General features: G+C 42.5%; 2 protein-coding genes across 2 annotated transcripts; one reads left to right on the forward strand and one right to left on the reverse strand.

Moving 5' to 3' along the window:
- Positions 1–16378: 16378 nt before the first annotated feature.
- Positions 16379–80687, reverse strand: LOC139838224 (maturase K-like). The gene is made up of 3 exons (XM_071827608.1): positions 80581–80687; positions 79479–79953; positions 16379–17059 (listed from the first exon to the last, which is right to left on the reverse strand). Exons 1-3 carry the CDS (start codon positions 80685–80687, stop codon positions 16379–16381), a joined length of 1263 nt encoding a protein of 420 aa, XP_071683709.1.
- Positions 80688–110237: 29550 nt separating this feature from the next.
- Positions 110238–113953, forward strand: LOC127344997 (4-coumarate--CoA ligase-like 5). The gene is made up of 6 exons (XM_051371387.2): positions 110238–111354; positions 111495–111684; positions 112579–112724; positions 112803–112870; positions 113010–113112; positions 113620–113953. The coding sequence occupies exons 1-6, from the start codon at positions 110317–110319 to the stop codon at positions 113743–113745; spliced, it is 1671 nt and encodes a 556-aa protein (XP_051227347.1). The 5' UTR covers positions 110238–110316; the 3' UTR covers positions 113746–113953.
- The last annotated feature ends 8719 nt before the right edge of the window (positions 113954–122672 follow it).

The raw sequence follows: 122672 nt of genomic DNA on the forward strand, positions 1-122672 counted from the left end.
GATACTGCTGCCGAAGATCAACGTGTGGAAGCTAGATCCAATGTTCTTATAAAACTCTCCTTGGAGCATGGTTCAAATTTCTGGGCTACGCCTGAACGTACCCGACAAATCGTTAGATTCCAAGATCGCGCTTGCCAAGTTCGTGATTTTCTCGACTTTTGTACCAGGACGCTGGCCTTGGTTTTCAACGCCTTGTTTCCTCGCAACCCTCCACCAGAAACTCTGCCTGATCTGATGAACAAATTTCGGGATGCTCCCCGGATCCACGGTTTTGTGAAGGCTCAGCTGACGGCTGGAGCAAGGTTTTCCATGATTATGTTGCAAGTGTGCTACCCAAAGTTAGACATGACTAAGATTGTCGCAAAATGCCAAGCCAAACTGACTAGGAGGAAGAGAAATATCGACAAGATCAACGAAGCTGTAACTCCAGTAGCCGAAGAAATGATGGATGAGTTGCTTCATCTAGACTCCAAATTCTTCGTGAGAGGTAGCTATGCTGAACATAGCCTTGGAGGTCCAAATAACGAGAGTATCAATGTAACATCCAAAGTTTCAACAACAATCAACAAGAAAGAAATTTCCCAAACTCAAAATTTGCAATTAACAAAAACTTTTTCTATGCATATAGTGCCACATATAGGTTCATGCATTTGAGTGAATTTCTTTTGTGCAATTGCCATGATGAGTGTTAGTATGATTACCAATTGCTATTTGAACCCTAACAAAGATCATCAAACCCTAAATTGAGGAGAATTGAAGAAAATGGGAAAAACCCATAATTCACTTACATACACAATATGCCAAATTGCAAATCCTCACCCTATGCCATAATTGCTTGCTCCCTTGCTTGTAAAATACTTCAATATGATAAACTAACACAATTGCATCATTGGATCAAGAATCAAACACAAGGAAATCAAAATTCTTACATACATATGATAATGGTCACTTGTCACCAAAATATTTTCTTCACTACTTTACCCCTCTGGTTTTCTCATTTCTTAAACTAAACTTGGTCAACCAAAGCCATGTCATCCAAGACCATGTCAAGGTGAGTAACTTTGATGTTGACCACCATGGCTAGAGTTGACTAGGTTGACCAGTATAAAGGTGACAAGTAGTGATGCTGAAATAAAGAGAAGATCATGTCACATTTGCCATTTTGCAAAACAACTCCAAATTGAACCCCACCACCACCATTCTAACCCATAATTAATATGTTTAAGTTCCACCAAAAAGAATTTCAAAATTCAAATAAAAATCTCATGCGGCCATTTCATCGAACACTTGGCAGGCATTATTCCAGATTTGTGTTACACTCTATTACACTCTGGTTTCTTGCCTAAACCCCTTTAACTTGTGATCATTACACTCTCCTACATCCCCTGCATCACCCCAGTACCTGCCTTGGTCGATTAAAGTGAGAGAAAGGGGAGAGAAAACCCTAAACTAAGCATGCCGTGGCCATGCTGGCCACCTTTGGCACCTCTCTCTCTAGCCTCTCTCTCTCAGCACCACCTTGTCCTGGAGCATCTCTGCAACATGAGGAACATCACGGTACACAGCCCATGCTCGCCAAGGCTCGGCATTGGCCAGAACGCACGCGTCCAAACCGTGCCAGAGCGTGCCAGTCGACACGGTGAGCGCGCTCTGGACACGCCGGTACGTCGCGCGCTCGAGCAGCCTACGCCTCCCCTGCAAAGTCTACCACTGAGTCGAGCACCACCTCCCCGCCCTCTACCCCCTAGACACACTCAAGCGCCTGCGGCCGCCTCGTCACCGTCGTCCTCGTCGAAATCTTACCGCAAGGACTGCCGCACTCGAATCGACCTCCTGAGCGATCCCGTCGTCCTCTCGCTGCGCCAGCTACCCCTCGAGCATCGCCAGGACGACGCCTACACGCTGCCGTCCTTGCATTGCCCCTTCGAGCACCCCAAGCACCGCGCCATGGCCGTTCCTCCACAGCACCTCACGGCCACCCCCGCCCGCTATAAATAGAGGAGCTCTGAGCTCAAGTTCTTCACAACATCTGCTCTCCTCTCATCTCTGCATCCTCTCCACCCCTCAATTTGACACCACCTCGCCGGAGTAGCCGCAATTGGAAGCTGAAGTCCGCCGGAGCCCGCAGATCCTCGCCATCAACTGGAGCCTCGCCGAGCTCCGCCGCTGTACCAGGGACTGCTTCATCTACTTCCACTTCACCAGGCAGCTTGCCCTCCCTCGCCGGCGGCCTGGTACTCCCTCCGACCCCCTGGTCACGCCGCCAGCGCGTCGGGATCTCGTCGGAGACGACGACGATCACCGACCGTGATACGTCCAAAACGTATCTACTTTCCCGAACACTTTTGCTATTGTTTTGCCTCTAAATTGTGTATTTTGGATGCAACTAACACGGACTAACGCTGTTTTCAGCAGAACTGTTCTGGTGTCTCGTTTTTGTGCAGAAATCCAACTTTCGGGAAAATCCTCGGAATTTATGCAGAAGGCCCTATTTTCCCAGAATAATGACGGAGCCAGAAGGACAATTAAGGTGGAGGCCCGAGGGCCCCACACCATAGGGCGGCGCGGCCCAGGGGGGGCCCGCGCGGCCCTGTGGTGTGGCCCCCTCGGCCGGCCTCCGATGCCCTCCTTCGGACTATTTATCGGCCTCGACCTAAAAACGCACGGGAGGAAGTCGAAGTCGCCAGAAACCCTCCAGAACGCCGCCACATCGCGAAACTCCGTCGCGGGAGCCAGAAGTCTCCGTTCTGGCACTCCGCCGGGACGGGGAATTGGAGGAGATCATCGCCGCCATCACCGCCAACGCCTCTACATCAACCAGCAATGTTTCCCCCATCCATGTGTGAGTAATTCCCCCGCTGTAGGCCGAAGGGGATGGTAGGGATTGGATGAGATTGGTCATGTAATAGCATAAGATTGTTAGGGCATAGTGCCTAGTGTCCGTAATTGGTACTTTGATGATATTGTTGCAACTTATTATGCTTAATGCTTGTCACTAGGGCCCGAGTGCCATGATCTCAGATCTGAACATGTTATTGTTTCATCAAGATAATCATTGTTTATGGTCTTACCTATAAGTTGTATACACATGTCGCTGTCCGGAACCGATGGCCCCGAAGTGACAGAAATCGGGACAACCGGAGGGAATGGTAGCGATGTGAGGATCACATGTGTTCACGGAGTGTTAATGCTTTGCTCCGGTACTCTATTAAAAGGAGTACCTTAATATCCAGTAGTTTCCCTTGAGGCCCGGCTGCCACCGGCTGGTAGGACAAAAGATGTTGTGCAAGTTTCTCATTGCGAGCACGCACGACTATATATGGAACACATGCCTATTGATTGCTTTGTACTTGGACACCGTTTTATTATTATCTGCAAATGCCCTGCTATGATTGTTACATGAGTTTCTCTCATCCATGCAACGCCCGTCATCCGTCCCCGTGCCTACAGTATTTTAATCCTGCTGTTTACTAAAATCACTACTGCTGTCTCTATTACTCTGCTGCTGTTATTTCACTACTGCTACTGCTATAAAACTGTTACTACTGATAAACTCTTGCGAGCAAGTCTGTTTCCAGGTGCAGCTGAATTGACAACTCCGCTGTTAAGGCTTCCAAGTGTTCTTTGTCTCCCCTTGTGTCGAATCAATAAATTGGGTTTTACTTCCCTCGAAGACTGTTGCGATCCCCTATACTTGTGGGTCATCAAGACTATTTTCTGGCGCCGTTGCCGGGGAGCATAGCTTTATTTGGAAGTTCACTTGGATTAATATTGTTCGCTGCAAATTCTCCATCATGGGTAAACCTCGCGAAACTAAGATCGCCATATTACCATCCACTACAAGAAAAGGTACAATTCTGAATACCTCTGCTGCTCTTGATTCACCATCTGTGATTGATAAACTTGTTTCACCGCCGCATGCTTCAAATGCGGGTACTTCTGCTGAATCTGAAAACTCTCATAATATTGATAATGTTTCTGCTGTGCTTGATGATAGTGGTTCATTGGGATCCTTTCTAGATGCTACAATTGCTAGGTCTAGACAAATTGAAAATACTGAAACTCCTAATGCTACTACACCTGTTAGTTCACCTGAACTTGATTATTTTAGTGATGATCCTGATGAAGATTATGTGGAGCTTAATGATGATTTTATTGAAAAATGCAATGCTACTACTGATGCAAGAAAAATTAAAAAGTTGCTTGCAGAACATGCTGTTAGATATAAACTATCTCCTGATCCTAAGTTTGCCACATCTCCCATAAACATTAAGGATAAAGATTATGATTTTTCTCTTGATCTATCTCATATAGCTATTGTTGAGAAAACACCCTTTTGTGGTACTGAAAAAGAAAGTGTTGTTGAACACATGACTGAGTTATCTACTCTAAGTAGCTTGTTTTCTGATGATGTCAAGATGCGTACTTACTTTGTTGCTAAAATCTTTCCATTCTCATTAAAGGATGACGCTAAAACTTGGTATAATAATTTGCCACCTAATTCTATTAAAAGTCCGAAAGAATTGCTTGATGTTTTCTTCTGCAAATACTTTCCTGCTAGTGCTCAACATATTGCTTTGCAGAGAATTTATAATTTTGACTAGGGAGATGAAGAGAAATTGCCTGAGGCTTGGGCGAGATTTTGCTCTCTTATTAGAGCTCGGCCTGACCATGATTTGGAAAAGCATGATTTACTTGATATATTTTATAGTGGACTAACCATTGAGTCTAGGGCATACCTGGATAGTTGTGCTGGTTGTGTTTTCAGGAAAAGAACTCAGGGACGACGCTGAAGAATTATTGGCTAAAATAAGCCGGAATCATGATGATTGGACTACGCCTGAACCAACTCCAACGCCAATATTGAAGAAGAGGGGTTTAATTAAATTGAATGATGAAGATATGAGGGAAGCCAAGAAGTCTCTCAAGGAGAAAGGTATTAAATCTGAAGATGTGAAGAATCTACCTCCTATAGAAGATATATGTGAGATAATTCCCCCTTCATCCATGATTGAGGTAAACTCCCTTCAACGCTTTACTAGGGAAGATATTCCGTATTAGAAACCTCCTGCACAATGCTTAGATGAGTTTGATAATTATATTGTTAAGCAAGAAAATTTTAATATGAGAGTAGAGAATCATTTAATGGAAAATTCTCGAGCTATTAGTGATTGCATGATATTGTGGAGAGAACCTCCAATGATGTTAAGATGCCTGTTAAACATTTTCATATGATTCAAACTCAAATTGATCAACTCACTAAAGTGCAAAATGACTTGTTGGGGAATAATTCTAAAGAGAAACATGCTTATGAAGTAACAACTAGAGGTGGTGTCTCTACCCAGGATCCTCTATATCCTGAAGGGCATCCCAAAAGAATTGAACAAGATTCTCAACACATTGAACCTAGTGCTCATTCTAAGAAGAAAAAGAAGAAGAAACATAAAAATGTTGTAGAATCCTCTGAACCTGTTAATGATCCTAATAGTATTTCTATTTCTGATGCTGAAACTGAAAGTGGTAATGAACATGATAATGATAAAGATAATGATAAGAATGATACTCCTGATAAAGAAGAGGTTGAAGAAGAACCTGAAAAGCATGCTAAAAATAAAAAGTATACTAAAGAAGATTTTATTGCTGAGAAACATGGTAATGAAAGAGAACCTTGGGTGCAAAAGCAAATGCCTTTTCCTGCTAAGAAACTAAAATCAAAGGAAGAAGAACACTATAATAAATTTTGCGATTGGATGAAACCTTTATTCTTGCAAATCCCTTTGGTGATGCTATTAAATTGCCTCCTTATTCAAAGTATATGAAAGATAATGGTACTAACAAAAGGAAAATAACCAATGAGTAAATTTCCACTATGCTTGCTAATTACTCTTTCAATGGCAAAATTCCAAAGAAGTTGGGCGACCCAGGTATACCTACTATTCCTTGTTCTATTAAGAATAATTATGTTAAAACTGCTCTATGTGACTTGGGAGCCGGTGTTAGTGTTATGCCTTTTTCTCTTTACAAGAGACTTTACTTAGATAAGTTGATACCTACTAACATATCTTTGCAAATGGCTGATAAATCTACTGCTATTCCTGTTGGTATATGTGAGAATGTTCATGTTCAAGTTACTACTAACTGCTTGATATTAACTGATTTTGTTGTGTTGGAAATGCCTGAAGATGATAATATGTCTATTATTCTTGGGAGACCTTTTCTTAACACCGCAGGGGCTGTTATTGATTGCAATAAAGGAAAGGTTACTTTCAATGTTGATGATAGGGAGCATACCGTTTATTTTCCCAAGAAGATTGAGAAAGCGTGTGGAGTTAATACTATTTCTAATGTGAGAACTATCAAAGTGGGAACTATTGATTGTCCTATATATGAGCCTAAGGAAGAATATCAAACTCTTGTGATTGGATCCATATCAATACAATTCAAGGTAACATGATTGATTTGAGGTTTATTTCTTCTTATGCTATGTAAAATTTATTTGGTGACAAGACTTGATCAACCTTGTTAACGAATACCTTTTACATGCATAGAGAGGGTAAACAACATCTCTTTCTTCCTCCACTTGCTCTAGTTGCTGTAGCATTTTTAATTTGCAAGGTTCCTTAGTTAATCGAAGATTTCAAAAATTTTCCTGGCCAGTAATAATAAATTAAATACCCAGAAATGTGCGTTTTTCAAAGTTTTCAAAAATTCACAAAAATTATACCGTTGGTCCTATTTTTCGACGAGGCACCTGGGAGCACCAGAGGATGACCTGTGGGGCACCAGAGGGCGCCAAACCATAGGCCGGCGCGGCCAAGGAGGTGGCCGCGCCACCATGTGGTGTGGCCCCCCCCCTTTGCCCCACTTTGTCATCTCTTTCTCCCAGCACCTTCTCTCTCCCGAAAAAACTCGTACCAAGTTCCTCTCTCTCGCGTTTTTGCTCCAGAGCTCCAGATTTCTCGATCTCTTTGCTCAGCCCAGATTTCCTGCTGAAATTTGGCACATTTGCTCCTTGGTATGTGACTCCTCCACCCATCCAAGTAGAATTTTGTTTGGTTGAGTATATCTTGAATATTTTGCTGCTGTAGGTAACATGTTTAGTGAGCTTGCATGCTTGTTCTAAGTGGTAGAAACTAGTTTTGATGCATGATTAGTACTCTAGCAAGTTCCTATGGTAGTTTCCCCTTGATTATATGTCACCAAATCAAATTTTTATATTGTTTGTTGAAATTTCAGAAAATGGAGTGGAATAGATATCACTTGAACCAACAAGAATTGGAAGTCCAACAAGTTATGAGAGTCAATCGTGAAGAGGGAGTATACCCCTCTTACTACCCGTGCGCGGATTTTATGAGAAGCGCGGGAATACTTGAAGATGTTCAAAGTCTAATTTCTCGTGCAGGGCTGAGTGACTTTGTTGAAGGAGAGCCAAGACAATATGTAAAATTAACTATGTCTTTTGTGCAGGACTTCAAGTTCAATTGGTCGCGATCTAACCCCACGGTCCAGTATAAAATTTACAATAAAGCTATCAACTTGCCATTTAGTGCTTTTTGTGCAGCAATTAGAGTACCGCAATGGGGGTCATGCGAGAAGATAAGGGGATCGCCGCAAGAACTCTTGGACCTCTTCAAGATGATTTGCGATGGAAGGAGTTTCTTAGGGGATAATGGTAAAATCACTAGTATTCAGCTCCCGGCTATCCGCTACTTTGCCTATTTTATTACCAAATGCGTTCTTGCTAAAAAGATTGGTGGTAAACTTTCTATCCCGGATTTGGCTTTTCTGGCTGCGGCACTGCAAAATAGTAAGACTTATAATTTGGGGGCATTGATAGCTTATAGACTTGCTACTAACCGTGAGAAAGGTGGAATTTGTGGAGGTCTCATCGCCTCTCGTTTACTAGCTTTTCATAATGTAGAACCTCATCATTTTGATATTCCATTCCCCATAGAAAAACTTGACATAGCCTCTATGATTAAACATGAATTTGTTTCAGATTCCTCCAACTTGGGTAACCTGTTTTACAAGATGACATTTTATAAGAAAGTCTGGAGAATAACTAAGAAAACTGAGAAACTAGTAAGATTGCCTGCGCCTGTTTTGTCTAACCTTGATTCCAGGGGAGATTGGTCGGTCACAGAAGGTGCACTGGATGCACACATAGAGAGAGGAGGTCAACATGCAAGAGATGACACGGAGGTCGAGGAGCACCTCGACTCATCATCCGATGCAGCAAGTTCCTCGCATCAACATGGTGGATATGCGGAGCCTCCACGCTTTTCTTCTGCACAGGAACTTTACTATGACTACTCCATGAATTACCCACCGGCGAGTAACAACGACCCTCGTTGGGGTTGAACTCCACTTAGGCCAAAAGCCTAAGCTTGGGGGGAGGTATACCGGCATCACTCATTCTTTGCATATTATGGTTGCTGGATACTTGCACATACTTGTTTTGTTCGTTTGAGTGGTTTTCTAATGAGAGGAAGATGATATTTGGGGAAGTGCTGCCTGAAAACAGATTCTGGAACGTTACCGTAAAAATTCTCAAAAATAGCCAGAGCGTCATTTTGAGCTGCCAATTTTTGTGCAGGTTCCCCAGGTTGTTATCTAACTTTCATTAGTTGAACACTTTTCAATCTGAGCAACGTAAAATTTTTGTAAAAATCGATTTCTGTACTGCTGTCAGGTTTTGGCAGATTTCTGTCATCCTGTTGTTATGTGTTTCTTTTAGTTTGCTATTTCTTGTTTTTGTTTTGTTTCCTTCCCAAAACACAAAAAGACCAAAAATATTTCTGTTGTTTCTCTTCACCATTTGTTTGCTTTGCTTTCTTGCATTTTTTTCATTTTATTTGCTGTTGCTAGTTTGCTATAAGAAAACCCAAAAAGATTTTGCTTTGTTTGTTTGTTTCCTTTTGTTCTTGTTTCTAATTCGAAAACACCAAAAATATTTGCTGTTCTTATTTGGTTTGTAAAGTTCTTTATGAGTTCAATGGTCTTCGGTGGCTGGAGCGTGGTTTTCATTTCATATTATCCAAGCTACACAAGTGAAAAGGCAATAATGACGATCTACGACAATCTGATTGTGGTGAGAGGCTGGTATGAACTCTATTTGTTTTCAATTTTGTACATATACTCATCCATGTGAGCATGCTTAGTTGGTTCATGTGAGGTATATGTTATTTGAGAAAGTCTAGTAGTTTATGGTCTCTCATGTTTAGCTCTAATTTATTAATATGAGTAGCATGTCATGGATGTTTGCTTGCATTGTTTTATTCATAAGTAAGTATGGCATTGTGGTATCCTCCTCTGAATAATTCATTTATATTGACTTGGCACATGCTCACGCAGGCATATGACTGAACAAAAAGTCAATTAAGCCTCGATGATCTATATTGCTTCAGAGTTCTTGTATCACTTTTATGCCTCCGTTAATTTATTTTGAGGCAAGCATGATTATGACAGTTACTGCTCTCTTGATTTGTCGCTCCCTAGTCTATTGCTAGCCTTCACTTGTACTGAGCGGGAACGCTGCTCGTGCTTCCAAACACCTGAAAACCAAGTTGTTCCAAAAGTGTCCACTATAAATACCTATGCATGGCATTTCAAACCATTCCAAGTAAATTCTCGTGCGCTACCTTTAAAACCTTCAAAATGCTTCTCAATTTGTGTTTATGTTTCATAGCTCATGAGGAAGTATGTGGTGTTTAGCTTTCAACCTTGTCATTTACTTTTGACGGACTCTCATATGGACTAGTGGCACATCCGCTTATCCAATAATTTTGCAAAAAGAGCTGGCAATGGGATTCCCAGTCCCGAATTAATTAACTTAAATAGACACTCCTCCATGGTTTGTGATTGTTGGACGGCACCCGAAGGATTCGGTTAGCCATGGCTTGTGTAAGCAAAGGTTGGGGGGAGTGTCATCATCATAATGAAAATAAAATAAAAAGGCACTCCTTCATGGTATGAGATTGTTGGCAGGCACCCGAGGATTCGGTTAGCCATGGTTTGTGAAAGAAAGGTTGGAAGGAGTGCCAAATAAATATGCAATAATTCATGGGAGCCGCTCTTGAAAGTCCGGTTGGCGAGGTAGTTGGTGTACCCATTACCATTCGTTGACAATAACAAACACCTCTCAAAATAATTTTACTCCTGTCTTTATAAAAATGAAAAGCTCTAGCGCATGTTAATCCCTGCTTCCCTCTGCGAAGGGTCAATCTTTTACTTTTATTTTGTGTCTCCATTATTTCTTTGAGCACTATCTTGAGAGCACAACTGTCATTCTTAGTATAATATGCTTGTCTCAAAATATGATTGATTGTGGTATAACTTTGATGCATTTATCTTTTGACAATCACTACTTCTAGTCTTTCTATGAACTCCAGAGGTGCCCGGGCATTTATGTTTTGCCAATCAAATACGAAGCGAGATACCACTTTATCATACTCTCTTATGAACATTGCAATCCTGCTTATATACATGATTCATGATGCTTATTATTAATTGTTGGTACCTCTCCATGATTGACATAGCTGTTAGATGATCTTATTTGCATGTATCTCATTATGAATTGCTTAAGTATTAGCCATAGCATGAGAATATATACATCATATGAGCAAATGTGTTCGTGAAAGTTCTTTTATCGCTCAGTTGTTAACTGAATTGCTTGAGGACAAGCAATAAGCTAAGCTTGGGGGGAGTTGATACGTCCAAAACGTATCTACTTTCCCGAACACTTTTGCTATTGTTTTGCCTCTAAATTGTGTATTTTGGATGCAACTAACACGGACTAACGCTGTTTTCAGCAGAACTGTTCTGGTGTCTCGTTTTTGTGCAGAAATCCAACTTTCGGGAAAATCCTCGGAATTTATGTAGAAGGCCCTATTTTCCCAGAATAATGACGGAGCCAGAAGGACAATTAAGGTGGAGGCCCGAGGGCCCCACACCATAGGGCGGCGCGGCCCAGGGGGGGCCCGCGCGGCCCTGTGGTGTGGCCCCCTCGGCCGGCCTCCGACGCCCTCCTTCGGACTATTTATCGGCCTCGACCTAAAAACGCACGGGAGGAAGTCGAAGTCGCCAGAAACCCTCCAGAACGCCGCCACATCGCGAAACTCCGTCGCGGGAGCCGAGAGTCTCGTTTCCGGCACTCCGCCGGGACGGGGAATTGGAGGAGATCATCGCCGCCATCACCGCCAACGCCTCTACATCAACCAGCAATGTTTCCCCCATCCATGTGTGAGTAATTCCCCCGCTGTAGGCCGAAGGGGATGGTAGGGATTGGATGAGATTGGTCATGTAATAGCATAAGATTGTTAGGGCATAGTGCCTAGTGTCCGTAATTGGTACTTTGATGATATTGTTGCAACTTGTTATGCTTAATGCTTGTCACTAGGGCCCGAGTGCCATGATCTCAGATCTGAACATGTTATTGTTTCATCAAGATAATCATTGTTTATGGTCTTACCTATAAGTTGTATACACATGTCGCTGTCCGGAACCGATGGCCCCGAAGTGATAGAAATCGGGACAACCGGAGGGAATGGTAGCGATGTGAGGATCACATGTGTTCACGGAGTGTTAATGCTTTGCTCCGGTACTCTATTAAAAGGAGTACCTTAATATCCAGTAGTTTCCCTTGAGGCCCGGCTGCCACCGGCTGGTAGGACAAAAGATGTTGTGCAAGTTTCTCATTGCGAGCACGCACGACTATATATGGAACACATGCCTATTGATTGCTTTGTACTTGGACACCGTTTTATTATTATCTGTAAATGCCCTGCTATGACTGTTACATGAGTTTCTCTCATCCATGCAACGCCCGTCATCCGTCCCCGTGCCTACAGTATTTTAATCCTGCTGTTTACTAAAATCACTACTGCTGTCTCTGTTACTCTGCTGCTGTTATTTCACTACTGCTACTGCTATAAAACTGTTACTACTGATAAACTCTTGCGAGCAAGTCTGTTTCCAGGTGCAGCTGAATTGACAACTCCGCTGTTAAGGCTTCCAAGTGTTCTTTTCTCCCCTTGTGTCGAATCAATAAATTGGGTTTTACTTCCCTCGAAGACTGTTGCGATCCCCTATACTTGTGGGTCATCAGACCGCTCGATCTATTTCTAATCCTACGGCCTAACGCGCGCGTACCGTTTCGCGTGGTTAAGTGTCGCCGACAGGTGGCCCCCACCTCGTCAGGGCAGCCCACCCGCACCAGTTGCTAGTTGGGCTGCGAAGTGGGTTTTAAATTCGTTTCGGCCCGTTTAGTTTTCCCGCCTAGCCCATCAATTCAAATTCGGATTTAATCTTTATTCAAATTGTCCTGCAGATGGTTTAGTAAAATTTGAATAGTTTGAAATCTGCCAAACCAAATTTAGCAAACTTTATACCATTGGAAAGCCCATGAAATTACCTATCCAATGCCACTGGCCCCACCTCCAAATTCATAATAGATTTAAATTGATAAAAAAGACAAGACATGGACTTATGAACATTCAAACTTTATTTAAAATTTAACCAGAATAGATTTTGAATTGATTCTAATTCTAATAAATCACAAATGATGTCCTCTAATTGATTATGCAATAATATAGACATGTTGTTTGTATGATCATGGACTAGATCAAATAACATGGCTATGTAGTCAATTCTAGAACAATTGAAATTGGAATTCAAACTCAACAACTAATATGAGAGCTACCTCTCATTTAAATCTTGATCCTAAGTGATATAACCAGGGGGAATGACTTAGGCTAATGAACCCTTGAGAATTATTACTTAGAGATTTTAATTCATTCAAATGTTAAGTATTAAAACTATGTGAAGTGTAGCACTTCAATTAAGTTATACCCACATATAATAGATATGAAATGTTGACTTTGGGTCAACCTATATTTCATACCTTATTATTATATGAAGAGATCAAATCTTAATAAGAGGTAATGAGAAGAAATGAATTCCTCTAAGGATCTACATACCAAATTTAAGAAATAGGAATAATGAGAGGGAATTATTCTTCTTTCAAATAAAGACTAATCAAATAATCCACCATGCCATGTTTGATTGATGATAGGATTAGTGTGTGAACTCCTTTGAGTGTTTCTAGTTTAGTATGTGAGCTTGGTTTAGTATTTATACCTCGTATTCGTATATAGACGCTAGTAACGAGGAATACCAAGAGGAGGAGGCCTACTCTCAGGAAGAAGAAGAGAACTTCGATAACTACCCAGCTCAAGGCAAGCTAACCCTTGCTAAACACAAGTGCTTAGCTCTACAAGAGCAAAGGCACCATCACACTTTACTTTTATGTATTACCTATCCCATGTTTTTACTTACATTTACTTTTGCTTATTTATTTCAAAGTACTTTTTGATTTATGATTCACTTGGTCTAGAGTAGAACAATACTTGAAGTTAGATTAGCACAAATCAAGGCTAGATAGCACCCCTCATATAGTTGCTAGTGCTAATCAATTAAAATTGACTACTCTAGATGGGAACATAGTGAAGTGAAATGACTTTGAAAGAAAGTAAAGTGAAGGTGGATATGAACAAGAGAAGATGGTGATTTTTGATAAAATTGATGATTGGGTTTGAATGCGATACCCTTCCAATTATACAAGTACCCCCACAATACCTGATTATGGGTAGGGCTTAACTAGAAACTTGTGTATTTTAGTATGGGTTCCCTCTAAACAAACATCATAGGGGTTACGCCGAGGCTGCCTCCGTTAAGTGTGGATTGATGTTAAAATGAGGTGAATGTATGGCCCAAGCCCTGTGCAGTTCCCGGGTTAACTGCGGTTTCCACCGGGAGGCCAAGCTCATGGGGAGAGGTGCTCATACTAGCATATATAAGTGGAAGGTTATGGTTGATGATCCGCGTACTGTGTTACGATGATTCGGGGTTATCCTCGATGGATGTAATCAAAAGTTGTGGCACAAGAGTACAACCTCTGCAGAGTGTTAAACCTATTCGAATAGCCGTGTCCACGGTTACGGACGATTGGAAAGGCCATACTATCCCCGTTATCATTAATATGTTTTGATCTTAAAAATGAATGGTGAATTGAAAGGTGATATTGTGGTGAATCAATATGAGTTGTGGGAATGACACTAATGTTCCCACTTGAGTTAGTCTAGCACATAACAAGGCTTTCCTAAATGTTTATCAAACTAAAACTTGGCTTTATGCAAATAAACCTAGAGCTTAGCACCCCCTTATTACACTTAATGAGTAATTACTGTAGAGTTAGTTTGCGAGTACTTTAAAAGTACTCATGGCTTTGCCCTGGCTATTCCAATGCCAGACTATGAAGGAGAGCACCAGTATCAGGATGACGGACAACAGGACGTCTACGATAACTAGGATCGTCTTCTAACGTCAAGCGTTGCCTGTGGAATAGATAGTCCACTACTACTTCGCTTCCGCTACTATGTGTGATGTTGAACAATATATTCGTGTAATATTGGATCTTGTGATCTATGGTTGTAAGACAATATGTGTTGTAATAAATGATGACTCTATGCTACTTACTATTATGTCTCGCAAAAACATTATTCCTGGGATTGCGATGTACGACATAATAGGCATCTGGACTTAAAAATCCGGGTGTTGACAAGTTGGTATCAGAGCCATTGTTTGACCTTAGGAGACCCTAGTTAGAATGGACGCTCAAAAACTTAGTTTCAAATTCCATGATTTGACTAGTTATGAAAACCTTATTCACCCTCTTACCTTGAAGAGTCTATTACAAACTTTAAATTCATGCCCTTCTTATAAGTGAATTAAAATTTGGAACACTTGCACTTCTCTAACTTAATCATCTAATCTCTCTATAGATGGATCACGTCTTGGACGCACAGCCCTTTCTCCAGACTGAGTTCTATCAGTTGGGGAACGGTGGAGAGATCATCTTTGAGAGGGACCTCTTCTCCCTCTCAGAGTTCCTCGGGCGCCCACCACCGGAAGTCTTTGGCGGAATGGTCAATGACCAGCCCGGTGGTCAACTTCAGTGGGTGATCATGGTGGACCTTCGTGGAAGGTTCACGCTCCCAATGAGTGCAAGGATCCAGTTCTCCTTCCGGGAGAACAACTGGGCGGATGGTCTCGCAAGGGGACTTCAGGAAGGGCTCGCACGTCTGTGCGGGCAAAACTTCATGGACTTCGAGGATAGCCGCTTTGTGCACTATGCAAGGCACAACTCCCTCGGAGTGCCAATGAACCTGCCGTCGCACCCGCAACTTCGCCACCATGTGGATCATCTCGACTTCATGTTGAATGAGACCCGCATCGACCTCGACAACTCCCGCGAATACGCCAACCACACTCACATCCAGTTGGCGCAGCAAGCCGACACCATCAGGGTTATCGCCGGAGAAAGCAGGGCACTCCGCCGTGCCAACCAGAAGAAGGATCACGCCATCAACCGCCTCAAGGCCAGGATCGCCACTCTGAAGGCGACCATCGCCGCCCAAGCTGAGCAGATCCAGGAGCTGGAAGGCGAGGGTGAAGGGGAGAACATCCAGGGGGACGGCTACTCCTACGTCAGCAACGACGACGACTACGAGGAGGAGGAAGACGACGACCTGGAGTTCCACCCTTACGAGGATGGCCACGAGCACCTTGCTGCTGGGGTAGACAATGTCTACCCTATCAACGTCGATGGCGAGTAGTCCCGTCTGAGCACTTGCGTCCCGTGTTATGTATCGGTCCTTTGTACCCGCCCCATGTATCGTAGTTTGTTGAAAGGGTTCTTCAAACCCTCCGGAACAGTTGGCTTGTAATATTTGCTACCTCCATGACTATGTTTGTGTGTGTGTAATATTATTATTATAAATCAAGTTTTAAGTTGTGTGAAATTTTACCCCAAAATGAGCCATAGAAATTTCCCTCTCATCTCATGATCCCTATCACTGTTCAGATGGCACCCCCAACTCGCAGCGAAGCCGCAATGATGCAAATGCTGCAACAGATGATGGCAGAAAGAGAAGCTGAGAGAGTTGACCGTCAAGCCAACCTAGCTGCACTTCAACAGATTGCTCAGGGCAATCAAGGCCACGGAAACCACGACCACCCAGGGTCAAAGCTGAAAAACTTCCAAAACACCAACCCACCGGTGTTCAGCAAGACAGAGGAACCCCTCGATGCTGATGATTGGCTCCAAACTATGGAGAACAATCTAGAGGTTGCCGGAGTGGAGGACAACGAGAAGGTGTTGTTCGCCACCCACTGTCTAGCTGGACCTGCACGTGCCTGGTGCACAAGTGCCCGCGCATTAAATGCGGGCCAAATGATGACTTGGGAGGACTTCAAACTCAAGTTTAGCAAGTATCACGTGCTCCCGGGCCTGATTAAGACAAACATGGGTTCTAGCTCCTTACACCGACTCCAAAAACATTATGGGATTGAAATTGTATCGAACATAATGCATAAGAGGATCCATAAAAAACCATATAGTTTTCCTAAAAAAACCAGGATACATTATCCAAAAATGTTCCATCTTCTTAGAAAAGTGGATTCGTTCCAAAAAAGTTCCTGAAGCTGCTAATGGTAAGCAAGAAGATTGTTTATGAAGAAACAACAAGAAAAATTCATATTCTGATACATAAGAGTTATATAGGAATCGAAATAGTCTTTTATTTTCTTTTTTTAAAAGAAAAATAGATTTCATTGAAGTAATAAAACTATTCCAATTTGAATAATTGTTGAGAAAGAATCGCAATAAATGCAAAGATGGAACATCTTGGATACGGTATTGAAGGAGTTGAACCAAGATTTCCAAATGGATAGGATAGGGTATTTCTATATGTGATAAATAATCCAAATGCACAAATTTGTCTTCTAAAAAGGAAAATATTGAATGAATAGAGTGTAAATTCTGAAACTTGGGTATCTCTTTTTCTTTTGGGCAAGGTAATTCTCGTAGCGAGAATGGAGTTTCTACAACGATCGCAAATCCCTCAGATAGAATCTGAGAATAAAACTCAGAATAAAAACCAATTTTGTAATCCAACAATCGATCCTGGTTAGGATGAAGATGAGGGATGAGTTCAGGGAACTGAAACAAGGCAGAATGACCATGGTAGAATACCGCGACAAGTTCCTCACTTTGTCAAGGTACGCCCCGGATGAGACGGACACCGTCGAGAAAAGGAAGGAGAGGTTTCTGAATGGACTGCATGATGAGATGCAGACTGTGCTGATCAATATCCCCTTTGCTGACTTAGAAGCCCTTGTTGACTCCGCCATTCAGATGGAGGGGAAGATACACCAAGCCAATGAGAATCGCAAGCGCCGTATGATGAACCAGAGTGGGCCCAGTGATACGTCTCCGACGTATCGATAATTTCTTATGTTCCATGCCACATTATTGATGTTATCTACATGTTTTATGCACACTTTATGTCATATTCGTGCATTTTCTGGAACTAACCTATTAACAAGATGCCGAAGTGCCAGTTCCTGTTTTCTGCTGTTTTTGGTTTCAGAAATCCTAGTAACGAAATATTCTCGGAATCGGACGAAATCAACGCCCAGGTTCCTATTTTACCCGGAAGCATCCAGAACACACGAGAACCGCCAGAGAAGGGAGGCAGGGCCACCACACCACACCCCGGCGCGGCCTAGGGGGGGGGCGCGCCCCCCTAGGGTGTGGGCCCCCCTTCGACCTTCCTGCGCCGCCTCTTCGCCTATATAAAGCCCCTGGACCAGAAAACCCTACACCGATTGACGAAACCCACGAAAACCTTCCAGAGCCGCCGCCATCGCGAGGCCAAAATCTGGGGACAGAGTCTCTCTGTTCCGGCACGCTGCCGGAGCGGGGAAGTGCCCCCGGAAGGCTTCTCCATCGACACCGCTGCCATCTCCACCGCCATCTTCATCACCGCTGCTGCTCCCATGAGGAGGGAGTAGTTCTCCATCGAGGCTCGGGGCTGTACCGGTAGCTATGTGGTTAATCTCTCTCCTATGTACCTCAATACAATGATCTCATGAGCTGCTTTACATGATTGAGATTCATCTGAGTTTTGTATCACTACTATCTATGTGCTACTCTAGTGATGTGTTATTAAAGTAGTTCTATTCCTCCTGCACGTGTGTAAAGGTGACAGTGTGTGCACCGTGTTAGTACTTGGTTTGTGCTATGATCATGATCTCTTGTAGATTATGGAGTTAACTATTGCTATGATATTATTGATGTGATCTATTCCTCCTACATATGCATGAAGGTGACAGTGTGCATGCTATGCTAGTACTCGGTTTAGTCTGTTGATCTATCTTACACTAAAGGTTACTTAAACATGAGCATTATTGTGGAGCTTGTTAACTCCGGCATTGAGGGTTCGTGTAATCCTACGCAATGTGTTCATCATCCAACAAAAGTGTAGAGTATGCATTTATCTGTTCTGTTATGTGATCAATGTTGAGAGTGTCCACTAGTGAAAGTGTAATCCCTAGGCCTTGTTCTTAAATACTGCTATCGCTACTTGTTTACTACTGCTGCATTACTACTGCTTGTTTACTGTTTTACTGCGTTACTACTGCTGCAATACCACCACCATCAACTACACGCCAAGCACTTTTCTGGCACCGTTGCTACTGCTACTATTCATTCATACCACCTGTATTTCACTATCTCTTCGCCGAACTAGTGCACCTATTAGGTGTGTTGGGGACACAAGAGACTTCTTGCTTTGTGGTTGCAGGGTTGCATGAGAGGGATATCTTTGACCTCTTCCTCCCTGAGTTCGATAAACCTTGGGTGATCCACTTAAGGGAAAACTTGCTGCTGTTCTACAAACCTCTGCTCTTGGAGGCCCAACACTGTCTACAGGAAAAGGAGGGGGAAGTAGACATCAAGCACTTTTCTGGCGCCGTTGCCGGGGAGGGAAGGTAAACGGCACTCACACATTGGCAAGCCCGGCAACTAAGCACTTTTCCTCCCTCGTCAACTACGCGCCAAGCACTTTTCTGGCGCCGTTGCCGGGGAGGAAAGGTAAAAGGCTCTCATACTACGGTCCCAGGTAAAGTATTTTTCTGTTGCCGTCGTGTGTGTGCTCGAAGCTATTTCCTTTAGATCCTGCAATTGCATCTTTTTGTTTCTTGTTTACACTAGTTTGGCATAATGGACAACAATGAGCTTCTTATTCTATTTCCTGATTTAAAACATGGATTGTTTGATGCGAAAATTAAAAAACCTATGAAATCTTCTTTGCATGCTGGTAGTAATATTAGTATGAACGCTTTGAACACCATTGTTGACAATAATATAGAAAGTTCTAAGCTTGGGGAAGCTGGTTTTCATGATCTATTTAGTCCCCCAAGCATTGAGGAGAAAATTTTCTTTGATGATACTTTGCCTCCTATTTATGATGATAATGATAGTGGTCTTTTGATGCCACCTACTATGGAGAGTAAATTTTGTTGTGATTATACTATGCCTCCAACACTTGATGAGAATAATAATGATAGCTACTTTGTTGAATTTGCTCCCACTATTACTAATAAAATTGATTATGCTTATGTGGAGAGTAATAATTTTATGCATGAGACTCATGATAAGAATGCTTTATGTGATGGTTATATTGTTGAGTTTGCTCATGATGCCTCTGAAAGTTATTATGAGAGAGGAAAATATGGTTGTAGAAATTTTCATGTTACTAAAATACCTCTCTATGTGCTGAAATTTTTCAAGCTACACTTGTTCTATCTTCCTATGCTTGTTACTTTGCTCTTCATGAACTTGTTTATTTACAAGATTCCTATGCATAGGAAGCATGTTAGACTTAAATGTGTTTTGTATTTGCCTCTTGATGCTCTCTTTTGCTTCACATACTATCTCTTGCGAGTGCATCATTAAAACTGCTGAGCCCATCTTAATGGCTATAAAGAAAGAACTTCTTGGGAGATAACCCATGTGTTATTTTGCTACAGTACTTTGTTTTATATTTGTGTCTTGGAAGTTGTTTACTACTGTAGCAACCTCTCCTTATCTTAGTTTTGTGTTTTGTTGTGCCAAGTAAAGTCTTTGATAGTAAAGTAAGTACTAGATTTGGATTACTGCGCAGTTCCAGATTTCTTTGCTGTCACGAATCTGGGTCCACCTCCCTGTAGGTAGCTCAGAAAATTAAGCCAATTTACGTGCATGATCCTCAGATATGTACGCAACTTTCATTCAATTTGAGCATTTTCATTTGAGCAAGTCTGGTGCCATTTTAAAATTCGTCAATACGAACTGTCCTGTTTTGACAGATTCTGCCTTTTATTTCGCATTGCCTCTTTCGCTATGTTGGATGAATTTCTTTGATCCACTAATGTCCAGTAGCATTATGCAATGTCCAGAAGTGTTAAGAATGATTGTGTCACCTCTGAATATGTCAATTTATAATGTGCACTAACCCTCTAATGAGTTGTTTCGAGTTTGGTGTGGAGGAAGTTTTCAAGGATCAAGAGAGGAGAATGATATACTATGATCAAGGAGAGTGAAAGCTCTAAGCTTGGGGATGCCCCGGTGGTTCACCCCTGCATATATCAAGAAGACTCAAGCGTCTAAGCTTGGGGATGCCCAAGGCATCCCCTTCTTCATCGACAACATTATCAGGTTCCTCCCCTGAAACTATATTTTTATTCCATCACATTTTATGTGCTTTGCTTGGAGCGTCTGTATGTTTCTTATTTTTGTTTGTGTTTGAATAAATTGGATTACATCATGCTTGTGTGGGAGAGAGACACGCTCCGCTGGTTCATATGAACACATGTGTTCTTAGCTCATAATATTCATGGCGAAGTTTCTCCTTCGTTAAATTGTTATATGGTTGGAATTGGAAAATGATACATGTAGTAATTGCTATAAATGTCTTGGGTAATGTGATACTTGGCAATTGTTGTGCTCATGCTTAAGCTCTTGCATCATATGCTTTGCACCCATTAATGAAGAAATACATAGAGCATGCTTAAATTTGGTTTGCATATTTGGTTTCTCTAAGGTCTAGATAATTTCTAGTATTGAGTTTGAACAACAAGGAAGACGGTGTAGAGTCTTATAATGTTTTCAATATGTCTTTTATGTGAGTTTTGCTGCACCGGTTCATCCTTGTGTTTGTTTCAAATAAGCCTTGCTAGCCTAAACCTTGTATCGAGAGGGAATACTTCTCATGCATCCAAAATACTTGAGCCAACCACTATGCCATTTGTGTCCACCATACCTACCTACTACATGGTATTTTTCCGCCATTCCAAAGTAAATTGCTTGAGTGCTACCTTTAAAATTCCATCATTCACCTTTGCAATATATAGCTCATGGGACAAATAGCTTAAAAACTATTGTGGTATTGAATATGTCATTATGCACTTTATCTCTTATTAAGTTGCTTGTTGTGCGATAACCATGTTTACTGGGGACGCCATCAACTTTTCATTGTTGAATTTCATGTGAGTTGCTATGCATGTTCGTCTTGTCTGAAGTAAGGGCGATCTACACTGAGTTGAATGGTTTGAGCATGCATATTGTTAGAGAAGAACATTGGGCCGCTAACCGAAGCCATGTTCCATGGTGGAAGTTTCAGTTTTGGACAACAATCCTCAAATCTCTAATGAGAAAAGAATTAATTATTGTTGAATGCTTAAAGCATTAAAAGAGGAGTCCATTATCTGTTGTCTATGTTGTCCCGGTATGGATGTCTAAGTTGAGAATAATCAAAAGCGAGAAATCCAAATGCGAGCTTTCTCCTTAGACCTTTGTACAGGCGGCATAGAGGTACCCCTTTGTGATACTTGGTTAAAGCATATGTATTGCGGTGATAATCCAGGTAGTCCAAGCTAATTAGGACAAGGTGCGGGCACTATTAGTACACTATGCATGAGGCTTGCAACTTATAAGATATAATTTACATGATGCATATGCTTTATTACTACCGTTGACAAAATTGTTTCATGTTTTCAAAATCAAAGCTCTAGCACAAATATAGCAATCGATGCTTTTCCTCTATGAGGACCATTCTTTTACTTTCAATGTTGAGTCAGTTCACCTATTTCTCTCCACCTCAAGAAGCAAACACTTGTGTGAACTATGCATTGATTCCTACATACTTGCTTATTGCACTTATTATATTACTCTATGTTGACAATATCCATGAGATATACATGTTACAAGTTGAAAGCAACCGCTAAAACTTAATCTTCTTTTGTGTTGCTTCAATACCTTTACTTTGAATTATTGCTTTATGAGTTAACTCTTATGCAAGACTTATTGATGCTTGTCTTGAAGTGCTATTCATGAAAAGTCTTTGCTATATGATTCAGTTGTTTACTCATGTCATTACCATTGTTTTGATCGCTGCATTCACTACATATGCTGTACAATAGTATGATCAAGATTATGATGGCATGTCACTCCAGAAATTATCTGTGTTATCGTTTTACCTGCTCGGGACGAGCAGAACTAAGCTTGGGGATGCTGATACGTCTCCGACGTATCGATAATTTCTTATGTTCCATGCCACATTATTGATGTTATCTACATGTTTTATGCACACTTTATGTCATATTCGTGCATTTTCTGGAACTAACCTATTAACAAGATGTCGAAGTGCCAGTTCCTGTTTTCTGCTGTTTTTGGTTTCAGAAATCCTAGTAACGAAATATTCTCGGAATCGGACGAAATCAACGCCCAGGTTCCTATTTTACCCGGAAGCATCCAGAACACACGAGAACCGCCAGAGAAGGGAGGCAGGGCCACCACACCACACCCCGGCGCGGCCTAGGGGGGGGCGCGCCCCCCTAGGGTGTGGGCCCCCCTTCGACCTTCCTGCGCCGCCTCTTCGCCTATATAAAGCCCCTGGACCAGAAAACCCTACACCGATTGACGAAACCCACGAAAACCTTCCAGAGCCGCCGCCATCGCGAGGCCAAAATCTGGGGGACAGGAGTCTCTGTTCCGGCACGCTGCCGGAGCGGGGAAGTGCCCCCGGAAGGCTTCTCCATCGACACCGCTGCCATCTCCACCGCCATCTTCATCACCGCTGCTGCTCCCATGAGGAGGGAGTAGTTCTCCATCGAGGCTCGGGGCTGTACCGGTAGCTATGTGGTTAATCTCTCTCCTATGTACCTCAATACAATGATCTCATGAGCTGCTTTACATGATTGAGATTCATCTGAGTTTTGTATCACTACTATCTATGTGCTACTCTAGTGATGTGTTATTAAAGTAGTTCTATTCCTCCTGCACGTGTGTAAAGGTGACAGTGTGTGCACCGTGTTAGTACTTGGTTTGTGCTATGATCATGATCTCTTGTAGATTATGGAGTTAACTATTGCTATGATATTATTGATGTGATCTATTCCTCCTACATATGCATGAAGGTGACAGTGTGCATGCTATGCTAGTACTCGGTTTAGTCTGTTGATCTATCTTACACTAAAGGTTACTTAAACATGAGCATTATTGTGGAGCTTGTTAACTCCGGCATTGAGGGTTCGTGTAATCCTACGCAATGTGTTCATCATCCAACAAAAGTGTAGAGTATGCATTTATCTGTTCTGTTATGTGATCAATGTTGAGAGTGTCCACTAGTGAAAGTGTAATCCCTAGGCCTTGTTCTTAAATACTGCTATCGCTACTTGTTTACTACTGCTGCATTACTATTGCTTGTTTACTGTTTTACTGCGTTACTACTGCTGCAATACCACCACCATCAACTACACGCCAAGCACTTTTCTGGCACCGTTGCTACTGCTACTATTCATTCATACCACCTGTATTTCACTATCTCTTCGCCGAACTAGTGCACCTATTAGGTGTGTTGGGGACACAAGAGACTTCTTGCTTTGTGGTTGCAGGGTTGCATGAGAGGGATATCTTTGACCTCTTCCTCCCTGAGTTCGATAAACCTTGGGTGATCCACTTAAGGGAAAACTTGCTGCTGTTCTACAAACCTCTGCTCTTGGAGGCCCAACACTGTCTACAGGAAAAGGAGGGGGAAGTAGACATCACCCAGCAACAACCACAAGTATCGCCCCAGCTCAAGTGGAGGGTTCGCCCCAAGAAACAACAAGCCCCCGATGCAGAATCCACGTTCGAATTATCAGAACCGGAGTGGAGGAAACCCCAGGTCAGGAGGACACAACAACCACAACAACTACAACAACAACAACAACTTCAACCGCGCTCCTCCCCGCGCCCCCAACAATAACTCCAACACCGCTCCAAGGACTGGGAGCAACGCTGTTCCCATCACCCCCAAGGACAAGTCCACCTACAACTGCTACGAGTGCGGAGTGGCTGGGCACTTCTCCTATGAGTGCCCCAAGAAGCTCGCCAAGACTGCCGCCAATACCTCAGGCCCTGCGCAGCAGCAGCATCGTGTCACCACCAACAAGAAGTTCGCCCCCAACAACCCGAACAACCGCAACGGCCGCCTCTACCACATGAATGCAGAAGAAGCTCAGGAAGCCCCAGATGTTGTGCTGGGTATGTTCTCTGTTAACTCAATACCCGCAAGAGTGTTGTTTGATTCTGGAGCATCGCATTCATTCATTACCGAAGATTTTGCATGCACTAGTAAGATTCAACCCATCAGTTTGAAGCATGTCATGATAGTTCAAATATCTGGATCAACCACTAAAGCTAGAAAAATTTGCAAAGATGTGCCAATCATAATACATGAAATAGAATTCTATGCAAATTTGATTGTTCTGGGAGCCAAAGGTTTGGAAGTAGTCCTGGGAATGGACTGGATGGCGAAACATCATGGACTGATTGATTGTGCCAAGAAGGCCATCACCATGACTAGTAGCACTGGGATAATAGTCGAACACATATCTGAAAAGATGCCCCGAAAGTTCACTTGTAACCAAAGCCTAGCCAAACCCACCTTGGATCAGATCAGGGTCGTTTGTCGATATCCTGATGTGTTCCCGGATGATCTACCCGGTATGCCCCCAGATCGGGATATCGAGTTTATCATCGAGCTAATCCCCGGAACCGGACCTATAGCCCAGAGAGCCTATAGCATGAACCCGACAGAGTTAGTGGAACTGAAGAAGCAACTGGATGATATGCTATTCAAAGGTCTGATTCAACCAAGTGCGTCACCTTGGAGATCACCAGTTTTGTTTGTGGATAAGAAGGACGGTGCCACCCGTTTGGTTACGGACTATCGTAAGCTCAACGATGTCACCATCAAGAACAAGTACCCGTTGCCAAAGATAGAAGATCTGTTTGACCAGCTGACCGGAGCCCAAGTATTCTCGAAGATTGATCTGCGGACAGGATACCATCAGCTGAAGATTCGTGCCACAGATATCCCAAAAACTGCCTTTACCACCAGATATGGATTGTACGAGTACAATGTCATGTCATTTGGATTGACCAATGCCCCCGCTTACTTCATGAATCTCATGAATAAGATCTTTATGAACTTCCTGGACAAGTTTGTCGTTGTCTTCATCGACGACATCCTCATATACTCCAAGTCCGAAGAAGAACATGAGCAACATTTGGAAGTGGTCCTAGATACCCTTCGGGAACATCAGTTGTATGCCAAGTTCAGCAAGTGTGAGTTCTGGTTGAAAGAAGTAGGATTCTTGGGTCATATCTTGTCAGCCGGAGGAATTGCCGTTGACCCCGCAAAAATCAAGACTGTTGAAGAATGGAAAGCCCCAACCACTCAGACCGAAGTCCGTGCATTTCTCGGATTGGCGGGATACTACCGCCGATTCGTTGAAGGATTTTCGAGCATAGCAAGACCGATGACTCAATTGTTGAAGAAGGACCGGAAGTTCGAATGGACCGACAAGTGTGAAGAGAGCTTTCAACAGCTCAAGCTAAGATTGACAACAGCCCCAATACTGGTTATGCCGGACATTACCAAGCCTTTTGATGTGTACTGTGACGCCTCCAAGATTGGTCTTGGATGTGTGCTGATGCAAGAAGGCAAAGTGATATCTTACCTGTCAAGATAGCTGAAGCAGCATGAACAGAACTATCCAACCCATGACTTAGAGCTAGCAGCCGTGGTTTTAGCACTGAAAGTATGGCATCATTACCTCATGGGTCATCGATGCGAGGTTTACTCGGATCACAAGAGCCTGAAGTATATCTTCACGCAGAAGGAGCTGAATATGAGACAGCGCAGATGGATAGAGTTAATCAAAGATTACGACATGGAAATCCACTATCACCCCGGCAAGGCCAACGTGGTAGCGGATGCTCTGAGTAGACTGCCGTGTCAGTTGAACTCCATGTTAGCAATTGAGCAACCGAGCATGTTTGAAGAGTTTGAACAGTTTAGGCTTGAATTGGTTAGCGAGGGATACCTCGCCAGCATTGAACTCCAACCCACCCTAATTAGTCAGATCAAGGAAGCTCAGAAAGGAAATGCTAGCATTGACGGAATCAAGAACCAAATAGCCGCCGGAAAAGCATCGGGATTCACCGTAGATGAAGAAGGAGTGCTATGGTATAACAAGCGCCTTTGCGTGCCGTCAGACTCAGAGTTGAAGCAAGTTATTCTGAAAGAAGCTCACGACACCCTGTACTCCATTCACCCTGGAGGAACCAAGATGTACCAGGATTTGAAAGAACAATTCTGGTGGCATGGAATGAAGAGAGAAATTGGAAGCTACATCGCCAAGTGTGACATCTGTCAAAGAGTCAAAGCAGAACACCAACGCCCCACAGGACTGTTGCAACCCCTACAGATTCCCGAATGGAAGTGGGATTCCGTAGGAATGGACTTCATCACCGGACTGCCCAAATCTAGTAAAGGAAATGATTCCATCTGGGTAGTGGTCAACAGACTGACCAAAGTCGCCCACTTCATCCCCGTCAAGACCACCTATCAAGGACCGAGACTCGCAGAGCTATATATCTCAAGGATAGTCAGCCTGCACGGAACCCCGAAGTCGATAGTATCCGACAGAGGATCCCAATTCACCTCCAGATTCTGGCAGAAAGTACATGAAGGACTCGGAACTCGTCTGAATTTCAGCACAGCCTATCACCCGCAGACAGATGGACAGACTGAACGAGTCAACCAGATACTCGAAGATATGTTGAGAGCATGTGTGCTAGAGTATGGATCTAAGTGGGAAGACTGCTTGCCGTACGCAGAATTCTCGTACAACAACAGTTACCAAGCCAGCTTGCAGATGGCCCCCATCGAAGCACTGTATGGAAGGAAGTGTCGTACCCCTCTGAATTGGTCGGAAGTAGGAGAGAGTCAAGTCTTTGGACCAGATATTCTCCGAGAAGCCGAAGAGAAGGTTCACAAGATCCGCGAGTATCTCAAGACAACCCAATCAAGACAGAAGAGCTACGCCGACAAGAGACGCCGAGAGATGACCTTCGAGATCGGAGATTTCGTATATCTCAAAGTGTCCCCTCTTAAAGGAATGCAGAGATTCCAGCTTAGAGGAAAGCTCGCACCCCGATATGTCGGACCTTTCAAAGTCCTGAGTCGCCGAGGAGAAGTATCCTATCAGCTGGAGTTACCGGAAGAAATGTCAGCGGTGCACAATGTGTTTCACATCTCGCTACTCCGGAAGTGCTTAGAAGTGCCTGAGAAGACCGAGGTTTTCAAGAACATCGACCATCGAGCTGTGGATATCAACTCAGATCTGACATACCGCGAAGTACCTATTCACATCCTGGAAGAAGCTTTCAGAACCACCCGTACCCGAAGTATCAAGTTTCTGAAGATCCAATGGAGTAACCACACCGAAGAAGAAGCCACTTGGGAGAGAGAAGACTTTATGAGGACTGAGTACCCAGATCTCTTTAGTACCTAGTTTTCTCAGATCTCGGGACAAGATCTTTTGTAAGGGGGAAGGGTTTGTAACATCCCAAGTTTCAACAACAATCAACAAGAAAGAAATTTCCCAAACTCAAAATTTGCAATTAACAAAAACTTTTTCTATGCATATAGTGCCACATATAGGTTCATGCATTTGAGTGAATTTCTTTTGTGCAATTGCCATGATGAGTGTTAGTATGATTACCAATTGCTATTTGAACCCTAACAAAGATCATCAAACCCTAAATTGAGGAGAATTGAAGAAAATGGGAAAAACCCATAATTCACTTACATACACAATATGCCAAATTGCAAATCCTCACCCTAGGCCATAATTGCTTGCTCCCTTGCTTGTAAAATACTTCAATATGATAAACTAACACAATTGCATCATTGGATCAAGAATCAAACACAAGGAAATCAAAATTCTTACATACATATGATAATGGTCACTTGTCACCAAAATATTTTCTTCACTACTTTACCCCTCTGGTTTTCTCATTTCTTAAACTAAACTTGGTCAACCAAAGCCATGTCATCCAAGACCATGTCAAGGTGAGTAACTTTGATGTTGACCACCATGGCTAGAGTTGACTAGGTTGACTAGTATAAAGGTGACAAGTAGTGATGCTGAAATAAAGAGAAGATCATGTCACATTTGCCATTTTGCAAAACAACTCCAAATTGAACCCCACCACCACCATTCTAACCCATAATTAATATGTTTAAGTTCCACCAAAAAGAATTTCAAAATTCAAATAAAAATCTCATGCGGCCATTTCATCGAACACTTGGCAGGCATTATTCCAGATTTGTGTTACACTCTATTACACTCTGGTTTCTTGCCTAAACCCCTTTAACTTGTGATCATTACACTCTCCTACATCCCCTGCATCACCCCAGTACCTGCCTTGGTCGATTAAAGTGAGAGAAAGGGGAGAGAAAACCCTAAACTAAGCATGCCGTGGCCATGCCGGCCACCTTTGGCACCTCTCTCTCTAGCCTCTCTCTCTCAGCACCACCTTGTCCTGGAGCATCTCTGCAACACGAGGAACATCACGGTACACAGCCCATGCTCGCCAAGGCTCGGCATTGGCCAGAACGCACGCGTCCAAACCGTGCCAGAGCGTGCCAGTCGACGCGGTGAGCGCGCTCTGGACATGCCGGTACGTCGCGCGCTCGAGCAGCCTACGCCTCCCCTGCAAAGTCTACCACTGAGTCGAGCACCGCCTCCCCGCCCTCTACCCCCTAGACACACTCAAGCGCCTGCGGCCGCCTCGTCACCGTCGTCCTCGTCGGAATCTTACCGCAAGGACTGCCGCACTCGAATCGACCTCCTGAGCGATCCCGTCGTCCTCTCGCTGCGCCAGCTACCCCTCGAGCATCGCCAGGACGACGCCTACACGCTGCCGTCCTTGCATTGCCCCTTCGAGCACCCCAAGCACCGCGCCATGGCCGTTCCTCCACAGCACCTCACGGCCACCCCCGCCCGCTATAAATAGAGGAGCTCTGAGCTCAAGTTCTTCACAACATCTGCTCTCCTCTCATCTCTGCATCCTCTCCACCCCTCAATTTGACACCACCTCGCCGGAGTAGCCGCAATTGGAAGCTGAAGTCCGCCGGAGCCCGCAGATCCTCGCCATCAACTGGAGCCTCGCCGAGCTCCGCCGCTGTACCAGGGACTGCTTCATCTACTTCCACTTCACCAGGCAGCTTGCCCTCCCTCGCCAGCGGCCTGGTACTCCCTCCGACCCCCTGGTCACGCCGCCAGTGCGTCGGGATCTCGTCGGAGACGACGACGATCACCGACCGCTCGATCTATTTCTAATCCTACGGCCTAACGCGCGCGTACCGTTTCGCGTGGTTAAGTGTCGCCGACAGGTGGCCCCCACCTCGTCAGGGCAGCCCACCTGCACCAGTTGCTAGTTGGGCTGCGAAGTGGGTTTTAAATTCGTTTCGGCCCGTTTAGTTTTCCCGCCTAGCCCATCAATTCAAATTCGGATTTAATCTTTATTCAAATTGTCCTGCAGATGGTTTAGTAAAATTTGAATAGTTTGAAATCTGCCAAACCAAATTTAGCAAACTTTATACCGTTGGAAAGCCCATGAAATTACCTATCCAATGCCACTGGCCCCACCTCCAAATTAATAGTAGATTTAAATTGATAAAAAAGACAAGACATGGACTTATGAACATTCAAACTTTATTTAAAATTTAACTAGAATAGATTTTGAATTGATTCTAATTCTAATAAATCACAAATGATGTCCTCTAATTGATTATGCAATAATATAGACATGTTGTTTGTATGATCATGGACTAGATCAAATAACATGGCTATGTAGTCAATTCTAGAACAATTGAAATTGGAATTCAAACTCAACAACTAATATGAGAGCTACCTCTCATTTAAATCTTGATCCTAAGTGATATAACCAGTGGGAATGACTTAGGCTAATGAACCCTTGAGAATTATTACTTAGAGATTTTAATTCATTCAAATGTTAAGTATTAAAACTATGTGAAGTGTAGCACTTCAATTAAGTTATACTCACATATAATAGATATGAAATGTTGACTTTGGGTCAACCTATATTTCATACCTTATTATTATATGAAGAGATTAAATCTTAATAAGAGGTAATGAGAAGAAATGAATTCCTCTAAGGATCTACATACCAAATTTAAGAAATAGGAATAATGAGAGGGAATTATTCTTCTTTCAAATAAAGACTAATCAAATAATCCACCATGCCATGTTTGATTGATGATAGGATTAGTGTGTGAACTCCTTTGAGTGTTTCTAGTTTAGTATGTGAGCTTGGTTTAGTATTTATACCTCGTATTCGTATATAGACGCTAGTAACGAGGAATACCAAGAGGAGGAGGCCTACTCTCAGGAAGAAGAAGAGAACTTCGATAACTACCCAGCTCAAGGCAAGCTAACCCTTGCTAAACACAAGTGCTTAGCTCTACAAGAGCAAAGGCACCATCACACTTTACTTTTATGTATTACCTATCCCATGTTTTTACGTACATTTACTTTTGCTTATTTATTTCAAAGTACTTTTTGATTTATGATTCACTTGGTCTAGAGTAGAACAGTACTTGAAGTTAGATTAGCACAAATCAAGGCTAGATAGCACCCCTCATATAGTTGCTAGTGCTAATCAATTAAAATTGACTACTCTAGATGGGAACATAGTGAAGTGAAATGACTTTGAAAGAAAGTAAAGTGAAGGTGGATATGAACAAGAGAAGATGGTGATTTTTGATAAAATTGATGATTGTGTTTGAATGCGATACCCTTCCAATTATACAAGTACCCCCACAATACCTGATTATGGGTAGGGCTTAACTAGAAACTTGTGTATTTTAGTATGGGTTCCCTCTAAACAAACATCATAGGGGTTACGCCGAGGCTGCCTCCATTAAGTGTTGATTGATGTTCAAATGAGGTGAATGTACGGCCCAAGCCCTGTGCAGTTCCCGGGTTAACTGCGGTTTCCACCGGGAGGCCAAGCTCATGGGGAGAGGTGCTCATACTAGCATATATAAGTGGAAGGTTATGGTTGATGATCCGCGTACTGTGTTACGATGATTCGGGGTTATCCTCGACGGATGTAATCAAAAGTTGTGGCACAAGAGTACAACCTCTGCAGAGTGTTAAACCTATTCGAATAGCCGTGTCCACGGTTACGGACGATTGGAAAGGCCATACTATCCCCGTTATCATTAATATGTTTTGATCTTAAAAATGAATGGTGAATTGAAAGGTGATATTGTGGTAAATCAATATGAGTTGTGGGAATGACACTAATGTTCCCACTTGAGTTAGTCTAGCACATAACAAGGCTTTCCTAAATGTTTATCAAACTAAAACTTGGCTTTATGCAAATAAACCTAGAGCTTAGCACCCCCTTATTACACTTAATGAGTAATTACGGTAGAGTTAGTTTGCGAGTACTTTAAAAGTACTCAAGGCTTTGCCCTGGCTATTCCAATGCCAGACTATGAAGGAGAGCACCAGTATCAGGATGACGGACAACAGGACGTCTACGATAACTAGGATCGTCTTCTAACGCCAAGCGTTGCCTGTGGAATAGATAGTCCACTACTACTTCGCTTCCGCTACTATGTGTGATGTTGAACAATATATTCGTGTAATATTGGATCATGTGATCTATGGTTGTAAGACAATATGTGTTGTAATAAATGATGACTCTATGCTACTTACTATTATGTCTCGCAAAAACATTATTCCTGGGATTGCGATGTACGACATAATAGGCATCTGGACTTAAAAATCCGGGTGTTGACAATCAATATAGATGATATACTAGGTGACAATTGAAGAATTTCTTTGTTGTTTTTTCCATGTCACTGAACATCTGTATACTGTAAATAATATGTATATTGTCAAATATATTGAACTATCTTTCTTTCGATAAGCCCCCGAGCTTTTTGTTGACCACTATTTTGCATCTTTATTGATTTGCGAGGTGTTTTGCACCAAGGCGAAATATCTTTGCAAGTTGTGTTTTTCGGCAATGTATATATATATATATTGTAATTGTTGGGTGCGAGCCCCCGAGCGTGTCGATAAAGAAGATGTATGTCACCAATATCTTTACTATATTACAGCACCGCGAGCCCGCCTCATTAAAAACCTTTCAGCCCCACTCGGTGCCCTGAAAGGAAAAGAGTGCGTCTGAAAACTCGCGGGCGTTTCAGTACATTATATTTTTACAAAGGAGGACTATATTTCGACTCTAAGCGTAGAACCGCCTGAGTTGCGCCACGTTCCAAGGATTCGGCTTGGCGATCCCTGTCTTCTTGTCCTTTATCCTGTACGCTCCTCCTTTAATTACTTCTGTGATGATGTATGGGCCAACCCATGGTGATTCCAGTTTCTCATGGCTAGTTTGTGTGAGCCGAAGAACCAAATCACCTACTTGGAAAGATCTTGGTCGCAAACGTCGACTGTGATAATTTTTCATATCTTGCTGGTACTTGGTGACCCTTGACAATGCCTTGTCTCGAGCTTCATCCAGTGCTTCGACATCGTCTTCTAATGCCTTTCTCGAAGTTTCTTCGTTGAATTCTACCACTCTCGGGGAATTGTGTTCTATCTCTATCGGCAATACTGCCTCAGCTCCATGGACCAGAAAGAACGGGGTTTCTTGTGTCGCTGTATTTGGTGTTGTTCGAATACTCCATAACACGCTAAGTAACTCCTCGGGCCACGTGTGTAGGGCTTTTCCAGTGGTGTCAACAGACGCGTTTTGATGCCATTGCAGATGACTCCGTTTGCTTTCTCGACTTGTCCATTGGTTTGCGGATGCGCAACTGAGGCAAATTGTAGTTTAATGCCTACTTCATTGCAATATGCTTTGAACTCCTTGGATGTGAAGTTGCTGCCATTGTTTGTGACGATGCTATGAGGAACTCCGAATCGAAAGTTGATGCGCTTAACGAATTTGACTGCAGATGCTCCATCTGGTGAATTTATCGGTTTTGCTTCTATCCACTTTGTGAATTTGTCGACAGCTACGAGCATATACTCGTATCCTCCTGGCCAAGACTTGTGTAATTTCCCCACCATATCAAGACCCCATTGAGCAAAGGGCCATGACAGCGGTATTGGCCTCAACTCTGCTGCCGGAGAATGAGGTTTTGCGGCAAACCTTTGGCACGCATCGCAAGTTCGAACTATGTCTTTTGCATCCTTGATTGCTGTCAACCAATAAAAGCATGCTCTGAAAACCTTGGCTGCTATGGCTCGACTGCTTGCGTGATGTCCGCATACTCCTTCGTGTACGTCCTTCAGAATAAGCCTTCCTTCTTCGGGTGTGACACATCTATGTAAGACTCCCGAAATACTTCGCTTGTACAACTCTCCTTTTACCACAGTAAAAGCTTTCGAACGTCCGATAACTCACCTTGCTTCCACTAGATCGTTGATGTCTACGCACACTCCTTTTCCTGTAGACAGTGTTGGGCCTCCAAGAGCAGAGGTTTGTAGAACAGCAGCAAGTTTCCCTTAAGTGGATCACCCAAGGTTTATCGAACTCAGGGAGGAAGAGGTCAAAGATATCCCTCTCAAGCAACCCTGCGATCACAATGCAAGAAGTCTCTTGTGTCCCCAACACACCTAATACACTTGTCAGATGTATAGGTGCACTAGTTCAGCGAAGAGATAGTGAAATACAGGTGGTATAAATGAATATGAGCAGTAGTAACGGCGTCAGAAAAGTGCTTGCTGGCGTGTAGTAAGTAAATATGCAGCAGAACAGTAAATAAGCGATGATTGCAGTATTTGGAAACAAGGCGTAGGGATCGTACTTTCACTAGTGGACACTCTCAACATTGATCACATAATAAAACCACTCTACACTCTCTTGTTGGATGATGAACACCACTAATTGTGTAGGGCTACAAGAGCACCTCAATGCCGGAGTTAACAAGCTCCACAATATTCGATATTCATATTTAAATAACCTTAGAGTGCATGATAGATCATTGTAATTATACCAAGTACTAACATAGCATGCACACTGCCACCTTCATACTATGAAAGGAGGAATAGATCACATCAATACCATCATAGTAATAGTTAACTTCATAATCTACAAGAGATCATAATCATAAACTACGCCAAGTACTACATGATGCACACACTGTCACCGTTACATCATGGAGGAGGAATAGAGTACTTTAATAACATCACTAGAGTAGCACATAGATGAATAGTGATACAAAACTCATATGAATCTCAATCATGTAAGGCAGCTCATGAGATCATTGTATTGAAGTACATAGGAGAGAGATTAACCACATAGCTACCGGTACAGCCCTTAGCCTCGATGGAGAACTACTCCCTCCTCATGGGAGACAGCAGCGTTGATGAAGATGGCGGTGGTGTTGATGGAGATGCCTTCCGGGGGCACTTCCCCATCCCGGCAGCGTGCCGGAACAGAGACTCCTGTCCCCCAGATCTTGGCTTCGCGATGGCGGCGGCTCTGGAAGGTTTCTCGTACCGTGGCTTATTCGTATCGATGTTTTAGGTCAGGGACCTTTAAATAGGCGAAGAGGCGGAGTCGGAGGGCTGACGAGGCGGCGACACAGTAGGGGGGCGCGGCCAGGGCCTGGGCCGCACCGCCTACATGTGTGGGGCCCACAGGGCCCTCCTCTGGTGGCTCTCGGGTGTTCTGGAAGCTTCGTGGAATTCTAAGATGCTGGGCGTTGATTTCGTCCAATTCCGAGAATATTTCCTTACTAGGATTTCTGAAACCAAAAACAGCAGAAAACAGGAACTGGCACTGCGGCATCTTGTCAATAGGTTAGTTCCGGAAAACGCATAAAATCATCATAAAGTGTGAACAAAACATGTAAGTAATGTCATAAAACAAGCATGGAACATAAGAAATTATCGATACGTCGGAGACGTATCAGCATCCCCAAGCTTAGTTCCTACTCGTCCCGAGTAGGTAAACGATAACAAAGATAATTTCTGAAGTGACATGCTACCAACATGATCTTAATCATACTATTGTAAAGCATATGAGATGAATGCAGCGATTCAAAGCAATGGTAAATACAATGAGTAAACAATTGAATCATATAGCAAAGACTTTTCATGAATAGTACTTTCAAGACAAGCATCAATAAGACTTGCATAAGAGTTAACTCATAAAGCAATAGATTCAAAGTAAAGGCATTGAAGCAACACAAAGGAAGATTAAGTTTCAGCGGTTGCTTTCAACTTGTAACATGCATATCTCATGGATATTGTCAACATAAAGTAATATAACAAGTGAAATATGCAAGTATGTAGGAATCAATGCACAGTTAACATAAGTGTTTGCTTCTAAGATGGAAGGAAGTGGGTAAACTGACTCAACATAAAAGTAAAAGAATGGCCCTTCGCAGAGGGAAGCATGGATTGCTATATTTGTGCTAGAGCTTTTATTTTGAAAACAAGAAACAATTTTGTCAACGGTAGTAATAAAGCATATGAGTTATGTAAATTATATCCTACAAGTTGCAAGCCTCATGCATAGTATACCAATAGTGCCCGCACCTTGTCCTAATTAGCTTGGATTTACATGGATTATCATAGCATAACATATGTTTCAACCAAGTGTCACAAAGGGGTACCTCTATGCCGCCTGTACAAAGGTCTAAGGAGAAAGTTCGCATTGGATTTCTCGCTTTTGATTATTCTCAACTTAGACATTCATACCGGGACAACATAGACAACAGATAATGGACTCCTCTTTAATGCATAAGCATTCAACAACAGGTAATATTCTCATGAGAGATTGAGGTTTGTTGTCCAAACTGAAACTTCCACCATGGATCATGGCTTTAGTTAGCGGCCCAATGTTCTTCTCTAATAATATGCATACTCAAACCATTTGATCATGATAAATCACCCTTACTTCAGACAAGACGAACATGCATAGCAACTCACATGATATTCAACAAAGAAATAGTTGATGGCGTCCCCAGGAACATGGTTATCGCTCAACAAGCAACTTATAAGAGATAAGATGCATAAGTACATATTCAATACCACAATAGTTTTTAGGCTATTTGTCCCATGAGCTATATATTGCAAAGACAAAGAATGGAATTTTAAAGGTAGCACTCAAGCAATTTACTTTGGAATGGCGGAAAATACCATGTAGTAGGTAGGTATGGTGGACACAAATGGCATAGTTTTTGGCTCAAAAGTATTTTGGATGCACGAGAAGTAATCCCTCTCAATACAAGGCTTAGGCTAGCAAGGTTGTTTGAAGCAAACACAAGTATGAACCAGTACAGCAAAACTCACATAAGAACATATTGCAAGCATTATAAGACTCTACACTGTCTTCCTTGTTGTTCAAACACCTTTACCAGAAAATATCTAGACCTTAGAGAGACCAATCATGCAAACCAAATTTTAACAAGCTCTATGTATTTCTTCACTAATAGGTGCAAGGTATATGATGCAAGAGCTTAAACATAGTCTATATGAGCACAACAATTGCAAAGTATCAAGTTATTCAAGACATCATACCAATTACCACATGTAGCATTTTCTGTTTCCAACCATATAACAATTAACGAAGCAGTTTCAACCTTCGCCATGAACATTAAAAGCTAAGAACACATGTGTTCATATGAACCAGTGGAGCGTGTCTCTCTCCCACATAAGCATTTATTCAGAGAATGAAAATAACAAAATGAAAATAAAAGCACACAGACGCTCCAAGTAAAGTACATAAGATGTGACGGAATAAAAATATAGTTTCACTAGAGGAACCTGATAATGTTGTCGATGAAGAAGGGGGTGCCTTGGGCATCCCCAAGCTTAGATGCTTGAGTCTTCTTGAAATATGCAGGGATGAACCACCGGGGCATCCCCAAGCTTAGAGCTTTCACTCTCCTTGATCATATTGTATCATCCTCCTCTCTTGATCCTTGAAAACTTCCTCCACACCAAACTCAAAACAAACTCATTAGAGGGTTAGTGCATAATCAAAAATTCACATGTTCAGAGATGACACAATCACTCTTAACACTTCTGGACATTGCCCAAGGCTACTGAAAGTTAATGGAAGACATCCATCCAACACAACAAAAGAGGCAATGCGAAATAAAAGGCAGAATCTATCAAAACAGAACAGTCCGTAAAGACGAACTTTTCTGGGGCACTAAACTTGCTCAGATGAGAAAACTCAAAACTAATGAAAGTTGCGTACATATCTGAGGATCACGCACGTAAACTGGCAGATTTTTCTGAGTTACCTACAGAGAACACTACTTAAATTCGTGACAGCAAGAAATCTGTTTCTGCGCAGTAATCCAAATCTAGTATCAACCTTCTATTAGAGACTTCACTTGGCACAACAATGCAATAAAATAAAGATAAGGAGAGGTTGCTACAGTAGTAACAACTTCCAAGACACAACAAAACAGTAGCAAAATAAAGACATGGGTTATCTCCCAAGAAGTGCTTTCTTTATAGCCATTAAGATGGGCTCAGCAATTTTAATGATGCACTCCCAAGAAATAAGAGTTGAAGCAAAAGAGAGCATCTAAAAGCAAATTCAAAACAAATTTAAGTCTAACCCACTTCCTATGAAAAGGAATCTTGTACACAAATAAATTCATGAAGAACAAAGTGACAAGCATAGGAAGATAAAACAGGAGTAACTTCAAGATTCTCAACATAAAGAGGGGAAACTTAATATTATTAAGATGCATATAACCATATTTCCCTCTCTCATGATAACTTTCAGTAGCATCATAGATGAAATCCACAATATACCCATCACTTAAAACATTCTTATCATGGTTCATATGCATAGAAGTATCATTATATTTGGCATAAGAAGAATTCTTCTCATTAATAGTAATTGGAGCAAGATTATTATCAAGAATTTGAACATGGTAAACAAGTTGCATATTAAGGGAATTGTTTTTGGCAATCCAATCATAACTATGACAAGTTTCATAAGGATAGTTATAACCTATATCATAGCATTCTTTATAATAATCATCAAAGGTCGGAGGCATAGTGTCATCATAAGAAATAGAATAGTTATCTTTCACAGTATGTTCATCTGTGACCATACCATCATTGTTACTAGAAGGAGATGTATCAAACATATAATGATCAGTAGCAAAAGGATTTTCAAACACCTCATCCCCAAGCTTAGAGCTTTCTATATCATTATGGGAGGAAGCATGGATAGTACTGATACTATGGCAATTATTATCATCATCATTTTCAGAATTAGTTTCCGAGAGATTTTCAATATCGAAAATAGTATGCTCTTCCAAATCATGATCACTAATGTAGGTAAAGGGCATAGGAAGATCATTGCATTCAGATTCATTATCATAATAATCATCAGGAGCAACATACTTACGGTTACCTATCGTTATCTCATACACGCGGGGATATGCTGTTACCTCTTTCTTTTTATTCCCCTTCTTCTTCTTCTTCGTTCCCTTCTTCTTCTTCTTCTTCTTCTTCTTCTTCTTCTCCTCCTTCTCCTCGTTCCCTTCTTTAGGAGGAAGAGGCTTGAAGGGGGGCTCCTCCACATAACCTGATTTATTTCCAGAAACAATAGAAGAAACTTGGGAGGATTCCTCCTTTTCATTAATAAGTTCAAAACACACATCGGTCCTATCATATTTTGGCAAAGTGTCATTTTCTAAAATATTTTGTATGTAAGTATTTGTATGGCAATTATCAATGCAATAAGAAAAACACCCATGCAGGACATCATCAATATCAAGATCACTCATATGTAACAAAGATATTTTTCTTGATAACTCTTCACACCACAAAAATAAAGTAAGTTCATCAGGCTGATTAGGAGTAATTTCATCATCACAATACAAATTTGCAGCACTCATGGGGTTCGAATTATCATTGGAGGAACATTGAAAATTAAAATGACCCGCTCTATGGCCAAGTTCACAAATAAAAGGATAGAGGGCACAAACTTTTTTACCAAGATCATTTAGAGCCCTAGACCACTTTCTAGTTTTTTCATTAATATGATGGATACAATATTCATCTTTGATTTGATTAATTCCACAAGGTCTATGCATTCCACAAAAATTAACATGCTTATAGGAAATAGCATTCTTAGGAGTTTGAGCATGTTTATTGCAATCATCAACAACAATTTCATCCTTCATGCAAGCCTCTTTAAAAGGTTCATGATACTTATCAAAATTCTTCCTAGGCAATTCAAAATGAGAGGCAAAAGCTTTATAAAGATTTGCAGCAACTTGAGAGTCAGTACCAAAGGTAGCACTTGATACGTCTCCGACGTATCGATAATTTCTTATGTTCCATGCCACATTTTTGATGATATCTACATGTTTTATGCATACTTTATGTCATTATTATGCGTTTTCCGGAACTAACCTATTGACGATATGCCGAAGGGCCAGTTCATGTTTTCTGCTGTTTTTGGTTTCAGAAATCCTAGTAAGGAAATATTCTCGAAATTGGACGAAATCAACGCCCAGAGTCTTAAAACACCACGAAGCTTCCAGAACACCCGAGAGCCGCCAGAGGGGGGCCACAGGGGCCCCAGATGACAGGGTGGCGCGGCCAGGGCCTGGGCCGCGCCACCTATTGTGTCATCGCCTCGTCACCCCTCCGACTCCGCATCTTCGCCTATATAAGGGTCCCTGACCTAAATCTTCGATACGAAAAAGCCACGGTACGAGAAACCTTCCAGAGCCGCCGCCATCGCGAAGCCAAGATCTGGGGGACAGGAGTCTCTGTTCCGGCACGCCGCCGGGACGGGGAAGTGCCCCCGGAAGGCTTCTCCATCGACACCACCGCCATCTTCATCAACGCTGCTGTCTCCCATGAGGAGGGAGTAGTTCTCCATCGAGGCTAAGGGCTGTACCGGTAGCTATGTGGTTCATCTCTATCCTATGTACTTCAATACAATAATCTCATGAGCTGCCTTACATGATTGAGATTCATATGATGATGCTTGTAATCTAGATGTCATTGTGCTAGTCAAGTGGATTTTACTTATGTGATCTCCGGAGACTCCTTGTCCCACGTGTGTAAAGGTGACAGTGTGTGCACCGTGTGGGTCTCTTAGGCTATATTTCACAGAATACTTATTCACTGTTATGAATGGCATAGTGAAGTGCTTATTTATATCTCTTTATGATTGCAATGTGTTTTGTATCACAATTTATCTGTGTGCTACTCTAGTGATGTTATTAAAGTAGTTTATTCCTCCTGCACGGTGTAATGGTGACAGTGTGTGCATCGTGTAGTACTTGGCGTAGGCTATGATTGTGATCTCTTGTAGATTATGAAGTTAACTATTGCTATGATGGTATTGATGTGATCTATGCCTCCTTTCGTAGTGTGATGGTGACAGTGTGCATGCTATGTTAGTACTTGGTTTGGTTATGTTGATCTGTCATGCACTCTAAGGTTATTTAAACATGAACATTGAATATTGTGGAGCTTGTTAACTCCGGCATTGAGGGTTCGTGTAATCCTACACAGTTAGTGGTGTTCATCATCCAACAAGAGGGTGTAGAGTCTAGCATCTATCTATTTATTCTGTTATGTGATCAATGTTGAGAGTGTCCACTAGTGAAAGTATGATCCCTAGGCCTTGTTTCCAATACTGCTATCACTGCTTGTTTATTGTTCTACTGCATTTGTACTGCCTGCCATATTACCACCATCAACCACACGCCAGTCCTGGGCAAAGCACTTTTCTGGCACTGTTACTACTGCTCATATTTATTCATACCACCTGTATTTCACTATCTCTTCGCCGAACTAGTGCACCTATTAGGTGTGTTGGGGACACAAGAGACTTCTTGCTTTGTGGTTGCAGGGTTGCATGAGAGGGATATCTTTGACCTCTTCCTCCCTGAGTTCGATAAACCTTGGGTGATCCACTTAAGGGAAACTTGATGCTGTTCTACAAACCTCTGCTCTTGGAGGCCCAACACTGTCTACAAGAATAGAAGCTCACGTAGACATCAAGCACTTTTCTGGCGCCGTTGCCGGGGAGGAAAGTTAAAAGGCACTCATACTCCGGTTCCAGGTAAAAGTACTTTTCTGGCGCCATTGTGTTTGTGCTCGAAGCTATTTCCTTTAGATCCTGCAATTGCATCTTTTTGTTTCTTGTTTACACTAGTAAGGCATAATGGACAACAATGAGCTTCTTATTCTATTTCCTGATTTAAGACATGGATGGTTTGATCCGAAAATTAAAAAACCCATGGAACATATTAGTGTGAATACTTTGAACACCGTTGTTGCTAATGACATGGAAAATTCTAAGCTTGGGGAAGCTGGTTTTGATGAGCATGATCTTTTTAGTCCCGCAAGCATTGAGGAGAAAATTTACTTTGATGATATTTTGCCTCCTATTTATGATGATTATAATGATAGTAGTCTTTTGGTACCGCCTGTTATGGAGGATAAATTTGATTATGATTACAATATGCCTCCTATATTTGATGATGAGAATAATAATGATAGCTACTTTGTTGAATTTGCTCCCACTACAACTAATAAAATTGATTATGCTTATGTGGAGAGTAATAATTTTATGCACGAGACTCATGATAAGAATGCTTTATGTGATAGTTATATTGTTGAGTTTGCTCATGATGCTGCTGGACATTATTATGAGAGAGGAAAATAAGGTTGTAGAAATTTTCATGTTACTAAAACACCTCTCTATATGCTTAAAATCTTGAAGCTGCACTTGTTTTATCCTTATATGCTTGTTGCATTATGCTTCTTGAACTTGTTTATTTACAAAATTCCTATGCATAGGAAGCATGTTAGACTTAAATTTGTTTTGAATTTTCTTCTTGATGCTCTCTTTTGCTTCAACTACTATTTTTTGCGGGTGCATCATTAAAACTGCTGAGCCCATCTTAATGGCTATAAAGAAAGAACTTCTTGGGAGATAACCCATGTGTTTATTTTGCTACAGTACCTATATTTTATATTTGTGTCTTGGAAGTTGTTACTACTGTAGCAACCTCTCCTTATCTTTATTTTATTGCATTGTTGTGCCAAGTAAAGTCTTTGATAGCAAGGTTCATACTAGATTTGGATTACTGCGCAGAAACAGATTTCTTGCTGTCACGAATCTGGGCCTAATTCTCTGTAGGTAACTCAGAAAATTATGTCAATTTACGTGAGTGATCCTAAGATATGTACACAACTTTCATTCAATTTGAGCATTTTCATTTGAGCAAGTCTGGTGCCTCAATAAAATTCTTCTTTACGAACTGTTCTGTTTTGACAGATTCTGCCTTTTATTTCGCATTGCCTGTTTTGCCATGCTTGATGGATTTTTCGATTCCATTGACTTTCAGTAGCTTTGTGCAATGTCCAGAAGTGTTAAGAATGATTGTGTCACCTCTGAACATGTAAATTTTGATTGTGCACTAACCCTCTAATGAGTTGTTTTGAGTTTGGTGTGGAGGAAGTTTTCAAGGATCAAGAGAGGGAGATGATACAATATGATCAAGGAGAGTGAAAGCTCTAAGCTTGGGGATGCCCCGGTGATTCACCCCTGCATATATCAAGAAGACTCAAGCGTCTAAGCTTGGGGATACCCAAGGCATCCCCTTCTTCATCGACAACATTATCAGGTTCCTCTAGTGAAACTATATTTTTATTCCATCACATCTTATGCACTTTGCTTGGAGCGTCTGTTTGTTTTTGTTTTTGTTTTTGTTTTGTTTGAATAAAATGGATCCTAGCATTCATTGTGTGGGAGAGAGACACGCTCCGCTGTTGCATATGGACAAATATGTCCTTAGGCTTTACTCATAGTATTCATGGCGAAAGTTTCTTCTTCGTTAAATTGTTATATGGTTGGAATTGGAAAATGATACATGTAGTAATTGCTAAAATGTCTTGGATAATGTGATACTTGGCAATTGTTGTGCTCATGTTTAAGCTCTTGCATCATATACTTTGCACCTATTAATGAAGAAATACATAGAGCATGCTAAAATTTGGTTTGCATATATAATTGGTCTCTCTAAGGTCTAGATAATTTCTAGTATTGAGTTTGAACAACAAGGAAGACGGTGTAGAGTCTTATAATGTTTACAATATGTCTTTTATGTGAGTTCTGCTGCACCGCTTCATCCTTGTGTTTGTTTCAAATAAACCTTGCTAGCCTAAACCTTGTATCGAGAAGGAATACTTCTCATGCATCCAAAATCCTTGAGCCAACCACTATGCCATTTGTGTCCACCATACCTACCTACTACATAGTATTTCTCCACCATTCCAAAGTAAATTGCTTGAGTGCTACCTTTAAAATTTCCATTCTTCACCTTTACAATATATAGCTCATGGGACAAATAGCTTAAAAAATATTGTGGTATTGAATATGTACTTATGCACTTTATCTCTTATTAAGTTGCTTGTTGTGCGATAACCATGTTCCTGGGGACGCCATCAACTACTCTGTTGAATATCATGTGAGTTGCTATGCATGTTTGTCTTGTCTGAAGTAAGGGAGATTTACCACTAAAATGGTTAGAGCATACATAATGTTAGAGAAGAACATTGGGCCGCTAACTAAAGCCATGAATCATGGTGGAAGTTTCAGTTTTGGACATATATCCTCAATCTCATATGAGAACACTAATTGTTGCTACATGCTTATGCATAAAAGAGGAGTCCATTATCTGTTGTCTATGTTGTCCCGGTATGGATGTCTAAGTCGAGAATAATCAATAGCGAGAAATCTGATGCGAGCTTTCTCCTTAGACCTTTGTACAGGCGGCATAGAGGTACCCCTTTGTGACACTTGGTTAAAACATGTGCATTGCGATGATAATCCAGGTAATCCAAGCTAATTAGGACAAGGTGCGGGCACTATTAGTATACTATGCATGAGGCTTGCAACTTGTAGGATATAATTTACATAACACATATGCTTTATTACTACCGTTGACAAAATTGTTTCTTGTTTTCAAAACCAAAGCTCTAGCACAAATATAGCAATCAATGCTTTCCTCTTTGAAGGACCTTTATTTTACTTTTATGTTGAGTCAGTTCACCTATCTCTCTCCACCTCAAGAAGCAAACACTTGTGTGAACTGTGCATTGATTCCTACATACTTGCATATTGCACTTGTTATATTACTTTGCATTGACAACTATCCATGAGATATACATGTTACAAGTTGAAAGCAACCGCTGAAACTTAATCTTCCTTTGTGTTGCTTCAATACCTTTACTTTGATTTATTGCTTTATGAGTTAACTCTTATGCAAGACTTATTGATGCTTGTCTTGAAAGTACTATTCATGAAAAGTCTTTGCTTTATGATTCAGTTGTTTACTCGTGTCATTTACCATTGTCTTTGATCGCTGCATTCATTACATATGCTTACAATAGTATGATCGAGGTTATGATGGCATGTCACTCCAGAAATTATCTTTGTTATCGTTTACCTGCTCGGGACGAGCAGAAACTAAGCTTGGGGATGCTGATACGTCTCCGACGTATCGATAATTTCTTATGTTCCATGCCACATTATTGATGATATCTACATGTTTTATGCATACTTTATGTCATTATTATGCGTTTTCCGGAACTAACCTATTGACGAGATGCCGAAGGGCCAGGTCCAGTTTTCTACTGTTTTTGGTTTCAGAAATCCTAGTAAGGAAATATTCTCGGAATTGGACGAAATCAACGCCCAGAGTCTTAAAACTCCACGAAGCTTCCAGAACACCCGAGAGCCGCCAGAGGGGGGCCACAGGGGCCCCAGATGACAGGGTGGCGCGACCAGGGCCTGGGCCGCGCCCCCCTATTGTGGCATCGCCTCGTCGCCCCTCCGACTCCGCCTCTTCACCTATATAAGGGTCCCTGACCTAAATCTTCGATACGAAAAAGCCACGGTACGAGAAACCTTCCAGAGCCGCCGCCATCGCGAAGCCAAGATCTGGGGGACAAGAGTCTCTGTTCCGGCACGCCGCCGGGACGGGGAAGTGCCCCCGGAAGGCTTCTCCATCGACACCACCACCATCTTCATCAACGCTGTTGTCTCCCATGAGGAGGGAGTAGTTCTCCATCGAGGCTAAGGGCTGTACCGGTAGCTATGTGGTTCATCTCTCTCCTATGTACTTCAATACAATAATCTCATGAGCTGCCTTACATGATTGAGATTCATATGATGATGCTTGTAATCTAGATGTCATTGTGCTAGTCAAGTGGATTTTACTTATGTGATTGATACGTCTCCGACGTATCGATAATTTCTTATGTTCCATGCCACATTATTGATGATATCTACATGTTTTATGCATACTTTATGTCATATTTATGCATTTTCCGGCACTAACCTATTGATGAGATGCCGAAGTGCCAGTTCCTGTTTTCTGCTGTTTTTGGTTTCAGAAATCCTAGTAAGGAAATATTCTCGGAATTGGACGAAATGAACGCCCAGGGGCCTATTTTTCCACGAAGCTTCCAGAAGACCGAAGAGGAGACGAAGTGGGGCCACGAGGTGGCCAGACACCAGGGCGGCGCGGCCCAAGCCCTGGCCGCGCCGGCCTGTCGTCTGGGCCCCTCGTGACGCCCCTTTACCTACCCTTCCGCCTACAAATAGCCTTCGTCGCGAAACCCCCAGTACAGAGAGCCACGATACGGAAAACCTTCCAGAGACGCCGCCGCCGCCAATCCCATCTCGGGGGATTCAGGAGATCACCTCCGGCACCCTGCCGGAGAGGGGAATCATCTCCCGGAGGACTCTTCACCGCCATGGTCGCCTCCGGAGTGATGAGTGAGTAGTTCACCCCTGGACTATGGGTCCATAGCAGTAGCTAGATGGTCGTCTTCTCCTTATGTGCTTCATTGTCAGATCTTGTGAGCTGCCTAACATGATCAAGATCATCTATCTGTAATGCTATATGTTGTGTTTGTTGGGATCCGATGGATAGAGAATACTATGTTATGTTGATTATCAATCTATTACCTATGTGTTGTTTATGATCTTGCATGCTCTCCGTTGTTAGTAGAGGCTCTGGCCAAGTTTTTGCTAGTAACTCCAAGAGGGAGTATTTATGCTCGATAGTGGGTTCATGCCTCCATTAAATCTGGGACAGTGACAGAAAGTTCTAAGGTTGTGGATGTGCTGTTGCCACTAGGGATAAAACATTGATGCTATGTCCGAGGATGTAGTTATTGATTACATTACGCACCATACTTAATGCAATTGTCTGTTGTTTGCAACTTAATACTGGAAGGGGTTCGGATGATAACCTGAAGGTGGACTTTTTAGGCATAGATGCATGCTGGATAGCGGTCTATGTACTTTGTCGTAATGCCCAATTAAATCTCACAATATTCATCATATCATGTATGCGCATTGTCATGCTCTCTTTATTTGTCAATTGCCCAACTGTAATTTGTTCACCCAACATGCTATTTATCTTATGGGAGAGACACCTCTAGTGAAGTGAACTGTGGACCCCGGTCCATTCTTTTAATCGAATACAATCTACTGCAATACTTGTTCTACTGTTTTCTGCAAACAATCATCATCCACACTATACATCTAATCCTTTGTTACAGCAAGCCGGTGATTTTGACAACCTCACTGTTTCGTTGGGGCAAAGTACTTTGGTTGTGTTGTGCAGGTTCCACGTTGGCGCCGGAATCCCTGGTGTTGCGCCGCACTACATCTCGCCGCCATCAACCTTCAACGTGCTTCTTGGCTCCTACTGGTTCGATAAACCTTGGTTTCTTACTGAGGGAAAACTTGCTGCTGTACGCATCACACCTTCCTCTTGGGGTTCCCAACGGACGTGTGTATACACGCTATCAAGCATATTTTCTGGCGCCGTTGCCGGGGAGATCAAGACACGCTGCAAGGGGAGTCTCCACATCGCAATCTCTTTACTTTGTTTTTGTCTTGCATTATTTTATTTACTTTCTTTGTTTGCTGCATTATATCAAAATACAAAAAAAATTAGTTGCTAGTTTTACTTTATTTGTTATCTTGTTTGCCATATTAAAAACACAAAAAAATTAGTTACTTGCATTTACTTTATCTAGTTTGCTTGATTTACTACTGCTAAAATGAATACTCCTGAGAACACTAAGTTGTGTGGTTTCACTAGTTAGGCTTAATGGAAAACAACAAAAATATTAGAGATCTTTATAGTATTTATCTTGAGTTAGGACATGAGGAGTTTGAAGAGAAAATTAAAAAACCTATGGAACTTTATATGCATGCTAATGGCAATGTTATTAATATGAACGCTTTGAACACTATTGTTGCTAATGCTATGGAAAATTCTAAGCTTGGGGAAGCTGGTTTTGATGAGCATGATATTTTTAGTCCCCCAAACATGGAGGAGAAATTTTTCTTTGATGATACTATTCCTCCTATATTTGATGATTATGGTGATGAGAATAATAATGATAGCTACTTTGTTGAATTTGCTCCAACTACAATTAATAAGAATGACTATGCTTATGTTGGGAGTAGTAATAATTTTATGCATGAGACTCATGATAAGAATGTTTTACTTGATAGTTATATTGTTGAGTTTGCTCATGATGCTACTGGATATTATTATGAGAGAGGAAAATATGGTTGTAGAAATTTTCATGTTACTAAAACACCTCTCTATATGCTGAAATTTTTGAAGCTACACTTGTTTTATCTTCCTATGCTTGTCACTTTGCTCTTTATGAACTTGTTTATGTACAAGATTCCTATGCATAGGAAGTGGGTTAGGCTTAAATTTGTTTTGAATTTGCCTCTTGATGCTCTCTTTTGCTTCAAATACTATTTCTTGCGAGTGCATCATTAAAACTGCTGAGCCCATCTTAATGGCTATAAAGAAAGAACTTCTTGGGAGATAACCCATGTTTTCATTTTACTACAGTACTTTTATTTTACATTTGAGTCTTGGAAGTTGTTACTACTGTAGCAACCTCTCCTTATCTTAGTTTTATTGCATTGTTGTGCCAAGTAAAGTCTCTAATAGAAGGATGATACTAGATTTGGATTACTGCGCAGAAACAGATTTCTTTGCTGTCACAAATCTGGGCCTAATTCTCTGTAGGTAACTCAGAAAATTATTCCAATTTATGTGAGTGATCCTCAGATATGTACGCAACTTTCATTAGTTTTAAGTTTTCTCATCTGAGCAAGTCTGGTGCCTCTTTAAAATACGTCTTTACGAACTGTTCTGTTTTGACAGATTCTGCCTTTTATTTTGCATTGCCTGTTTTGCCATGCTTGATGGATTTTTCAATTCCATTGACTTTCAGTAGCTTTGTGCAATGTCCAGAAGTGTAAAGAATGATTGTGTCACCTCTGAATATGTAAATTTTAATTGTGCACTAACCCTCTAATGAGTTGTTTTGAGTTTGGTGTGGAGGAAGTTTTCAAGGATCAAGAGAGGAGGATGATACAACATGATCAAGGAGAGTGAAAGCTCTAAGCTTGGGGATGCCCCGGTGGTTCACCCCTGCATATATCAAGAAGACTCAAGCATCTAAGCTTGGGGATGCCTAAGGCATCCCCTTCTTCATCGACAACATTATCAGGTTCCTCCCCTGAAACTATATTTTTATTCCGTCACATCTTATGTACTTTGCTTGGAGCGTCGGTTTGTTTTTGTTTTTGTTTTGTTTGAATAAAATGGATCCTAGCATTCTTTGTGTGGGGGAGAGACATGCTCCGCTGTTGCATATGGACAAATATGTCCTTAGGGTTTACTCATAATATTCATGGCGAAAGTTTCTTCTTCGTTAAATTGTTATATGGTTGGAATTGGAAAATGATACATGTAGTAGTTGCTAAAATGTCTTGGATAATGTGATACTTGGCAATTGTTGTGCTCATGTTTAAGCTCTTGCATCATATACTTTGCACCTATTAATGAAGAAATACATAGAGCATGCTAAAATTTGGTTTGCATAATTGGTCTCTCTAAGGTCTAGATAATTTCTAGTATTGAGTTTGAACAACAAGGAAGACGGTGTAGAGTCTTATAATGTTTACAATATGTCTTTTATGTGAGTTTTGCTGCACCGCTTCATCCTTGTGTTTGTTTCAAATAGCCTTGCTAGCCTAAACCTTGTATCGAGAGGGAATACTTCTCATGCATCCAAAATCCTTGAGCCAACCACTATGCCATTTGTGTCCACTATACCTACCTACTACATGGTATTTCTCCGCCATCCCAAAGTAAATTGCTTGAGTGCTACCTTTAAACAATTCAAAAATTATCACCTCTGATTTCTGTCAATGTTTTATAGCTCATGAGGAAGTATGTGGTGTTTATCTTTCAATCTTGTTGGGCAACTTTCACCAATGGACTAGTGGCTTCATCCGCTTATCCAATAATTTTGCAAAAAGAGCTGGCAAAAGGGATTCCAAGTCCCAAATTAATCAATAAAAATAGACACTCCTCCATGGTATGTGATTGTTGGACGGCACCCGAAGGATTCGGTTAGCCATGGCTTGAGAAAGCAAAGGTGGGGAGGAGTGTCATCATAATAAAACTAAAATAAAAAAAAGGCACTCCTTCATGGTATGAGATTGTTGGCAGGCACCCGAGGATTCGGTTAGCCATGGTTTGTGAAAGAAAGGTTGGAAGGAGTGCCACACAAAAATAAAATAAAATGGGAGCCGCTCTTTGAAGGTTTGTCTGGCAAGGGGGGTTAGAGTGCCCACTACCATTCGTTGACAACAACAAACACCTCTCAAAACTTTACTTTTATTGCTCTTTATATGTATTCAAAATCAAAGCTCTAGCACAAATATAGCAATGGATGCTTTCCTCTTTGAAGGACCTTTCTTTTACTTTTATGTTGAGTCAGTTCACCTATTTCTCTCCACCTCAAGAAGCAAACACTTGTGTGAACTGTGCATTGATTCCTACATACTTGCATATTGCACTTGTTATATTACTCTATGTTGACAATATCCATGAGATATACATGTTATAAGTTGAAAGCAACCGCTGAAACTTCATCTTCCTTTGTGTTGCTTCAATACCTTTCCTATGAATTATTGCTTTATGAGTTAACTCTTATGCAAGACTTATTGATGCTTGTCTTTAAGTACTATTCATGAAAAGTCTTTGCTTTATGATTCAATTGTTCACTCATGTCATCTACATTGTTTTGATCGCTGCATTCATTACATATGCTTACAATAGTATGATCAAGGTTATGATGGCATGTCACTCCAGAAATTATCTTTGTTATCGTTTACCTGCTCGGGACGAGCAGGAACTAAGCTTGGGGATGCTGATACGTCTCCGACGTATCGATAATTTCTTATGTTCCATGCCACATTATTGATGATATCTACATGTTTTATGCATACTTTATGTCATATTTATGCATTTTCCGGCACTAACCTATTGACGAGATGCCGAAGTGCCAGTTCCTGTTTTTTGCTGTTTTTGGTTTCAGAAATCCTACTAAGGAAATATTCTAGGAATTGGACGAAATCAACGCCTAGGGGCCTATTTTTCCATGAAGCTTCCAGAAGACCGAAGAGGAGATGAAGTGGGGCCACGAGGTGGCCAGACACCAGGGCGGCGCGGCCCAAGCCCTGGCCGCGCCGGCCTGTCGTCTGGGCCCCTCGTGATGCCCCTTTACCTGCCCTTCCGCCTACAAATAGCCTTCGTCGCGAAACCCCCAGTACAGAGAGCCACGATACGAAAAACCTTCCAGAGACGCCGCCGCCGCCAATCCCATCTCGAGGGATTCAGGAGATCGCCTCCGGCACCCTGCCGGAGAGGGGAATCATCTCCCGGAGGACTCTTCACCGCCATGGTCGCCTCCGGAGTGATGAGTGAGTAGTTCACCCCTGGACTATGGGTCCATAGCAGTAGCTAGATGGTCGTCTTCTCCTTATGTGCTTCATTGTCGGATCTTGTGAGCTGCCTAACATGATCAAGATCATCTATCTGTAATGCTATATGTTGTGTTTGTTGGGATCCGATGGATAGAGAATACTATGTTATGTTGATTATCAATCTATTACCTATGTGTTGTTTATGATCTTGCATGCTCTCCGTTGTTAGTAGAGGCTCTGGCCAAGTTTTTGCTAGTAACTCCAAGAGGGAGTATTTATGCTCGATAGTGGGTTCATGCCTCCATTAAATCTGGGACAGTGACAGAAAGTTCTAAGGTTGTGGATGTGCTGTTGCCACTAGGGATAAAACATTGATGCTATGTCCGAGGATGTAGTTATTGATTACATTACGCACCATACTTAATGCAATTGTCTGTTGTTTGCAACTTAATACTGGAAGGGGTTCGGATGATAACCTGAAGGTGGACTTTTTAGGCATAGATGCATGTTGGATAGCGGTCTATGTACTTTGTCGTAATGCCCAATTAAATCTCACAATATTCATCATATCATGTATGCGCATTGTCATGCTCTCTTTATTTGTCAATTGCCCAACTGTAATTTGTTCACCCAACATGCTATTTATCTTATGGGAGAGACACCTCTAGTGAAGTGAACTGTGGACCCCGGTCCATTCTTTTAATCGAATACAATCTACTGCAATACTTATTCTACTGTTTTCTGCAAACAATCATCATCCACACTATACATCTAATCCTTTGTTACAGCAAGCCGGTGAGATTGACAACCTCACTGTTTCGTTGGGGCAAAGTACTTTGGTTGTGTTGTGCAGGTTCCACGTTGGCGCCGGAATCCCCGGTGTTGCGCCGCACTACATCTCGCCGCCATCAACCTTCAACATGCTTCTTGGCTCCTACTGGTTCGATAAACCTTGGTTTCTTACTGAGGGAAAACTTGCTGCTGTATGCATCACACCTTCCTCTTGGGGTTCCCAACGGACGTGTGTATACACGCTATCAGTGATCTCCGGAGACACCTTGTCCCACGTGTGTAAAGGTGACAGTGTGTGCACCGTGTGGGTCTCTTAGGCTATATTTCACAGAATACTTATTCACTGTTATGAATGGGATAGTGAAGTGCTTATTTATATCTCTTTATGATTGCAATGTGTTTTGTATCACAACTTATCTGTGTGCTACTCTAGTGATGTTATTAAAGTAGTTTATTCCTCCTGCACTGTGTAATGGTGACAGTGTGTGCATCGTGTAGTACTTGGCGTAGGCTATGATTGTGATCTCTTGTAGATTATGAAGTTAACTATTTCTATGATGGTATTGATGTGATCTATGCCTCCTTTCGTAGTGTGATGGTGACAGTGTGCATGCTATGTTAGTACTTGGTTTGGTTATGTTGATCTGTCATGCACTCTAAGGTTATTTAAACATGAACATTGAATATTGTGGAGCTTGTTAACTCCGGCATTGAGGGTTCGTGTAATCCTACACAGTTAGTGGTGTTCATCATCCAACAAGAGGGTGTAGAGTCTAGCATCTATCTATTTATTCTGTCATGTGATCAATGTTGAGAGTGTCCACTAGTGAAAGTATGATCCCTAGGCCTTGTTTCCAATACTGCTATCGCTGCTTGTTTACTGTTCTACTGCATTTGTACTGCCTGCCATATTACCACCATCAACCACACGCCAGTCCTGGGCAAAGCACTTTTCTGGCACTGTTACTACTGCTCATATTTATTCATACCACCTGTATTTCACTATCTCTTCGCCGAACTAGTGCACCTATTAGGTGTGTTGGGGACACAAGAGACTTCTTGCTTTGTGGTTGCAGGGTTGCATGAGAGGGATATCTTTGACCTCTTCCTCCCTGAGTTCGATAAACCTTGGGTGATCCACTTAAGGGAAACTTGCTGCTGTTCTACAAACCTCTGCTCTTGGAGGCCCAACACTGTCTACAAGAATAGAAGCTCCCGTAGACATCAGCACTCATATTTCGAAATTTACCAGTATCCATAAAAGTTTCAATGCATTCATAATCATAATTTATACCTGACTCTTTACCTTTGTTGTTCTCCCATCCTTCAGCGTTCTCCTCAATCCGATCAAGAAGATCCCACCTAGCTTCAACCTCCTTGCTTGTGAAAGATCCCTCCGAACAGGCATCTAGATAGTCCTTGTGATGTCCTGAAAGCCTTGCATAAAAATTATTAACAATAACATTACGGGGGAGCTCATGAATGGGACATTTGAGCATTAGTGACTTCAATCTCCCCCATGCTTGAGAATACTCTCTCCATCACGAGGATAAAAGTTATAAATGTAATTTCTATCAATATGCACTTCATGAAAGAAGTGAGCCTAGCTCACTTGGTTAGGAAAGTGGATGTACAATCCAGCCACTCAGGTTCAAGTCCCCAGGGACGCGAATTTGGGTTCTTATTATTTAAAAACAAAATTACTGTAGGGGCTTCCCCTACCGTATTCCTTTCAAAAAATATGCACTTCATGAGGAGGATAAAATTTAGAATAAAAGAGAGATACAATTTCCTCCCAACCAAGAGAATGACTATTCTTCAGCAATTTATACCAATGCGCCGCTTTACCAGACAGCGAAATAGAGAATAGTTTCTTCCTCACTTCATCCATAGAGATACCTGCACACTTGAATAACCCGCATAATTCATGCAAAAACAGTAAATGATCTCCAGGATGGACAGTTCCATCACCTTCATAGCGGTTATCCATAACACGTTCAATAATTTTCATGGGTATCTTGAAAGGAATACTTTCAGTAGGTGGATTTAAAATATCACAAGCATCATTAGAGTTATCGCATATGGGAGATAAAGTATTATCAGAGCAAAATATTTCTTCCAAAGCTGAGGAGCAAAAAAGATTATTTTTATATAAACTAGCTTCCCCAAGCTTAGACTTCTCCATAGCATTAGCAGTAATTGCGTTCATACTAATAACAATGCTACTAGCATGCAAATAAGGTTCCATAGGTTTTTAAATTTTTGCATCAAATAATTCATGTCTTAACTCAGGAAAAAGATTAAAAAGATCACAATTGTTTTCCATTATGCCTTACTAGTGTAAAACAAGAAACAAAAAGATGCAATTGTAGGATCTAAAGGAAATAGCTTCGAGCACTCACAACGGTACCAGAAAAGTGTTTGGTTACCTTGGACCGGAGTGTGAATGCCTTTTACCTTTCCTCCCTGGCAACGGCGCCAGAAAAGTGCTTGATGTCTACGCACACTCCTTTTCCTGTAGACAGTGTTGGGCCTCCAAGAGCATTGGTTTGTAGAACAGCAGCAAGTTTCCCTTAAGTGGATCACCCAAGGTTTATCGAACTCAGGGAGGAAGAGGTCAAAGATATCCCTCTCAAGCAACCCTGCGATCACAATGCAAGAAGTCTCTTGTGTCCCCAACACACCTAATACACTTGTCAGATGTATAGGTGCACTAGTTCGGCGAAGAGATAGTGAAATACAGGTGGTATAAATGAATATGAGCAGTAGTAATGGCGTCAGAAAATTGCTTGCTGGCGTGTAGTAAGTAAATATGCAGCAGAATAGTAAATAAGCGATGATTGCAGTATTTGGAAACAAGGCCTAGGGATCGTACTTTCACTAGTGGACACTCTCAACATTGATCACATAATAAAACCACTCTACACTCTCTTGTTGGATGATGAACACCACTAATTGTGTAGGGCTACAAGAGCACCTCAATGCCGGAGTTAACAAGCTCCACAATATTCGATATTCATATTTAAATAACCTTAGAGTGCATGATAGATCATTGTAATTATACCAAGTACTAACATAGCATGCACACTGCCACCTTCATACTATGAAAGGAGGAATAGATCACATCAATACCATCATAGTAATAGTTAACTTCATAATCTACAAGAGATCATAATCATAAACTACGCCAAGTACTACATGATGCACACACTGTCACCGTTACATCATGGAGGAGAAATAGAGTACTTTAATAACATCACTAGAGTAGCACATAGATGAATAGTGATACAAAACTCATATGAATCTCAATCATGTAAGGCAGCTCATGAGATCATTGTATTGAAGTACATAGGAGAGAGATTAACCACATAGCTACCGGTACAGCCCTTAGCCTCGATGGAGAACTACTCCCTCCTCATGGGAGACAGCAGCGTTGATGAAGATGGCGGTGGTGTTGATGGAGATGCATTCCGGGGGCACTTCCCCGTCCCGGCAGCGTGCCGGAACAGAGACTCATGTCCCCCAGATCTTGGCTTCGCGATGGCGGCGGCTCTGGAAGGTTTCTCGTACCGTGGCTTATTCGTATCGATGTTTTAGGTCAGGGACCTTTAAATAGGCGAAGAGGCGGAGTCGGAGGGCTGACGAGGCGGCGACACAGTAGGGGGGCGCGGCCAGGGCCTGGGCCGCGCCGCCTACATGTGTGGGGCCCACAGGGCCCTCCTCTGGTGGCTCTCGGGTGTTCTGGAAGCTTCGTGGAATTCTAAGATGCTGGGCGTTGATTTCGTCCAATTCCGAGAATATTTCCTTACTAGGATTTCTGAAACCAAAAACATCAGAAAACAGGAACTGGCACTGCGGCATCTTGTCAATAGGTTAGTTCCGAAAAACGCATAAAATCATCATAAAGTGTGAACAAAACATGTAAATAATGTCATAAAACAAGCATGGAACATAAGAAATTATCGATACGTCGGAGACGTATCAATCATCGGGTAGTTCTTTCCTCAGGATATATGCGATGTAAGACTGCATCCAAGGAATCTGCACCATCATCACTATGTGTGGTTCGTCCTCATCTTGCGGTGGTGCTGCTGGAGCCCCCGAGGGTTTCTCATCCTTCTCCTTCTTCTGCTGCTTCTTCGCCTTGGTTGATCTTTCAGCTATCTCTTCCCAGAACACACCAGGTGGTATTGCTAGACACTGCGACCCAATGTTTGCAAGAACGTCGGCTTCGTCGTTGCTAAGTCTGCTGATGTGGTTTACTTCGCAACCATCGAACAACCTTTCGAGTTCATTATATACTTCTTTGTATGCTATCATGATGTCATTGACTGCGTCGCACTGGTTCATCACCTGTAGAGCCACCAGCTGTGAGTCACCGAAGATTTTTAATCGAGTTGCTCCGCAAGCTTTCGCCATCTTCATCCCGTGTATAAGTGCTTCGTATTCTGCCTCGTTATTAGATGAATTTGGAAACGTCATCCGCAACACATATTTCAATTTGTCGCCTTGAGGTGATACTAGTATGACACCAACTCCAGCTCCTTCTAATCTCTTGGACCCGTCGAAGTTCATAGTCCACGTTCTCGATAAATCTGGTGGTCCCGTATTTTGCAACTCCATCCACTCTGCGATGAAGTCTGGTAAGATCTGTGACTTTATTGCTTTTCTTTGTTCATATGTGATGTCCCGAGGGAAAAGCTCTATTCCCCAAAGGGAGACACGACCCGTAGCTTCTGGATTGTTTAGTATATTGGATAAAGGCGCCTCGTTGACCACTATTATTGGATGCGCCGAAAAATAGTGTCGCAGTTTTCTTGCGGTTGTGAACACTCCATATGCTAACTTCTGGTACTGCGGGTACCGCTGTTTTGAGGGTGATAAAACTTCGCTGACGAAGTATACCGGCCGCTGCACTCCATGGAGTTTGTTTTCTTCTTCTCTTTCGACCACAAGGACCGTGCTGACCACCTGAGGCGTGGCTGCAATGTATAACAGGAGAGGCTCCTTCTCCTTAGGTGCCACCAAGATTGGTGATGTCAAGATTGTGCACTTAAGATCCTCAAAAGCTCTATCTGCCTCCTCATTCCACTGGAATTTCTCTCCTTGTTTGATCAACGCGTAAAACGGCAGTGCTTTTTCTCCTAGCCTGGCCACGAATCTACTCAGAGCTGCGACTCGCCCCGTCAGCTGTTGTATTTACTTTATCTTTGTTGGCTTCCTCATTGTCACTATAGCTTGGATCTTCTCTGGATTGGCCTCGATTTCTCTTGCTGAAACTAGGAACCCGAGGAGTTCCCCTGCAGGAACGCCGAAAGAGCACTTTGTCGGGTTCAGTTTAAGGCAAAACCTGTCAAGATTGTCGAAAGTTTCCTTTAGATCCTCGATCAAGGTGCACCCTTTCTTTGTTGTTATGACGACATCGCGTCGATATATACTTGGACGTTCTTGCCAATCTGCATGGCTAGACACTTCTGCATCATCCGCTGGTATGTTGCTCCCGCGTTTTTCAGTCCAAAGGGCATTGTTCTATAGCAGAACACGCCATAAGGTGTTATAAAAGCTGTTTTGACTTCATCATCTTCTTTTAACCTGATCTGGTTATAACCAGAATATGCGTCCAGGAAGGAAATACGTTCGCAACCTGCCGTGGAGTCGATTATTTGATCGATCCTTGGGAGGGAAAATGATCCTTTGGACAATGTTTATTGAGACACGTGAAGTCGACGCACATGCGAAGGACTTTTGTGTTTTTCTTCGGCACCAACACTGGGTTAGCTACCCATGTGGCCTCCGTATGTAAATCTTTGATCAAACCAGCTTCTCGAAGTCGATCGATTTCTGACAGCATAGCTTTGCGGTTTGGTTTCGAAAAACGCCACAAAGGTTGCTTAATTGGCCTCGCTACTGGATCCAAGTCGAGGTGGTGCTCGGCAAGTTCCCTGGGTACTCCTGGCATGTCAGCTGGACACCATGCGAAGATTTCCCAGCGCTCACGGAGGAACTCGACGAGCGCGCTTTCCTATGCGAGGTCCATGTTTGTGGCAATAGATGTCGTTTTCTTGGGATCTGTCGGGTGGATCTGCACTTCCTTAGAATCCTTAGTAGTGTTAAAGGTTGGCTCTTTAAGCGGCCTCCCTGTGTCTGGCAATACATCGTAGTCTGTTGTTAACCTTGACGCCATATACTCTGCTTGCATCCCGAAATTTTCTGATAATCGATGAAAATCCTTGTCGCACTTATCAGCCATCGCAAAACTTCATTTTACTGTAATTGGTCCCTTAGGCCCAGGCAACCTCCATAGTAAGTATGTGTAGTGCGGTACTGCCATAAATCTTGCGTAAGCTGGTCGTCCCAACAAAGCATGATACTGTGACGGGAAATCCACAACCTCAAACTCCAACCTCTCTATTCTGTAGTTTTCGCGGGTTCCAAACTGAATATCAAGATTGATTTTTCCAAATGGGTAACTCAGCTTCTCTGGTGTGATACCATGGAAACGTGTGTCCGTTGGTGCTAGGTTTGCCAGAGATATATTCATCTTCCTCAATGTATCTGCGTACATGAGGTTTAAACTGCTCCCGCCATCGATGAAGACTCGTGAAACGTCGAATCCCGCTATTACTGCGGGTAAGATCAAGGTGGATTGTCCTGGTCGTGGAACCTGTTGCGGGTGATCGGCGATGGTAAAACCGATATCTTGTCCTGACCAGTTCAAGTACTATATTGTTGGTGGCGGCATTTTTTCTGCCATAAAAACTTGTCGCGATATTACTTTCTGAGCTCTATTGGATGGCCTGCCTTTTTGAATCATCGAGACCGCACCACTGGTGTCGATATAAGGTCCTGGTTTGGGAGCTACCGCCAACTGCAACTAGTGTCGATTCGCATCTGTAATTGCGGGTGGAGGTAGAAGGTGAATCTCGCTCCTTGGCCCCGGAGGGTTTCTATTTGTTGCTTGTGTGTTAGCTTGCCCTGCATATCTCATCATTGCTTGAAAATTTCGGCACTCCTTCTGCAGATGTCCTGATTGCCTTTTTCCGTTGTTATCGAGGAAGAAGTGCATTTGGCATGGTCCGTTCAGGAGATCTTCGGGTGATACATATGGTGTCTGAAACCTTGGTCCACTATTTTGTCAACGGGGTCCGTCCTTATAGTCACTGCACTGCTCACCACTTTTTTGATAATCATCTCTATTGTTTTCTCCATTGTTTCATCGAAATCCAGCCGATATCTGGCCTGGAGCATCGTAATCGGAAAACTGCCGAGGAAATCGTCGTCTATTTTGAAAATTTCGGTTGCGGTCCTCCTCAGGCGACCTGTGCCGTTTATTGTGAACAGCATCTTCTCCATCCGCCCACCGATTCGCTATTTCCATGAGCGCTGATATTGTCTTTGGATTGGTTCTCCCCAAATCCTCGACAAAATCTCTCCTTCTAATGCCAGCAACGAATGCGTCTATTGCCCTCTGATATGTCTCAAACGTATCTATAATTTCTTATGTTCCATGCTAGTTTTATGACAATACTCACATGTTTTATATACACTTTATATCATTTTGATGCATTTTCCGGCACTAACCTATTACCAAGATGCCGAAGCGCCAGTTCCTGTTTTCTGCTGTTTTTGGTTTCAGAAATCCTACACAGGAAATATTCTCGGAATTGGACGAAACAAAAGCCCAGGGTCTTATTTTCCACAGAGCTTTCCATAAGACCGAAGGAGAGACGGAGTGGGGCCACGAGGTGGCCACCCCACCTGGCGGTAACCATGTTTCTGGGGACGCCATCAACTGTTACACTTTTGTTGAATATCATGTGAGTTGCTATGCATGTTCGTCTTGTCTGAAGTAAGGGTGATTTTCCATGAGTTGAAAGGTTTGAGTATGCATATTGTTAGAGAAGAACATTGGGCCGCCAACCAAAGCCATGTATCATGGTGGAAGTTTCAGTTTGGACATTAATCCTCAATCTCTTATGAGAATATTATCTGTTGTTGAATGCTTAAGCATTAAAGAGGAGTCCATTATCTGTTTTCTATGTTGTCTCGGTATGGATGTCCTCAAGTTGAGATCTATCAAAAATGAGAAATCAAATGCGATCTATCTCCTTGGACCTTTGTACAGGTGACATAGAGGTACCCCTTTGTGACACTTGGTTGAAACATATGTAATGCAATGATAATCCATGGAAATCCGAGCTAATTAGGACAAGGTGCGAGCACTATTGGTATTCGATGCATGAGGCTTGCAACTTATAGGATGTCTTATGCATAACACATATGAATTATTACTACCGTTGACAAAATTGTTTCCATGTTTTCAAAATAAAAGCTCTAGCACATGAGTAATCTCTGCTTCCCTCTGCGAAGGGCCTTTCTTTTACTTTATGTCGAGTCAGTTTACCTACTTCTTTCTATCTTAGAAGCAAACACTTGTGTCAACTGTGTGCATTGATTCTTACATACTTGCTTATTTGCACTCATCATATTACTTTGTGTTGACAATTATCCATGAGATATACATGTTGAAGTTGAAAGCAACTGCTGAAATTTATATCTTCCTTTGTGTTGCTTCAAAGCCTTCTATTAAGAATCTATTGCTTTATGAGTTAACTCTTATGCAAGACTTATTGATGCTTGTCTTGAAAGTACTATTCATGAAAACTCTTTGCTATATGATTCAGTTGTTTAGTCATTATCTTTACCATTGCTATGAATCACTTCATTCATCTCATATGATTTACAATAGTATTGATCAAGATTATGATGGTAGCATGTCACTTCAGAAGTTATCCTTGTTATCGTTTACCTACTCGAGGGCGAGTAGGAACTAAGCTTGGGGATGCTTGGTACGTCTCAAACGTATCTATAATTTCTTATGTTCCATGCTAGTTTTATGACAATACTCACATGTTTTATATACACTTTATATCATTTTGATGCATTTTCCGGCACTAAGCTATTAACAAGATGCCGAAGCGCCAGTTCCTGTTTTCTGCTGTTTTTGGTTTCAGAAATCCTACACAGGAAATATTCTCGGAATTGGACGAAACAAAAGCCCAGGGTCTTATTTTCCACGCAGCTTTCCAGAAGACCGAAGGAGAGACGGAGTGGGGCCACGAGGTGGCCACCCCACCTGGCGGCGCGGCCAAGGGGGGCGCGCCGCGCTATGGGGTGGGCCCCTCGTGCCTCCCCCGACTCTGCCCTTTCGCCTATTTATTCTCTCCATCGCAAAAACCCTAATACAGAGAGCCACGATACGAGAAAACATACTGTGATGCCGTCGCCGCCAATCCCATCTCGGGGGATTCTGGAGATCACCTCCGGCACCCTGCCGGAGAGGGGAATCATCACCGGAGGGCTCTACACCACCATGCCCGCCTCCGGATTGATGCGTGAGTAGTTCATCCCTGGACTATGGGTCCATAGCAGTAGCTAGATGGTTGTCTTCTCCTCTTGTGCTATCATGTTTAGATCTTGTGAGTTGCCTATCATGATCAAGATCATCTATTTGTAATGCTACATGTTGTGTTTGTTGGGATCCGATGAATATGGAATACTATGTCAAGTTGATTATTGATCTATCATATATGTGTTGTTTATGATCTTGCATGCTCTCCGTTGATAGTAGAGGCTCTGGCCAATTTGATACTTGTAACTCCAAGAGGGAGTATTTATGCTCAATAGTGGGTTCATGCCTCCATTGAATCTGGGATAGTGACAGAAAGTTCTAAGGTTATGGATGTGCTGTTGCCACTAGGGATAAAACAACAATGCTTTGTCTAAGGATATTTGTATTGTTTACATTACGCACAGTACTTAATGCAATTGTCTTTTGTTTGCAACTTAATACTAGAAGGGGTGCGGATGCTAACCCGAAGGTGGACTTTTTAGGCATAGATGCATGCTGGATAGCGGTCTATGTTCTTTGTCGTAATGCCCTAAGTAAAACTCATAGTAGTCATCATGATATGTATGTGCATTGCTATGCCCTCTCTATTTGTCAATTGCCCAACTGTAATTTGTTCACCCAACATGCTATTTATCTTATTGGAGAGACACCACAAGTGAATTGTGGACCCCGGTCCATTCTTTTACATATGAAATACAATCTACTGCAATCATTGTTCTCTGTTGTTCTTTGCAAACAAGCATCATTCTCCACACCATACGTTTAATCCTTTGTTTACAGCAAGCCGGTGAGATTGACAACCTCACTGTTAAGTTGGGGCAAAGTATTTTGATTGTGTTGTGCAGGTTCCACGTTGGCGCCGGAATCACTGGTGTTGCGCCGCACTACACTCCTCCACCAACAACCTTCATGTGGCCTTCATCTCCTACTGGTTCGATAAACCTTGGTTTCTTACTGAGGGAAAACTTGCTGCTATATTCATCATACCTTCCTCTTGGGGTTCCCAACGGACGAGTGCTTTACCGTCACAAGGAAGCTACCTTCTGGCGCCGTTGCAATCCCTGTAGCATGCCACAAGCAGCTCTTATTCTGGCGCCGTTGCCAGGGAGATCAAGACACGCTGCAAGGGGAGTCTCTCACATCCAATCTCTTTACTTTGTTTATTGTCTTGCTTTACTTTATTTTATTTTCTGTTTTGTTTGCTTTCTTTATATCAAAAACACAAAAAAATTAGTTACTTGTTTTACTTTACTTAATTTAGTTTGCTTTACTTATTTTTATTGTTGTTAAAATGAATACTCCTGAGAACACCAAGGATTGTGACTTCACTAGCACCAATAATAATAATTTTATATGCACTCCTATTGCTCCACCTGCTACTAAAGCAGAGTTTTATGAAATTAAACCTGCTTTACTAAATCTTGTTATGAGAGAGCAATTTTCTGGTGTTAGTACTGATGATGATGTTGCCCATCTTAATAATTTTGTTGAACTTTGTGAAATGCAAAAGTATAAGGATGTAGATGGGGACATTATAAAACTGAAATTGTTTCCTTTCTCCTTAAGAGGCAGAGCTAAAGATTGGTTGCTATCTTTGCCTAAGAATAGTATTGATTCATGGACTAAATGTAAAGATGCTTTCATTGGTAGATATTATCCTCCTGCTAAAATTATATCTTTGAGAGGTAGCATTATGAATTTTAAGAAATTGGACAATGAACATGTTGCCCAAGCATGGAAAAGAATGAAATCTTTGGTAAAGAATTTCCCTACCCATGGACTAACTACTTGGATGATCATCCAAACCTTCTATGCAGGATTAAATTTTTCTTCGAGGAACCTATTGGATTCAGCTGCTGGAGGTACTTTTATGTCCATCACTTTGGGTGCCGCAACAAAGCTTCTTGATAATATGATGATCAATTACTCTGAATGGCACACTGAAAGGACTCCACAAGGTAAGAAGGTAAATTATGTTGAAGAAACCTCCTCCTTCAGTGATAAGATTGATGTTATTATGTCTATGCTTGTTAATGGTAGATCTCATGTTGATCCTAATAATGTTCCTTTAGCTTCATTGGTTGCTCAAGAAGAGCATGTTGATGTGAACTTCATTAAAAATAATAATTTCAACAACAATGCTTATAGGAATAATTATGGTAACAACTATAGGCCATATCCTTCTAATCATGGTAATGGTTATGGTAATTCCTATGGTAATTCTTACAACAATAATAGGAGTGTACCCTCTGGTCTTTAAGTGATGCTTAAAGAATTTATTAGTACACAAATTGCTTTTAACAAATCTGTTGAAGAAAAGCTTGGTAAAATTGATGTTCTTACTTCTAAGGTTGATAGTCTTGCTGCTGATGTTGATCTTTTAAAATTGACAGTTATGCCTAATGAAGATAAAGATATTAAGTCATTTGCTACAGCAAACGCTATCCAAGTTCGAACTAATGACAATATTAGAATGATGGCTGAATTGCATGCTAGGTGGGAAAGAGAAGAAAAACTTGCTAAAGAGAATAATGTAGCTAAAGTTTGGACTATCACCACCACTAGTAATGTTAATGCTTCACATGTTGCTAAACCTCCTACTATCAATGGTAAAATAATTGGTGTTGGCAATGTTTCTACTCCTAATACAAAGCATGCAAAATTGCCTGAAACTGCTGAAACTGTTTGTGATAAAAGTGCTAAAATTTTTCAGAGTATTGGGGACAATGATCCCATTACTTTAGATCATAATGGTTTTGATTTTGATAATTGTCATATCTCTGAAGTTATTAAGTTCTTGCAAAAACTTTCTAGAAGTCCTAATGCTAGTGCTATAAATTTGGCCTTTACAAAACATATTACAAATGCTCTCATAAAAGCTAAAGAAGAGAAATTATAACTTGAAGGCTTCTATTTCTAGGAAGTTGGAAGATGGTTGGGAGCCCATCATTAAAATGAAGGTCAATGATTTTGATTGTAATGCTTTATGTGATCTTGGTGCAAGTATTTCTGTTATGCCTAAGAAACTCTATGATATGCTTGACTTGCCACCATTGAAATATTGTTATTTGTATGTTAATCTTGCTGATAATTCTATAAAGAAACCTCTGGGGAGGATTGACAATGTTCACATTACGGTTAACAATAACCTTGTCCCTGTTGATTTTGTTGTTTTGGATATTTAATGCAATGCATCTTGTCCTATTATTTTGGGAAGACCCTTTCTTCGAACTGTTGGTGCTATCATTGATAAGAAAGAAGGAAATATTAAATATCAATTCTCTCTTAAGAAAGGTATGGAACACTTCCCTAGAAATAGAATGAAGTGACCTTTTGATTCTATTACTAGAACAAATTATGGTGTTGATGCTTCTTCTCTTGATAATACTTGATTCACACTTTCTGCGCCTAGCTGAAAGACTTTAAAGAAAAGCGCTTATGGGAAACAACCCATTATTTTATTTCTGAAATTTTTGTTTTATATTTGAGTCAAGGTGCTTGTTACTACTGTAGCAATACCTTTGTATCTTTATTTTACCGCATTGTTGTGCCAAGTAAAGTCTTTGATAGTAAGGTTGATACTAGATTTGGATTTCTGCGCAGAAACAGATTTCTAGCTGTCACGAATTTGAGTAGATCTCTCTGTAGGAAACTCAGAAAAATCTGCGAAAATTCATGAGTAATCCTCAGATATGTACTCAACTTTCATTCAGTTTGAGCTTCTTCATCTGAGCATGTTAAGTGCCTCGAAAAAATTCGTTTTTACGGACTGTTCTGTTTTGACAGATTACGCCTTTTATTTCACATTGCCTCCTTTACTGTGTTTGAGTGGATTTCTTTGCTCCATTAAACTTCAGTAGCCTTGGGTAATGTCCAGAAGTGTTAGGAATGATTATGTCCTCTCTGAACATGTGAATTTTTGATTATGCACTAACCCTCTAATGAGATTGTTTTGAGTTTGGTGTGGAGGAAGTTTTCAAGGGTCAAGAGAGGAGGATGATATAATATGATCAAGAAGAGTGAAAAGTCTAAGCTTGGGGATGCCCCCGTGGTTCATCCCTGCATATTTCAAGAAGACTCAAGCATCTAAGCTTGGGGATGCCCAAGGCATCCCCTTCTTCATCGACAACTTATCAGATCACCTCTAGTGAAACTATATTTTTATTCTGTCACATCTTATGTGCTTTACTTGGAGCGTCTGTATGTTTTTATTTTTGTTTGTGTTTGAATAAAATCGGATCCTAGAATTCCTTGTATGGGAGAGAGACACGCTCCGCTGTTTCATATGAACACTGGTGTTCTTAGCTTTACTTTAATTTTCATGGCGAAGGTTGAAAACCGCTTCGTTTATTGCTATTTGGTTGGAAACAGAAAATGCTTCATGTGGTAGTTGGTATATTGTCTCGAATAATTTGATGCTTGGCAATTGTTATGAGCTCTCAAAATAGATCATGTTTAAGCTCTTGCATCATGTAGTTTGAACCTATTAGTGGAGAATTACTGTAGAGCTTGTTGAAATTTGGTTTGCATGATTGGTCTCGCTAAAGGCTAGATATTTTCTGGTAAAAGTGTTTGAACAACAAGGAAGACAATGTAGAGTCTTATAATGCTTGCAAAATTTTCTTATGTAAGTTTTGTTGTACCAGTTCATACTTGTGTTTGCTTCAAACAACCTTGCTAGCCAAAGCCTTGTACTGAGAGGGAATGCTTCTCGTGGATCCAAAACCTTGAGCCAAAACTTATGCCATTTGTGTCCACCATAACTACCTACTATGTGGTATTTTTCTGCCATTCCAACTAAATTGCTTGCGTGCTACTTTTAAAACTTCATTCCTTGTCTTTACAATATATAGCTCATGGGAAAATAGCTTAAAAACTATTGTGGTAAAGAATATGTCTTATGTATCTTATTTCTTATAAGTTGTTTGTTGAGCGGTAACCATGTTTCTGGGGACGCCATCAACTGTTACACTTTTGTTGAATATCATGTGAGTTGCTATGCATGTTTGTCTTGTCTGAAGTAAGGGTGATTTGCCATGAGTTGAATGGTTTGAGTATGCATATTGTTAGAGAAGAACATTGGGCCGCCAACCAAAGCCATGTATCATGGTGGAAGTTTCAGTTTGGACATTAATCCTCAATCTCTTATGAGAATATTATCTCTTGTTGAATGCTTAAGCATTAAAGAGGAGTCCATTATCTGTTTTCTATGTTGTCTCGGTATGGATGTCCTCAAGTTGAGATCTATCAAAAATGAGAAATCAAATGCGATCTATCTCCTTGGACCTTTGTACAGGTGACATAGAGGTACCCCTTTGTGACACTTGGTTGAAACATATGTAATGCAATGATAATCCATGGAAATCCGAGCTAATTAGGACAAGGTGCGAGCACTATTGGTATTAGATGCATGAGGCTTGCAACTTATAGGATGTCTTATGCATAACACATATGATTTATTACTACCGTTGACAAAATTGTTTCCATGTTTTCAAAATAAAAGCTCTAGCACATGAGTAATCTCTGCTTCCCTCTGCGAAGGGTCTTTCTTTTACTTTATGCGAGTCAGTTTACCTACTTCTTTCTATCTTAGAAGCAAACACTTGTGTCAACTGTGTGCATTGATTCTTACATACTTGCTTATTTGCACTCATCATATTACTTTGTGTTGACAATTATCCATGAGATATACATGTTGAAGTTGAAAGCAACTACTGAAACTTATATCTTCCTTTGTGTTGCTTCAAAACCTTCTATTAAGAATCTATTGCTTTATGAGTTAACTCTTATGCAAGACTTATTGATGCTTGTCTTGAAAGTACTATTCATGAAAACTCTTTGCTATACGATTCAATTGTTTAGTCATTATCTTTACCGTTGCTTTGAATCACTTCATTCATCTCATATGCTTTACAATAGTATTGATCAAGATTATGATGGTAGCATGTCACTTCAGAAGTTATCCTTGTTATCGTTTACCTACTCGAGGGCGAGTAGGAACTAAGCTTGGGGATGCTTGATACGTCTCAAACGTATCTATAATTTCTTATGTTCCATGCTAGTTTTATGACAATACTCACATGTTTTATATACACTTTATATCATTTTGATGCATTTTCCGGCACTAACCTATTAACAAGATGCCGAAGCGCCAGTTCCTGTTTTCTGCTGTTTTTGGTTTCAGAAATCCTACACAGGAAATATTCTCGGAACTGGACGAAACAAAAGCCTAGGGTCTTATTTTCCACGGAGCTTTCCAGAAGACCGAAGGAGATGGAGTGGGGCCACGAGGTGGCCACCCCACCTGGCGGCACGGCCCAGGGGGGGCTGATACGTCTCCGACGTATCGATAATTTCTTATGTTCCATGCCACATTATTGATGTTATCTACATGTTTTATGCACACTTTATGTCATATTCGTGCATTTTCTGGAACTAACCTATTAACAAGATGCCGAAGTGCCAGTTGCTGTTTTCTGCTGTTTTTGGTTTCAGAAATCCTAGTAAGGAAATATTCTCGGAATTGGACGAAATCAATGCCCAGGGGCCTATTTTTCCACGAAGCTTCCAGAAGTCCGAAGACGAAACGAAGAGGGGCCACGAGGCAGCCAGAGCATAGGGCGGCGCGGCCCCTGCCCTGGCCGCGCGGCCCTATGGTCTGGGCCCCTCGCGCTGCCTCTTGACCTACCCTTCCGCCTACTTAAAGCCTCCGTGACGAAACCCCCAGTACCGAGAGCCACGATACGGAAAACCTTCCAGAGACGCCGCCAACGCCGATCCCATCTCGGGGGATCCAGGAGATCGCCTCCGGCACCCTGCCGGAGAGGGGAATCATCTCCCGGAGGACTCTACGCCGCCATGGTCGCCTCCGTTGTGATGTGTGAGTAGTCTACCCCTGGACTATGGGTCCACAGCAGTAGCTAGATGGTTGTCTTCTCCCCATTGTGCTATCATTGTCGGATCTTGTGAGCTGCCTAACATGATCAAGATCATCTATCTGTAATTCTATATGTTGCGTTTGTTGGGATCCGATGAATAGAGAATACTTGTTATGTTGATTATCAAAGTTATATCTACGTGTTGTTTATGATCTTGCATGCTTTCCGTTACTAGTAGATGCTCTGGCCAAGTAGATGCTTGTAACTCCAAGAGGGAGTATTTATGCTCGATAGTGGGTTCATGCCTGCATTGACACCTGGGACAGTGACAGAAAGTTCTAAGGTTGTGTTGTGCTGTTGCCACTAGGGATAAAACATTGATGCTATGTCTAAGGATGTAGTTGTTGATTACATTACGCACCATACTTAATGCAATTGTCTGTTGCTTTGCAACTTAATACTGGAGGGGGTTCGGATGATAACCTGAAGGTGGACTTTTTAGGCATAGATGCAGTTGGATGGCGGTCTATGTACTTTGTCGTAATGCCCAATTAAATCTCACTATACTCATCATGATATGTATGTGCATGGTCATGCTCTCTTTATTTGTCAATTGCCCAACTGTAATTTGTTCACCCAACATGCTGTTTATCTTATGGGAGAGACACCTCTAGTGAACTGTGGACCCCGGTCCAATTCTCTTTACTGAAATACAATCTACTGCAATACTTGTTCTACTGTTTTCTACAAACAATCATCTTCCACACAATACGGTTAATCCTTTGTTACAGCAAGCCGGTGAGATTGACAACCTCACTGTTTCGTTGGGGAAAAGTACTTTGGTTGTGTTGTGCAGGTTCCACGTTGGCGCCGGAATCCCTGGTGTTGCGCCGCACTACATCCCGCCGCCATCAACCTTCAACGTGCTTCTTGACTCCTACTGGTTCGATAAACCTTGGTTTCTTACTGAGGGAAACTTGCTGCTGTACGCATCACACCTTCCACTTGGGGTTTCCAACGAGCGTGTGCTTTACGCGTCATCAAGCTAAATTTCTGGCGCCGTTGCCGGGGAGATCAAGACACGCTGCAAGGGGAGTCTCCACTTCTCAATCTCTTTACTTTGTTTTTGTCTTGCTTAGTTTTATTTACTACTTTGTTTGCTGCACTAAATCAAAATACAAAAAAATTAGTTGCTAGTTTTACTTTACTTGCTATCTTGTTTGCTATATCAAAAACACAAAAAAAATTTAGTTACTTGCATTTACTTTATCTAGTTTGTTCTATTTACTGTTGCTAAAATGGCCAACGCTGAAAATACTAAGTTGTGTGACTTCACAACCACAAATAATAATGATTTCTTATGCACACCTATTGCTCCACCTGCTACTACAGCAGAATTCTTTGAAATTAAACCTGCTTTACTGAATCTTGTTATGCGAGAGCAATTTTCTGGTGTTAGTTCTGATGATGCTGCTGCCCATCTTAATAATTTTGTTGAACTATGTGAAATGCAAAAATATAAAGATGTAGATGGTGATATTATTAAACTAAAATTGTTCCCTTTCTCATTAAGAGGAAGAGCTAAAGATTGGTTGCTATCTCTGCCTAAGAATAGTATTGATTCATGGACTAAATGCAAGGATGCTTTTATTGGAAGATATTATCCCCCTGCTAAAATTATATCTTTGAGGAGTAGCATAATGAATTTTAAACAATTAGATACTGAACATGTTGCTCAAGCTTGGGAAAGAATGAAATCTCTGGTTAAAAATTGCCCAACCCATGGACTGACTACTTGGATGATCATCCAAACCTTCTATGCAGGACTAAATTTTTCTTCGCGGAATTTATTGGATTCAGCTGCTGGAGGTACCTTTATGTCCATCACTCTTGGTGAAGCAACAAAGCTTCTTGATAATATGATGATCAACTACTCTGAATGGCACACGGAAAGAGCTCCACAAGGTAAGAAGGTAAATTCTGTCGAAGAAACCTCTTCCTTGAGTGATAAGATTGATGCTATTATGTCTATGCTTGTGAATGATAGGACTAATATTGATCCTAATAATGTTCCGTTAGCTTCATTGGTTGCACAAGAAGAACATGTTGATGTAAACTTCATTAAAAATAATAATTTCAACAACAATGCTTACCGGAACAATTCTAGTAACAACTATAGGCCATATCCTTATAATAATGGCAACGGCTATGGTAATTCTTATGGGAATTCTTACAACAATAATAGGAGTTCACCCCCTGGACTTGAAGCCATGCTTAAAGAATTTATTAGTACGCAAACTGCTTTTAACAAATCTGTTGAAGAAAAGCTTGGGAAAATTGATATACTTGCTTCTAAAGTCGATAGTCTTGCTGCTGATGTTGATCTTTTGAAATCAAAAGTTTTGCCTAATGAGAATCATCATAATAAAATTGTTACTACAGCAAATGCCATCCAAGTTAGAATTAATGAGAATATAAGATTAATGGCTGAACTGCGTGCTAGGTGGGATAGAGAAGAAAATGAAAAACTAGCTAAAGAGAAGAATGTAGCTAAAGTTTGGACTATTACCACCACTTGTAATGCTAATGCTACACATGTTGCTGCACCTCCTACTAATACTAATAAAAGAATTGGTGTTAGCAATGTTTCCACTTCTAATGCAAAGCGAGAAACTGCCTGAAACTGCTAAAACTGCTGAAACTGCCTGTGATAAAGCTGCTGAAATTTTTTCCAACATTGGGGATGATGATCCCATTGCTTTAGATTATAATGGTTTGAATTTTGATGATTGCCACATCTCTGAAGTTATAAAGTTCTTGCAAAAACTTGCTAAAAGTCCTAATGCTAGTGCTATAAATTTGGCCTTTACACATCATATTACAAATGCTCTCATAAAAGCTAGAGAAGAGAAACTAGAGCGCGAAGCCTCTATTCCTAAAAAGCTATAGGATGGTTGGGAGCCCATCATTAAGATGAAGGTTAAAGATTTTGATTGTAATGCTTTATGTGATCTTGGTGCAAGTATTTCTGTTATGCCTAAGAAAATTTATGATATGCTTGACTTGCCACCGCTGAAAAATTGTTATTTGGATGTTAATCTTGCTGATCATTCTACAAAGAAACCTTTGGGTAAAGTTGATAATGTTCGCATTACCGTTAACAATAACCTTGTTCCCGTTGATTTTGTTGTCTTGGATATTGAATGCAATGCATCTTGTCCCATTATATTGGGAAGACCTTTTCTTCGAACTGTTGGTGCTATCATTGATATGAAGGAAGGTAATATAAAATATCAATTTCCTCTCAAGAAAGGTATGGAACACTTCCCTAGAAAGAGAATGAAGTTACCTTTTGATTCTATTATGAGAACAAATTATGATGTTGACACTTCATCTCTTGATAATACTTGATACACACTTTCTGCGCCTAGCTGAAAGGCGTTAAAGAAAAGCGCTTATGGGAGACAACCCATGTTTTTACCTACAGTACTTTGTTTTTATTTTGTGTCTTGGAAGTTGTTTAATACTGTAGCAACCTCTCCTTATCCTAGTTTTGTGTTTGGTTGTGCCAAGTTAAGCCGTTGATGGAAAAGTAAGTACTAGATTTGGATTACTGCGCAGTTCCAGATTTCTTTGCTGTCACGAATCTGGGTCCACCTCCCTGTAGGTAGCTCAGAAAATTAAGCCAATTTACGTGCATGATCCTAAGATATGTACGCAACTTTCATTCAATTTGAGCATTTTCATTTGAGCAAGTCTGGTGCCATTTTAAAATTCGTCAATACGAACTGTTCTGTTTTGACAGATTCTGCCTTTTATTTCGCATTGCCTCTTTTGCTATGTTGGATGAATTTCTTTGATCCACTAATGTCCAGTAGCATTATGCAATGTCCAGAAGTGTTAAGAATGATTGTGTCACCTCTGAATATGTTAATTTTTATTGTGCACTAACCCTCTAATGAGTTGTTTCGAGTTTGGTGTGGAGGAAGTTTTCAAGGATCAAGAGAGGAGTATGATGCAACATGATCAAGGAGAGTGAAAGCTCTAAGCTTGGGGATGCCCCGGTGGTTCACCCCTGCATATATTAAGAAGACTCAAGCGTCTAAGCTTGGGGATGCCCAAGGCATCCCCTTCTTCATCGACAACATTATCAGGTTCCTCCCCTGAAACTATATTTTTATTCCATCACATCTTATGTGCTTTGCTTGGAGCGTCGGTTTGTTTTTGTTTTTTGTTTTGTTTGAATAAAATGGATCCTAGCATTCACTTTATGGGAGAGAGACACGCTCCGCTGTAGCATATGGACAAGTATGTCCTTGGTTTCTACTCATAGTATTCATGGCGAAGTTTCTCCTTCGTTAAATTGTTATATGGTTGGAATTGGAAAATGATACATGTAGTAATTGCTATAAATGTCTTGGGTAATGTGATACTTGGCAATTGTTGTGCTCATGATTAAGCTCTTGCATCATATGCTTTGCACCCATTAATGAAGAAATACATAGAGCATGCTTAAATTTGGTTTGCATATTTGGTTTCTCTAAGGTCTAGATAATTTCTAGTATTGAGTTTGAACAACAAGGAAGACGGTGTAGAGTCTTATAATGTTTTCAATATGTCTTTTATGTGAGTTTTGCTGCACCGGTTCATCCTTGTGTTTGTTTCAAATAAGCCTTGCTAGCCTAAACCTTGTATCGAGAGGGAATACTTCTCATGCATCCAAAATACTTGAGCCAACCACTATGCCATTTGTGTCCACCATACCTACCTACTACATGGTATTTTCCGCCATTCCAAAGTAAATTGCTTGAGTGCTACCTTTAAAATTCCATCATTCACCTTTGCAATATATAGCTCATGGGACAAATAGCTTAAAAACTATTGTGGTATTGAATATGTAATTATGCACTTTATCTCTTATTAAGTTGCTTGTTGTGCGATAACCATGTTCACTGGGGACGCCATCAACTATTCATTGTTGAATTTCATGTGAGTTGCTATGCATGTCCGTCTTGTCTGAAGTAAGAGAGATCTACCACCTTATGGTTGAGCATGCATATTGTTAGAGAAGAACATTGGGCCGCTAACTAAAGCCATGATCCATGGTGGAAGTTTCAGTTTTGGACATATATCCTCAAATCTCAAATGAGAAAATTATTAATTGTTGTTACATGCTTATGCATAAAAGAGGAGTCCATTATCTGTTGTCTATGTTGTCCCGGTATGGATGTCTAAGTTGAAGAATAATCAATAGCGAGAAATCCAATGCGAGCTTTCTCCTTAGACCTTTGTACAGGCGGCATAGAGGTACCCCTTTGTGACACTTGGTAAAAACATGTGCATTGTGATGATCCGGTAGTCCAAGCTAATTAGGACAAGGTGCGGGCACTATTAGTACACTATGCATGAGGCTTGCAACTTATAAGATATAATTTACATGATGCATATGCTTTATTACTACCGATGACAAAATTGTTTCATGTTTTCAAAATGAAAGCTCTAGCACAAATATAGCAATCGATGCTTTTCCTCTATGGAGGACAATTCTTTTACTTTCAATGTTGAGTCAGTTCACCTATTTCTCTCCACCTCAAGAAGCAAACACTTGTGTGAACTGTGCATTGATTCCTACATACTTGCTTATTGCACTTATTATATTACTCTATGTTGACAATATCCATGAGATATACATGTTACAAGTTGAAAGCAACCGCTGAAACTTAATCTTCTTTTGTGTTGCTTCAATGCTTTTACTTTGAATTATTGCTTTATGAGTTAACTCTTATGCAAGACTTAATTGATGCTTGTCTTGAAGTGCTATTCATGAAAAGTCTTTGCTTTATGATTCACTTGTTTACTCATGTCATATACATTGTTTTGATCGCTGCATTCACTACATATGCTTTACAAATAGTATGATCAAGATTATGATGGCATGTCACTCCAGAAATTATCTGTGTTATCGTTTTACCTGCTCGGGACGAGCAGAACTAAGCTTGGGGATGCTGATACGTCTCCGACGTATCGATAATTTCTTATGTTCCATGCCACATTATTGATGTTATCTACATGTTTTATGCACACTTTATGTCATATTCGTGCATTTTCTGGAACTAACCTATTAACAAGATGCCGAAGTGCCAGTTGCTGTTTTCTGCTATTTTTGGTTTCAGAAATCCTAGTAAGGAAATATTCTCGGAATTGGACGAAATCAACGCCCAGGGGCCTATTTTTCCACGAAGCTTCCAGAAGTCCGAAGACGAAACGAAGAGGGGCCACGAGGCAGCCAGAGCATAGGGCGGCGCGGCCCCTGCCCTGGCCGCGCGGCCCTAACGCCTCGGCCCCTCGCGCCGCCTCTTGCCCGACCCTGCCGCCTAGAGACAGCCTCCGTGCCGACACCCCCAGCACCGAGAGCCACGATACGGAAAACCTTCCGAGACGCCGCCAACGCCGATCCCATCTCGGGGATCCAGGAGATCGCCTCCGGCACCCTGCCGGAGAGGGGAATCATCTCCCGGAGGACTCTACGCCGCCATGGTCGCCTCCGGTGTGATGTGTGAGTAGTCTACCCCTGGACTATGGGTCCATAGCAGTAGCTAGATGGTTGTCTTCTCCCCATTGTGCTATCATTGTCGGATCTTGTGAGCTGCCTAACATGATCAAGATCATCTATCTGTAATTCTATATGTTGCGTTTGTTGGGATCCGATGAATAGAGAATACTTGTTATGTTGATTATCAAAGTTATATCTACGTGTTGTTTATGATCTTGCATGCTTTCCGTTACTAGTAGATGCTCTGGCCAAGTAGATGCTTGTAACTCCAAGAGGGAGTATTTATGCTCGATAGTGGGTTCATGCCTGCATTGACACCGGGACAAGTGATGAAAGTTCTAAGGTTGTGTTGTGCTGTTGCCACTAGGGATAAAACATTGATGCTATGTCTAAGGATGTAGTTGTTGATTACATTACGCACCATACTTAATGCAATTGTCTGTTGCTTTGCAACTTAATACTGGAGGGGGTTCGGATGATAACCTGAAGGTGGACTTTTTAGGCATAGATGCAGTTGGATGGCGGTCTATGTACTTTGTCGTAATGCCCAATTAAATCTCACTATACTCATCATGATATGTATGTGCATGGTCATGCTCTCTTTATTTGTCAATTGCCCAACTGTAATTTGTTCACCCAACATGCTGTTTATCTTATGGGAGAGACACCTCTAGTGAACTGTGGACCCCGGTCCAATTCTCTTTACTGAAATACAATCTACTGCAATACTTGTTCTACTGTTTTCTGCAAACAATCATCTTCCACACAATACGGTTAATCCTTTGTTACAGCAAGCCGGTGAGATTGACAACCTCACTGTTTCGTTGGGGCAAAGTACTTTGGTTGTGTTGTGCAGGTTCCACGTTGGCGCCGGAATCCCTGGTGTTGCGCCGCACTACATCCCGCCGCCATCAACCTTCAACGTGCTTCTTGACTCCTACTGGTTCGATAAACCTTGGTTTCTTACTGAGGGAAACTTGCTGCTGTACGCATCACACCTTCCACTTGGGGTTCCCAACGAGCGTGTGCTTTACGCGTCATCAGGGGTGCGCCGCCTATGGGGTGGGCCCCTCGTGCCTCCCCCGACTCTGCCCTTTCGCCTATTTATTCTCTCCATCGCGAACACCCTAATACATAGAGCCACGATACGAGAAAACATAATGTGACGTCGTTGCCGCCAATCCCATCTCGGGGGATTCTGGAGATCACCTCCGGCACCCTGCCGGAGAGGGGAATCATCACCGGAGGGCTCTACACCACCATGCCCGCCTCCGGATTGATGCGTGAGTAGTTCATCCCTGGACTATGGGTCCATAGCAGTAGCTAGATGGTTGTCTTCTCCTCTTGTGCTATCATGTTTAGATCTTGTGAGCTGCCTATCATGATCAAGATCATCTATTTGTAATGCTACATGTTGTGTTTGTTGGGATCCGATGAATATGGAATACTATGTCAAGTTGATTATTGATCTATCATATATGTGTTGTTTATGATCTTGCATGCTCTCCGTTGCTAGTAGAGGCTCTGGCCAAGTTGATACTTGTAACTCCAAGAGGGAGTATTTATGCTCGATAGTGGGTTCATGCCTCCATTGAATCTGGGATAGTGACAGAAAGTTCTAAGGTTATGGATGTGCTGTTGCCACTAGGGATAAAACAACAATGCTTTGTATAAAGATATTTGTATTGTTTACATTACGCACAGTACTTAATGCAATTGTCTTTTGTTTGCAACTTAATACTGGAAGGGGTGCGGATGCTAACCCGAAGGTGGACTTTTTAGGCATAGATGCATGCTGGATAGCGGTCTATGTTCTTTGTCGTAATGCCCTAAGTAAAACTCATAGTAGTCATCATGATATGTATGTGCATTGCTACGCCCTCTCTATTTGTCAATTGCCCAACTGTAATTTGTTCACCCAACATGCTTTTTTATCTTATTGGAGAGACACCACTAGTGAACTGTGGACCCCGGTCCATTCTTTTACATCTGAAATACAATCTACTGCAATCATTCTTCTCTGTTGTTCTTTGCAAACAAGCATCATTCTCCACACCATACGTTTAATCCTTTATTTACAGCAAGCCGGTGAGATTGACAACCTCACTGTGAAGTTGGGGCAAGGTATTTTGATTGTGTTGTGCAGTTTCCGCGTTGGCGCCGGAATCACTGGTGTTGCGTCGCACTACACTCCTCCACCAACAACCTTCGCGTGGCCTTCATCTCCTACTGGTTCGATAAACCTTGGTTTCTTACTGAGGGAAAACTTGCTGCTATATTCATCATACCTTCCTCTTGGGGTTCCCAACGGACGAGTGCTTTACCGTCACAAGGAAGCTACCTTCTGGCGCCGTTGCAATCCCTGTAGCACGCCACAAGCACCCTCTCATCAGAGATATTCTCTGCTGAGTTTTTGATGATGTTCCACCTCTGGATATACGTCCTCATTGATTCATCGTACTTCTGCCTGCAAGCCCTCAGCTGCTTCAATGACGCGGGTTTCTTGCACGTGGATCGGAAATTCTTCACAAAGATGTCCTCGAAACTTTCCCAGCTGTCGATAGACCCAGGAGACAGCTTCTTGATCCACGATCGTGCGGCACCACTTAAGTGTACTTGGATACTCTGCATGGATGTTGCCCTAGTTCCACCCATAAGCTTCACCGTCTCGAGATAATCGACTAGCCAGTCCTCGGGATCTTGCAGGCCATCGAACTTTTTGTAATTGTCAGGTAGTTTAAATCCTGATGGAACTCGAGTTTTGCAGACTCGTCTTGTAAAGCACGGTAGCCCACACAGATCCTCATCATCTACTGGTGATTGCCGACGTTCCCTTCTTTCTTGTCGCGCTCTATCTACCCTTGCTTGAGTTGCCGCGTCTCTTGATCCACTTGCTCTTGCTGGATCTTGCACCACTGTAGTAGGTCATGGACTATGTTGCCTTGCAGAACCGTCGGGGGTTGTGCTTGCGAACGCTGTTCCCATGGCTCCAACTCCAGCCATAGCCATGTTACACAGTGCTTCTCTTGGATCTCCAAGTGGTGGTTTAGACGCCAAGATGAAAGCTTGAGTCGCCATATATCCAGCCTCCGCTGTTTTGGGAATAATATCCCCCCTTGTATCTATCGACATAAAAGACATGTCGAGATTTCGAACTAGATTCTCCCTCTCCGCCTCAGGTATGTTTTGTAATCGAGATCTTGCCCTGTGTCGAGCTTCTCTATGGCTGCTTCCTGAAGTACCTGATTGTCGGCTCAGCTCTGCTCTGCTCTTCGCCTGCTCGATGCAGAAGCCGCGGCTTGCCTCCTATCCAGCTCGATTTTCTGTTTTTCGAGCTGCCGCCTGGCGCGTGCGAGTCTATATTGATATGCTTGTAGCTCTTCAGCTGTCGCGATCACAGTCATTGGTTATGTGCCATCAATGGCTCTCGCAACTCTATCCCATACTGCCTGCGGAAATTGCACCATCTCCCGCGTTCCAGGCCCGACATACTTGCTTCCTAAACCTCGCGTAAGATCAGCGGGGTCGACGTACGGATTTCCCAACTCGTCGAAGTTTTCAGATGTCTCCTCCTGAGGTCGGCTTGTTTTTCCGATTGCATAGATCTGATGGTATTTTGAGTTTAGATTGGTGACACCGTCGTATAGATCGGTGAAGACCTCCCTAACAATAGTGGATCTGTCGATGAAGCCGAAGCTATCGATGTTGTCAGAGTCGCTGCTTATATTGGAGTCCGCAGACGACTCGAAGGACATGTCGCTAAAGATCTTGGCGAGATTTTCGCTTGCCATAGTGTTGACGAAGCGTGGCGGTGAAATCTCTTCATCTCCTGTCTCGATCGATGACGATGAAGCCGAAAAATCGTAATCGATCTCCGACAATCCCGACGAAGCCGGAACCTCGAGACGATATGATCCTTCCTTCTCGACGCGGAAGTAGAACTTTCCGAATGTCATCTCCATGGGATCCTCCAGATCCGCATATGCATCGAAACGGGAGGGCGGGTGAGGAACAAAAGCGACTAGATCAGTTTCGATCCGTTTACCTCTGTCCATCGCGTTGCTAGCTGTCGAAGAATTCGACGATCTTGAACGTGCCATCGAGATCAGCTCCTTGTCGCCTCTAGTTCCCACAGACGGCGCCAATTGACAAGGTATTAACTTATCAATGCCTACGGATTGTAGACTAGGGTTTAGTTGGAAGTAGAGGGCAAGTAGATCTCGAGGGTTTCAGCCGAAAAGTACTCGACGATTGTAAAACTAGGGTTCTGTTGACAATGATTCGATGATCTCTTCGTCCCTCGACTCCCCCTTATATAGGAGGCGGAGCCGAGGGTTTCGTATTACACATGGTTACATATTCCGGGAGACTCTCTGAGTTCTACCCGTAGATTTAGATGTCGGTATTCCTAATACAATTCTATCTTTTCAAAACTAATTCATAACTGGGCTTTCGGGCTTCATATACTTCGGGTCATGGGCCTTAAGTAAAACCCCGGGTACCTTCTCCGGCAGGCCCATTGGGGATGCCTATGTCACACATGAACAAGGCCAACAAAACTTTCTTTAGAACCCCCGAACTGTGAACATATCGCAAGGCCACTGCCATTTGTTCTTTGCAAGAGACATCCCTGGATTCATCAACAAGCAAACAAAACACATTATTTTGAACCTCTTTGAGAATAGATTGCACTATGACATGTGCAAAACCTTCAGCAATATCTTTCTGAACCTCCGGACAACCCATCATAGCATTCTTTGCAGCATCTTTTCCCATAACCTTGCCTACAACTGGATCATGCTCAGCTAAGAAGTCACGAACTTCCAAGAAATTACCTTTATTGAAGGAGTCCTTGGACTCATCATGGCCTAGAAATGGTAATTCTTGCTTGAGTAACAATCTAGATGTGTCAATCGAGGCATTCAGTCGAGTAAAATAAGCTTTCCTAGCAGCATCACTTTGAATGTTAATGGCAACATCAATGTGCTGATCTCTTCTTAGCAAATCAACACATTTTTTCATCGCTTGATTATGCACACTATCGACATCACCAACATGATCCTTTAGCCTCGAATTCATGTGCCAGTTGTTCCAACCATTAACAACAAATGCCTCGTACCCCGCTTCCTTCTTGCTGCCACGGTCCCTAAATAAGAAACAACAAAAACAATATGCTTTGTCCTTCAATTCACTGTATTCGAGCCAGCTACCATAGTCATCAAACCAATCTGGTATGAACCTTCTCTTTTTTTTCCCCAAAAGGTGTGTATGGAAAAGCAAATTCTCTTGGCTGGCAAGGACCATTAACCAAATACATTCTTCTTACCATTTCTTTCAAATTGGGATGATACTTTTCTATCAATTTCCTCTTTCCTCGATCATACTGAATCTCCTCTTTCCAATTCAACTCTTCTGGAACATCTTGTGCTTTTCTTTTGAGAAGATATCTATCCATTATATATCTGTGTTTCACAAATAACTGCTTCACATGAGTCTCTAAATTTGACAAACAATATGAACACCCTGCATAAAATCTCACCCATAATATACTAGCCACAATTTTCGTTGGAATTTCATCTACTAGTTTACTAGCACAAAAAATCACAAACGATTAGAGGGAAATTTAGGGAACTACCGGCAGGATGAGTTTGGGGACGAGTTGAATCTACCGGCAGCAAATTTAGGAAACTACCGGCAGCAGGCCCTGACCGGCAGGATGAGTTTGGTGTTTGGGGACGAGTTGATTCTACCGGCAGCAAATTTAGGGAACTACCTTGACGGAGGTAAGCGACGCAGACCTGCCTGGCTCAACGTCCGGCGGCAGCAGTGTGGCACCACGCCGATCAATCTGCCGCCCCTGTCTTCCGTCGGCGAGCCCATCTTCCGTCCAGAGTTTCGATGCGATCAGAAGTTGCGAAGGAGAACTGTCTTTCGATCGATGGCTCGATCGATCATCGACAGGAGCCCCGCGGCCAGGCTCTCGCCTCGGTCGAACGCGACCTGGGCCGACCCTGATGCCCCACGTCCGGCCCACCCCGATGCCTAGGCCTTTTCTTGATGGTAAGTGCTTCTCGAAAAAAAATCATCCCGTATTCCTGTGCATCAGGGTTGGCCCATTGGGCTCCGCCCCTGTCTACGCATGCTTCTATTCTTATAGACAGTGTTGGGCCTCCAACTGCAGAGGTTTGTAGAACAACAAGTTTTCCTTAAGTGGATCACCCAAGGTTTATCGAACTCAAGGAGGTAGAGGTCAAAGATATCCCTCTCAAGCAACCGTGCAATTATGATACAAGAAGTCTCTTGTGTCCCCAACACACCCAATAGACTTGTCAGGTGTATAGGTGCACTAGTTCGATGAAGAGATAGTGAAATAGAATTAATATGGATGATTGTAAGTACGAATTGCAATCTGAAATAAAAATGCCAGCAAGCAAACATGTAGCAGAACTGGTTGTAAACGGTGTTCGATGCTTAGAAACAAGGCCTAGGGACCATACTTTCACTAGTGGACACTCTCAACAATGATGCTGATACGTCCATTTTGCATCACTATTTTATATCATAATTTACTGTTATTCATTGATATATTTCATATTTAGAGATGATACTTATGTTATTTCATCTATTTTGCATGTTTCATGATTATTGGAGAATCGCTCACCGGAGTCAGGATTCTGCTGGAAAAAGCACCGTCAGAATGCAATATTTCGGAAGATCAACAATTGACGGAAATTACACTGAAGATCTTATTTTTCCCGAAGACGAAGCCAGCCAAAAGGAGGGACCGAGGAGGGCCGCCATGGGCCCCCCCATAGGCCGGCGCGGGCCTGATGTCTACGCCCCCTCCTTTTCCTGTAGACAGTGTTGGGCCTCCAAGAGCAGAGGTTTGTAGAACAGCAGCAAGTTTTCCCTTAAGTGGATCACCCAAGGTTTATCGAACTCAGGGAGGAAGAGGTCAAAGATATCCCTCTCATGCAACCCTGCAACCACAAAGCAAGAAGTCTCTTGTGTCCCCAACACACCTAATAGGTGCACTAGTTCGGCGAAGAGATAGTGAAATACAGGTGGTATGAATAAATAGTAGCAGTAGCAACGGCACCAGAAAAGTGCTTTGCCCAGGACAGTAAACAAGCAGTAGTAACGCAGCAGTAGTAACGCAGTAAAACAGTAAACAAGCAGCGATAGCAGTATTTAGGAACAAGGCCTAGGGATCGTACTTTCACTAGTGGACACTCTCAACATTGATCACATAATAAAACCACTCTACACTCTATTGTTGGATGATGAACACCAATTGCGTAGGGCTACAAGAGCACCTCAATGCCGGAGTTAACAAGCTCCACAATATTCGATATTCATGTTTAAATAACCTTAGAGTGCATGATAGATCAACACAACTATACCAAGTACTAACATAGCATGCACACTGTCACCTTCATACTATGAGAGGAGGAATAGATCACATTAATAACATCATAGTAATAGTTAACTTCATAATCTACAAGAGATCATAATCATAAACTACGCCAAGTACTACATGATGCACACACTGTCACCATTACATCATGAAGGAGGAATAGAGTACTTTAATAACATCACTAGAGTAGCACACAGATGAATAGTGATACAAAACATATTGCAATCATAAAGGGATATAAATAAGCACTTCACTATGCCATTCATAACAGTGAATAAGTATTCTGTGAAATATAGCCTAAGAGACCCACACGGTGCACACACTGTCACCTTTACACACGTGGGACAAGGAGTCTCCGGAGATCACATAAGTAAAATTCACTTGACTAGCATAACGACATCTAGATTACAATCATCATCATATGGATCTCAATCATGTAAGGCAGCTCATGAGATCATTGTATTGAAGTACATAGGGAGAGAGATGAACCACATAGCTACCGGTACAGCCCCGAGCCTCGATGGAGAACTACTCCCTCCTCATGGGAGACAGCAGCGTTGATGAAGATGGCGGTGGTGTCGATGGAGAAGCCTTCCGGGGGCACTTCCCCATCCCGGCGGCGTGCCGGAACAGAGACTCCTGTCCCCCAGATCTTGGCTTCGCGATGGCGGCGGCTCTGGAAGGTTTCTGTGGGTTTCGTCGAACGTGATAGGGTTTTCGCGACGGAGGCTTTAAGTAGGCGGAAGGGCAGCCTCGGAGGGGCCCTGGTGGGGCCACACCATAGGGTGGCGCGCCCACCCCCCTGGCCGCGCCGCCTTGTGGGGTGGGGCCCCCCTGGCCCCCCTCTGTCCCTCCTTCGGTGCTCTGGAAGCTTCCGGGAAAAATAGGGATCTGGGCGTTGATTTCGTCCAATTCCGAGAATATTTCCTTACTAGGATTTCTGAAACCAAAAACAGCAGAAAACAACAACTGGCTCTTCGGCATCTCGTTAATAGGTTAGTGCCGGAAAATGCATAATAATGACATATAATGTGTATAAAACATGTGAGTATCATCATAAAAGTAGCATGGAACATAAGAAATTATAGATACGTTTGAGACGTATCAAGCATCCCCAAGCTTAGTTCCTACTCGTCCCGAGTAGGTAAACGATAACAAAGATAATTTCTTAGTGACAATGCTACCAACATAATCTTGATCAATACTATTGTAAGCACATGTAATGAATGCAGCGATTTGAAACAATGGTAAATGACATGAGTAAACAATTGAATCATAAAGCAAAGACTTTTCATGAATAGTACTTGAAGACAAGCATCAATAAGTCTTGCATAAGAGTTAACTCATAAAGCAATAAATCAAAGTAGAGGTATTGAAGCAACACAAAGGAAGATTAAGTTTCAGCGGTTGCTTTCAACTTGTAACATGTATATCTCATGGATAGTTGTCAATGCAAAGTAATATAACAAGTGCAATATGCAAGTATGTAGGAATCAATGCACAGTTCACACAAGTGTTTGCTTCTTGAGGTAGAGAGAGATAGGTGAACTGACTCAACATAAAAGTAAAAGAAAGGCCCTTCGCAGAGGGAAGCAGGGATTAAATCATGTGCTAGAGCTTTTTAAGTTTTGAAATCATATAGAGCATAAAAGTAAAGTTTTGAGAGGTGTTTGTTGTTGTCAACGAATGGTAATGGGTACTCTAACTACCTTATCAACCAGACTTTCAAGAGCGGCTCCCATGAAGGACGTTATCTCTACCAGCAAGGTAGATCATCCCTCTTCTCTTTTGTTTACACATGTATTTTAGTTTCATTATTGATGACACTCCTCCCAACCTTTTGCTTACACAAGCCACGGCTAACCGAATCCTCGGGTGCCTTCCAACATTCACATACCATGAAGGAGTGTCTATTTGCAAAATTAAGTTGCTTACTGATGAATCAGAGCAAAACATGTGAAGAGAATTATTAATGCAAGTTGTAATTAATTGGGGCTGGGAACCCCATTGCCAGCTCTTTTTGCAAAATTATTGGATAAGCGGATGAAGCCACTAGTCCATTGTGAAAGTCTGTCAAAAGTAAATGACAAGATCGAAAGATAAAACACCACATACTTCCTCATGAGCTATAAAACATTAACACAAATTGAGAAGCATTTTGAATTGTTTAAAGGTAGCACACGAAGTATTTACTTGGAATGGCGGAAAATACCATGTAGTAGGTAGGTATGGTGGACACAAATGGCATGGTGTTTGGCTCAAGGTTTTTGGATGCATGAGAAGTATTCCCTCTCGATACAAGGTTTAGGCTAGCAAGGTTATTTGAAACAAACACAAGGATGAACCGGTGCAGCAAAACTCACACAAAAGACATATTGTAAACATTATAAGACTCTACACCGTCTTCCTTGTTGTTCAAACTCAATACTAGAAATTATCTAGACCTTAGAGAGACCAATTATGCAAACCAAATTTTAGCATGCTCTATGTATTTCTTCATTAATAGGTGCAAAGTATATGATGCAAGAGCTTAAACATGAGCACAACAATTGCCAAGTATCACATTATCCAAGACATTTTAGCAATTACTACATGTATCATTTTCCAATTCAAACCATATAAAAATTAACGAAGCAGTTTCAACCTTCGCCATGAAAATTAAAAGCTAAGAACACATGTGTTCATATGAACCAGCGGAGCGTGTCTCTCTCCCACACAAGCATTTATTCAAACAAAACAAAAACAAAAACAAACAGACGCTCCAAGTAAAGTACATAGGATGTGGCCGAATAAAAATATAGTTTCAGGGGAGGAACCTGATAATTTTGTCGATGAAGAAGGGGATACCTTGGGCATCCCCAAGCTTAGATGCTTGAGTCTTATTGAAATATGCAGGGATGAACCACCGGGGCATCCCCAAGCTTAGACTTTTCACTCTTCTTGATCATAGTATATCATCCTCCTCTCTTGACCCTTGAAAACTTCCTCCACACCAAACTCAAATCAAACTCATTAGAGGGTTAGTGCATAATCAAAAACTCACATGTTCAGAGGTGACACAATCATTCTTAACACTTCTGGACATTGCTCAAAGCTACTGGAAGTCAATGGAACAAAGAAATCCATCCCACATAGCAAAATAAGCAATGCGAAATAAAAGGCAGAATCTGTCAAAACAGAACAGTCCGTAAAGACGAATTTTAAAAAGGCACCAGACTTGCTCAAATGAAAATGCTCAAATTGAATGAAAGTTGCGTACATATCTGAGGATCACTCACGTAAATTGGCATAATTTTCTGAGTTACCTACAGAGATTTTTGCCCAGATTCGTGACAGCAAAGAAATCTGTTTCTGCGCAGTAATCCAAATCTAGTATGAACCTTACTATCAACGACTTTACTTGGCTCAACAAAACACAAAACTAAGATAAGGAGAGGTTGCTACAGTAGTAAACAACTTCCGAGACACAAATATAAAACAAAGTACTGTAGCAAAATAACACATGGGTTATCTCCCAAGAAGTTCTTTTCTTTATAGCCATTAAGATGGGCTCAGCAATTTTAATGATGCGCTCGCAAGAAATAGTATTTGAAGCAAAAGAGAGCATCAAGAGGCAAATTCAAAACAAATTTAAGCCTAACATGCTTCCTATGAAAAGGAATCTTGTAAATAAACAAGTTATGTAGGCATAATGCAACAAGCATAGAAAGATAAAACAAGTGTAACTTCAAAAATTTCAGCATATAGAGAGGTGTTTTAGTAACATGAAAACTTCCACAACCATATTTTCCTCTCCCATAATAATATCCAGTAGCATCATGAGCAAACTCAACAATATAACTATCACATAAAGCATTCTTATCATGAGTCTCATGCATAAAATAATTACTACTCCCAACATAAGCATAATCAATTTTATTAGTTGTAGTGTGAACAAATTCAACAAAGTAGCTATCATTATTATTCTCATCATCAAATATAGGAGGCATATTGTATTCATAATCAAATTTATCCTCCATAACAGGCGGTACCAAAAGACCAATATCATTATAATCATCATAAATAGGAGGCAAAGTATCATCAAAGTAAATTTTCTCCTCCATGCTTGCGGGACTAAAAAGATCATGCTCATCAAAACCAGCTTCCCCAAGCTTAGAATTTTCCATATCATTAGCAACAATGGTGTTCAAAGTATTCATGCTAACATGTTCCATGGGTTTTTTAATTTTCGGATCAAACCATCCATGTTTTAAATCAGGAAACAGAATAAGAAGCTCATTGTTGTCCATTATGCCAAACTAGTGTAAACAAGAAACAAAAAGTTGCAATTGCAGGATCTAAAGGAAATAGCTTCGAGCACAAACACAATGGCGCCAGAAAAGTACTGTTACCTGGAACCAGAGTATGAGTGCCTTTTACCTTTCCTCCCCGGCAACGGCGCCAGAAAATAGCTTGATGTCTACGCCCCCTCCTTTTCCTGTAGACAGTGTTGGGCCTCCAAGAGCAGAGGTTTGTAGAACAGCAGCAAGTTTTCCCTTAAGTGGATCACCCAAGGTTTATCGAACTCAGGGAGGAAGAGGTCAAAGATATCCCTCTCATGCAACCCTGCAACCACAAAGCAAGAAGTCTCTTGTGTCCCCAACACACCTAATAGGTGCACTAGTTCGGCGAAGAGATAGTGAAATACAGGTGGTATGAATAAATAGTAGCAGTAGCAACGGCACCAGAAAAGTGCTTTGCCCAGGACAGTAAACAAGCAGTAGTAACGCAGCAGTAGTAACGCAGTAAAACAGTAAACAAGCAGCGATAGCAGTATTTAGGAACAAGGCCTAGGGATCGTACTTTCACTAGTGGACACTCTCAACATTGATCACATAATAAAACCACTCTACACTCTATTGTTGGATGATGAACACCAATTGCGTAGGGCTACAAGAGCACCTCAATGCCGGAGTTAACAAGCTCCACAATATTCGATATTCATGTTTAAATAACCTTAGAGTGCATGATAGATCAACACAACTATACCAAGTACTAACATAGCATGCACACTGTCACCTTCATACTATGAGAGGAGGAATAGATCACATTAATACCATCATAGTAATAGTTAACTTCATAATCTACAAGAGATCATAATCATAAACTACGCCAAGTACTACATGATGCACACACTGTCACCATTACATCATGAAGGAGGAATAGAGTACTTTAATAACATCACTAGAGTAGCACACAGATGAATAGTGATACAAAACATATTGCAATCATAAAGGGATATAAATAAGCACTTCACTATGCCATTCATAACAGTGAATAAGTATTCTGTGAAATATAGCCTAAGAGACCCACACGGTGCACACACTGTCACCTTTACACACGTGGGACAAGGAGTCTCCGGAGATCACATAAGTAAAATTCACTTGACTAGCATAACGACATCTAGATTACAATCATCATCATATGGATCTCAATCATGTAAGGCAGCTCATGAGATCATTGTATTGAAGTACATAGGGAGAGAGATGAACCACATAGCTACTGGTACAGCCCCGAGCCTCGATGGAGAACTACTCCCTCCTCATGGGAGACAGCAGCGTTGATGAAGATGGCGGTGGTGTCGATGGAGAAGCCTTCCGGGGGCACTTCCCCATCCCGGCGGCGTGCCGGAACAGAGACTCCTGTCCCCCAGATCTTGGCTTCGCGATGGCGGCGGCTCTGGAAGGTTTCTGTGGGTTTCGTCGAACGTGATAGGGTTTTCGCGACGGAGGCTTTAAGTAGGCGGAAGGGCAGCCTCGGAGGGGCCCTGGTGGGGCCACACCATAGGGTGGCGAGCCCACCCCCTGGCCGCGCCGCCTTGTGGGGTGGGGCCCCCCTGGCCCCCCTCTGTCCCTCCTTCGGTGCTCTGGAAGCTTAGGAAAAATAGGGATACGGGCGTTGATTTCGTCCAATTAAAGAATATTTCCTTACTAGGATTTCTGAAACCAAAAACAGCGAGAAAACAACAAGCGGCTCTTCGGCATCTCGTTAATAGGTTAGTGCCGGAAAATGCATAATAATGACATATAATGTGTATAAAACATGTGAGTATCATCATAAAAGTAGCATGGAACATAAGAAATTATAGATACGTTTGAGACGTATCAGGGCCCTGGCCTGGTGATACGTCTCAAACGTATCTATAATTTATTATGTTCCATGCTACTTTTATGATGATACTCACATGTTTTATACACATTACATGTCATTATTATGCATTTTCCGGCACTAACCTATTAACGAGATGCCGAAGAGCCAGTTGCTGTTTTTTGCTGTTTTTGGTTTCAGAAATCCTAGTAAGGAAATATTCTCGGACTTGGACGAAATCAACGCCCAGGGTCCTATTTTTCCACGAAGCTTCCAGAAGACCGGGGGAGAGACGAAGTGGGGCCACGGGGCGCCGCCACACTAGGGCGGCGCGGCCTACAGGGGGCCCGCGCGGCCCTAGCGTGTGGGGCCCCCGTGAGCCTCCCGACTCCGCCCTTCCGCCTACTTAAGCCTCCGTCGATAATAGCCCCAGTACCGAGAGCCACGATACGGAAAACCTTCCAGAGACGCCGCCGCCGCCAATCCCATCTCGGGGGATTCAGGAGATCGCCTCCGGCACCCTGCCGGAGAGGGGAATCATCTCCCGGAGGACTCTACACCGCCATGGTCGCCTCCGTATTGATGTGTGAGTAGTTCACCCCTGGACTATGGGTCCATAGCAGTAGCTAGATGGTCGTCTTCTCCCCATTGTGCTATCATTGTATGATCTTGTGAGCTGCCTAACATGATCAAGATCATCTATCTGTAAAGCTACATGTGCGTTTGTTGGGATCCGATGAATAATGAATACTATGCTATGTTGATTATCAATCTATCTATGTGTTGTTTATGATCTTGCATGCTCTCTGTTGCTAGTAGAGGCTCTGGCCAAGTTATTGCTTGTAACTCCAAGAGGGAGTATTTATGCTCGATAGTGGGTTCATGCCTCCATTGAATCTGGGGGAGTGACAGCAACCTCTAAGGTTGTGGATGTGTTGTTGCCACTAGGGATAAAACATCAATTCTATATCTAAGGATGTATTTGTTGATTACATTACGCACCATACTTAATGCAATTATCTGTTGTTTGCAACTTAATACTGGAGGGGGTTCGGATGATAACCTGAAGGTGGACTTTTTAGGCATAGATGCATGCTGGATAGCGGTCTATGTACTTTGTCGTAATGCCCAATTAAATCTCACACTACTCATCATAACATGTATGTGCATTGTTATGCTCTCTTTATTTGTCAATTGCCCAACTGTAATTTGTTTACCCAATATGCTATTTCTTATGGGAGAGACACCTCTAGTGAACTGTGGACCCCGGTCCATTCTTTTACATCGAATACAATCTACTGCAATACTGTTTCTACTGTTTTCTGCAAACAATCATCTTCCACACTATACATCTAATCCTTTGTTACAGCAAGCCGGTGAGATTGACAACCTCACTGTCACATTGGGGCAAAGTAATTTGGTTGTGTTGTGCAGGTTCCACGTTGGCGCCGGAATCCCTGGTGTTGCGCCGCACTACACTCCGTCACCAACAACCTTCAACGTGCTTCTTGGCTCCTACTGGTTCGATAACCTTGGTTTCTTACTGAGGGAAAACTTGCTTCTATACGCATCACACCTTCCTCTTGGGGTTCCCAACAGACGTGTGTATACACGCTATCACCTGGCCGCGCCGCCTTGTGGGGAGGGGGCCCACAGCCCCCTTCTGCCGCCTCTCCTTCGTGTACTTCTTCGTCCCGAAAACCTAAGCTCCAGGGGATAGTCGCGAAGAGTCACAGCCGCCTCTGCGGGGCAGAAAACACAAGAGAGAAAAGAGCTCTCCGGCAGGCTGAAATCTGCCGGGGTAATTCCCTCCCGGAGGGTGAAATCGACGCCATCGTCACCGTCATCGAGCTGGACGTCATTGGGATCATCATCACCATCATTTCCATCATCATCACCGCCATCTCCACCGCTGCACCTCGTCACCGCTGTAACATCTAGGGTTGAATCTTGATTGTTTGATAGGGGAAACTCTCCCGGTATTGATTACTACTTGTTATTGATGCTATTGAGTGAAACCATTGAACCAAGTTTATGTTCATATTGTTATTCATCATCATATCACCTCTGATCATGTTCCATATGATGTCTCGTGAGTAGTTCGTTTAGTTCTTGAGGACATGGGTGAAGTCTAAATGTTAGTAGTGAATTATGTTGGGTAATATTCAATGGTTTGATATTTAAGTTGTGGTGTTATTCTTATAGTGGTGTCATGTGAACGTCGACTACATGTTACTTCACCTTTATGGGCCTAGGGGAATACATCTTGTATTCGTTTGCCAATTGTGGAGTTACCGGAGTGACAGAAACCTGAACCCCCGTTGGTATATCGATGCAGGAGGGATAGCAGGATCTCAGAGTTTAAGGTTGTGGTTAGATTTATCTTAATTACTTTCTTGTAGTTGCGGATGCTTGCAAGGGGTATAATCACAAGTATGTATTAGCCCTAGGAAGGGCGGTGCATTAGCATAGGTTCACCCACACAACACTTATCAAAACAATGAAGATTAATCAGCTATATGAAGCGAAAGCACTAGACTAAACTCCCGTGTGTCCTCAAGAACGTTTGGTTATTATAAGTAAACAAACCGGCTTGTCCTTTGTGCTAAAAAGGATTGGGCCACTCGCTGCAATTATTTCTCTCGCATTTTACCTACTCGTACTTTATTTATCTGCTATATCAAAACCCCCCCCTGAAAACTTGTCTGTGAGCATTTACAGTGAATCCTTCATCGAAACTGCTTGTCAACACCTTCTGCTCCTCGTTGGGTTTGACACTCTTATTTATCGAAAGTACTACGATACACCCCCTATACTTGTGGGTTATCAGATGCCATAATTGAATACATAAATATTATCTCTTCACTACGCTACTCTGAACCACTCTCCGGTTTGATAATAAACACAAATTCACTGCGTAGGAATGCATAAGCACTCCTTAAAGTTCGCATTCCCAATCTATGGACACCCCACACTGTCACTTTGAGCATACAAAGATGGTACTAACTAGACACCACAATTCATAAGTATTTCTATAAAGTAAGCTTAAGAAACAAACACGGTGTGCACACTTTCACCTTCACACCGTTGGACAAGATGTCCCCGGAGATCACATAATAAAACCACTTGAATAGCACAATAGTTGGAGAATAACATCTACATATTCAACTAGATTATAAAGCTCACGATCACATAAAGATCATATCATGGGAGAGAGAGATAGACCACATAGCTACCGATAAAGCCCTCAACCCCGAGGGAGAACTACTCCCTCGTCATCATGGGAGTTAGCAACGGCGATGGAGATGGAGGTGGAGTCGATGGAGATAGCTCCGGGGGCAATTCCCAGTCCCGACAGGGTGCCGGAACAGAGACTTCTGTCCCCCGAAACTTGTCTTCGACGGCGGCGGAGCTACGGAACTTTTTCGGGACGGAGGCTTGTATATTCAGGGTTTTTTCGAGATCATGAATAAATAGGCGGATGACATAGGTCGGTGGGGTGCTGGGGTGGCCCACACCACCCCTAGGCGCGTGCTAGACTAGGCCACACCTAGGTATGGTTTGGCGGCCCTACCGCACCTCTTCGACCCCCCCCTTCGGACTTCGTCTTTGTTATGGTAAAATATTGACTTCGGCTTTTGTTTCGTCCAATTCCGAGAATATTTCCTGTACAGTTTTTCTAAGACCAAAAAAACAAAAAAAATAGGGAACTTGCGCTGTGGCATCTTGTCAATAGGTTAGTACCGAAAAATGTATAGAAGTGTAATGAAGTGAAAGTAAAACATAGCAGAATTGGTGTAAAACAAGCATGGAGCATAAAAAATTATAGATATGTTTGAGATGTATCAAGTATCCCCAAGCTTAACTCATGCTCGTCCTCGAGTAGGTAAGTGATAACAAAAATAATTTTAAGGTGACATGCAACTATCAAAATCTTGATCAAGCTTTTGTAAAACATTGTAAGCAGGGATCAAAGTACTCTAAACATAGGCATGATGGATAAAATTCTAATAATGTAACTTAGCAACTATGTTACAACATGAGAAGTAACTCAAACGTTGATCATGAATAATTATGCAATGAAAATAATTGTTTGATTATGTGCATAGAGAAAACATAGCAAAGTGGTATTCAGGTTGTCCTTTATGGAATAGCAAAACATAAATGCTATGACACCTTTAAAGTTCAGAGGGTGACTAGATACAAGTAATTTTAGAACGAGCAATATCATAATCATGAATCAATTAATAAGTCTTGGGACTATGCACATTATACTCGGAATGACAACTTTGCTCTCTTAATTGGTGCATAAAGCAAAAAGATGAAGACTCAACATAAAAGTAAAAGAAAGGTCCTTCGAGGAAGGATGTAAGGATCAACAATTTTTATAAAACTTTCAAAAAGGTATGGTACTTATTAGATTTGAGCTCTCATTGCCCCTATCATAAGCATCTTGAATGGTTAAAATTAATGTGAGTGCAAAAATGAGTCATATGCTCGACAAGTCATAAGTCGAAAATCGCATGCTCCTTGAATACGAGTACCTACACCTCATGCTACTCAACTTAGGTCCCAAATAAGTTCTTGACATTATAAGTCTACATGTATTATAAAAAACGCATCAGGGGTATCTCTTGCCCCATGATATGGAAGTAACATGTATTATAAAGAACGCAGCAGAGGTATCTCTTGCCCCATGATATGGAAGTACTGTTTCAAATAAGTGCAATCACATACCAATATGACAAGACAAACAGACAATGAGCATTTCAACAATCCTTTTATTTACTATGGGTATAGCTTTTTATTGAAGATGCTTCATAGAATACTTACTATGGAATGTTGTAACCTTACACCATGAATGATGCATGGCTTAGGTTAACGGCCCAATGTTTATCTAACACATATACAAACTCCATGGACTTACCAGTTTCCATTCTATTTCGCATCGATAGGCATCCATAAGCAAAAGATCATGATATCAACTAAATAGTAAGTGCAATGTTGAAAGCATGCCCCATGAAAGCATGGTTGTGATAACTCCCAACTTACAACTTGTAAGCATATAATCAACATAAGATAGTCACAATAGTTCACGTTTATTAAGTGCAAGAAAGTAAATGTGCTATCAAGTTCGTGAGAGCTTTACTGACTATTTTCTCATAATCAACTTGAAAGATAGATAAAAACATGATGAATATACTTGGAATAGCAATAATGTTAACATGTAGATATGGCGGACACAATTGGCAAACTTTGTTTTTTAGTGGTTGGATGCACGAGTAGAGCTTATAGAGCTCATACTCAGTACATGTGAAGGCTAGCAAAAAACTTGGAGCGACCAACTAAGAGAGCAATAATGACCATAATCATGCATAGTGACAAAACAATATTAATCAAAGCATAAAGTGATATCACAAGTAAAAAAAACTAAATGATCATGAAGGCTTTAGTTGACTGGTTGGTAGTCACAACATGGTGTAAGCATGTGCCAAGTCAACCCAATAAAGCATCAAAGGAGAATATCACAACATTATGCTTCTATGATAGAAACAACACATGATTCTTTCAATGGCCAATTAAGCACTGTCAGATATTTGAGACAAGTCATGCTGCAACAATAAATACTACGCATATCATAAAAATAACATCCATCACGACATGTCAAAGTCTATGCCACAGTCTAGACAAGCTTCCTTTTGCATCACTATTAGCATGAAACTTTTTACTTGTCTCCAACACCAATCAATCTATTTGAAAAAAAATCTCATACATAAAAATCAATATGGACCAGAGAGCCATTCATATATGAATAAAGCAAACTAACAAGCTCTGAAAAAAAAGTAGAAAACCAAAGCTAAACGAAGTACTAGAAAACTAGAACACTCGCATAACAGTAAAAGTGTAAACTGGAGTATTCTATGCAATTAAAACAGAGTGTGTCATTCTCCAAAACAAATATGCTGGGATCCAACCTTATTGTACAACAAACAAAACAAAATAAAAACTAAAAACAAAATAAAGACGCTCCAAAAATAACACATAACATATCAAGCTCCTTAGTTGTACTCAGTTTTCCCCAGCTCCTTAGTTTTTCCTCAGTTTTCCCCAAGCCCTTGTCTGAAACACGCATAAGGAGCTCGGACAGGATGATTCCCGTTTAATTGACCGTTCCATGCTGACGTGTGGGGCCGCGTCGTGTGGGGCCGCGTCGCGTGGGGCTGGTGGAAAGGGACCGCGTGGGACAGGACGAGACCGTGTTTGGTCATACGAGCGGAGCTGGGGCTGTAGAGTGTGGGGCCGTAGTGTGTGGAGCCGTGTGGATCCGGGACGTGGGCACAAGTGGTTTCTAATCTTACGCCCAGATTAGCAGTTTTCAATGCATCTTTTTCCTCTCTCTCGCTCGATCTCATTCATTCTTGATTGCCCAAATTGGTAGCAAATCTAGAGCAGCTTCTCCTTCTGTTTATAACGTTATTCATTTCTATATGCATTCGTTTTTACCCAATCAGGTAGGAAATTAATGGCACAAATCCAGAGAAAATCTAGGATAAGCTGCATACAGCAGCCAACATAGCATAGATATATTCACGACAGATCCAACAATACTACCGATAGATCCAACACAAGCTACATTTTATATGAATTTAAGCTACTCTACAGAAAGAGCAATCACATACAGAGAGTGCAGTAGGCACGTTCAACGCCTCCAGGTAGCGCATGTGACTCGCTTGGAGGCTGCGCATGTGAATCCCAAGTGCTTTGTGTTGGGCCATGAACGCATGCACGTTCACAGTCGTTCCAACTCTAGTGCCGCATTTGCCAGTAGATTCAGCATGGTTCACCAGTCAGTTGTCGGTGGCGTGGAGCTTCCTGTTGTAGAAGGGACACCTGTAAACGCCTCGAGCAAAGTGGCCATTGTAATGGCCGGACTCCAGCCTCCCGAGGACGTGACAAGTCTTGGTGTGGAAGGACTCGTAGTCGCTGTCGACGTCGCTGCTCTGCACCTGTCACGTAGCACGAAAGATCGTGCAAAAAAACGGAGTCAATTGCAACAATGATGGAACAGAGAGTGAACAAAAGGTCATGCATGATAATATGGGCACGAAAAAAAGAGGTACCTCAGTTACATTGGACACACTTATATCCAGGATTTGAGTCAGTGAACCAAAGATCATGCACAACAAATTTGTACACACCAATTGTTCATTGACCAAACTCTGAATCAATTTGTGCCCAAATATTCATCATCATTGGTGCAAATTAACCTAATAACGCAAGACCTAACACAAAAGGATTGAACTAGGAACAGACGAACCCTAATAACGCTAGATCTAACACAAAATGATTGAAATGGGATAAGAACAAGGGAACAAAGGGTTACCTCCGGCTCGTCGTCGACGATGCTGGTGTCATAGGGGTTCTCCTGCGCGACGTATGGCACTGGTTCGTACGGGTCCCAAGCGACGGGGGCCTGGACGGGGGCAGCAGCCGATGCGCCGGTGGCTGATGCGTCGGCGGCTATGTTGGAAGCAGCGATGGGGGCCTGGATGGGGGCGGCGGCCGATGCGCCGACGGCTGCGATGGAAGCAACGGCGGGGGCCTGGACGGGGGTGGCGGCCGATGCGCCGGCGGCTACGTTGGAAGCGCTGACAATGGGCATCTCATTCTTCTCCTCGCCGGCGGTTTTCTTCGGGGTTTTTTCTTCGGTTGTGGAGAAGATGATGGGACAGGAGAGATGAAGTTGCGTGAGGGAGTGAGAGTGACAGTGATAATGCGAGGAGGCAAATAGGGAGAGGCATCTACAAAGGCGAGGGGTCCTAAATGCGACTCACGTCCTACGCGTCCACTATTGCACGTCTGCACGTCTTCTACTTCTGCACCGCGACACGCGTCCATGATTGCACGTCTTCAACTTCTGTACCGCGATCCGTGTCCTACGCATCAACAATTGCATGTCTTCCACTTCTGCACCGCAACACGCATCCTCGAGTCTGACCCTAGAAATTTAGATATATTCAGGTATACCCTCGAGTCTTATACTAGCATTTTTTGTGTGCTCGGTTTTTCCCTTGAGTGCTAATACTGGCTAGTGCAATATACTCAGTTTTACCCTCAAGTGGATGGTCAACGGAGAGTCAACAAATGGGATTAAGCTAGTTAAATGCGTCATTTAATGTGCAAAAAATTCCAAAAAAGATAAAACCATAGTGGCACTTACTCATGAAGTCTTCTTACGTGACCTGCCACGTTGGGAACCATAACAATCATAGATAAATCAAGTTTTACCATAAATTGCCACTTCTCAAATCACCTAGTATCTATGAAGATGCACGGCTTTCCACAATAAGCCATTCCCAAAACAGTTTTCCCCAAAACATACTTTGTCTGAATGAGGCCACAATTTTCACTCATGTATATTTGTATTGCAAATAGTTTGAGGTAGGCCAAGATGGGTTTCATTGTACCAAACACGCATTTTCCATTTTTTAAATTTCATATTTGAATCCCTCAGTCTGTTTACTACTCACGTGCCCTTGGTTTCTTGATACTACTCAGTTTTGCCCTCTCCCTTCACAAATTCTCACAGGGGATGCCCAGCCTTGCCCTGATTGGTCTAGCCCTTTTCACGCAGATCATGCTCACCGACCGTTGATCGTATGATCTAACGGGCATGATAACCCCTGTCTCTCTTATCGGGGCCACCACCCTCTCTCTCTGTCACCGGCTAGCTTCCACCCTCTATGTATGCTAAATACCCAGTTTGCCACTGGATTCAGCAAGTTTGGTTTTCTGTATTATTTTTCACGCGCTAAAAATTATAGACTCTTTTAGGCATTACTTTTCACGCAAAAAATGATAAACCATCAGCGATTTGTTATAGCCATTACTTTTCACGCACAAACTAGATTTCGGTGAATGCATTATTTGTCACCCCTCTAACAATTATCAACTCTCTTTAGCATTCCTTTTATTTTAGGTAATATAGTTTGGGATATAGTTTTGGTAATTTGAAACGGCCCAAAAGTGGTATAATTTTGGTATAAACATGAGGTATACATATTTGAGGGATTTCGGTGAATGGATTATTTATCACCCCTCTAACAATTATCAACTATCTTTAGCATTCCTTTTCTTTTAGGGAATCTAGTTTAGAGTATAGTTTTGGTAATTTAAACGTCCCAAAAGTGGTATAATTTTGGTAGAAACATGAGACATACATATTTGGCATATTTGGGGGATTTCGGTGAATGGATTATTTATCACCCCTCTAACAGTTATCAACTAACTTTAGCATTCCTTTTCTTTTAGGGAATACAGTTTGGGATATAATTTTGGTAATTTGAAACGTCCCAAAAGTGGTATAATTTTGGTAGAAACATGAGACATACATATTTGGCACATTTAGGGGATTTCGGTGAATGGATTATTTATGACCCCTCTAACAATTATCAACTTTCTTTAGCATTCCTTTTCTTTTAGGGAATATAGTTTGGGATATAGTTTTGGTTATTTGAAACGTCCCAAAAGTGGTATAATTTTGGTATAAACATGAGGCATACATATTTGAGGGATTTCGGTGAATGGATTATTTATCACCCCTCTAACAATTACCAACTATCTTTAGCATTCCTTTTTCTTTTAGGGAATATAGTTTGGTAATTTGAAATGGCCCAAAAGTGGTATAATTTATGTATAAACATGAGGTATACATATTTGAGGGATTTCAGTGAATGGATTATTTTTCACCCCTCCAACAATTATCAACTTTCTTTAGCATTCCTTTTCTTTTAGGGAATATAGTTTGTGATATAGTTTTGGTTATTTAAAACGTCCCAAAAGTGGTATAATTTTGGTATAAACATGAGACATACATATTTGTGCGATTTCGGTGAATGCATTATTTGTTCATTTTCTCCAGTTCCCCCTTCACTTTCACCAGTTTTGCATTGGGAGCATTAGGCATAATCGGGATGGCTTCTCTCTCCGCCGCATTCGCTACAACACATCCCCCCTCCCACCTTGCGCTCCCCAATAGCGTCAATTGATTCCTGCAATTGAAACTTCTGAACGTACACATCGATCCACTCGAAATGCCTGCATTTTTTCAGGATCTGAAAATAACAACGTGAACCCTAAATCCCGAATTCGAGGGAATAACAAGAAAATCGAGAGAAAACAGAGCAATTGGAGCGAGATCTAACCTTATCCACTCTCTATATGGCAAGCTCTCGCATGCAAGGAACTCACGTCCATGGTTGCCGTTGTCGTCCATCTTACAGATCGACCGCTTCAGAGGCTCCTAGCGTGGGCAGTCAGGGCATCTTGTCAAAGGCATGGGTCCATACTGCGGCCATGAAGAACGGGAGGTCGGAGAGAAACTAGACATCACCCGCCTGACGGAGAAGGGCTACCGCTGGCGGATAAGAAGAACAACGGGGCGCGGGGAAAGAAAGGGGAAGCAATGGCACTGGCACGGGCGCGGGGCTGGCTCGGGCTCCCATTTTGCAACGGTCACCTTGGTAAGTTGTGGGTCCGGCGCACTAACGTGGACAAGTTGTGGGTCCCACGATGATCTGGATAAGTGGAGACGTGTCCACTGCGGGGCACCAACAACGGCCCCACTAACGGTCAACTTAACGGGATTCCTCCCGTCCGAGCTCCTTGTGAGGGTTTCAGACAAGGGCTTGTGAAAAACTGAGGAAAAACTAAGCGACTGGGGAAAACTGAGCACAACTAAGGACCTGAGGGCACGAAAATAGAAATCCCATAAAAATATAGCGCACGGAAATATGACATGTTACTTTGTTGATGAAGAAGGGAATGCCTTGGGCATCCCCAAGCTTTGACGCTTGTACCTCTTGGATATTTCTCGGGGTGGCAGGTGATGTCTACGCCCCCCTCCTTTTCCTGTAGACAGTGTTGGGCCTCCAAGAGCAGAGGTTTGTAGAACAGCAGCAAGTTTTCCCTTAAGTGGATCACCCAAGGTTTATCGAACTCAGGGAGGAAGAGGTCAAAGATATCCCTCTCATGCAACCCTGCAACCACAAAGCAAGAAGTCTCTTGTGTCCCCAACACACCTAATAGGTGCACTAGTTCGGCGAAGAGATAGTGAAATACAGGTGGTATGAATATATATGAGCAACGGCACCAGAAAAGTGCTTTGCCCAGGACAGTAAACAAGCAGTAATAACGCAGTAGTAGTAACGCAGTAAAACAGTAAACAAGCAGCGATAGCAGTATTTAGGAACAAGGCCTAGGGATCATACTTTCACTAGTGGACACTCTCAACAATCACATAACAGAATAGATAAATGCATACTCTACACTCTTTTGTTGGATGATGAACACCATTGCGTAGGATTATACGAACCCTCAATGCCGGAGTTAACAAGCTCCACAATTCAATGTTCATATTTAAATAACCTTAGAGTGCATGAAAGATCAACACGACTAAACCAAGTACTAACATAGCATGCACACTGTCACCATTACACCGTGCAGGAGGAATAAAACTACTTTAATAACATCACTAGAGTAGCACACAGATAAATTGTGATACAAAACACATTGCAATCATAAAGAGATATAAATAAGCACTTCACTATGCCATTCATAACAGTGAATAAGTATTCTGTGAAATATAGCCTAAGAGACCCACACGGTGCACACACTGTCACCTTTACACACGTGGGACAAGGAGTCTCCGGAGATCACATAAGTAAAATTCACTTGACTAGCATAACGACATCTAGATTACAAGCATCATCATATGAATCTCAATCATGTAAAGCAGCTCATGAGATTATTGTATTGAAGTACATAGGAGAGAGATGAACCACATAGCTACCGGTACAGCCCCGAGCCTCGATGGAGAACTACTCCCTCCTCATGGGAGACAGCAGCGGTGATGGAGATAGCGATGGTGTCGATGGAGGAGCCTTCCGGGGGCACTTCCCCGTCCCGGCGGCGTGCCGGAACAGAGACTCCTGTCCCCCAGATCTTGGCTTCGCGATGGCGGCGGCTCTGGATGGTTTCTCGTACCGTGGCTTTTCCGTCTCGAGGTTTTAGGTCCAGGGGCTTTATATAGGCGAAGAGGCGGCGTCAGAAGGTCGAAGGGGCGCCGACACTATAGGGGGGCGCGGCCCCCCCTTGGCCGCGCCGGCCTAGGGTTTGGTGGGCCTGTGCCCCCTCTCTGGCGGTTCTCGTGTGTTCTGGATGCTTCCGGGCAAAATAGGAACCTGTGCATTGATTTCGTCCAATTCCGAGAATATTTCTTTACTAGGATTTCTGAAACCAAAAACAGCAGAAAACAACAACTGGCACTTCGGCATCTTGTTAATAGGTTAGTTCCAGAAAATGCACGAATATGACATAAAGTGTGCATAAAACATGTAGATATCATCAATAATGTGGCATGGAACACAAGAAATTATCGATACATCGGAGACGTATCAGCATCCCCAAGCTTAGTTCCTGCTCGTCCCGAGCAGGTAAACGATAACAAAGATAATTTCTGGAGTGACATGCCATCATAACCTTGATCATACTATTTGTAATCATATGTAATGAATGCAGCGATCAAAACAATGTAAATGACATGAGTAAACAAGTGAATCATATAGCAAAGACTTTTCATGAATAGTACTTCAAGACAAGCATCAATAAGTCTTGCATAAGAGTTGACTCATAAAGCAATAAATTCAAAGTAAAAGCATTGAAGCAACACAAAGGAAGATTAAGTTTCAGCGGTTGCTTTCAACTTATAACATGTATATCTCATGGATATTGTCAACATAGAGTAATATAACAACTGCAATATGCAAGTATGTAGGAATCAATGCAAAGTTCACACAAGTGTTTGCTTCTTGAGGTGGAGAGAAATAGGTGAACTGACTCAACATAAAAGTAAAAGAATGGTCCTTCAAAGAGGAAAGCATCGATTGCTATATTTGTGCTAGAGCTTCTATTTTGAAAACATAAAGAGAGCATAAAAATAAAGTTTTGAGAGGTGTATGTTGTTGTCAACGAATGGTAGCGGGTACTCTAACCCCCTTGCCAGGCAAACCTTCAAAGAGCGGCTCCCATTTTATTTTATTTTTGGGTGGCACTCCTTCCAACCTTTCTTTCACAAACCATGGCTAACCGAATCCTCGGGTGCCTGCCAACAATCTCATACCATGAAGGAGTACCTTTTTATTTTAGTTTTATTATGATGACACTCCTCCCAACCTTTGCTTACACAAGCCATGGCTAACCGAATCCTTCGGGTGCCGTCCAACAATCACATACCATGGAGGAGTGTCTATTTTTGTTATTTAATTTGGGACTGGGAATCCCATTGCCAGCTCTTTTTGCAAGATTATTGGATAAGCGGATGAAGCCACTAGTCCATTGGTGAAAGTTGCCCAACAAGATTGAAAGATAAACACCACATACTTCCTCATGAGCTATAAAACATTGACACAAATCAGAGGTGATAAATTTTGAATTGTTTAAAGGTAGCACTCAAGCAATTTACTTTGGAATGGCAGGAAATACCATGTAGTAGGTAGGTATGGTGGACACAAATGGCATAGTGTTGTTTGGCTCAAGGATTTGGATGCATGAGAAGTATTCCCTCTCGATACAAGGTTTAGGCTAGCAAGGTTATTTGAAACAAACACAAGGATGAACCGGTGCAGCAAAACTTACATAAAAGACATATTACAAGCATTATAAGACTATACATCGTCTTCCTTGTTGTTCAAACACCTCACTAGAAAATATCTAGACTCTAGAGAAACCACTCATGCAAACCAAATTTTAACAAGCTCTATGTATTCCTTCACTAATAGGTGCAAAGTATATGATGCAAGAGCTTAAACAAGAGCACAACAATTGCCAAGTATCACATTATTCAAGACATCATACCAATTACTACATGTAGCATTTTCCGTTTCCAACCATATAACAATTAACGAAGCAGTTTCAACCTTCGCCATGAAAATTAAAAGCTAAGAACACATGTGTTCATATGAACCAGCGGAGCGTGTCTCTCTCCCACACAATGAATGCTAGGATCCATTTTATTCAAACAAAACAAAAACAAAAACAAACCGACGCTCCAAGCAAAGTACATAAGATGTGACCGAATAAAAATATAGTTTCAAGAGAAGGAACCTGATAATTTGTCGATGAAGAAGGGGATGCCTTGGGCATCCCCAAGCTTAGATGCTTGAGTATTCTTGAAATATGCAGGGGTGAACCACCGGGGCATCCCCAAGCTTAGAGCTTTCACTCTCCTTGATCATGTTGTATCATCTCCCTCTCTTGATCCTTGAAAACTTCCTCCACACCAAACTTAGAACAACTCATTAGAGGGTTAGTGCACAATCAAAATATACATGTTCAGAGGTGACATAATCATTCTTAACACTTCTGGACATTGCACAAAGCTACTGGAAGTCAATGGAACAAAGAAATCCATCCCACATAGCAAATGAAGCAATACGAAATAAAAGGCAGAATCTGTCAAAACAGAACAGTCCGTAAAGACGAATTTTATTGAGGCACCAGACTTGCTCAAATGAAAATTCTCAAATTGAATGAAAGTTGCGTACATATCTGAGGATCACTCACGTAAATTGGCATAATTTTCTGAGTTACCTACAGAGAATTTTGCCCAGATTCGTGACAGCAAAGAAATCTGTTTCTGCGCAGTAATCCAAATCTAGTATGAACCTTACTATCAACGACTTTACTTGGCACAACAAAACACAAAACTAAGATAAGGAGAGGTTGCTACAGTAGTAAACAACTTCCAAGACACAAATATAAAACAAAGTACTGTAGCAAAATAACACATGGGTTATCTCCCAAGAAGTTCTTTCTTTATAGCCATTAAGATGGGCTCAGCAGTTTTAATGATCCACTCGCAAGAAATAATATTTGAAGCAAAAGAGAGCTTCAAGAGGCAAATTCAAAACACATTTAAGTCTAACATGCTTCCTATGCAGAGGAATCTTGTACACAAATGAATTCATGAAGAACCAAGTGACAAGCATAAGAGGATAAAACACGAGTAACTTCAAGATTCTCAACATAGAGAGGGGAAACTTAATATTATTAAGATGCATATAACCATATTTCGCTCTCTCATAATAACTTTTAGTAGCATCATTGATGAAATCCACAATATACCCATCACTTAAAACATTCTTATCATGGTTCATATGCATAGAAGTATCATTAATTTTGGCATAAGAAGAGTTATTCTCATTAATAGTAATTGGAGCAAGATTATTATCAAGAATTTGAACATGGTAAACAAGTTGCATATTAAAAGAATTGTTTTTGGTAATCCAATCATGACTATGACAAGTTTTATAAGGGTAGTTATAACCTATATCATAGCATTCTTTATAATAATCATCAAAGATCGAAGGCACAGTGTCATCATAAGAAATAGAATAGTTATCTTTCACAGTCGGTTTATCTATGACCATACCATCATTGTTATTAGAAGGAGATGTATCAAACACATAATGATCAGTAGCAAAAGGATTTTCAAACACCTCTTCCCCAAGCTTAGAGCTTTCTATATTATTATGGGAGGAAGCATGGATAGCACTGACACTATGGCAATTATTATCATCATCATTTTCAGAATTAGTTTCCCAGAGATTTGCAATATCAAAAGTAGTGTGCTCATTCAAATCATGATCGCTAATGTATGTAAAGGGCATAGGAAGATCATCATATTTAGATTCATTATCACAATAATCATTAGGAGCAACATACTTACGGTTACTTAGCGTTATCTCATTCACGCGGGGATACGCCGTTACCTCTTTCTTTTTATTCTCCTTCTTCTTCTTCTTCTTCTTCTTCTTCGTTCCCTTCTTCTTCTTCTTCTTCTTCTCTTCCTTCTCCTCATTTCCTTCTTTAGGAGGAAGAGTCTTGAAGGGTGGCTTGTCCGCATAACCTGATTTACTTTTACAAACAATAGAAGAAACTTGGGAGGATCCCTCCTTTTCATTAATTAGTTCAAAACACACGGCGGTCCTATCATATTTTGGCAAGGTGTCATCTTCTAAAATATTTTGTATGTAAGTATTTGTATGGCTATTATCAATGCAATAAGAAAAACACCCATGCAGGACATCATCAATATCAAGATCACTCATATGTAACAAAGAGATTTTTCTCGACAGTTCTTCACACCCCAAAAATAAAGTAAGTTCATCATGCTGATTAGGAGTAATTTCATCATCACAATACAAATTTGCAGCACTCATTGGGTTCAAATTATCATTGGAGGAGCATTGAAAATTAAAATGACCCACTTCATGGCAAACTTCACAAATAAAAGGATAGAGGGCACAAACTTTTTTACCAAGATCATCTAGAGCCCTAAGCCACTTTCTAGTTTTTTCATTAATATGATGGATGCAATATTCATCTTTGGCTTGATTAATTCCACAAGGTCTATGCATTCCACAAAAATTAACATGCTTATAGGAAATATCATTCTTAGGAGTTTGAGCATGCTTATTGCAATTATTAACACCAATTTCATTCTTCATGCAAGCCTCTTTAAAAGGTTCATGATACTTATCAAAATTCTTCTTAGGCAATTCAAAATGAGAAGCAAAGGATTTATAAAGATTTGCAGCAACTTGAGAGTCAAGACCATAAGTAGCACTCATATTTCGAAATTTATCGGTATCCATAAAAGCTTCAATGCATTCATAATCATAATTTATACCTGACTCTTTACCTTCATTGTTCTCCCATCCTTCAGCGTTCTCCTCAATCCGATCAAGAAGATCCCACCTAGCTTCAACCTCCTTGCTTGTGAAAGATCCCTCCGAACACGCGTTCAGATAGTCCTTGTGTTGTCCTGAAAGCCTCGCATAAAAATTATTAACAATAACATTACGGGGGAGCTCATGAATGGGACATTTGAGCATTAGTGACTTCAATCTCCCCCACGCTTGAGAAATACTCTCTCCATCACGAGGATAAAAGTTATAAATATAATTCCTATCAATATGCACTTCATGAGGAGGATAAAATTTAGAATAAAAGAGAGGTACAATTTCCTCCCAACCAAGAGAATGACTATTCTCCAACAATTTATACCAATGCGCCGCTTTACCAGACAGCAAAATAGAGAATAGCTTCTTCTTCACTTCATCCATAGAGATACCTGCACACTTGAATAACCCGCATAATTCATGAAAAACAGTAAATGATCTCCAGGATGGATAGTTCCATCCCCTTTATAGCGGTTATCCATAACGCGTTCAATAATTTTCATAGGTATTTTATACGGAATACTTTCAGCAGGTGGATTTAAAATATCACAAGCATTATTAGAGTTATCGCATATGGGAGATAAAGCATTATCAGAACAAATTTTCTCCCCTAAAGATGGGAAGCCAAAAAGATCATGGAAACTACCTTCCCCAAGCTTAGACTTATTCATAGCATTAGCAGTGATTGCGTTCATACCAATAATATTGCTACTAGCATGCAGATGAGGTTCCATAGGTTCTTTAATTTTCGCATCACACAATTCATGTCTTAGCTTAGGAAATAAATTAAGAAGCTCATAGTTATATTCCATTATGCCTAACTAGTGTAAAACAAGAAACAAAAAGATGCAATTGCAGGATCTAAAGGAAATAGCTTTGAGTACTTACAATGCGCCGGAAAATAGCTTAGTAGCCGAGATCTGGAGTGTGAGTACCTTTTACCTTTCCTCCCCGGCAACGGCGCCAGAAAATAGCTTGATGTCTACGCCCCCTCCTTTTCCTGTAGACAGTGTTGGGCCTCCAAGAGCAGAGGTTTGTAGAACAGCAGCAAGTTTTCCCTTAAGCGGATCACCCAAGGTTTATCGAACTCAGGGAGGAAGAGGTCAAAGATATCCCTCTCATGCAACCCTGCAACCACAAAGCAATAAGTCTCTTGTGTCCCCAACACACCTAATAGGTGCACTAGTTCGGCGAAGAGATAGTGAAATACAGGTGGTATGAATATATATGAGCAACGGCACCAGAAAAGTGCTTTGCCCAGGACAGTAAACAAGCAGTAGTAACGCAGCAGTAGTAACGCAGTAAAACAGTAAACAAGCAGCGATAGCAGTATTAGGAACAAGGCCTAGGGATCATACATTCACTAGTGGACACTCTCAACAATCACATAACAGAATAGATAAATGCATACTCTACACTCTTTTGTTGGATGATGAACACCATTGCGTAGGATTACACGAACCCTCAATGCCGGAGTTAACAAGCTCCACAATTCAATGTTCATATTTAAATAACCTTAGAGTGCATGAAAGATCAACACGACTAAACCAAGTACTAACATAGCATGCACACTGTCACCATTACACCGTGCAGGAGGAATAAAACTACTTTAATAACATCACTAGAGTAGCACACAGATAAATTGTGATACAAAACACATTGCAATCATAAAGAGATATAAATAAGCACTTCACTATGCCATTCATAACAGTGAATAAGTATTCTGTGAAATATAGCCTAAGAGACCCACACGGTGCACACACTGTCACCTTTACACACGTGGGACAAGGAGTCTCCGGAGATCACATAAGTAAAATTCACTTGACTAGCATAACGACATCTAGATTACAAGCATCATCATATGAATCTCAATCATGTAAAGCAGCTCATGAGATTATTGTATTGAAGTACATAGGAGAGAGATGAACCACATAGCTACCGGTACAGCCCCGAGCCTCGATGGAGAACTACTCCCTCCTCATGGGAGACAGCAGCGGTGATGGAGATGGCGGTGGTGTCGATGGAGGAGCCTTCCGGGGGCACTTCCCCGTCCCGGCGGCGTGCCGGAACAAAGACTCCTGTCCCCCAGATCTTGGCTTCGCGATGGCGGCGGCTCTGGATGGTTTCTCGTACCGTGGCTTTTCCGTCTCGAGGTTTTAGGTCCAGGGGCTTTATATAGGCGAAGAGGCGGCGTCAGAAGGTCGAAGGGGCGCCGACACTATAGGGGGGCGCGGGCCCCCCCTTGGCCGCGCCGGCCTAGGGTTTGGTGGGCCTGTGCCCCCTCTCTGGCGGTTCTCGTGTGTTCTGGATGCTTCCGGGCAAAATAGGAACCTGGGCGTTGATTTCGTCCAATTCCGAGAATATTTCTTTACTAGGATTTTTGAAACAAAAAACAGCAGAAAACAGCAACTGGCACTTCGGCATCTTGTTAATAGGTTAGTTCCAGAAAATGCACGAATATGACATAAAGTGTGCATAAAACATGTAGATATCATCAATAATGTGGCATGGAACACAAGAAATTATCGATACGTCGGAGACGTATCAGCAGGGGCATCCCCAAGCTCAAACGAATCAAACGCCCGCCACGTGTCGCACTGGGATGACCCGCGGGGCTTCAAACGCATCAGGTCGCACCACTTGTCAGTGTGTGGCGCGAAGCCGAGCGTCCTCCCCTAAAGGACGCCCTTTTTCTAGTAAAAATGAAAATTTTGTGGTTTATATTGATTTATAATAGTTCCCCATCTGCCCATAGAAGCCACGTAAAACTTGCAACAACAACTAGAGGCATATAATTTGTTTTGTTGGAGATATGATGTTGTATGGCCAAATATGTGATATGATATATTTGATGTATGAGATGGTCATGTTTTTAATTATTTCACGACTTGCATGTCTATGAGTTGGACAAGTGATACCTTCAATCCGGATTACTAGATTGTACTACTAAAGCTCTTTTCCTAGAGATCTTAGGTTTATCGAATCCACGGGAAAATCGCTTTTGATGTAAGATCAATCATGAGAGACTTCCATTGTTTGCTTAATTGATGTGGATCAAAATATGTTCTTGTGTATGGTTGTGTATCGATTATTGGAGATTTGCCAAAGCTTGAGGTTTCCTCCTGCGGCCTGCAACCGTGTGTTAGTAGATGAGATTTAAAATATAAAGTGAATCACATATGTACAATATCATAGTCAATGTACAATATCCTAATGTGCACTATGATGTCACATGCCACGATTTTTACGGATCAATTGTTTGCCTCGGATTCCTTCGCATGCCACGTGGAGCGTGGCATTAAGATAGATAACATAATCATCTTAAGTTTTGTCACAGTGAATTTGCCAACGCCACCCTAGGGCCACCACACCTTGAAAGCCAGATCTGGTCGCCTAGATCCCACGACCACCCACAACCGCGCCACCGCGGGAAACCTACGCTCCGACCGCTGCCGAGGAGCGGCACCACCAGAGCCAGGAGGGAGGGCATCCGCACAAACTCGACAACTCGCTAACTACTATATATACTCTATTAGCTTTGACATTTCGGATGAAAAACAAATTACCCAGATAAAATTATCGATTATCCTAAATAATTTTTGGCTACTGGTAACCGGGATACTATACCCGTTGTGAAGTTCGGATCCTTAGAGCATCTCCAACCGTCTCCTCGGGAAGGTCTTCGGGACCCATTTTTCATCCGGATGGACGAAAACGGCCCAGCCGCGCCCCCGGAACCTCGTTTTCGCCCAGATTTGGGCTTTCATCCATCCGGCGAGCCCAGGCCATCCTCGGCGCCCCGGGGAGCGCTCAGGGAGTCCGGACGAAACGAAAGCGCGGGAAACATCGAGAAAACTTCCCGCGCGGATGGTGGCCCCAACTTGTCGGCGACAAAGGCCAATCGTCTTCCGCGCGCTTCAAAAGCCTGCCGCCGGTCAGTCTTCGCCGACGCGTAGCTTCCACGCGACGAGTTTTAATGCCGTCGCCTCCGATTCATGCACGGCTCCCTCTATTTCTCTCGGAACCAACCGCGTTTGGCCGCATTCAACACCGCCGCTCCGTTCTCTCCCTAGCCCAGTCTTCTCTCCCCAATCCGCCTCCAGCGAGCAATGGCGGGCCACAGCGAAGGCGCGGTGAACAACGGCTTCGGCCGGCGTTCCCTACACTAGTGGGAGGCGGGACTTCTGCACATGGCGGGCTACCCGGTGCCGCCGGACTTCCGCGTGCTCGGAGGATGGCGCCTGAGCGCGGGGGGCGTCCCGATCCTGCCGCTTCCGGTGGAAGGCGACGAGCCGCTGTCAACGCTGTGTGGGTCACCCTCAGCGAGGAGCAGCGCGCGGAGGAGCGGTACCTCCCCGACAACTACGACGCCTCGGAGGAGCGGTACCTCCCCGACAACTACGACGCCTCGAACGAGTTCTTCCGTGTCCGGCACGAACGGGAACTCGCAGCATACAACGGTCCTCCCCCTCCTCCAGCGCTAACAACGCCGGCGGCCGCCACCGCAGGTGGGGCGCGTCGGGCCGCACGCTCACCAGTGTGCTCGCGCACATCGAGACCGGCAACTCCCCCATCCTGGGGATGCCGCTGTCGGCGCCGATGCCGTTTCCCAATCTAGAACGCGTTTTTAAATTTTAGTTTACGTTTCCATGACGCCGAATTCAAATGCATAACGGATTCGTTCTATATATATACGAACTCGCCTATATATGTTAAATATCTCTAAATTTCGCTTATGTTTGAACGAAATTCGTCTTGTTTTGTCGGAATTCGCCGACATTTATCCAAAATTTTCATCCATCGTGAGCTCATCACCGGAAAAATGGGTCTTTCCCAGATCAAAAATTACATCCATCCGACGCTAAATAGCGGTGGATTTCGGCCTCGGAGCCCAACGGCTGAAGATGCTCTTATCTATCGGATTTCTTCAATCCGGATGTGAATTGTAGAAAATAAATTCGAAAAACGAACTCGACGGGAAAATTATCCTACTACACCTGATCACCTCGTGACCTCGTGTCATATAAACTCAGGGGTGTTGGGATCAACCACGTCTCTCCTCTACTTCTGCGCCGCTCTTCCGTCCAGCAGCCTGCCTTCCCTCGCTCCGCGCACCAAAACCAAATCCCCCAAAAAACCGAGCCCCACCCTCGTCAGCATCCCAATGGCCGAGCTGGCGGCGCCGCCCGGCGGGATCGACCCGCGCAGCGGCTTCTGCGCGGCCACGCGGACCTACCACAGCGTCCGCACCGCGGGCACGTTCCCGCCGGAGTCGCTCCCTGTCACGGTCGCGGCGTACGCCTTCTCCCTCCTCTCCTCCCCGCTCCCCGACCGCCCCGCGCTCATCGACGCCGCCACCGGCATTGCCGTCTCCTACCCGTCCTTCCTGGCCGCCGTCCGCTCCCTCGCGGCCGGGCTCTGGTCCTCCCTCGGCCTCCGCCCCGGCCACGTCGCCCTCGTCGTCGGGCCCTCCCGCCTCGACATCCCCGTCCTCCACTTCGCGCTCATGTCCATCGGCGCCGTCGTCTCCCCCGCCAACCCGGCCTCCACCGCCGAGGAGTACGCGCACCAGGTCGGCCTCTCCAGGCCCGTCGTCGCGTTCGCGGCTCCCGAGGTAGCCGCCAAACTGCCAGGCCATCTGAGAACGGTCGTCCTCGGGTCGGACGAGTACAACCGGCTGTCCTCCGCCGGCGCACAGGCGGCCCCTCCGCCGGTGGCGGTGAAGCAGTCGGACACCGCGGCCGTGCTCTACTCGTCGGGCACGACCGGGCGCGTGAAGGCCGTCGCCATCACGCACCGCAATCTCATCGCTCTGATCTGCGCGCACGCCGAGAACGCGGAGAAGGTGGCGGCGGAGGCCACCGAGGCGGGCGAGGAGCCGCCGCCGCCGGCCGTGACGCTGCTCCCCCTCCCCCTCTTCCACGTCTTCGGGTTCATGATGGTCCTGCGCTCCGTCTCCATGGGGGAGACGGCCGTCCTCATGGAGCGGTTCGAGTTCGGCGCCGCGCTGCGCGCGATTGAGCGGTACCGCGTCACGCTGCTGCCCGCGGCGCCGCCGCTCCTGGTGGCCATGATCAAGTCCGAGGAGGCGCGACGCCGCGACCTCTCCTCGCTCCTCGTCATCGGCGTCGGCGGGGCGCCGCTCGGCCGCGAGGTCGCCGAGCGCTTCGCCGCCGTCTTCCCCGACGTGCAGATTGTTCAGGTATGTTATAAGCATCAGATTCCATGCAGGATGTAGAATATTTAACCCTGATGAATCTCTCGCGCGCGTGCATCCCATTGCAGATTGCGTTTTCTGATCCAGCGAATCTAAGCTTGTACTATTCCATTAATTGTTTACAGGGCTACGGCTTGACGGAATCATCTGGCTCTGTGGCATCCACGGTAGGGCCGGAGGAGTCCCTTGCATACGGTTCCGTCGGGAAGCTGGCATCGCACTTGCAGGCCAAGATAGTCGACCCGGCCATCGGCGAGGCGCTCGGGCCAGGCCAGCGCGGCGAGCTCTGGATCAGGGGCCCGGTCGTCATGAAAGGTGAGCGCTGATCGGTATAACTACTTCGATTGCTCTGACTACTATGCACGCGTTTGACCTTCTTCTCTAGACTAGAAGAAGAAGATGGCGGCTTCATTTGTTTACTGATAGTAGTTGGGCGTTGAGAGTGTGCACGCTGCAAATTGAATACGACGATGGCGATAATTCATCCAACGAAAACCATACTTTATCTGTTAGGCCAGTATTATATCAAGGTCTTATGCTCCTCGTGAAGATAGTGTCGGCATTTATCATGTGAAAGCTACTATGCATGTCCATGGCCTAACAATCTGATATGATCTGACACGGCTTCTTTTTACAATGTGCAATCTAATAGGAGAGGGCTTTTCACAACGCGCAAGCCAGCAGCATGTTTTACCTTCCACGTGCCTCATAAATTTCTTTTCCTAGACTTCATGAAGACTTCTGTAGTGATAATAATGGATATAATTGCAGAACCTTTTGTCCAATCTAGTACTGGTGGACCATTACCAATTTCATCAATCTTCAACTTCTGGCAGCAAGGGATGCTTGTTCTCATTACTTAACAGATAGTTATACCAGCATGTCGGTTATAAGCAGTACGCTGTTGATTGAATTAATTTGTTAGAATGGAGTCATCTTGTATCTGCTACCTACCAATATGCCCTACACTTTGGTACAGATAACCAAAATGTTTTCAATGCTTTGTAAGTGGACACTGACATAGCAACTGATCTGAACATTTAGGATGTGCTTGCATGATTGTGCCACTAGTTTTTTTTTTTAAAGCTTATGAAGATAAGAATAGGAAACCTTTTACCTCAAAAAAAGATAGGAATCCAAATTATTCCGACCAATATTTTCGAATTGTCCTGTGTTTTTGCCTTGATTATTACGAGGATGTTTTTTCAGGTTATGTGGGCGATGACAAAGCAACTGCAGAAACGGTAGACTCAGAAGGCTGGTTGAAAACTGGTGACCTTTGCTACTTCAACGAAGATGGATTTCTCTACATTGTTGATCGTTTGAAAGAATTAATAAAGTACAAAGGATACCAGGTACAATTACAATATCGCTGGAGAATTTTTTTCTCATAAGATTCTATGTGCATGATGTTGATATACATCTTATCTCAGGTGCCCCCAGCTGAACTGGAGCGTATTCTACAGTCTCATCCTGGAATTGCTGATGCCGCAGTTATCCCGTAAGTACCATCAGTATAAACTCGAGTTAAGTTGGCAAAATTCTAGTGAATCATGGATTCCAGCAAATATCAAATATCGTACAAAGTTCCGTTCAGTATGTTTCTGTATATAAGATGCCCCTCCATACGCACTATGCAGATATCCAGATGAAGATGCTGGGCAAGTGCCAATGGCTTTTATAGTGAGGCAACCAGGTTCAAACCTGACTGCGCAACAAGTCATGGATTACGTGGGCAAACATGTAAGTTCCTCCTTTAGATTATTCTAATGCTTCATCCTACCAGATATAGTTAGATTTTGAGTTAACAATGTCAGTCACCATCAGCTTTATTTTGCCTTTTGGCAAGCAAGCTGAACAAAACAAGTTGCGTTGGATTTACTGCTTTAGTAATGTTGTAAGAGACAATGTCTCTCTGGCCGTTAAGGATATTTTTATCATTTCTTTCCCCTGATGAGAACGGCAACACTGGAATGACATGGTTTGTAGCATATTGTTGGAACGGCAACACCGTGTGCCATAGGAAGACAAATGCCAACACATGAGCAAGGTCGTAAATGTTCGGTATGCACATGCCACGGCACAAACTTGATTTGTTTCGAGATGAGCCGCATCAACAATAACAAAAATAAAATGTATCAACACACCATTTATGTATATAGTAATTCGGACCCTTGCTGCCGTAATTTGACAATGTGCTGTGCACTTGAGACACTATCTATACTTTTCTAAATGTTCATTGTTTGACAGGTTGCACCCTACAAGAAAGTCCGTCGAGTAGCCTTTGTCACTGCAATACCAAAGTCAGCCGCGGGGAAGATCTTGCGTCGGGAGCTTGTGCAGCAGGCCGTGTCCATGGGCGCCTCCAAGCTCTGAGGTGTATTTTGCTGTGCAAACCTAGAAGATTATTTTTCTTGTATATACTAAACTGGAGATATGATTAGGCGATCGGCTGTTCTTTCTGAGCTATTCAACCCTCAAAATGCTCATCCGGTTTCCATGTAAACATCGGGTATCGTTTCCATGGAACAGATATTTGAATGAAGAGGCTGCAAGAACTGTGCGTGCACAATCTGTTCAAACACATCTCTTGTTAAGGATGGTAATTTTTTCTGCAGTAGATGAATTCACTCAGTTTGGTCCTCCAAGCAATTTCCCCCTGTGATAAATCACATTTTTTTTCTCTTCTTTAGTTTTTTTTGGGGAAAAAACTTGGCACTTTATTGATCATACACATTATTTGGAATAGAAAGACCACCAGGGGGCTGAAGAAGCCAAACCTGACGTCCCAAGGAACTAGAAACAGCTAAACGTGCCAGCCTATGCACCTCTGAGTTTGACGCACAGTTTTCATGCTTAAACGAAGCCCTCTGCAGATTCCTAGTATCTGCCTCTACTTCTTCAATTATCATACTATAAGAACCAGCATAGTCCTGTGTAAAGATGACTTTTCTCTTCTTTAGTTGGCATATGCTCCTGGAAATGAGAATGAGTGATGATTCTACAAAAAAAGAACAAATCTGAAAAGACAAACAGTATACTCTTTTGAACCAAGCTGTGACAGCGTACATCCTTCAAAAAAAAAAAAAAAAAAGCTGTGACAGCGTACACAGCGGGTAGTCCCGTGACCACCTGGCCCATGTTTCCAAATTTTTTTTGAGTGATTCTAAGGCCCAACAACTCCGCCTATGCCTTTTAGGAATAGCTGGTCTCAAGCTCCGGTAAAAGAGGAGGATTGTGATAGAGTTGGCGAGCCAACATTAAAACCAACCATTACTATGGATATGAAACCCAATAGAAATTAGTTGAAACACAACCCTCTTAGCGACACACCATTTGGTGTTAAATCACCTTAGTGGCGCACCATATCGGAACCCATATGTGGTGTTAAATGAGCAAGGGTCAGGCCGCCACCGTCTTAGTGGCGCGCTAAATCTTCGCCGGATGTAGTGTTAAGTGAGCAAGGGTCTTTGTATCTCTCTCGACGGATGCAAAGGGCAAGGAAGCTAGCCGAGACAAATATGCCACGGACGGGTAGTTGGAATGTAGGTCCTTGACCGTGGAAGCTATGAGAGTTAGTGGATGTTGAGATTAGGAGGCGTGTAAATATCCTTTTTGTCCAAGGGACTAGATGGGCAGGTCAGAAGGCGAGGGAAGTCGAGAATACCGGCTTCAAGCTTTGGTATTCAGTTCAACGTAGGCGTCCTCATAGATAAGAGCCTTAAGGATGGAGTAGTGGGCATTCAGAGAAAGGGGATAGGATCATCCTAATGAAGCTAGTTCTTGGGAATCTTGTCCTGAACATTGTTAGTACTTATGCCCCACAAGTTGGGCTCGACATGAGCGCTAAGAGGTAGTTTTGGGAGGACTTGGAGGATGTCGTCAGAAGTGTACCGATAAGAGAAGCTCTTCATTGGAGGAGATCTCAATGGCCATGTGGGCACAACTAACAAAGGGTTTGAGGGTGTGCATGTAGGCTTTGGGTATGGCGATAGAAACAAGGAGGGTAAAGACATCCTGGACTTTGCGGTAGCCTATGCCTTGCTAGTCGCTAAAACCTTCTTTAGGAAGAGGCAATCTCACTTATGTCCTTTAGTAGTACCAACACTCTAGCCAGATTGACTTTTTCCTCACTAGGAGAATGGATAGGAGGGTTTGTTTGGGTTGCAAGGTGATCCGTGGGGAGTGTGTTGTGGTACAAAATAAGCTTGTGGTAGCCGACTTTCGTTTTCAAGCTCGTGTGATAAGGGATAAATGCACTAAAATCATAAGAACGAATGGTGGAATCTCAAAGGGGAAGCACAACAAACCTTTCGGGAGAGGATGATCATGGAAAGACCATGGGACGAAGAGGTAGATGCGGATAGCATGTGGGTGAAGATGGGCACTTGCATTCGAAAGGTAGCTAGGGAGGTGCTTGAAGTGACAAAGGGTAAGAAGCCGGAAGCTAAGGACACATGGTGGTGGAATGAGGAGGTCGGGCCATCAAGGAGAAGAAAGAGTGCTACAAGAGTTGGCACCATGATAGAAGCACAAGCAACATGGTACAAAGAGGCCAAGAAGAATGCAATGTGAGTTGTGAGTGGAGCAAGGGGTGGGCCCACGATGAGCTATATGATAGATTAGGAACAAAGGAAGAAGAGAAGGATATCTACAAGATGACAAAAATTTGTGAGTGGAAGACGAGTGACCTCAACCAACTTAAATGCATCAAAGACGAGGCTAATCGACTTCTAGTGAAAGATGACGAGATCAAGAACAGATGGAGGGAGTACTTTGATGGGTTATTCCAAGCTGGATGACTAATTTGATGACACCAATAGGCGTTTCGTGCAGATGATTCAAGAGTTTGAGGTTAAATAGGCCCTCAAAGGGACGAAAGGAGGGAAGACCCTTGGCTCTGATGATGTTCCAGTTGAGGTGTGGAGAAACCTTGGAGACGTGACAATAGTATGGCTAACTAAACTATTCAACCATATTTTTCGGTCAAACAAGATGCCCGAAGAGTGGAGAAAAATCATACTAGTACCTATCTTCAATAACAAAAGAGATATTCAAAGTTGTACTAATTATCGAGGGATTAAGCTTATGAGGCATACTATGAAACTTTGGGAGAGAATCATCGGATAGTGACGAATGTCAATAAAAACCAATTCAGTTTTATGCCCGGGAGGTCGACTACAGAGGTGATTTTCTTACTTTGCCAACTTATGGAGAGATATAGGGAGCAGAAGAAGGACCTACATATGGTCTTCATCGACTTGGAGAAGGTGTATGCCAAGATACCAAGGGCGGTCATGTGGTGGGCACCGGAGAAACAGAAAGTCCCAACACAGTACATTAACCTCATCAGAGATATATACAACCTTGTTATGACAAGTGTTCGCGCAGGTGATAGTGAGACCGATACCTTCCCAATCACGATAGGACTACATCAAGGGTCAGCCTTGAGCCCATACATTGTTTCCTTGGTGATGGATCAGGTGACCAAGGATATACAAGGAGATATTCCTCAGTGTATTCTCTTTGCTGATGATGTGGTGCTAGTAGATGAAACTAGGGCATGCGTAAATAGGAAGTTAGAGCTCCGAAGGTAGACGTTGGACTCAATGGGGTTTAGACTTAGTAGGACCAAGACCGAGTACATGCGGTGCGACTTTAGTGGTGTTGCCGACGAAGACGAAGATGTCAGATTAGAAGGACGGGTAGTGCCTAAGAGGGACACCTTTCGATACTTGGGATCAATGTTGCGAAGCAATGCTGATATCGATGAGGATGTTTACCACAGGATCAAGACAAGGTGGATGAAGTGGCGGCAAGCATCTGGTACCATATGTAACAAGAAGGTTCCACAAAAACTAAAAGGTAAGTTTCATAGGACATCAGTTAGACCGGCGATGCTATATGGGGTAGAATGTTGGCCAACTAAAAGACAACACATCCAACAAATGAGTGTCACGAAGATGCACATGCTACAATGAATGTGCGGCCATACAAGAAGGGACCAAATTAGGAATGAGGTAATTCGCAATAGATCAGGGGTTGATATGGGGTGGCCCGATCTTCTCAGTAAGCAACGGTGGTGATGATGTTCACGTGGTGATAGCAGCGGAGGAATACGACGATGTAGTGGATGATAACTTGTATGACGCAACGAGATCTCTCGATTGGTTCCTGTCGCCAATGCAACAACTCTCAACCCTGCAAGATATTCGCAACTCCACACACTTGCGCACGTAGCCGCCGACCACGAAGCGGTAAGTTGCAATCGTCTAATTCCCAATGGAATAGCAGATCACACAAGACTTTATCAGGATCTACACAATATCAAGCAATATGGTGTAGGGATTCAATAGTTTTGCTAAAGCAAACAACCAAGAACTAGGGTTTATCTTAAACGTGGTCTAAAGCAGCTAGGGGGTCGTCCTAGGCACTTATATAGGCGTCCGGGACAAGTTCTGGTCGAAAAGATACAAGTAAAACCGACCCAGAATAGATCTGGTCGAGACAGACTCGGACTAGTCCGGTCTGGAACCCGGTTGACCGGGTCTGGAGCTGGGCTGGCCGGTCTAGACTGGGCTAGGGACCGGGCGGCAACCGGAAGTGTCGCAGAAGTCCTTCCGGTTGGCCCCAGTACGACGCCCGGTTGGCGCCGGGGTGAATCCGGTGTGCCGCCCGGTTGAACCGGGCCAGGGATCGGGCGCGCTGGTCTGGCGGCCGGTCTGACCGGGCGCTGGGCCAGCCTGGACGTCAACTTCTCTTCTCGCGCATGCCTCCCGCTCCTCCCTCGCACGTCCATGAGATATCTTCATGTCCAGCTCCATGTCCAGCTTCACGTCCATCTTGACGTCCGTCTTCACGTCTAGCTGCTCCTCTACTCCTCATGCGATGCTCGTCTCCTCTTGATACCTGATGATACATAAGTAACAGGACTTAGGCAGTATAAAGTTCTCATCAATCGAAGTATCGTTTAGAAACAAGTTCACCTGTTGTTTAAGTAGCTTCACACGAGCCCTTGTAATTGGTCCAATCCGAACTTCATCGGACTTGAGCTTCACAACAGGTTCATCTTCATTTGTCAATGACGGAGGTAGTGGTGTAGTAGGGATGTCCTCATCATATCCCCCCCCCCCCTTCAAAAGGCGTCGACCTCGACGCTCCAAGGTCTTCTCCGTCATATGGTGTCAAATCAGAAACATTGAAAGAATTACTGACACCAAACTCATCAACTGGAAGATCTATTGAGTATGCATTATCATATATCTTGGCAAACACTTTGTAAGGACCAGCACCACGAGGCTTCAACTTAGACTTCCGTAGCTTCGGGAATCTATCCTTGCGAAAATGTACCCAGACCATATCACCAGGCTTGAACAACATCTCTTTACGCTTCTTATTCATCCTTGCAGCATTGCTCTTGCCTTTCTTCTCAATCAACTCTTTAGTCTTCACATGTATCTTCCGTACAAAATCTGCCCTCTTGGATGCCTCCATATTAACTCTCTCGTGTATGGGCAAAGGCAACACCACCTCAAAAGGACACAACTCCGTGGTAGAATGTACCGCCCTGTTGTAAGCAAACTCCACATGCGGCAAACACTCTTCCCACTCCTTCAGGTTCTTTTTGATCATGGATCTCAACAGTTGTGACAATGTTCTATTCACCACTTCAGTTTGTCCATCAGTTTGGGGATGACAAGTAGTACTGAAAAGTAGCTTCATCCCTAGCTTTCTCCACAGCGTCTTCCAGAAGTAGCTCATAAACTTCACGTCACGATCAGAAACAATAGTCTTCGGGGCTCCATGTAGTCGCACAACCTCCCTGAAAAACAGGTTAGCAATATGCGACGCATCGTCGCTTTTGTGGCAGGCAATAAAGTGTGATATCTTACAAAATCTGTCCACTACCACAAATATAGAATCATGGCCTCTCTTAGTACGCGGCAAACCCAACACAAAATCCATACTTATATCCTCCCATGGTGTAGTAGGTGTCGGTAAAGGAGTATACAAACCGTGAGGCTTCAGCTTGGACTTGGACTTGTTGCAAGTAATGCATATCTTCACATACCTGTCCACATCCCGCCTCATCTTTGACCAATAAAAGTGGTCAGCTAGCATGAGTAGCGTCTTCTCATGCCCAAAGTGACCCATCAAACCTCCAACATGTGATTCCTGCAATAAGAGCAAATGCACAGACGATTCTGGAACACATAGTTTGTTAGCTCTAAACAAGAACCCATCATGTATGTGATATTTGTCCCATGCTTTACCAAGAGCACATAAGCGATATGGTTCAGCAAAATCATGATCAGTAGCATACAAATCACATAGTACTTCTAATCCAGGAATTTTAACATCAAGTTGAGTTAATAGCATATTTGTCCTAGATAGAGCATCAGGAACAATATTATCTTTTCCCTTCTTATGCTTAATAATGTATGGAAAAGACTCAATGAACTCAACCCACTTAGCAAGACGCTTATGCAAAGTAGATTGTGCTTTCAGATATTTCAAAGCTTCATGATCAGAATGTATGATAAATTCTTTTGGTCACAAGTAATGTTGCCAAACCTCAAGAACTCTAATTAAAGCATACAATTCTTTATCATAGATACGATAGTTCAACTTAGCACCAGAAAGTTTCTCAGAAAAATATGCAATTGGGCGACCCTCTTGCATCAACACACCACCAATTCCAATACCACTAGCATCACATTCAATCTCAAATTGCTTATTGAAATCAGAAAGTGCAAGCAACGGTGCAGAAGTTAACAATCTCTTAAGTTCATAAAAAAGCATGATCTTGGGTTGGGCCCCACTCAAAAACAACACCCTTTTTAGTCAAGTCATTCAAAGGTGCAACAATAGTACTAAAGTTGGGCACAAATCTTCTATAAAACCCAGCTAGACCATGAAAACTTCTAACTTGACTCACATTCATGGGAGTAGGCCAATTTTGAATAGCTTCAATTTTAGACACATCTACTTCTACTCCATGTTTAGAGACAACATAACCCAGAAATATGACCTTATCTTTGCAAAATGTGCACTTCTCAAGATTACCATAGAGTTTATTATTACGCAACACTTGCAAAATATGTCGAATATGTATAGTATGATCAGATTCATTGCGGCTGTAGATTAATATGTCATCAAAATACACAACCACAAACTTGCCAATAAATTCACGCAAAACATGGTTCATCAGTCTCATGAAAGTGCTAGGTGCATTAGTCAAACCAAAAGGCATTACTAACCACTCATATAAACCAAATTTTGTTTTAAAGGCTGTTTTCCACTCATCCCCTTCTTTCATCCTAATTTGATGATAACCACTACGCAAATCAATTTTAGAGAACACAGCAGCACCACTCAATTCATATAGCATATCCTCTAAATGGGGAATAGGGTGACGATATCGAATAGTGATATTGTTTATAGCTCTACAATCTACGCACATACACCGTGTACCATCTTTCTTAGGAACTAGAATAACAGGAACAACACAAGGACTAAGGCTTATGCGGATATAACCTTTGTCGAGTAGCGCTTGTACTTGCTTCTGTATCTCCTTCGTCTCTTCGGGGTTCGTTCTATATGGTGCCCGATTGGGTAGCGAAGCTCCGGGAATCAAGTCGATTTGATGCTCAATACCTCGCAATGGTGGAAGTCCTGCGGGTACCTCATCCAGAAACACGTCGCCAAATTCCTGCAAAACATTAGAAACACCAAGAGAAAGAGGGGTCATGTCGTTAGAAACCAAAACCGTACCCCTGTACAAGATCGAGCACAAGAGGCATGGCTGTAGGATCCTCACTAAATTCTCTTATGTCTTCTTTGGTGGCTAATGAGACTAAGGAATTCACTCTCTCACTTTTCGTTATATCACTCACAACATTACAATTCTCTCGCCTATCTAAAGAAGCATCCTCCAAGTTGACTTCAACTTTCTGACGAGACTCATTGACAATTTGCTGTGGTGTCGTAGGTTGTAAGTTAATTTTCTTGCCCTTGAACTCCAAGTGATATGTATTGGCACGGCCATTGTGTTGCACAGAACGGTCATAGAGTCAAGGCCGACCCAAAAGTAGGTGACACACCGTCATAGGAACCACATCAAAATCAATGCAATCCTTATACGGTCCAATAGCAAATTCAACACGCACCATGTGGTTTACCTTCATCTCACCATTATCGCTCAACCACTGAATATAGTATGGATGCGAGTGCGGTAGATACTTCAACTTCAGCTTGGTGCACAACTCCTTGCTTGCTAAATTGCGGCAACTCCCGCCATCAATAATGACCTTGCAAGCCTTCTCAAGACCAACTAAAGCCTTTGTTTGGAACAAATTGCAGCGCTGAGTAGATGCACTAGGCAACACATTAAGAGCACGCTGCGACACACCAATGGTGCGAGCATCAGACAGATATGCATCTTCACCATCAGTGTCATAGTCATCATCTTCTGGAGCATTAGGATCAACATCATCTCCAGTCTCGTACTCATTGTCCTCATTGATAATCACGACTTTGCGGTTAGCACAATCTCTCTTGAAGTGACCCTTGCCACCACATGTATGACAAAGCATATCACAGTTGCGCGCAGTTGACATGTTAGAGCCACTCGTACTTGCAGCAGATTCAGACTTCTTTGTGTTAGACACATTGGAGACCGGTTTGCTAGGCGGAGTAGAGAAAGGTGTAGAGCGCGCCGATGGCGCTGGCGCCGTAGATGGGGGCGCGCGGAGTGTAAAACGCCCAGCTCCCGTAGTACGACCTTTGACCTTTGCTTCGTCAGCCAACTGTGATTCAGCTTCTCTTGCATGATGTAACAATTGGTTCATATCGGTGTAACTATAGTGACGAACAACGCCCTTTATATCATACTTCAAACCGTTGAGGAAACGCTGCATTGTCATCTCGAAAGACTCCCGGACACGGCCACGCTGCATAAGCATCTCCATCTCCATGTAGTATTCATCCACAGTCTTCACACCTTGCCTCAAAAGAGTCAACATATCAAATATATTCCGAAAGTATTTGTAAGCACAAAGCGAGAAGTCATCGCCGCCTTCATAGCATGCCATGTGCGTATAGGTTGCTCACCATCCTCTTCTCGGTTACGAACAAAAGCATCCCACCAACGCAAAGCATAGCCATCACATTCGGAACAAGCAAGCTTGATCTTCCGATCTTCAGTATAATGTGGATGTAAGCTCCATAACTTCTCAATCTTGAGCTCCCAAGTGAGGTATTCTTCAACATCAGCTCCTCCTTCAAACTTGGGTATAGAAAAC

This window comes from Lolium perenne, chromosome 3 (assembly GCF_019359855.2).
Source record: "Lolium perenne isolate Kyuss_39 chromosome 3, Kyuss_2.0, whole genome shotgun sequence".
In the NCBI taxonomy this organism is placed as follows: Eukaryota; Viridiplantae; Streptophyta; class Magnoliopsida; order Poales; family Poaceae; genus Lolium; species Lolium perenne.

Bases quoted from the DNA above. Each gene is read 5' to 3' on its own strand.
- LOC139838224 (XM_071827608.1), bottom strand. From the start codon at position 80,687: ATGGGCTCGCCGACGGAAGACAGGGGCGGCAGATTGATCGGCGTGGTG. The intron at 79,954-80,580 runs GTAGTTCCCTAA...TTTCTTATTTAG, and splicing joins CGTCGCTTACCTCCGTCAAG to GGACCGTGGCAGCAAGAAGG. The intron at 17,060-79,478 runs GTTCAAAATAAT...GCCTTGTTTCAG, and splicing joins TGCAATCTATTCTCAAAGAG to TTCCCTGAACTCATCCCTCA.
- LOC127344997 (XM_051371387.2), top strand. From the start codon at position 110,317: ATGGCCGAGCTGGCGGCGCCGCCCGGCGGGATCGACCCGCGCAGCGGC. The intron at 112,871-113,009 runs GTAAGTACCATC...CGCACTATGCAG, and splicing joins GCTGATGCCGCAGTTATCCC to ATATCCAGATGAAGATGCTG. The intron at 113,113-113,619 runs GTAAGTTCCTCC...ATTGTTTGACAG, and splicing joins TGGATTACGTGGGCAAACAT to GTTGCACCCTACAAGAAAGT.